Source organism: Lygodium microphyllum, chromosome 12 (assembly GCF_053477565.2).
Source record: "Lygodium microphyllum isolate KBCC chromosome 12, Lygodium_microphyllum_v1.1.10, whole genome shotgun sequence".
In the NCBI taxonomy this organism is placed as follows: Eukaryota; Viridiplantae; Streptophyta; class Polypodiopsida; order Schizaeales; family Lygodiaceae; genus Lygodium; species Lygodium microphyllum.
Window position 1 is genome coordinate 22254747 of NC_141146.1, and position 144179 is coordinate 22398925.

Here is a 144179-nt window from a genome sequence, read left to right on the forward strand (position 1 = left end):
CAGAGAAAGGTATTATGCTGCTTGTCATTTATGTTGATGATTTGATTATGACAGGTGACAGTGATGAAGATATCCTTCATGTGAAAATGCTATTGAAGCAGAAGTTTGAGATGAAGGATTTGGGAGAGCTGCGTTATTTCTTGGGCATTGAGGTGATTAGATCACCAAGTGGGATACAGCTCTTGCAGAGGCAGTATGGATTGGACATGCTGTCCAAATATGGGATGACAGGTTGTAAGCCTATTTCAGTTCCTTTGGAGCAAAATGTGAAGCTGAGCACAGATGCAGGTGAGCTTCTAGAAGACCCTACTATGTATAGACGCATAGTAGGAAGTTTGATTTATATGACTATTACCAGGCCAGATTTGAGCTATGCTGTTGGATTGGTAAGTCAGTTTATGCAGGCTCCAAGGAAACCACATTTGGATGCGGCTAGACGCATACTTAGGTATGTGAAGTCCACATTGCAGTATGGACTATTTTATGAGACTGGGGTTCAGATACAGTTGCATGGATACACTAATGCTGATTGGGCTGGTAGTATTTCTGATAGACGATCTACCAATGGATATGTATTCTCTTTTGGGAGTGCTGCAATCACTTGGAGCAGCAAGAAACAGCCTACAGTTGCCTTGTCGAGCACAGAGCCTGAGTACAGGGGTGCAGCAATGGCTGCATGTGAGGTAGCTTGGTTGCATAAGCTACTTTATGATATGCATCAGTCTACAGATGGGCCAGTTGTCATTTATTGTGACAACATGAGTAGTATACACTTGGCAAATAACCCAGTCTATCATGCTAGAACAAAGCACATTGAGGTGCATTATCACTATGTGCGAGAGAGGGTTTTACTAGGTCTTATTGATCTAGTTTATGTCAGCACAGAGGATCAGGTAGCTGACATATTCACGAAGGCATTGGGTGCAGAGAAGCTGCGCAAGTTCAGAGACCTGCTTGGTGTGCAGGAATTGGGATTGAGCTCGAGGGGGAGTGTTGAGATATCGAGCTCCACTCGTGATACGCCAGGGTGACCGTTGTATATTTATGTCACCGACTTGTCAGTTGCAGACGCGGTTGGTACACCGCCCATGAATAATAGCTACATGATAGCTATCCTTATCTACTCTAGTTCGTGGCTCAGTTAGTATGCCACCTTAGTTAGTTGAGTTTGGTTTGAGACCCATATATAGGGTTCTTCTATTTCTTTGTACTTGAGTTCTTTTGGCTTACACAACTAAGAAGAGGAAAACTGTTTTCAGCCTCCACCCTTGTGTGTCTTCCCCCATTGTGCAAGCAAGAAAGCTTCAAGCGAGACTCCTTCCTTCTCTCCCACAATCTTGACAAGGAGATCAGAGGTGGCTCTGATACCATGTTGAAAACGAGAGTTGCAGCATTGGAATGTGTGCACAAGAGAGAGAAGAGAGCTCAAAGTACAAGAACAAAATCTTGCTTACTAAGTTGCTTAGAGTACAACTTGGGTACACTCTCCCACACTTGATAGTGACCCATAGGCTATTTATATAGCCTTTGCCAAGCTAGGGTTAGGGTTTTCCCTGCCCCTAGGGCTATTCACACTCATCTACCCTTATACTCCCTTGCTTATAGTGGGTTCCTATGCACGTCTTCTAACAGGTTTTACTTATTTTCCTAGAACTGCCTCTTTTGAGCATGATGAGGGAGCATCCAGTTCTGGAGTTTCAGTGCAATCCTGCAATGGTACTTGATCTTCTTCATAAACTGGATAACATAGCTCCGTTTCTCTTGAACCCCTGCCACACCAAGGCCGACTTTGAAGTAAACCCCTTGGTTTTTCTTCATTTTATTTACATCTCTAGTCGGACTCTGTAAATTCTAGAGTGGTGAAGCTTAATTTCCAAATTTGATGCCCTTGATCCGACCATGTGAGGCACAACGGATGGCCCTTCTTGGATCTCATTAAAAGGTTCTTTTGAAGCAGATCATGTCAACATGAATCATGTTAAAGAACCAGGGTTGGAGACGTGTAGCAGGAAAGTGATGCACGCCTTCCTGTGGCTCATCTTAGGCCAAGGGATGTTCCTTCAGTCTCCTGTGCTCCCGCCTCTCTTCCATGGCATGGATCTTCATCGCTTTTCTCAATTACAGAATTCTTGGCTTCTTCGCAATGGCCACAATCGCCCTTTGAGGCAGAGAGGCACCATCGTGAATGAATAAATTTGCATCTCTCCACATTGCGCACATAGGATTGGTCTTCTTGATTTGATGGAGTTATGCCAGAAATTGCAATGAATAGTCCTCCCCCCCCCCCCCCCCCCCCCATTCATCTAGCAACAAAGGTATTGCTATTTCAAGAATTGGATGTATATTCCATGGGGAGTCCTGCAATGTTCGCCACAACCATTGCATGATTTGTTGCATAATATTCACCCTTACAATAGGATATTTAAAAATAACATACGAGCATACAATAGTGTTTTAATATTTATATCACTTGGAGCTAATGTTGATGGGCTATATATTATCAAGAATGGTTACATCTTTAGAGTGCATAACTCTATTTATCACCGTATAGGTCCTTTGCTTCCTCATATGCAACATCAACAAAGGCGAAGATTCACACAACTCTATGTTTATGATACTAAGCATGAGTTGTTTAATTAGTTGGGGGTTATGCTTGATTTGTTATTAAATTTGCTTGGGGAGCTTTAGTGTATGATGCATCGATGCAACATATATACACAAGCTTTTAGGTCTATGGATAATGTAACTACAAAATAATCTCATGAAAAAATTAAGAATGAGTATTTTTTATATTTAAAGGACTAGAAAATAGTAATTAGCTCCTACAGCAATGAGATTGCAACTATCATGCAGGGCGGCAGGGTGATGAGAATACTCTTGATCATCAAGATATTCGTGGTTATACTCGAGGTGGTCAATGTATTGGTATTTCAAACTTGCATAGAGCTTATATGCCAATGCTATATGTATTCCTTTTCCTTATGGGTGATAACACTTGGCATATAAAGATTCCCTATAGTAATGTCAATGTTCCTATTAACATACATGAATTCTCCAATAAAATTTGTGTTAGCCAAATGAAATTTTATGCATTTTGACTTCAGGTGCATGAAGATACTAAGATGTGCATATTGTGCGATGGTCGACTATTGCAACAGTTTATTGTTGATGCTTATTGTAGTATAGAGCAGTGCATGCTAGCTTGGTGTCACCAAAATTAGTCAATGTTGCAATCGGAGGCCTACAAAGGCTTGGCAGACATGATGGGAGCAAATGATAATGGGCCAATGTAGATTGTTGGTACCTCTATTAGTAGGACAATAGTTTTATTGTTGTCATTTACAAGTAGGCCAAGTCACATGTATCAATTATATCAAGACGTGATGACTATAGTGTGATGCAAGGGAAAACCTGACATTTTTATAACGATGTCATGTAAACAAAAGTGGTTGGAGATAACTAGTGCTCACATGTTTTACAAAAAACATGTTGATTTGATGCACACATTGTTGCGAACTGACCTCTTTGGAAAGGTTGCAAGCTATGTTATTGTGATTGAATTCCAAAAGAGGAGGATACTACATTATCATACTTTGTTAATTTTAGAGAATATTTTCAAACCTTCTAAAGCATGTCATTACAATAGAATGGTTTGTTTTGAGTTGTCCGATAGAGTTAAGTTTCAAAGGCCCACATGGTATACCAATTCTTATTAAACTTTATCAATCCTTTTTCTTTTACTTCCAATTCTTACATTGTCTCCATGTTGTTTGAACAATTCTCAATATGGAATAAGGGAATCAAGTGAAGCTCCTCAAATCTAGCGATTAGTATAGGCTATGCAAGTACTTGTATCTTTTCTGGATAGTGTTTGCAAACATGTTCTTGCTTGTCTCAAGTCAATGGCCCTTCTAGGAATGGCTTGTTTATCAAGAAAACCAAGATGGGCCACATATGCTCACAATGTTATTAAGATTTATATATTATTTCATTTTAACCTCTTCATAACACACCATTATTGGTCAATTCTCATCATGTGTTTTATCCTTTGCCATTGTAATGTCCCCATTACTTAGTTTATTTTAATGTGTGTATATATTTCAAAGAAAATTGATTCATGTCGCACATTTATTTATTTTTTTAAATACTAGCTCTAATTATGAAACTAACTCTCATTATGAAGATAATTAATGAGGTATGATATGCCAATTCATGGAAGAAAGACTTGGGAGATCCTCCCAAGACTAGCTTATTAAAACTATGTTTGTAGTATAGAACAACAAAAAAAGAACTAGCCTAGTGGATAGTTACTTGGCAATTAAGCGCACTTAGGTGACGAAACTGTCGGGATGGATGACCTCCTAGGGAGATTTTTCTATAAGCTAGTGGAAGCTTCTCGTGTGCAGCCAATGGCTCCAACGAAGACTTCATAGCCCGTTGCCAAGTATGCCAAGGACAAGATGCCAAGGTCTATGCCTTGGTCGCCGCCTTAATCGTGAGCCTTGGAGTGACGGCCGACCGATGACACATTGTGTAATGCTCGCCGATAGATTCATGAATTTTTATCTTCATGCTACAAAAATGGATCTCCCTCTCTGGCATCATCAATGATGTCATCAAAGGTGCTAAAAGAAAGTGTTCTCTCTTTGTCATCAATGATGTCATTGAAAAATGCTAAAAAAGTAAGCATTCTCTCTTCTATCCCCCCTGCAAAACTATAAATTGAGGACTTAGGGATGACCACAAAGAGCGATAAGAGTAATCTCGATGGGACGAGATGCTGATTAAGAAGGAGAAAACTCTATTCCATGAGACAAAGAGACATCATTCCATTCAACCCAAGGAAGTGGATACGCTGAAGGGTCTCTCATCCTCTTCTACTCTGATCTGAGAAGAGAAGACATTGAAGAACTCTATCATATTCTATCATACCTCTACTCTTGTCTTTATTCGGTCTACTAGAGAGAGTGAAGTATTCCTTTCCACGAGCCAAGAAGAATCATTCATGAGGCCTACATCATTGAATCCCGCAATATCCATCATCATCATCCAGAGTCTTACACCCTTGCCAACCGATATTACTACCGTGTTCTTCTTCTTCTTCTTCTACGAATCATATTTCCATCATGGCCCCGAAGAAAAAGAATTCAAAAGTAGAAATCACAAATGACCCTACTATTGTGGAAGCAATAGTTGGAGTTGCAAGCACGAGAGTCACTAACGGAGTCACGGGCACGGATAACAATCCTTTATCGATTGCGATACCACAGGTTTTTCTAAAAATAAGACGTCGTCAATGGAGAATTTTGCTAGTGGTAATAAGGATACTTTCAAGTGCTATTATTGTAACGAACCTGGTCACATCCAAAGGCGATGCCCAAAACTCGGACAAAATGAATGCCAAAGCAAGTTTTGTAACAACCGGAGCCGGACAGCAATATCTAGAGGAAGAGTTTCCGGCATAACCCTCAAGGAAGTAGAAGATGATGAAGGTCCCACCTTGAAAACTGACATGGAGAAAGCAAGAATTCATGCCTCTCTCAACAAGAAGGGACCAAATCAACAATTCTCAGTGATTCAAACACCATCAACCTATAACAGTAAACCCTTTAGAATTTTGATTGATTGTGGAAGCACACATTCATTCATATCACCAAGGTGTGCTAGAAAACTAGGCATATACACAATGCATGCACATGGGCTGATAGTTGAGTTAGTTGATGGGAAAAAAGTTTCCTCAACACAAAACAGACAATTAAGGTGGAGTTTAATCTAGGTGGCAATCAAACCAACATGAAATTCAGAGTGATGAGCTTGGGAACCTATGAGTGCCTATTAGGAATGGACTAGTTAATTCCCAATGATGCTCATATTCATTATGAAAAGGGCCAAGTCACATTCTTGAATTTTCTAGGATAACAAGTGACCAAACAAGGAAAAGTAGGAAAATCGAAGATTCAATTAGCGAAAGCTTCTCAAATCGCTAAAGGTTTAAGAAAAGGGTCACCTATATACCTAATCAAATTAAATAAGATTCAATAAGATAAAAGAGCCAAAGATGAACCATCGTGGCTTAGGGAATATGCTGACGTATTTCCTAAGGAATTAACCAAACTTCCACCACATAGAGAAGTCAACCACCAAATCAAGCTAGTACCAGGAGCTGCACCATTTGCAAAATGACCATATCAAATGTCCATTCCAAAATTCCAAAAGCCATAGAACTAAAGGAACAACTCAAATAGCTCTTAGATCAAGGATACATTAGACCCAGTAACTCACCCTAGGGAGCTCCAAGGTTATTCCAGAAAAAGAAGGATGGGACTCTCTATCTCTGCATTGATTATCGAGGGCTAAATCAGGTAACAATCAAGAATAAGTATCCAATTCCAAGGATCGACGAACTACTTGATTGACTACAAGAAGTGAATATTTTCTCCAAGATTGATCTTAGATCAGGGTATTACCAGATCAGAATCAAGCAAGAAGATATCCCAAAAACCTCTTTTAGCACAAGGTATCACCATTACGATTTCATTGTAATATCATTTGGATTAACCAGCGCCCCTGCTACCTTCAACATATTAATGCAAGATATATTTAGACCTTATTTTGATGATTTCATCCTTGTATTCTTTGACAACATCTTAACATATTCCAAGGATGAAGGAAGTCACGAGTCACAACTGTGGATAGTTCTTAAGACAATGCAGACCCACAAGCTATATGCTAAGAAGAAGAAGTGTGTGTTTTTCAAGAAGCAAATCAAGTATTTAGGGTTTATAGTTTCAGGAGAAGGAATTTCAGTACAAGACTGGCCGCCTCCAACCACTGTAAGCAAAGTGTTGAAAGATAAACATAGGAACTCTCCTTACACTAGAGAGGATAAGGGTAGCTAGGTGTAAATGGACTATATGACATGGAAAACTCTAACCCTAACTCCTCCATAGGCTATATAAACAGCCTGAAGTACACACTCAAATGTAGAGGAGAGTGTACTAGTTGTACCTTGAACAACTGACTAAACAAGATCTTGTTCTTGTACTTGAGCTCTCTCTTTCCCTCTTGTGAACACTCTCTCATGCTTCCGACTCTAATTTGCAACATGGTATCAGAGCCATCTCTGATTCTTCAACTTCCCTCAGCCTCTTTACACATTTAAGTGCACAAGAAGAACTCTTGCCATCTTAGTTACCTTCCTTTCCACCATAGCCGGCTACACCCCCTGACCTTGGAGGAGCTGGTGTGTGCAATAGAAGCAGTATTAGCTCCTGATTTCTTCTGGGACTTCATCCTCAACTTAGGGTGCTTCAGAGCATGGCGCATCAATCCCTTTACATTGGACGATATGGTGGGCAGCATTAGGTTTTTTTTGAAACAGGCATAGATTTGCATGTGACACATCATGAGCTATTGTGCATGCTGACGAGGGCACAATCATTGGGGCCACCATAGGGCTTTCATAGCCCCCCTAGTGGGCCATCTCCCTGTAAGAGGGTTTGGAGAAATTCAATCTCTATAGACTGCTATAACCCAAACCCTAACTGTGGGTCTCTGGCAGCCATAGCTAGGAAGCTTCAAGCTTTTTCATCCTTCAAATTTTCCAATGTTTGAGCACTAACTGTGATTCTAATCACTGAATAATCCTCTCCAAAGTCACTTGAAGGTCTGAAAGCTTCATTTCAATGCTCTTACACTCGGTGGGTTTTTTTTATCCAGCAAACAATTCACATCTTACATCTCAAGTGGCATAAAACTTGAGATGAGTGCTTGTAAGCACTAAGGCACATTGCTCAATCATTAGTGCTACTGGTACTTACACGATCTGAGTTTTTCCATTAGATAATTAAAACAATTAAGTGCTCCACTTCATTTTGTAAGGCTATGTGTACAACTATAAACACATAGACCATCCTATCCTAAACTTATATTGCATATCATGTGTGATTTTTTCAATTACCCTGGTCAATAAAATCAGACGGATGAGTGTCATTGTACTCTCCTTAGATTCATCAGTAACAAGTATTGAAATCATAGACCATCCTTGTCCAACACAAGGTTCATCTACTGAACCATACCACAAGGAGGAGCCCAAAGTCCAATCTAGGTTCACATCATTGAAGCCTAAGAAGACCATTAAACCTTGGAAGAAGATTGCACATAAGAAAGGACCACCAAAGTCATATTTTCAAATATTACATATGTATGATTTTCAGCCTTTCTCCTCATTACAACTTTGATATCAATTTTTTGTAAGGGTGTCCTTGATTTGCTTTGTGCATTCAGTGACAAGGTTGTAAGGGACTAGACACTTCCCTTGTCCTAACAAGTGGTAAGACCTTCCCAATGGCCACAACATATGCTGAAGTTCATCCTCAAATTCAAAAATTTAATGGAAAAGATTTCCATCCTTGGTGGCAAGTCTTGGTCAAATACAAAATGATGGAAAGAGGATATTGGCCCTTCATAAAAGAGACCAAAGTAATTGACCCATCTAATCCCCCTAATGTAGAAGATGATGAACAGGCTTAGGCCATCATCATGTTCATTTAGATAGATCTTTAATTCATCACATTGACCAACTCTCAATTGCAAAAGAAAAGTGGGATGAGCTTGAAATGCTCTACGATGCTACAGGGAAGAACTCCAAGATATTTCTCAAGATTGAGTTTTTTAGCTTGGAATACAAACAAGGAGAAGATCTAAGCAAGTTTATTTCACATATGAAGGGGCTTATGGCACAGCTTGCCTCCGTTCAAGCACCCATCTATGATGAAGATGCCATTGCCATCCTGCTAAAGTCTGTGAAGAAGGTCTTTCCAACCCTTGTCACTACCCTAACTAATATCCCGAACCCAACTTTAGCAAGTACCATCTAGTTATGCTAGGATGAAGAGAAGAGAAACTATACTGAAGGGTCTTCCGCATTTACTTCCCATGAGCAAGTGTTAGTCCATACAACTTCTACTAAGTGCTCCTTTTGTCACAAAAAGGGGCATAATATGAGCAACTACTAGAAGAAATATCCTAACAAAATGAAGTGCAATAAATGCAAAAAGACTGGGCATATCACCAATAAGTGTCCCAGTGTTCCAGAAGTACCTAAGGAATTGGAGGCCAGCTTTGCCTCCCAATCCACAGATGACCGACTCTTTTGAGTCTTGTAACACTCTCTACCTATAACCTTTTCTTGTAGCCTGATTTATAAAGGCATCTCATTGTGAATTAAGGGGAGGCATCCTATCATGTTTTATCCGATTCCACCTGGCATTGAGAGGGAATGTTGAAAGATAAGCATAGGAACTCTCCTTACACTAGAGAGGATAAGGGTAGCTAGGTGTAAATGGACTAGAGACAAGGGAAACCCTAACCCTAACTCCTCCAAAGGCTATATAAACAGCCTAAAGCACACACTCAAATGTAGAGGAGAGTGTACTAGTTGTACCTTGAACAACTAACTAAACAAGATCTTGTTCTTGTGCTTGAGCTCTCTCTCTCCCTCTTGTGCACACTCTCTCATGCTTTCAACTTTCATTTGCAATACGAAGTTTGTAGCTTTTTGGGTTTAACAGGATGGTATCATGTCTTTATCAAGAATTATGCATTGATTGTTGCGCCCCTCACTGACCTAATCAAGAAGCAGGTTGCCATTAAATGAACCCAAGATGAACAGTCTAGCTTTGACAGGCTCAAGCTAAGTTTAGTCATAGCCTCGATCCTCAAACTACCTAATCTTAACAAGGAATTCGAAGTGGTGACCGATGCGAGCTCTCTTGCTTTGGGACGCATACTCATGTAGGAAGGACATCCAATAGCATATTCCTCCAAAAAATTGAAGACTCATGAGAGAAATTATGCTACTCATGACTTGGAATTACTTGCAATTATCCACACTCTTAAGTTATGGAGACATTATCTACTCGGGAAGAAATTCTCACTAGTAACTGACCATAAAAGTCTTAAATGGATCTTCACTTAACCCAATCTAAATATGAGGCAACGTCGGTGGATCAAAGTCATGCAAGATTATGATTTTGAGATCAAATATAGACCGGGAAAAGAGAATGTAATTGCATATGCTTTAAGTCGCAAATCATTTCTCAATGCACTTATATCAAAAGAACCTCTTAGAGCTCAAACGCTAACTACAATGATATCAATGCCTAGAAATCCCATCATCGAGCTAGCCAAGGAGAAGGCAAATAATGATCCCAAACATCAACAAATGATTAAGGAATTTCAAAATAAAGAAAAAAATTCTAAGCTTAAGACAAAGTATCTTAACTTGTCTGTTGACGAAGGGCTTGTCTACTTCAGGACAAGATTATGTATTCCTTCAAGTCAAGATCTTAAGAAGAAGATACTATGGGAAGCTCATGATTCTCCATTTTTAGGACATCTTGGCTATGCCAGAACACTCAATGCAGTTAGAAAAAGCTATCATTGGGAAAATCTCAAAAGTGACGTACTTAAATACGTAATTGAATGCTTGAGTTGCCAACAAATAAAAGTCAAACGAGTTAAGCTTCCATGAAAGCTACAACCACTTGATATTCCTCAGATGAAATGGAAATTTATTAGTATGGATTTTGCAGTTGGATTACCCTCAGTTCATGGAGGATACAACTCGATCATGTTAATTGTGGACATGTTTACTAAGGTTACCCACCTTATTCCGGTCAAAACTAGCTACAAAGCCTAAAATATTACCAAATTATTTGTCAAATAAATCTTTAGACTTCATGGACTACCAAAGAGAATTATCAGATCGTGATTCTCTATTCACTTCACATTTTTAGAAGGGATCATTTAAAGCTCTCGGTACATAGCTTTGTTTTAGTACAGCTTATCACCCTCCAATTGATGGGCAGACTGAGCATGTAAATCAGGTCATTGAAGACATACTTAGGGCATATTGTTGCAAAGAACCTAGAGGGTGGATACAATATCTACCTTTGGTGCAATTTTCTTACAATGTGTCCTATCATCAGAGCATTCAAATGACCCCATTTCAAGCTCTATATGGGCAAGAATGCCTAACCCTGCTAAACTTCTCCGACCCTACCTTGAAGGTTGAAGCTTCTAAGAAGATGCTTGAAGAGATGGATGAACAAGTCAAAACCATCAAGCAAGATATACAAGCTACCAAGGATTGGCGGAAAGCCTATGCTAATCTATGGAGAAAAGAGCAAATCTTCCAAGAAGGGGACAAGGTTTTTATTCGTGTACGTCCAAAGATGATTCCTTTATCCTTGGGAAAATTCAAGAAGCTAAGCCCAATATATTGTGAACCTTACAAAGTCATAAAGGCTCTTGAACATAATTCTTATAAGCTGCAACTTGCTAAAATCCTAAAAGTTCATGATGTATTCCATGTAAGTCTCTTGAAGCCCTATGTATCTAATCCTAATCATATTCTTGATGATCAACAAGTTGTAATGCCCATCCAAGGTTTACTTAAACTTTAACGTGATAGAATCTTGGATGTAAAAGAAAGAATCCTTAGGAATAGGACCCTTAAAGAATATCTCATCCAGTGGAAGGATTATCCTGAGGAGGATACCACTTGAATCGATGAAGTAACCCTTATGAAAGAATACCCCTAGTTTCTCTCGAGATGAGGACATCTCGATTTCTCTAAGGACAAAAGAATGTGACATCCCCATTACTTAGTTTATTTTAATGTGCATATACATTACAAAGAAAATTGATTCATGTCGCACATTTATTTTTTAAAAATACTAGCTCTAATTATGAAACTGACTCTCATTCGAGCATGGGAGTCACTAATGAAGTCACAAGCACATATAACAACCCTTTACCAATCATGATACCATAGGTTTTTCTTAAAAAAGTTATATCCAAATAAGATAAGTCTCTTGAGAAATACTGACTTAAGGCCGGGAAACTTGGTTACAAGAACTAGGAAGTTAGAGACCCCAAAATCTAGATACCCCTAGTTAAATTCCAAGGAAAAGATTTCATTATGTGAAACTCGTGTCAATTGCTACTAGAATTAAGCATCACTTGAAAGTTACATGATTGATTGAAGTCATAACTGCTTGCAGACATCAATTTTGTTTGTGATCTTCTAGATTAGATCCTAATTGAATTAAGTATTGGAACAAATAAAAATTGAGGAGCCCTATACCTCCCCCAAGGATAGATGTTGAATCTCCATACCAAGAGGGGATGTTTTTACCACAGCGGAAGCATGGACCGGCTCTGATAGCGAGAGGTCTCCCATCAGGGATCGTATTAAGTAGGAGGTGGATAGGGTGCCAGGGGGCTCTGGCTAGTGAATCACTTTTCGCACCTAGGAACTACTTGGTCCCCTATACGGCCCGAGTTCTACTTGGGACACCTATAAATGCTAGCTATAGGTGGATTTGATCTTAGTGACATGCAGATGTGTCGGATGAGGCAGCACATGAAATTGTAATTTTTCTCTTGTATGGGCAAGAGAACACACATTATGGAATATATAATCAATGAAATTGTTTTATTTTGATTGTATGTCTGTGAGTAAATTATGTAAACAAACAACTGTGCATAAAAGGATTTTAATTAATGAAGTTGTTTTCATATGTTTCACGTAATGTGGTAGGTAATTAGATAACTAAGAACTTCCATAGAGGGAAGCGGATGGATGGATTCCTGATGAATTCAGTCCTATGGCAGGGTGGTCTCGGTTAGCCAAGAGGTTTCTCGAAAAACAAACACTAGGAAGAAACTCTAGGAAGGGCTGATTCACTGACTTACTCAGGGTTTGGTCTCAGAACCCAAACTGTAAATTATCTTAGGGGAAAGGTACGACAGCTGTGCCAGAGCACTGCGAGGGATTTCGTAAATCCTTAGTTTGCTACTGGAAAAATGTGTTGTACTCCATGAACTAAGGGTAATGGCACTCGCTCCTTCTAGACAAGAAGCCTCTCGAAGGACACCTCCAAATGTGAGTTAGTTGTTGATAGGTTACTGTTAGGTCAATTAGGAACCTTCAGGTCAGCGGTCATCCATGGGTAACGGCAAGATGCTTCCCTTGCAGGGAAGACCTAGGGTTAACTAGCCGGACTAAATCCGATGATTTTGATTAGAGTACGAATAGCGATGATTAGAAGGGAAACTTTGGGCAACTACTAAAATGTTATCCGTCAAGAAATCAAGGTGGGTATGTTACAGCCATATCCAAAAGACATCTTTCAATCTATTTAGGCTTTGAGTTTCTTGGAGGAGAATTCTTGGGGCCCAAACCTAGGTCGATGGTGGTTTCGAATTCAATGCTTGTGTCCTATTTTGTTGAAGTGCTTGGGTTTTGATTCTTGGTTGAAATGACATGTTTAGTCATGGATGGAGGCTACAACTATGGGATTCCACTTTGGATTTTGAAGTAGTAATGATAGTATCATGGATGGTGGTATTAGTTCTCAAAGTTGTTTGCTTACTCGGATTTGTGGATTGAATGGAAGGATTCTAGGGCTTAACAATTTTGGAAATTCTTGTGATAATGCTCATGACTTCATTCTATTGCTCATCCAATGGTGATAATTCCCCTTTAGGATCCGTTTTGGTGGCTTGATCAGTGGCACAAGGTTGCTATGTATGTCTGTGTTTCATGTTTCTATTTAGGAAAAATAGGTTGCTCAGGCTTGGGATACTTTAGGCTTTTTGCTAGATTAGCAACTACCTTTGGCAGTTTCTCGTCAGCATTCATGTTCCTGCTTTCTCCCTTTTATGTCATTCTAAGTTGGGGACTAAGCAATTTTGATGGAATTTGATAGCTTTGGCTCCTCCTTTAGTGGACAGAGATGACTATTCAAAAGCCTTTGGTTTCACTTGTGAGTTAGAAATTTCTTAAGCTAATTGCATTTTGGTGTTGTAGTTTTTGGGAGTCTTCGTTTGATAGATGAGAACTTACCATTCTTTAATTAGCTAGAGTGTTCTTGATTCTAGTGTCATTTAAGCCCTTGATAAAGGCTCATGTTTAGGCATGACTTTGGTTTTTTGTGAGTGCATTGGGGTCTTAGCATCTATTTATAGAGATGGTGGTCCTAAGGGTGGCTCACGGTGATAAAGGCTCATATTCAGGCATGACTCTATTTCTTTGTGAGTGCATTGGGGTCTTAGCATCTATCTATAGAGATAGTCCTATGTGTGGCTCAAGCAACCATAAGCATTGATTTCCCATGTAGTACCCTTGAGCACATAGTAAGGCCTTAAATAAGAACCCAGCACTGCTTTGTGCTAGCTCTCTAACAATACTTATGATTGTAATCTCTTGGCTTGTTTTTCCATTTTTATGATTTTCCTTTCCTAATAGCTCTAGAAGTTATTGTGTGGTTCTTAGTAGTTGTAGTTTCCTTTTTGGGACCACAAGGATTCCAATTGAGCACTAATCGCTTTTTCTCTTGTGCTTGGAGAAATTATTTAAAAACTTCTTTATTGTCCTCACTAGGGTTTCTTCTTGACTCCAAGGTGGGCTTCTTACTGTTCCCATTGGAAACATGCCCTTCCAAGATGCTCATAGGAACCATTTCTTAGCTAGAGAGAGTAAAGTGCATAGCCATCTATGATGTTAGTTAGCAACTTGCCATATAACTTGTAGATTCCTATAAAATAGCATGTGGATCCTCACTTTGTAATCCACGATACATTTAAGTTGCAACTATTGTAACCAGGCTACACCCTAGCTATTTGAGCTATATGAGTTGTATCAAAGATATATAAGAGTATGAGAGTTAGCCCTCTCTCTTATCTTTTCAAGAGATTCTTCTAGCTAGTCTTGCCACTTACATCTTGACAAGAGCTAATCCATTGTATCTCTTTCAATTATTAGCATGTTGTTCATTTAATACATTTCTTTAGTTCATTTGAATTGCATGTCTTGTCCATCATGACTATGTTCCATTTCTTTCCTCCATAACTATAACTATTGTTATTGTAGCTTAATGCAATGTGGATCCATGATTCCAACATAGTATTAGAGTAGACTCATCCCTAGAACATATATTTGCACCTAACATAGTTTAGAAGAGAGAATCCAAGGAGAGTCTCTTGTCATCCACTTGCATTTGAACTTCGCTTTTTCATATCCAAGAATAGGTAGCCAACTACCCAACCAACTTGGAGGCCTTGATTCTCTCCAAGAAATGATTCATTTCTAGCAAGAATTTAGAGGCACTTCACCCGTATCAACACTCTTGTCACAAAAATTATCGCAAAACAATTCCTGCAATGGGTAGCATTGATGATCTCCCAAACATGAGCAATTTTTGCCAACCTAGATCTTTCCAACTATAGTGTGCACAATGTCTAGCTTTATCTTGGGATTTCATAGGCCACACAGTCCCTCAACCTCACCCAAAAGGTCTCTTAGAAATTTTACTTCTACTGTGAGCTACAGATTGTTTTCTCATACCCTATCTAGAGGCATTCATAGCCAAAAACTTGACAAAATCTCATTTTCTCTTATTTCTCTCACTTGCTGAGCCTTTTCAATGCATAGGAACTTCTCTAAAAGAAATTTAAATCTTTTTTTCACTCTCCTTACTTTTTTCTAAGCCTCATCATGGATTCAAAGGCCAACAAGTTTGATGCAACAGCCTTTCATACCTTGCAAGCAAAGATGAAGGGCTACCTCATGAAGAAGAAGTTGTGGCATGTTATATTCTCTGCTCAAAGTAAACAATTAGCTACAAATAGAGCTACTATTTAAACTACAAGGTCTAAATTTTAAGCTAAGTAGCTCAACTAGCCCCTGAGAAAAAGGAGAAAGATGAACAAGTGCTAGGCATCATTGTGACTAGCCTTGTAGATGAAGTTGTCCATCATGTGGATGGGGCCAAGATGACATTTGAAAAGCTTGGCATAAATTGGAGACTACATCTGAAAACAAAGGTAGACAAATATTCCGTTACCATAAGATTGATATTTATGGTTTAAGAAGGGAAGATCAAGAAAATGTTGTTATTGTAATCAATAAAATGAAGAGCATGAAGACCCAACCTCCTATGCTAGACAACTAGTCAAAATCACAGATTTTGTGGCACTAATACTAATGAGTATGCCATCCAACTTTGATGAAAGGGTCAAAATCTTGAATGAGAATGAATGAATTCCAAGCCTAGAGAGTGTAATAAACTCTCACCTATAAAAGAAGAGATCACGGGATTGACATCCTATAAAGGAGGGCTATCCTATGTTGTTAAAATGAGGAAGTTATTAAAATGAAGAAGAGAAGACCATTGAATCGAAACCCTATGAAAAATAGCAAGCTATGTTGTTAAAATGAGGAAGCTAAACCTATGTAAATAGCAAAGTATTGTGAATTCCCAAAGGAGTATACTACATCAAAGCACTAGGCCATGTAATTGTGGAAAACGAGGCCGTGCAACAAAGTACTATAGATTTCCTATGGAGTCTAGAAAATTTGGTGGAGAACAAAGAAGAAGACAAAGAAGAAACTACAGCATATGCTTAAACCTTTATTCACTATGCATTCTGATTCACATCTTAGTAGTGGCTATTGAAAGTTATAATTATCTTGACACTTGGTAGACTCAAGAATATCCAATGTGCTTTATAGTGCAGTTTGCATTTGGTTGTATGTTTGAAAGTTCTTCCAAGCAAGACTTTCTTTCCTACATCTTCTCAACTTGAAGCACATAAAATGTAATACACCTACCTAGAATGGATAGCAATAGCACATATTTTAGTGGTCCATCAAGAAATAATCAAGATTAAAGCCATCTAAAACTCATTAGAACAATGAAACATTCATAACCTTGCATTACTTGAGTCTGCCTTGCAGAGGAAGGTCTGCCTCAACCCCACAAGAATTGACCTAAAAATGGGAACATAATTTAAATGTTATAGTCTCCTACCAAAGCCATCTAGCATTAATTTTGAGGGGTGAATGCATTTGCTATTGTCCCTCAAGTCGAGGTGAACTATTGCCCCACTTGGTTTAAAGAGAGTGTGAAACAAGGGGGAGCAATGCATGCCAACCCCTCTACCCATAGAGTACAGTCAAAACTCTAGCCCCTAAGAGGACATTGGTTGGGTTTTAGTGACGACATGTTAGGATAGTGAATGTTCTGCCCTTCCTAGACTCACCTAATCTAATGTTTGAGTTATGATGGAAGCCCCTTGGCTTGTCAAGACTGCCTAGCCATTGGAAAGACCCATTAGGGATCTAACCACATGCTTCCCTCAAAGGGTTTATTTAGTTATTTAATTAATCTAGCACAATTAGTTAGACATATAGAAATCAACTTCATTAACTAGCCCCTTTAAAAAACAATGTTAATTCAAATAGATTAGGCATAGACATAAATATTATTTCAAACAATCTTTTGAAAACATTTGCAAACAAACTATTTATCCACACCTTCTTCAAGGTGCAATGCCATGCCGACATTTTGTCCCTTACACTGAGACTTATATCCAAAGCACCTAGATGCTTGTGCATGGACAAAATCCACCATTTTTCCCTTATCTAATATCAGGGCCTTTCAAAAAGACTATCCTAAGCTCATAGGGATTTTCTTGGTCCTTGATACCCAAGGAATTTATGGCCAGAGCCCCCATGGCACCCTTGTTGCCTCCTAGCCTAACATCCTCCCTATGGAGAGACCTCTCCTATCTTGGGATTGGTCCTAGCATCCTGCAAAAAAATCCAACCCCTTGGTAAAGGGCTCTACCACCCACTAGTCTTGGGGGAGACCTAGGGTGTATCCAAGAATCCACCCATGTGGGCACAATATCCCTTTTCCAAAATCCACAAATAAGGCAATCAACCTATTCCCAACTAGGAAACCATCTCCTTTCCCAGCAATAAGCATGTCGTCTTAGAATATTTAATCAGAACCAAAATAGTTTCCCTTGAGTATCTCACAAGAGAAGGTACAAATCCACAACCTATTTCTCCTTAGATTGCAATCATGTAAAGCGATACATGATTGTCTCCTAGTGTTTAGAATGTGATACTTCTCAAACACTCTTTATACTTTTCAAAGGTCATAAGCTTTCTTCTAAATGATGCAACGCCTTAGCATACAACACTTAAACACGCATGAGCAAGGCATCTACCTTTACTTGTAGTAATTACATCTTTTAAGGGGTAGTCATGAATTGTTCATAATGCATAATTCATTTTCATATTCTGAGGATGTTGTAAATTGTTATTCCGTCCTAAGTGCAAAAAAATTTATGGGTAATCAAGGATGGACAGAAACTACTTTTTACCTTCATTGTTGCACAAATAGTAACAATAGCCAACTAATCATTCAATCATCAATAAATCATTTTACTTAATCAAAAATGCCCTATCCAAAGGCACCTAAATAGAAGTTGGTGTGGATAGAACTTTGTTAATGCATGCTACTTCTTGTCTTGCTCCAACTCTTCATCACTTTGGGGCCATCAAAGCAAGTGAACTTCTTCTAACACATTCTTTGCTCTATCCCTTCTTGGAACCTTGTAGTACATCCAAACTATGTGTCTTTGAAGAAAAGCTTGGCAAGGTGTAGAGTGTAGTAAAGCAAGGAAGTATCTAGGCTAGGAAAAAATAATAATTCTTGGAGAGGGTTATTGCAATGAAACTTCCATATGTTGAAGAGTTAGACTTAGTGTATCTCGAGTGGATTTTGAGGATAGAGAAATAAACAAACGAGAGTATAAAAATGGTGGATAATAATTCTTGGAGAGGGTTATTGCAATGAAACTTCCATATGTTGAAGAGTTAGACTTAGTGTATCTCGAGTGGATTTTGAGGATAGAGAAATAAACAAACGAGAGTATAAAAATGGTGGAGATTCCCATGTAACGTGCTCGCCTATCGGCTATCCAGGCACATTGTTAGCGGTCCATCAAGAGACGAATCTAACTCATGGAATGTTACGGGGTTTTTCGCCTCGAGTTTTCCACACAATAGAATGTTCGCGGTGGCTGAACCTATAAAGGAGGACTAATCTAACAATGGAAATGAACGGGAAATCATTTTATTCTAAGCTACATACAACATGAAATGTATCAAACTAAGCTACAAGCATGGTCGTGCCATGGAACATATTCTATTATCATAGCACAATATAGCCATGAGCTGCAAACCAAGTACAAGAAGTTGAAAAGACAAGAAGGGAAAATTTGTGATAGTGCCAAAGAATGATGCTACATTAGCACTTCTTACCTTTTTATACTAAACCCTAAAGCCCTCTTTTCTCTTGCCTCAAGTATTTACAAGGTTTATACTTGGAATAGGCTTCAACTCTCATGTTGATGATTTGCTTCATTACAAATCATCCCCTCCTAGAGATGTTTTGTCCTCAAAACTGAAGATAATGAGGTAAAAGGAAAGTTGTTAATGAAGAAAACTATGTCAATGAAGATCCATGTATGTGGAAGCACTTTGTGTGAAGAAACATCACAATGAATTGACTACTTGCTGTCTAAACAGGGCTGCATCAGTAGAATTTCCATAAGTTTTGATTGGAGTGTCCAAATTCAGTGTTTGAGGTGTAGAGATGAAGTACACAACTTGAGGCATCATCCCATACCATCAAGACCACTTTTGTGTCATTAAGGCAATTTAATTAATAACAATATTTTAAAATAGCAAGTTGTCCTTGCACAGACTGTTATCATTCATCTTGCAAAAGCCATGGAAAAGCGCCCCAATAAGAAGAGGGTTTCCAAGTGGACTCTTCCATAGGTAGCCCCTTCCATTTGATCAAAAATTCAGTAAGAGTTTAATTCATGAGAACCTTTTCATGCTTCCCAATAATCTTCTTAGGTTCATAGACAATCAATCCATGTTCATCAAGTGGTGGAAGCTCTTCAATAACTTGTACATCCTACCCAATATACTTCTTCAATTGTGATACATGAAAAACATCATGTATGCGAGTAGTTGAAGGCAATTGGAGCTTATATGTTAACTCTCCAATCTTTTCCAACACCAAATATGGGCCATAAAATCTATGAGTTGTGAAATACACGGGATCTAGAGCATGGCAGATGTGGAAGCTATGGAGGTTGAAAGAGGAAAAAGAAACTCATGAAGACATTGACCCTGACTAGGACAAATTGTTACACAAGTGAATTAGGTTCCAAGATTGAGACTTGGACTCATAAACACAATCTTGTGTATTGACAGTGACATGACACTTTACTGGAAAGAAAAGAGTACTATCATTGCATTAGAAAAACAGTGCAAATGCTTTATAGGAATAGAGTGGTGGTACTTTCTCCTACTGTGCATATGGGATTCTGGTCCTGAGCCCTCACTGCTTTTCACAAAGGGACTAAAGTAGATGTGATTGCAAATATCTCAACACCCCTCCTCAATCACAACCAAAAGTACAAAGTGTGTAGAGGCTTTCATGAAAGCAACACCTGCAAAGTATGGGCACACCATAAACATGGAAAAACACTAGAGGCTGTCGCAGAAAAGGCTAAGTGTGGGTACCACAAACATGATGGACATCCAAAGGCTATAGCAGGGACCTCATAAAGTGTACAGATACTGTAGTACAAGGATAACTGAGTTTACAAGTTTATGTTTGAGGCATTAGGGCTAGGAACTACAAAACTAAAAAAGTATATCTGAATAGAAGGACTGATGAGGTTTCTCCTTCTCTTGGTGGTCTTGTTCTTCTTCTTCTTCTTCTTCTTCTTCTTCTTCTTCTTCTTCTTCTTCTTCTTCTTCTTCCTTTGCTCCATTTTCTTCTTCTTCTTTGACTGCAACTAGATAGGCCTTTTGGGACCTCTTTCTGGCGTGGCAGAACTTCTCGGTGTGTCTGGTCCTTTGACAGAAGTCACAGAAGAGCTTATCATTCTTGCCTTTGTACTTGTTGCCAACATATAATGCATGCTTATCTCTAGAGACACTTGGTTCTTCCTTAGTTTTTAGCTTCTTTTCCTCCTCTAATAGTGATGCCTGGATATCAACAAGTTCAAGATTTGGCATGTTGATTAAAGTTTTTGATACATTATTATATTCAAGAGGCAAACTCTTAAGTAGAACACCGATGCAAACATCTTCTTCCATTTTAATGTTGATTCCTGCAAGTTGGGTTAGCAGTCCTTCCATGTAATTTAGATGTGTGGCAAGTGATGTGCTGGATTTCATTTCAAGACTAAAAAACTCAATCAGGAGACCATACTTTGATGATTTAGATTGTGCACCGAACAAGGTATCAAGTCTCTTCCATGTATCCTGTGAGGTCTCACAGTTATCCACATGGTGGATATAACTCTCGTCTAGCGCTAGTTTGATAATGGCCTGAGCCTTATCATCTTTCTTTTGCTAAGTGATAGCAAGATCCGTATCATGAGGCTTCTTTTCTTTTCCAGTGGTAATGGCCCAGAGGCCCTTCTTCATCAGGATCAGTTTGATGCTGATCTGCCAAGTATGAAACCCGACTCCTTTGAAATGGGCAGTTGGAGAATCTTTGCCCATGTTCGACTTGAGAGACTAGTAGCAAATCAACTTCAAATGACTAAGAATAACCAACAATGAGTTGATCTTTGTATGTGTCAAAAGACACAAGCAATGGCAGTGAAGTATCAAAAGATACTAATTTGAAATTTGATGTTTGTTGCTTGAGTTTGACTTGATGATCTTCAAAAACTATTCATAACTTTCCCTCCTTGCTGATTTGATGGTTGAATACTTGCTGAAAACTTCAGATTAGAGTGACCTTGGCTTGGTTTAAGTGGCAGAAGAGAAAAAATGAAGGAAAAATGAGCTTGAAGGTAAGTGGCTATGGTTGTCCTGTCAAAATAGGGATTAGCGGCTGGTAAATGAGCTCCCACTCACTCCATAGGTTGAATCTACTCAAACCCTTTGAGATGGAAGACCCTCACTAATGGATCTAACTCCCCCTAATAGGGTTTATACTCATTTTTCCCTAATTGAGAGATCTAAGCCTTCAAAGTGGTCACTGTCAAAATTGCGCCCAGATTTGGAAAAATGCAAATGCCGGGCATGGTGTGCATCAATATCCTTGATTTTTGTGCCAATAAGTTGTGACATGACCTGAAAAACAACTCTCGATGAGAAAGCTTGAAGAGATATGGATTGGTTGATGAGATATGGCTGCTCCAAATAGAGGTAGGTAGGTGATGTCACAGACACAATTATGGTAGCAACTCTGAAAAGAGGCAATGCTAAAGCTATAGTTTCCCAATATCAATGATTGAGGTGCCAAGAGGAGCTTTGTAAGTAGAGAAACACTTCTCCAAAAGGAAGTTCAGAGAGATTTGGCCTGTGGAGAGAGATATGAAAGCTTCAAGCTGACAGGGTACTGCTATCTATGGTTGCCATGGAAGCTTCATTGAAGGTAGGAATGCAAATGAAGTTGGAGATAGGGTCCAATACTCAAACTGAGCTGAGCAAAGATGGAAAGGAGTTGAGAGGAGTGAAAGGAGAGTTGGTCCATGCTCAACTTGGCTCTGATACCATGTGAAATACGCGGGATCTAGAGCATGGCAGATGCAAAAGCTATGGAGGTTGAAAGAGGAAAGAGAAACTCATGAAGACATTGACCCTGACTAGGACAAATTGTTACACAAGTGAATTAGGTTCCAAGATTGAGACTTGGACTCATAAACACAATCTTGTGTATTGATAGTGACATGACACTTTACTGGAAAGAAAATAGTACTATCATTGCATTAGAAAAAGAGTGCAAGTACAATGCTTTATAGGAATTGAGTGCTGGCACTTTCTCCTACTGTGCATATGGGATTCTGGTCATGAGCCCTCACTGCTTCTCACAAAGGGACTAAAGTAGGTGTGATTGCAAATATCTCAACATGAGTCAACTTGTTATTTCCACCCTTAAGGGATGCATAATGAGTCTTGGGCACCTTCAAGAAGACCCAATCCAATATCAAACTCCATGTGCCTCCTCCTATCATCAACATAGGACTTCATGACATCTTGTGCCTTCCATATGTTTTCTTTACATTGCTTCATAAGCATCTCCATTCTTTTTCTAACTCATCCTTTGCTTGTGGATTCACATCTTCATGAAACATGGTTGAAGGAATTTGAACCTTGTATCCATAGAGTCCTTCAAAATGAGCCATCCCAATACTCATATGATATGTGTTGTTGTAGAAAAATTCAGCAAGGTGCAGCCAATTATCCCAAGATGATTGTGTGTTATGACAATAATGTCTTAAGTATACTTCCACCCATCGATTAACCCTTTCGGTTTGAGGGTGGTAAGCGGTTCTTGGGGCAAGATTAGTACCCATGGAAGTAAACAAACCTTTCCAAAAAATTTCCATGAATCTAGTGTCTCTATCCAACACTATCCTCAAGGGCATACCATGTAGCTTGAACACTCCTTCCATAAATTGGTCAACTACTTGCTTTGCTGAAAATTGTGTCTTGGTTGGAATAAAATGGGCTGATTTGGTAAGTCTATCCACCACAGCAAAAATGCTATTCCAACTGTGCCTTGTGGTAGGGAGGCCCGTAACGAAGTCCATTGAAATGTCGATCCATTTTCCTTTTGGGATAGGCACGGGCTGAAGGAGACCGGCTAGTAATAAAGATGAATCTTTATTTTATTGACATTCCAAACAATGAGAGACATATTCCTTCACATCCCGCCATAGGCCTTTCCAATAGAAACACTTGTGCACTTTGTCAAAAGTCTTAAAGAGACCAAGATGACCAGCCAAGGGCAAAGAATGCATTTCTTGAAGGACTTTCAGCCTAAAGTTGCTTTGAGGGATCAAGTAGACTTTTCCCTTGTACCATAAAAGTCCATTATGCCATTTAAAGTTTGGATATTCTTGATTTACCCCTTGCTGTAATTTTTGCATTATTGTGGCAGCATTCTCCTCCATCATATATTCCTCTTGTATGTCATTTATTCAATCGTTATATATAGTGGAGAAGGTAGATACATTACATGCCCACATCCTAAAGAGCACGTATGCCACTACATTGTCTTTTCCAGCCATGTATGCTATCTCAAAATCATACGATTGAAGAGTTGCCAACCACCTTCTTTGCTTAGGAGACAAGTTGGGCTATGAGAGGAAGTAATTCAACACCCTATGGTCACTTTTTACTTTAAAGTGACTTCCATAAAGATAATGATACCATTTTTTGACTGCATGTAGTATAGCTAGCATCTCTTACTCATATCCATGCATTTGCCTCTCTTTTTCATCAAATTTTCTACTCTCGTATGCAATGACACCATGTTCTTGGGCTAAAACAGTCCCCCAATCCTCTCCCATTAGCATCCGCATAGATCACAAAGACCTTAGAAAAGTCGGGAAAAAACCAATAAAGGTGCTTAAATGAGGAGTTGCTTTAGCTCATTGAAGCTTTTTTCGGCTATTTCACCCCAAAAGAAAACTTCTTTATTTAACCTATTGGTCAATGGTACAACCACATGAGCATAATTCTTGATAAATCTTCGGTAGAAAGAAGACAAACTAAGAAAACCCCTCAATGAAGTAGTATTTGTTGGAGTAAGCCAATATTTCATACATTGGACCTTTTTTGGGTCAACCTTGATGCCATTTTCTCCAATAATATGTCCCAAGTATTCTAGTTCTTTGGCCATGAATGTACATTTGGTTGCTTTAGCAAACAACTTGTGACTCCTCAATATGTCAAAAACTTCTCTAACATGTTGTAAATGCTCTTCTTTGTCCTTGCTATATATCAATATGTCATCAAAGAACACCAAAACTGTCTTGAACAAAAGTGGATGAAGTATTTTGTTCATTAAAGCTTGAAATGTGGCTGGAGTATTTCAGCCAAGTATAATATCAATGGGGCCCATCTCCAAGGCAATAAGACTCACCGAAGTGGTACAAGATGATGATAAAGAGATGGGAACATTAGAACAAATCTGATTATTGCTCTCATAAGCTCCATTTTCCATTTGAATTCTTAGTGATGAAGGAATTTCTTGAGTGTACAACAACTTCAGCCCACCGTGTATTAACGAAGCTATGTGTACTCTTGATGTTAATAAGAATATGAGAAATTCTTCCATTAATATAGCCTTTAAGGTGTAATGTATTGTCCCCTTTGGAACCATTCCATGCATCATGGGAGGTAGAACAAAGCTTCATTGAATCCAAATTTGGTCCAAGGATCATCCATGTAGTAACCACCCAGGTCAAATGGAAAACCATCCATAGGGTCATAAAATTCTTCATGGCAATCATCATAATGGTCATGTGTCTCCTCAAGAGTAGGTAAACACTCAAGCTGAGATAGATTGCTTTCATTTGCCTCAACATCCAATTCCTCTTCAAAGATCATGCTCACTTTGACATTCTTGGCTTTTCATTTTGTCTTGTGGTTGGGAGACCATTTCTCTCCACATTTGAAGCATAGACCTTTTGCATAAAAGTCCTTTAGCTTGTCATTAGATACATGCTTTCCTTGCACCACAGAAGTTGAGTTTTTGCCACCTATTTCAATCCTCTTTCCATCTGAACTATTTTCAGAATTGAATCTGAAATTACTCCCCTATTTTGATCCATAAACAAAAGGAAATGTAGGAATCTTGTTGTAGGTATTTTTTGGCTTCACTCCTTGCTGAAATTCAATCTTTGTTTGCCCATAATTTGCAGTTGTTCTAGTGGACTGGTTTGGCCGAAAATGTTGCCATGTTCTTTGCTGAAAACTCTTATATTTTTTACCATACCTTTCAGCAAATTGTATGGCAACTTGTAAAGAGGATGGTTTCATAGCTCCCACTTCCGAAGATAGAGAATATTCAAGCACAAATATATACTTATTCAACTTGGCATTGTCGGATACTCCATCCACATACATGGAGAGGTTAAGGAATTGGTTAGAATAATCTCTAACCAATAATCCCCTTTGCTCAAGAGCATACCACTTCTTCTCTAACTTCTCTTTTTCAATAGGTGACACGAAAACTTTAATCATTGCCCTCTTTAATGCATCCCATGTCAAAAATTGACTGCCAATACTTGACATGTACTACCACCAAGTGTGTGCATATCCCTCCAAATGTAGGGCTGCAAATTTTATATTGGCATTCTCCGGTCTAGGATACAAAGAGAAATACATTTCAAGCTTTTCAAACCATTCTTCTAATTCAGTAGGGGATGGATTTTCACCCTTGAAATTAGAAATGATTATTTTCTCCTTGTATTCCCACTCATATTGATGAGATTGGCCATTATTGTGTTGCTGATTGGACCAAAAGAATTTTGCTTTTGGACATCGTTACTCCATGTTCCATGAACATATGGTTGTTGATATCCACGTATATTTACAAACCCATTTGGTTGATTGAATTGTCCTTGTAGCAGAAAGAAAGAATTGCCAACAACATGAGGCTTTCCATAGACTTGATGTCCATACATTGGAGAGTGTATATTTGTTGTGGCATTCATTAGTGGTTGATGTCCACTCATTTGATGAGGCCACAACTAATTTGAATGAAGGCCTTGCTTAGAGGGCTAATTATTTACATGATTATTTTTGACTTGATGTTGTTGTCCAAAAGAATTTGGAGTTGAATTTACATGACCATGCCCATTGTAATGGTGTTGCCCATGAGAATTATTACCTCCACTTGCTTGACCATGATAAGACCTTTTTTCTTCAGCTTTCTCCTCATGTGTAAATTTAGGGATAGTAGATGGTTGTCTATAAAAAGACTTGTAAAAAGGATGGCATCCATGTGTGTCATCATCAAGCCTTGAGTTAGCATGAGCCTTATCTTTCAAATTCTGTCCATGAGGATTAGTGTAGGTCTTGGGTTGATTAAGGGGTTGAAATTGAGGCTGAAATAAGAGGGTTGAACTCTTGATGGCTCTCCAACTTCAAAATGTCCAAAAACCTTGGGAGTTGTGGTCTTTGGCTGCTCTTCAACATTGGGATGACTTGGAGCATTTGGAATTGTTGTAGGTAATATCCTCTCACTCAAGAGAGCCACAAGCTTGTCAATGCCCGACTTCATGTCCTTTATGTCACTGGAGAGTTGTTGAAAACTATTAGGATCAGTAGAGACATGAGTGGTGCCAACCCCATTCACTTGATTGTTTACTACAACATGTGTTGAACTAATCTCTAGCCCCTCATTATCATGATTCTCATGGTAAATAGCCTCTTGTGAAGCTTCACGCTCTTTATGCAGCTAATAATCCCTTATTCCTTCACTAATGGTGTCCATAATGGGGTCCTTTCTTTTATTTTTAGCCATAGGTGATGTCTTGTCTTGGATGACATCAGAAGATAAACTCAAATATCTTGAGCTCTAATGATCCAAATGACTAGCTTTTTAGCTCTCTATAAAGCTTAGGATGTTCCCTTTCAGATGAGCTATCAACTATTGAAAATGGTTGAGTATAGAAAATTTTGTGAGCAATTTACTATAGCTATCTAGAATTTCTTGCAACCTGTGAATGCTTTGTTTTATGTCATTTAATGACTTGTACCATCAATTTCATGCATGTACCAACTATGTAGACCTACAAAGGAACTCCATACAAGTGCAAAACTGAGAATGACCTCTACAAGAAACAAAATGATTGAAAATTTCCATTACAAGATAAGGATCCAATCAATGAGACCTTGTTTGCATATCATGTTCCGACTCTTTAATGCTGACCTAAAGTACAAATGCAACAAGTAACATACATCTTGCTCAGCATAGCTCTGTCCCAATTTTCCAATTACATTGCATTATGTTGTCATACATTTGCCTTATTCAATGGCTGCCATACATTTTCCATTACATCATGTAACCAATGCCAATTACACCATGCTATAGGCTGAATTCTTGTGCCTTTGAAATGGTACATGCACCCAAAATTTAAATGCATGGGATCTGAGACTTGAGGGGTGTGCAAATTTCCTTCTCAAGACGGGTTGTGCTCCCCTTCAAGGTCCTCGTCATTAGGGGAGGGTCACCTCTCTTTTGTCCTATCAACTTGCCCGGCATCCACTTTTCTTTGTGGGCATAGACATGGCAGATCGATGCTAGGCTAAGAAGATAGCATGAAATGCATGTATTGAAAGGAATTTGATTGCCATTTCATGATATGCAAGAACTTGGATGGAATTGGGCTGAAAATTGAAATGGGGATAGGTAAGGAATACCTACAATAGTGACTCACTACTTTACAATTTTTATTTCACTTACCATTGGGCAAAATTTTCATTCATTGCAATGAAACAAGAGGCAAACAATTCAATGTCAAGGTTAGGGCAAAATGGATGAGAATTAGAGGCATTGAGAGTGATTATTTCAGCGAATGAAAGTGATCAAATAGTGATTAATCACTAAGGTAGCTCTATGGATTATTCATAAAATGCTTTTGAGAAAATGATTGGAATTCTTAATCATTTTAATCCCTCTTGCATCAATTAGATCAGCTTAGCAATTGGATTCAAAAGGGAGAGATTAAAGATGATTGAAAGTACCTCTTATGCTTGTATGTGAAGAGTGTAGTTGATGTAGATACCTCTCACAAAGATGACCTTCAACTTCAAATGATCCAAAAAAAGTTCCAATTTAAGCATGCTTCGATATGGAATAAGCTCTCAACTTCGTACTCTTCTCCTATGAACTCCATTGTTGCTCCAAATCTTCAATTATGATTGATGAAGGTAAATTCTTCTTCCACTTGATGTAGAACTTGAAGGATGATAATAAATAGCTCCAATGTAGATTGTAGACTCCAAAATTTGAGAAGAGAACCAAAAAATTTCAGTGACATTGAAGATGCATGCTATCCAAAGCTTCCATAGACCAATGTATGCCAAAGATTCTTCAATGTTGCTTCAATGTTGACAATAGATTGAGGCGACATGTATAAGCAAGCTCCAGTAATGATTTGCCGCCACGAAAACCCCTTTCATTTGCTTCAAGAATTCTGAAATTCTTTGATGCTGTCCAAAACTGTCATGCTTAGGGTTTCATGGGAGAGAGAAGAGTCCAAGATTGGAATATATCTTGCCCAAGATTGAAGAAGGCCACTTGCCAATGGGGTTTGAAGCCTCAAGCATGGATTGCTTAAGCTATGGAGCTCTTTTTTTTTAGTAGAACAGCCGAGTATGGACTGCAAGCACAGTTCACGTTGATGCCTTCTTTGAGTTATGAAGCAAAGGAAGAAGCATAATGTGCCAAAAAACTACTCTATACAAAGCTTACAATCCATAGAATCAAACTATGGTATCCATTGTGGTTGGAATATTTTAGCAAGATATTGGCTATGGAGTATGAAATGAGCTTGAGACAGGAGAGAGAAAGATTGAGTCTAGAAAGCATACCCTTCCTTCTCAAAAGTAACCCCCACTAAACTCAACCTCAACCCAAGTTACCTGCATTTTGTCCATCTCTATTCATTTTTGGGCCAAAATTGAGCCACGACCTACTAAAATTGACTAGAACCCGCTATTATCCACTGGTTCATGCCAAGAACCTCCATCTTAGTCACAGTGTGTGACAAATCTCCATGTCAAACCACAGTTATGGAAGAACTAAATTTTGTGACTAATTTTTAACTACAGTTTTCACTCCCTAGTCTGTGAAAATCAAGTACAAAAAAATGATTCCTAAAAAGGATCTAAACTAATTCTCTGATACCAATGTAAAGAATGACTAATCTAACAATTGAAATGAATAGGAAATCAAATTATTCTAAGCTACATACAACATGAAATGTATCAAACTAAGTTACAAGCATGGCCATGCCATGGAACATCTTTTATTACCATAGCACAATGTAGCCATGAGCTGCAAACCAAGTACAGGAAGTTGAAAAGACAAGAAGGCAAAAATTATGATAGTGCCAAAGAATGATGCTACATTAGCACTTCTTGCCTTTTTATACTAAACCCTAAAGCCCTCTTTTCTCTTAGCTCAAGTATTTACAAGAGGTTTATACTTGGAATAGACTTCAACTCTCATGTTGATAATTTGCTTCATTATAGAACCCACTGGGATTGACCTAAAATTTGGGTTCCTAGTGGTCAAGGTCTCCTGACAGCATTTTAGTGTCAAGTCCTAGATATCCTACTTTATGTAGAGATACCCGCACTTGGTTCAAGGAGAATGGGAAATGAGAGGGATGCGCCACTCAACCTCTCTACCCGTAGGGCATAGTCCCATTCCAGTTCCCTAAAACGGCATGAATCGAGGTTCTAACCTAACAATTACTAAGGGTTGGTTGTCGATAAAACCTTGTGAGAAGCCTCCCAGTTCTCTGGGCCACCTTGCCATCGGACGTAGACCCATCGGGGGTTCCACCCACCCACTTCCCTCAATAGGTGTTCTTTAGTTATTTAATTAGGTCCTATCACATTTATATGCAACATTGAAAATCAACTTCCTTAATTAATCCTTTTAGGAAACAGGGTTCGTTCGCGTAATTTATAGCACAGACACAAATACAAAGCAAGAAATCCTTTGACAAACAAGTTCCTTCACTTATCTTCAAGTTAATCTTTGTCTCCTATACCCATACATGAGAAATTATATATCCCTTCTACCTTGCAGAAGTAAATGGTCCAAAGCACATGGCACCACAAATTCCATCCTTTATCTAGAATAGGATATTCCAATGCCACAAACATTGGGGCCACAGAGATCCTCAACTCCATTCCAGAATTGGCAACAAGGGGTGTCCACAGCTCCGTGTCCAGAGCTCCATCTGACCCACAAGCTGCCTAGGAGTGAAACACCAATTCTGTGTTTGACCTTTTCACCACTCGACCTTTGGCCCATGAATCGAGCAATGCCCTTTTCGGGTTGATCCGCAATGCGATCTCGGAGGTGATCCACCCATGCAAAGAATCTTTCCTTAATTAAATCATTTAGGAATCAAGCACAGTCAAGGCAATCATCCCTAATGTCATCTTCCAAGAAAACATTCCTTTATTCCCATGGCAACTTGTCATCACAGACCCCTGCCATGAATTTACCATCATTCACAAGCACTTGGAATAATCATCCAATCGATAATCCAATAATCAGTTGAATGTAAAAGCATTTAGGATGTTGTATGATCAACCAACAAAACCAATTGTATTTTTCCAAACAATGCAAGAATAGACGCGATAATATTTCCATCCGCATATTCGCTCTCCCCCTTGGGATCAAAGAGCGATACTATGCAAAATTTTACCTAACACTCCCTTCTAAGGCGTATGATGAGGTCTCCTAAAACTATACAAGATGTAAGTCCTATCATTTCAATGCGAGAAAATCAATCTAGCAAGAGCATTTATGCCTCTTCTCTAAGTGGCATTTATCTTTTAGCCTTTTCCTAGTGCAATACTATGCAGAATTTTAACTTGACTTTATCTTCATTTCTCCTAAGCCAAAGAATGTGAGATAAATTTGTAACAATTATAAGCTCTTATACGATGCAATATTATCTTTCAATGTAAAATCATTCTTGAATTATTATGCAAGTTGTAATCAATTCATGGTTTGGCAGCACAAGGGAAACTCTTTTAACCATTATTTAATGTGAAACCTTCATAGGATGGATGCAAGACTTTTGATGCAATAACATTTCTTGTACTATCGATGTATGTTTCATATAATTTTTTCCATGCATGTATCAGCTATGTGCATAACCCTCAATGTAACCTTGCGAATCTTAAACAATATTGTCCTAAGTAAGGACTAATCGAGGACTTATTGATGCTTAATTATTTATTAGAGAGAGCAAAAAACTTGAACCTAAGTGGCCAGAGGTGGGGTGTTGCTTGTAGTTCCATTAGCTCTTGTCACACCTGCACTTGAGTTTGTTGCAACTCCCATAATTCTAGAGTTATCTCTTCTTTGTGCCATGATAGTATGTGGTTCTTCAACAGACCACCTCAAATGGCTTGATAGGCTTTCGCTTAGATAGGGCAAGCCTCATGGGGGACAAGGGAGCTCTCTCTCTCTCTCTCTCTCTCTCTCTCTCTCTCTCTCTCTCTCTCTCTCTCTCTCTCTCTCTATCCATGCAGTGTCGAGGCACCCTTCCTCTTCTTTGATAAGGGGGCAGGGGGGTGGGGTTTTTATAGTGGGAGAGGTGGGGAGGAAGTGGAGTGGTGGTGGTGCCACCACCCACCACTTGCCATCGATCATGGTGGTGGCCTACGGACTGGCAACATCATTGTCAACTTCTCCTTCTTCATTATCATCTACTCCCCCGTCGTCATCATCATCTACTTCTTCCTCGTTGTCGTCGTTTCCTTCTTCCTCCCCTCCCCCCACACCTGTTTGGTGACGACAGGGGGGATAAAAAATTTTTGAAATAATTTAATTATTTAGGGGGGGTTTCTATGCAAGGGGTGGGGATATTACACCCCAAGGGATAACTGATGTCACTCACAAGGATGGGTTGCAAGTAAGCCAATTATTTGAAATTGGCAGTCTTCCAAGGTCTTCTCTTCTTCCAGCCTTCTTCCCACTCTCTCTCTCTATCTCACTATGTCTCCCTCTTTTCTTTCTCTCTCTCTCTCTAACTTCTTTTCTCTCATTATCTCTCTCTCTCTCTCTCTCTCTCTCTCTCTCTCTCTCTCTCTCTCTCTCTCTCTCTCTCTCTCTCTCTCTCTCTCTCTCTCTCTCTCTCTCTCTCTCTCTCTCCAGCTGAGCAATGTGGAAAAGAATCCATAACTTAATCCTTAGTAGCTAAGGCTTATGTAGCCTTTAGCCATGCACTTACGATGTGCTCTTTATTGAGCAATGTCCCATTTTTTCTCTACCAACTAATTCAAGATCAAGTATGCTTACTTGTGCCCTGACTTTGAGGATTGATACTAATTTTGCAATAATTATGAAGCTGACATTGACAATGATGACAGATCAATTCTTGGTGTGATGATGAGGTGGCATCCATTGATGATGACAATTGACAATGACGATGGGAGGGTGAAGTGATGGCCCTTTTTTAAACATTTGAAAAATTATATTAAGGGTGTTACATAGAATATTCCATGGTTATCAAGATTTTGTATCTATCTAGGAGGGAATATGGAGATCATTTGCATGGGTTGATTGTTGCATTGGTTGGCACAATCTAGGGTTGTCCAATTTTAGTCCTTGCATCATAGGTTAGGATGTTATAACCTGTTCCTTCGTTAATGAGAGCTTCAATGACATACTCTTATTTTACAACAACTTTGATCCTAAAACAGGTAGGTGGTATCAATTGTTTGTCTTCAAAGTTAATGGTTGTGTCCTTGATCTTTTGAAGTGAAATAATGTATCTTATAGGCTCATTTTGGCTACTATCAGATTTTATAAAGATTGTTTTTTGGGGGGAATCATTTGACATGTACCCAAGTTGGTGGAAATTCCAACACTCAATTATTTGTCTTGATTTCCCTCTTCCATAACCTAGCATCATGATGGGAGTAGGGCGGTGGTCCATGAGGATTTTTTAAGCCTCTTTGTCATATATTGTGTAAGAATTATATATAACGTAAGGATCCATGTATTTTTATTCTTTGTATATTTCCTCTAGAACATGTAAAAGAGTGTCACTAGGTGGACAAGTTGTTATAGGGTCAAGAGGCTTCAATATCCCTAATGGTTTGATTTCAACTCTTAGGGCAATTGGTTCCTTGATTGGTTGGCGCAAGTAAGCCTAGTTAAGGCTGTCTTGGATAGAGAACTCCATAATTGAATAGTTGATAGTTAAAATATGTGCTAGGGGCAAGGATTCTTCTAGGTGCTCTACAATACATTGTGTCATGCCAGAAGTTTCCACAATTGATTCAAGTATGATCTTGCCTAGACCGTTTTGTGGGGAGACAATCTTCACGACACTGCATACATTTCATGTTTTGCTTGTATGACTAAGACTTCTTTAAGGTTTCCACCATCTTTAAGAACTCATATTTTCACCTCCTAATATCAGTCATGAGTACTTGTATTGCATCAGCCTCAATCCTACTCCTACTCAGCTCAGGACCTTGTTGGGATCCCACACTAATCTCTACTCCTTTTTGGGGGTTGCCAATCTTGATAGCCTCATCTAGCAATGTCATTAATGCAAGATCAATTTAGACCTAAATTTCTTGTCATGGTTTCATAGATCTTGATTGCCTCATGTAGCAACACTATTAATGCTATATTGATTTAGACCTGCATTTCTTTTGTCATGGTTTCATAGATATTTTCATCACAAATTCCCTTGATGAATGCTTTCTGAATCACCTTGGTAGTGGGTCTCTCTATAATTGGAATTCTTTTGAACAAACTCCTAACCTTGGTCCATAACCTCTCATAATTTCCTATTTCTATTGATCTATGTTAATGAAACAAAATGATAACATTGTCCATGTATCCAACTTCATCGAATCGCTTTATGAAGATGTCTTTTAAGCACAATGAATGAGTATTTCTAAGTGGCATCAAGCCCCCTCAACCAACTTCTACCCTTCTCTCTTAAGCATAATCCAAACACCTATGTGTGCTTCACCCCACTTGTGAGGTTGCCATCTTCAAGGAGTCATTTGAATTGTTTGACAAAGCTATATGGGTCATATTGGGCTCTATATTATCTAGTTGCTTGGTCACAAAGGAAATCTTTTTTTGGTCTCTTATTTTTGGTGTATTCCCCATTCTTGTTAGCAAGGTCTGGGCTATATGCGTTCCAACTTGGAGCATGTTAGTGTGGTTAAAGACTAATCTCTATACTAGATCCGATAGAAAAACTTGATTTGACCATGTAGCTCTTATGTTCAACAGCATTCTTCTGATGCCATCCATTTTTACATGCATGTTAGCAAGCTATTTCTATCTATCTTGTCAACATCTACCAATAGTGTTAGGCATGGGACTTTGTGAAACACTCATGGTTTCTTGATTGACTAGTTCAATGACCTAGTCAATCAATTTTGGAATTGAGATACTGTTGATATCGAGTGTTGTTATCGAGAGAGAGTTTCTATCTCGTGTGTGAATCAAGATATCAATACCACTCCTCAACTACATACACTCACATGCTTTTCTAGGCTCTTAACAAAAAGAATAGATCATGTATGTTTCAACTCTCAAGGGTTTGTCATTGGTTTAGGTTTGTTTTTGTCTTGCTTAGACAGGTTCATTTGAGAATTTTTTTGTTTGTTCTTGTTATTGGCCCTTAATTGCGGTCGGTTTTTAATCCTATTGTTACAATGAAACGATTTCTCCTTAATGACATATTGTGCGCAGTGGGTGGCAAATCATGATCCTTGTGCTCAACCAAAAATTTTCATCATTAAAGACATAGATGTGTGTAACAATGCTTGAAGATGTAGTAATGCACACACTTGTGCTTTGTCCTTTCGAAACAACAAGTGATATTCAAGCAACCTTTTAAAATGAATGCAAAGTGATCATGGAGTTGTAGTTGTGGCTTGTGCTTGTTCTCAAATTATTTTGTATGGGTGGGTTTCTACATGTAACCTTAACCTAAGACTCTGATTACCTTTAAGTGAGTGCTTATATGGTCAATGCCTATACAAGTAGATGCCCTTGGGGCTATAATTGATGGTGGTTCCTCGAGTGTGTGTCCTCAATCTATGGGGTAAACAAGTGACTAGTTTCACTTTAGCCTAAGGACACTCAGTCTTGGGTCATGTGGTCCTTAAGGTATACTATGGTGAGTGGCGTAAGTGCAGTGGTCATGTACTACATATGATGATGCTGTGGTGATAATGTAGGATGCTAAGATGCTAAGGGGGACTACATGATGTGAGGGCTTGTGCCTATGTTAATACGTGATGTGATCAATGTTGTATGAGTGATTCTAACCTAAGCTAGGAGTTATGGTGTAGCTTGGAGACTTGCAAGTGTCCCAAGCATAATGAAGGGCATCACCCTAGTTGCCTACATGAGAAGGGTTGGATATATGCTAAGGTGTAGACTATAGTCCTAGTCAAGGTTATTATGAATCCTAAAGTCTTGTGATCCTAACATTCCTAGGTCACAAAATAAGTCTAATTAGAGTGGAGGGTGTAGGAGTGTGTGCTACACACTTGTTTGTGAAGGGTCAAGCCATGGTGGGATGCGAGCCTAGGATTGTTATGAATTGCCTAAGGGTGTGTGCCTAAAGTGATCCTATGTAAAGGTGCCTAGATTATTGTGTGGGTATTACATGCCTCTAAGCTAAGGTTGTGCTAGATGAATGTGGTGTCCTAGTTGGTTGGTGCTTATTCATGTCTTTTGAGAATGACTATGCATATGTTAGTATAAGAAGGGCATGCACATGGTTCCTCCTAATGATGATGTGTGTGGGCTAACCTTCTAGATGCAAGTATATAGGTGATGTGCTTAATCTTATGCAATTGTGGATGCCATGCCTTGTGCCTTAAAAAGTTTATAGTTCTTGCATAGGAATAGTTCCTATGTTCTCGTGTAGTACGATCCCTCTCATACTCAAGAGTATGCTTGGAAGGGTGTGCATTGGAGGATATGCACAAGCATGCCTAAGAATGTGTGCAAAAGTACCTAAGATATGTGTGTATGAAAGCAACTTTTTCTGGTGTGGTAAGTCCTCCCTTATGGCCTATATGGAAGTACAATAGTGCAATGCTCCTACATTTGAAGTATGTGCACTCTATATTGTGTCCCTATCATGTGCTCTCTCATGTGTTCGATATGTGTGCTCGATAACATGCATGCCCATGGACTATGGTGTGTTTTACACTTGCCCCTACCAATTGAATCATTAGAATTATGCTTCCCTTTGGACGCACATAGAAATCATATAACTTCTTGCCCTTATGAAGATCGCTTGAAGGATTCTAGCATTAGATGAGAGGGTGATTAGCAAAGTGCAAACATATGAGGGTCTATCTTTACCTATTCAATTAGCAAGTTGGTGGGGATAGGTGAGGGGAGGGTTGTTGGATGTGTGGGTTTAAAAAAACTCAATTAGCAAGTATTCCAATATTTCTCATGTTGTATGTAGATTAAACATTTTTTTCTCATGTACATAGATTAAGCAATTTTTCCTTATGTTGTATGTGTATCAAACATTTTTCATGGCCATAGCTCTCTCCAAATTTTAATGTGCAACAACCTTTCCAAAACATATAGGCTCCTCGTTTTAAATAACATTTAGCATATATGCATAATGGTGACTTGCATAATCATCAAAACCATATCTTTGAACAAGGTATCTTACTCTAGCAGTCTAGATCACTTGCAATCTAAACTCCTTTTCAAGGCTCTGTGACCCACTAGAATTTTCATAAAAACCAAATGCCATGCCAAAGACATCTTGCAATCTAAACTCCTTTTCAAGGCTCTGTGACCCACTAGAATTTTCATAAAAACCAAATGCCATGCCAAAGACATCGATGTCAAAAGATGGCTAGTCCACCTCTTTTCCCTTACATGTAATTCATATTTATTCTCGATGGTCACAACTTGAGGGGGTTGATTCATTATTGAGAGGCATAAGGTTGTTGAATTCCTTAACAATATACTTAAGATGAGGTAGTATGCTATCTCAAACATGGCGCTTCTATTGCAAGTGGGAACTCAACTGGCAACAAGACAATAAACATATCAAAGTAAAGAAAGTCGAGCAATATAAGCTTGGAGATGTGTCTTCAAAGAATCTATTGAAAGAACCAATAGATCACAAATATTATTTGCCAATGTAATGGATGTCTCTCAAGGAAAAAATAAAAATTTAAAAAAAATTCAAAGTCATTGATGGAACATGAAACAAATTTAAAATCATGATCACCAACTACCAAGGGTGCATGATACCACCACCTTGTTACATTTGTATGGAAGCTTCAACCCAATAACAATAAAACATTTTCTTCTAGCTCGACATTAGGTGATATTTTTGCAATATACATGTCATTCCCCTCTACACCACCATTTTGTTGTGTGTTTTTGTATGTAAAATACCTTGCATTTCCATTGTCTTCTTAGAAAATCATTGAACTCAATGTGAAAAAAACTCTCCCTCACATTTGATTGCAAACATTTAATTTGTATTCTGTTCTCAAACTCAACTAAGGTTTGAAAGTGAGTAAACACCTCACTCTTCTCTTTCATTGAAAAGACCCATTCCTTGCATGGTCATCTTCAAATATGACGTTACATATACTCATTAACTAAAGCTATCTTTGTAACTCCCATACCTTTGAACAAGATCAAAGGGTCTCACAATCACACATTTTTGTCACGCAAAACCTAGTGGAAGCCATTGCATGTTTACATTACCAATGTGCTAATGGCATATATCCGTATTTACAATTACTCTTGAACCACATGCAAACATAGGAAGGTTTGCAATAGGCATACTAAAGATCCAATGTAAACAATCTTCCAACTTTGTTTCCCTTGTGATCAAGTAGCATATGTTTATGCAATCTACTACAGACACTCCATCGTAATTAAAAACCTTGGTTAATCATTTGACCAATTAACATGAACTATTTTTTGGTATTTCACACACAAAGTACATCTGACAAGTACTTCATCTGTACATCATACATAATGGAACATTCCCAACGTGTGAAAGAGCACAATGAGAGTCATTACCCACCCTACAACTAGGTATCTATCATTCCTCATATCATTGCACCACTCAACATGGGTGATCATATGGTTCACCCCTCAGTCTACATGCCATACACCACTTGATAAAACATTGCTATTCATCGCCACATTCAACACATGCCAAATAACAAATGAATGCTCAACTTTCATTTAATTGTTTGCTAGACGAAGTCCATGTACCATTCTTTGAACTTTGTAGGTAGAATCTAGAATTATGTCAACTTTATGCATATCCTAATTACACTGACTTTCCCAATCCCTAAATACAGGAATAGGACTTTTTAACAAGAAAAGCTAAAACATAGATCTAATAACATTATAAAATTCATTTACTGAATATATGCACATACACTCGTTCAATTTACAAAAAACAGTTAAAGCATGTATATTGTGTGGATAAAGAACGTCACACGTTTATAAAAGTCATACATTTGCAAGTCTTATTATGAATGATATTACAAGATTAAAAAAGTGGTTTTACAGCTAAGGAACATTTATATCCACATCAAGAGATATCCATATGGCAACAGGTTTGAATATGAATGATGTTACAAAGCCAAAAAAGAAATACTAATTTTACACTTGGGGATAGAACATTTGTACTCAATCAAATGCCTGTACCACCACAAACAGTATCATCTCCGAAAGACTCCAAAAGATCTTTTGTAGCATCTGATTCAGAAAAGTAGAGCTTCAACTGTTAGTTTTGAAATTAAATGTTACTAATAACTGGAGTACTAAAAAGTATCTTTGTTTGAATTAGATCTAGTAAGAAGAAATAGTACCATGCTTCATAGTAAGTGAGGGAGTAGGCTCCTCTAGAACACCTACAACTTTGGCAGGTGACCCTGCTACCATACTAGATATGACAGAGTAAAATAAGAAATTAACTCTTAATTTTTCTCTTCCCTCCTCTCTGTATACATGTGTCTATATGTATGTATCTATGGTGCATGCATGTATACATACCTAGGATAGATCCTCACTCCTTGTCTAGCTTTACAAATTATATCATGGCCCTTCCAAGTATTTGCCTTTATCTTGGCATAAAGGAAACCATTATTCTTATGAACAAAAAGTACAAGTCTTTGGAGAAGGTAATATATTTTTAAAACCATCATTCATGTTAACATAAAAATGACAGGATAACAGAAGGGAAACAAATCTTAATGTCCTCCTCTGTCTCTGTATATATGTGTATGTGTATATATCTATGTTTGATGCATGCATGAAATACTCCTCCCTCCTGGTCTAGCTTTATGAAAGTCCTTATTATCATCCTTCCCTTGCACAGACTCACTTTTCACACTCAAATATGCATACACAAATGATCTAGAATGGTGCGTTACTCACTTTCCCAACTTTAAGGCTGATCATCAGTTTCATGTTTCAACTAGGGCTCACAACGTACTGTACAACTGCTGTCCCACCCACCACATAGCTTGCTATCACCTTTCACCCAGCCAGGCCACAACTCCTGTCTCCATTGGCCAGATTGCCATCATGATCTCCATCTTCACATGCACGCTACACAGGTCTGCTGTGTCCTCCACCTTTGTCACTAGCTTGTCATTTCACATGCTCACTATGTTGGGAGGGGATTCAGCTCTAGCAAGAAGGTACATAACACATTAACCTGCCCATTACAATTACCATCCAAAGTTAAAAACACAATCCTCCAGCTCACTAAGCTCTTTGCTTTAGAGCACACACACGCCTACAGTGCTAGGATTTTCTTAATACCATTAAGATCTTCTAGCCATGTTCATCTATGGGCCAATCTTGTAGTTCTAGGATGTTCCAATGGGTTTGTCCTAAGGCCTAAAAACCTTGAGGGATCTGGTGGCAAGCCCATAATGCCACAAGCTCTTTACCAAATCTTGTAATCCTAATGGTGCTTATGAGCCAATAATTGGGCACCTAGTGTTGATACTAAAGTCTTAGAAGCCTCTTTGGACCAAATGGGATCTTTTCTACTGCTTACTTGGCCAAGATTCAAGCTTTTCAGATCTCAATTACAAACAATTTTTGTTGGCTCAAGCATAAAGTAATTGCATGATTAATTGAAAGAGAATGAAAGATAATCAATGAATTAATTGATGCACTAACTCAATCACTAAAAGAGAGGAGATGTATTAATGAGTGAGAGAGAATACAACACCAAAGGCAAACAAATGAACAATGCCATACTTATATGCTAATGAGACATGAAGTGTTCTTTTATAATAAAATAAAACCCTAGCGGCTTAATCATCATAGGAAACCCTAAAAGAAACCCTAACCCTAGTGTCACTTAGTGCCTAGAATACTAGGGGCAACAACTACATTTAATGATAGTTTAAATGCATGGGGAGCCCGAATCATGGATCAAAGGGTATCAATGCGTAGCCCATGAGATGGCTTACGAAACCCCATCCATGAAATGGACAAATTGATCTAGGAAGGATGACAAAATGCTAGAAAATAAAAGAAAATATAAGGTCATGGTTGCACAAGTTCATCCAAGTGGATATAAAAACCTACGACGATACTCAGTATGACAGATCATGGAACAAATGTGAGTTTAAGGCTTGCTGAAAAGCATGGAGCTTTGGTCGAGGAAGAGCCTTGGTGAAAAGATTTGCCAAGTTATCTTCGATGGGTACATAAGACAACTCTATTTCTCCATTTGATATCTTCTCACGAACATAATGATAATAAGTAGGACAACTCTATTTCTCCATTTGATATCTATTCTCACAAACATAATGATAATGAACTTCCATATGCTTTGTATGGACATGGCACACTAGATCCTACACAATGGCCAAAGCACTTTGGTTCTCAATGTAGATAAGTGTCGAAGCCATTTGGTACACATGAAGCTCTGCAAGTAACTTGCGAAGCCAAACACGCTCCACTGTGACTATGGGCACTGAACCATACTCGGCTTCACAACTAGAAGTAGGAACTGTAGTTTGTTTCTTGTTGAATGAAGAAACAAGAGATGTACCCATGTAAAAGCAAATGCCACTATGAGAGACAAGAATCTAAACATTTAGCCCAATCATTGTCAGAATATCCATATAAATAGAGAAGAATCAGTCTTGTAGAAAAGGCCAAGATCTTGGGTACCTTTAAGATACCGAAAGACACACTTCACTACCTACACATGAAGTGTTGAAGGGCTGTGCATAAATCTACTCAACTGGGACACAACAAGCTAGAGATCGGGCCTCGTGTGACATAGATAAATCAAGCATCCAACTGCCTGCTGATATAAAGTAGCATCAAAAGATCCGCTACCATCATCAAAAGTGAATTTGAAAATAGGCTCCAAGGGAGTAGACACCGGCTTGCAATCCTCAAACTAAAAGCGCTAAAAAAGCTGTCTAATAATAGACTTGGACTATGTCATGATGATACCTCTCTCAATGGTGGCAAATTGGATACCCAAATAATAGTGAAGTAGACCAAGATTTGTCATGGCAAAGATTTACTATAAATCAGCCTTAAATGCTGCAATTTGACTAGCATTGGTTCTAGTGACAAGCATGTCATCAACATAAAGCACACTTATAATAAAATTAGATTCCTAATGTCCAATGTCAAGGGTAGCCTCGATAGGGCTATTTTGAAATCCAAGATGCAATAGATGAGAATGTATACAGATGTACCAAGTCCGTGGAGCTTGATTTAAACCATACAAAGCCTTCTTGAAACGACAAACTATGAGCATCTTTGATTGCAAATCTTTGAGGCTAACAAGCATATACATCTTTACTGAGATATCCATGGAGAAATGTTGTCTTGATGTCTAGCTGATATACCTCCCAATGAAAGTGGAAAGCAAGGGCAATCATACTTCTGATGGTAGTAATACGTAAGGTAGGAGCGAAAGTTTCCTCAAAGTTGATTCCTTGCTATTGGGCATAGCCCTTGGCAACAAGGCAAACTTTGTACATGTTAATACAACCATTTGACTTTCTTTTACTTTTATAAACCCATTTGGTACCTCTTGCATGCTTGCCGTGAGGTAAGTCACATAGCTCCCAAGTGTCATTCTAATGGCCTTTACCTTCATTGCTTCCACCCAACAATCATCTGAAAAAGCATCTTTATAACATAGAGGTTCTTCATTGTATACTACCACCAATGCGCATGCAAGAAGATTACCTTGTTCCTTATGAGTAGAGGCTTGTGTGCGGCAGTCAAAGGAAGAGGCTGCTTGCTGTCCCGAAGAGTGTCTAGCAACCAACAAGGGAGTCTTTTAGGCTGCTAAATTTCATCCCTTATGTGCTCCAAGTGATCATGAATAGAGCGTTGCTCATTGGACAAGGTATCATGGTGCTGTTGTGGCTGTAAATCAAGCTGAATAGGCTGCTGTAATATATATGTAGGTGGTGGAAATGAAGGCTGAGAAGAAGGATCAGCCATGGAACCATTATGGAAAAGTGATAGTAGGCTGTCAAAGATGTCTAAAGCATCAATAATAGGCTGTTTTGACAATCCAGCAAGGGGTGAGAAGCACTTTCAGCAAAGATAACATCTCGGTTGACAATAACCTTGCTTGTAGAGGCTTGATAAAGACGGTACCCTTTACTTTCAGCACTATATTCAATAAATATGCAAGAAACTACCTTATCATCCAACCTATGCATTTCCTGAGAAGGCACAGGAGTATATGCCAATGATCTGAAAATCCTTATATAAGAGAGAGAAGGCTTGGTGCTAATCCATGCCTCATGAGGAGTGATGGTGCATAAAGCTCGTGTTCAAAATATAAGCAGCATAGAGAATAGCATCAAACCAAACAAAATTAGGTAAATTCTTACTCTTCAGCATGCATCTTGCCATCTCCATGAGTGACTCATTCTTTTGTTTTACTACTCCCTAAGGAATGGTACATTGATGATGAATACTTCAAGATACAAGATACTTTGCAAATATTTGGGAAAATATTCACCCCTCGTCTGTGCAAGGAGTCCGTATGTGAAAGCCGCTTTAGTTCTCCACCATGGCAATAAAAGTCTTGCAGCAAGAGAAGACTTGAGACTTAAGACTTCAGTCCATATACCCAAGTAAGTTGAAATTTGTCATCAATGAATGTGACAAAATATAGGAACCCACCGATAGATTTGACCTGCAAAGGACTACAAACATCACTGTGAAGGAGATACAAAATAGATGGAGAATAAACATGAGAGTCCTTAGGAAAGGAGAATCGATACATCTTACCAAGTAAACATCCTTTATAAATGTGATTTGATGGCAAGTGAAATTTTGAAAGATCTTTGACCATATCCTCTAACTAAAGCTTCATCAATGCTCGATAGTTAATGTAGCCAAAGTGTTATGTCCTTGGACATCTAGATGGGCGCTAGTAGCACTTCTCACAATGGTCATGACATGACTTAGTGCAAATGCACTAAGGGCACCTTGCGGTTAGGATAGTTGAGTCCTATAAATAGAACTCAAGGCCTTATTGAGCACATTCATTGTGTGATCACTACTCTTGGACTCTTGGGCCATTGGCCGATGCATCCATACACTAGGATGGTGTGGGCTAGTGGTATGGGACGCCAACCCTTGGGATATGGTTGTGGCCCAGAGTGCTACTAGCTCCCAAGCTCAGAGGTGAGCCCGTTTGGCTCTAGGTTGGTAGGTGAGTCTGATGTCCAATCCCTTATATGGTGAGTTTGGCTTGCATCGTGTCTCATATGCAAGTTGGATCCTAGGGGGATGTTTCACCAAGCCTTTGATGCCACAAATGTGTATCATGAAAGGATTCCTTTGTTAATAAGACATTGTCAATAGGATTTTCAGCAAGTTGCTGATCATAAGGATCAAGAAAATAGAGACCTTTAGTGAGGGTGCCTATCAAGAGGATAGAAGAAGAAACTTGATCATCATACACTGCACATTAGGAGCCATACAAAATGACGTAAAACCGTGAAGTTGCAAGGGTTGAAATGGAAATAAGATTCTTCTTTATGTCAAAGGAGTGGCTAAAATGCAGACAACATGCACATGACCAATGCATGTACCTCCATAAGAGGCATTGTTAGCACATGACTATACCCCCCTTAGGTACATCAAAGAGACATGAAAATAATGCTCAGCAAGAGGTAATGTGCTTAGATGCACCTCTCTCAAAATACCAAGTAGAAGCTCCATCAGTAATAGAAAAACAAGTATCATGAATAGACAGATTATATTGACACTAAATCAAAAAAGTATAATCCTTGAACTAAGAATAGTGTGAGAGCAAGACCGGACTCCTTTTTTTGAGTTCTCTGATACCATGCGCTTACAACATTTAGTGATGTCATGCCCCGTCTTTTGGTAATAATTACATCTCTTAAGTTTGTTGACTGTACCCTTTAGGGGTTGGAAGAAGATGAACCAGCATGGAAGGCTATCTTTGATGGAAAAGAGATGAAAGTAGAAGGATGACCAACATGAAAGTTTGTTGATTTTTTAGTAACAACCTTGTTTTTTACCTTCTAAAACCAACCTTCCTCTTAAGATAGGGTGGTGATAACCTCATTTAGCACTAATTACAACAAACATTAAATTCACATAAACTAAAAATGCATGTGTTACCACTTAATCTTGGACAATGGACAACCTATTGGCCCCAAAATTGGCGCCCCTTGCAGTATTTCTTTAACTTTTATTGCAAATGGATGGAATACAACTGAGATCCTTTGATCTCATCCACTAATCCAAGTGCCTCTTATTATTAAAACTAACAAGCAAGCCTCCAAACCAATTTGCCTCTTGGTTTGCTTGGGGATTAAAACTAACAAGCAAGTCTCCAAACCAATTTGCTTGGGGATTGGCCTTCACCTTGCTCCTTGAAAGACAAATTCAACCCCAAATCTTATATTGGCTAATTGGCCTCTTGAATCTTTCTGAAATTCCTCAATTTCAGTTGCTGGAATTCAAGTCCTAGGCCCTAAATTCTAAGCAAGCATCCTAAGGAAATTGTCAAAACCCCAATTTCTACTATCCAACAAAGATTGACTGAAATCTCTTCTCCTGATAGCTCAAATTGCTGAAAAATGTTGAGATAACTTGAGAGATAACTAGGGGATGAGAGAGAATGTTGTAGAGAGAGAGAGAGAGATTGCAAAGTCTCATCGCAAGAAACACTAAAAAACTGCTGCTCCCTTACTAAGACAGCCACCATGGAAGCTATCACCTATAGCTTAGAACCACCAAAAAGATTGTTGCTCCCTCCTATATCTAACATATACATGAATTAATTAATCTATATTAGTTAGCATGCATTACATATTAGTATTGCATTAATGAAGTTAGATAACATTAAATTTATGTATATTATATAGAATTAATATATATTGTATATCACTAGTAGACATGGAAGGAGAGAGAAAACTGAGAGGCATGCCTTGCACGAGTGCGATTTAGGAGGGGCGGTGTTTAGTAGATAATACATTAATATAATGTTATTAATGTTACTAATGACATATCATAATAATTAATATTATAATTAATAATAATTACAACTAATATTACTAATAACATATTATGTTGATTAACATTATTAATCATACATTATGATTCTAAGCATAATTATAATTATAATATATTGAGGTTTTAAGAAATTGATACTCTCTATTATCAAGGTCACAAGATTTGAGATTGAATTTACCTTGAACCTCTTGGTGGAGAGGACCAATATCCACTTTGACAACCCAACACTCCCACTCTTTTATCGAGAATTAGCCTAGAACTATTGCTAGAAGCCCATTGGACACATCCATAACTCATGTTTCTCAACCATTCTGGCTTCAAAACCATAGTAAAGCATATTCTCAGCATAAACTATGGCTGAAACTCTCAATGGCTTTTACTAACATGTTGCTGTCCATGGAACCAGCTGTAAACCATTGAAAGTTGAGCATAATCTGATCATAAATTGATGACTTGCTGATTTGAGAACTGATCACAAACTGCTGTAAATGTGACCTCAAACTAATTGGAAAATTTGGTCAAAATTTGATGCAAAACCGATCCCAAATGTGGTCATAAATGGTTCTAAAACTGATCAAACATTGAGTTGAAACAGACCACGGTTTTTTTCTCAACCTAAGGAAAAAACTCATGCCAAATTGATCATAAATTGATGCAAAAGTATAGCTTCAATGCCCAGGTGAAACTCATACTCATTTGCATATATCTCACAGCGACAAGTATACTGAATAGTGACCTCATGGTAGACATACTGTTAGCACAGTACCTTCGATGCATGTTGAATACATCCAAGATTCACTACATATGAGAGTTTTCCACAACTGAAGGAGTGAAAGTGCTACCTCACCCCTTGAGTATTAGGGAATACTCCATACCCCTACTCTGCTAAACCTAACTAAGCCCGGGCTCTAACTAAAAGGCATCTCGGTAAAGTTGCAGCAACTAAGGATGATCTGCCACATCATCCTCTTTTATCCACTTTGCATCTATTGGTGAAACAATATTGAAGCTTCACTAAGAAGCATATGGAAACTTTACCTCTAACTCTACTCGCCTTGAAACCTCCACTAGGTTGTAGGTTGTTCTTTCCCTTCAGCATTGCAATGCTTTATACTTTCACATTGTTCCAATTCTAAATTAACTAATATACAACATTGCATCCAGTTAACTAGCCCCTCGTGTACCTGACGTGCCAAGCACACTGGATGCATAAGGAAACATTCTTGTTTTGTGCATGGAAATTTACATAAGGAAACATTCTTGTTTACATACTTTGAACCATTGCCATGTGACTGTGCATGGAAATTTGCATATTACCAGCCATTCTAAGATACATTTTTCCATACATTGCATGCATTACTAGCTGCATTTTTTTCTCATGACCAACACTATATGGAGGAGCATTTGCATGACCACCATTAATACCATGAGTCCCAAACACAATGAGCTACATATATGCATTGCAACTTGCCACTTTGTGCCCCAACATCATGCCAACATTTCTATACATGGGGTTATGCATAAGCCATACCCAAACACATTGAGCCTTGCATACCATGCATTGGTTGTTGCATACCATAAGGAGTTGTGACATGCATCTTCATATGCAATTCCTAACCCACCATAGCATGAAAACTAGTACCACTACCAAAGTAACTTGGTTGTCCCATGATTGCATGCATGTCCTACTGTCCAAAAAGCATGGGATTAGCACTTCCAAGTTGGCCTTGCATATGCATCAATTGCCCCACTAGCATCATTTGCTTATGCTCACTACATATGTTTGGAACATCATGCTGTTGTATTGGCTCTTCCTTTGGTACATCTTGTTGTCTCGAAGCTCTCGAAGACAATTTCCTCTTCTTGCCTTTGCTCCTCTCCTTTAAAGGGTTCAAAAGGCACATGAACTGAGGATCATTTGCCAATTGCATAAACATTTCAGCTGCTTTCCTCAATTGCTATTTAAACTAGTCATCAAATTCCTCTTCTTCTTGCTGATCATCAGCTTCTAAAGGCCTAGAAGGATCCATATTTTGGTATAAACCAACTTTATTAGCTTGTTGTTCATGCTGCATGCCTTGTCCAAGATCAAGCATTGCATTTTTCCCGACACTTCATGAATTTTCAGATTGAGAGCTATCATCCCTACTTGATCTCATCTCACTATTTGAAGACATTCTTGTTGTAATCCTCAACTGAATACAATTTCAGCACTAGAGAAAAGCTTTTGACCTTCAATCAAGTGCCTCAAGCCCACCAAGTCAAGGGAATTGATGGTATCCCAATGATGGAACCATGAAACCAAACTTCCTCTTTGGATAGGGTGGTGGCAACCTGACTTAACACTAATTACAATGAGTATAAAATTCACATAAACTGAAAATGCAAATGTTACTACTTAATCTTGGACAATGGACAACCTGTTGGCCCCAAAATTGATGCCCCTTGTAGTATTTCTTTAACTTTTATTGCAAATGGATGGAGTACAACTAAGATCCTCTGATCTCCTCTGCTAATCCAAATGCCTCTTACTGTCAAAACCAACTAGCAAGCCTCCAAACCAATTTGCCCCTTGGTGCTCAGGAGTTGGTGTTGACCCTTCTCCTTAAAGACAAATTCAATCCCAAAACGCATATTGGCTAGCTCGCCTCTTGAATCTTCCTGAAATTATTCAATTTCAAATATTGGAATTTAAGTCCTAGGCCCTCAATTCTAAGCACACATCCCAAGGCGGTTATCAAAACCCTAATTTCTATTGTATAGCAAAGATTGACTGAAATCTCTTCCTCTTATGGCTCAAACTGCTAAAAACCGCTGAGATAACTTGAGAGATGGCTGAGGGATCGGAGAGAATGTTGTAGAGAGAGAAATTTCAAAGTTTCATCGCAAGAAACACTGAAAATTTGTTGCTGCCTTGCTCAAACAGCCATGGAAGCTGTCATCTATAGCTTAGAACCACCAGAAAGATTATTGCCCCCTCTTGTATACTGTCATCTGCATCAAAAGGATCTTGAGATGCATCGCCTACTCTTGGAGGGCTCTAAACTGCTGTCACATGCTATGGGGTTGATCCCTAGTGGTTGCAAATCACATCAACAGTCTTTGCTTGCTATCTAACAACCTTTTTTCTCTCACAATGGCTGAAATAGACTTCCACCAATCCCTAAAAACGTTTTTCCCACTTGCATGGGCAAGTTTTGCCAAAGTGGTAACCTTCTAACCCCATTTTTCAACATTATCCACCTTAGCAAATTAAATTTCAGAATATTAATTCTAAAAATTAATTTAATATAATATTTTTAAAATTAATCTAATAATTATTTCAGTGCTCATAAAATTAATTACACCAACCAATAATAAAATTGGCTAGGCCAATTTGTCTTCCAAGTATCCTTGAGCAGTTATTAACCCTTAAATTGGCATTAATTAATTAATTAATGCCTAATCTCTAATAAAACCACTGACATTAGTAGCCAATAAATTAGTCTAGGCCAAAATCTGACACCGGATGCTACCTGGACTTGGATCCCGCACTATAAAACAATTAACTTGTATCTCACATCTGCAAGGCATATTAGTACATTTGATTAACTTTTAATCAAATGCTACGCAAAGTAATAAAATTACACGTCCTCGTGGCACCTTCAATTTGGCTTTTCCACCATGATGGGTGGAAAAGGCCTGTTCGGTTGCCATGGTAGCATTGCCATTGAGTCACATTTGTTCTTCCTGCAATAAAAGAGAGACAAGTTGATTGAAAGTATAGATAACTTGATTATCCATAGTTACCAACCGCAAGGTGGTAGCAAAACCTTGATATGGCTCTAATAGACCATTAAGAATGACAAGAAAAAGCATTTATCTGAGACCTCTTCATCAATATTTAGTAATTGTTCTCAGGCCGGAAGTTGAAGACCTTGCGATCCGACAAGGGAGGTGAATTTGTCTCTAATGAATTTGCTCGGTTTTGTGCAGATAGAGGAATTCACCAGGAGTTTGCCAATACGAATACTCCACAAGAAAATGGTATTCTCGAACGGAAGAACCGCAGTGTGATCGAGATGGCGCGCACCATGATGAAGCACCGACAGACCCCCCAGGTTCTGTGGGCCGAGGCTGTGGCTACTGCAGTCCACATCCTTAACCGATCTCCTACTTCGGCCGTGGAAGGGATGACTCCATTTGAGGCGTATTTTGGGTCGAAGCCAGATGTTTCTTACTTTCGGATCTTTGGGTGTGATGCCTATGTTCACATTCCCAAAGCTCACCGTGACAAATTTGAAGCGGCTTCCCGCAAACAGGTATTTGTTGGCTACAGCTCCCAGTCCCAAGGCTACCGACTGTATGATCCCGTCAAGCGGGATGTATATACTAGCCGTGATGTGCGGTTTGTGGAGGTTCCGACTTCTTCAACGGGTGAGGAGCACCCCGTTCTTGGAGATCCAGGGGAGAGTTTGGCTCCTTCTACAGTTCCATTGGAGCCTGTGCCGTTTAATTATGATTCTGTTTCTGACACAGAGTCTACTGTTCCACCGGACCCTACTGAGGAGTTACCACCGGTGGACATTCTAGAGTCTTCTACTAATGGAGAACGACGAGGGGAGGTTCGGCCTCCTCCTCGCTGGGCCCGTGACACACTCCGTGATTCAGGGATCGAGGGGGTTCCTGAGGAGTGGGGACCGCAGGATGGTCCGCGGCGGTCACGGAGACACCAGGCGCATTCTTCGGAGCTTGTGTGCTCCAATTATTGTTTGATGTCCCGAGTTATGCAGGATCGAGAGCCCACCTCCATGAAGGAGGTTTTACAGTCCGCCCCATGGAAGAAAGCTATGGAAGCTGAGTTGGAGGCTATTGAGAGGAATGGCACTTGGTCACTTGTGCCACGCCCCCTGAAGAAGAAGGTGATTGGAGTCAAGTGGGTCTTCAAGACCAAATATCTCAGTGATGGTACTTTGGATAAGCACAAGGCTCGCCTTGTTGCTAAGGGTTTTGCCCAGCGCCCAGGGATTGACTGTCATGACACCTTTGCCCCTACAGCTCGTATGGCAACCATTAGAGCTGTTCTTGCTTTGGCTGGCCATAGGAGATGGCCTGTTTATCAGCTGGATGTGAAGTCGGCCTTCCTGAATGGTGATTTGAAGGAGGAGATCTACGTTGAGCAGCCTCCTGGCTTTGGTTCTTCAGATGGGAAAGTCTACAGGTTGAAGAAGGCCCTGTATGGTCTCAAGCAGGCCCCGCGAGCTTGGAACGAGAAGATTGATTCGTTCCTCCAAACTCAGTTGGGATATCGGCGGTCCAAGGCCGATCCGCAGCTTTATGTTCACACTTCCAAGGAAGGTTGTGTGCTGTTTGTATTATATGTTGATGATTTGATTGTCACAGGTGATGATGCACAGCAGGTCCAGGAGACAAAGTCAGCTTTACATCGGACGTTCGAGATGACGGATTTGGGGCTACTCCATTTCTTTTTAGGCCATGAGATTTATCAGTCTCAGAGGGGGATCTTTCTCTCCCAACAGAGATATGTACAGGAGCTCTTGGTGACTTTTGAGATGGAAGATTGTTGGGCCCTCTCTACTCCTATGGATCCGAACTGGAAGGCCACTTCCCACTCAGCTTCTCCTTTGGCGGATGCTTCCTGCTATCGACAGTTGATAGGGTCTTTGATTTGGCTTCTCAACACGAGGGTTGATCTATGTTTTGCTGTTGGGCTCTTGGCAGGGTTCATGAGTGAACCTAAGACGGTGCATTGGCAGGCTGCTCAGAGAATACTTCGGTATCTGAGGGGGACGTCTGATTTGGGGATTCATTACCCCGCAGGGACAGATGGGTTAGATCTTGTACTTGCAGGTTGGAGCGACTCGGATTGGGCCGGTGACGTGGACCACAGGCGGTCTACAACAGGTTACTGCTTTACTTTGGGTGCAGGTGTTATTTCATGGAGTAGCAAGAAGCAGCCCACGGTAGCCCTTTCGTCTACTGAGGCGGAGTATCGGGCCGCGTCTTCCACCACATGCGAGGTTGTGTGGCTTCGGAGACTGTTGGAGGAGCTTGGGTGCCCCCAGACTCGTCCTACATTGCTGCGATGTGACAATGAGAGTTGCATTGCCTTGGCGAGGAATCCTGTTTTTCATGCCCGGACGAAGCACATTGAGATCCAGTACCACTTCATCCGAGAAAAGCTTTTGGATGAGACCATCACTGTGGAGTATTGCAAGACGGAGGACAATCTTGCGGATTTGTTTACGAAGGCGCTTCCTCAGGCTCTACTTCGGCAACATTCCAAATCCCTCAGGCTTCTGCCCTGTCCAGGCTCTGAGAGGGGGTGTTAGAGTTCATAGCCTGTTTTTAGGCAGCAGCACAGCTGGTCCAGCAGTCGGACCAGCTGCACAGTCGGACTGTGCAGTCGGACTGTGGCAGTCCGACTGCCTGCAGCCATTTTATTCCAGGCTGCGCCCTATTTTGGCGCCCCGTTCTAGGTGATTTTTCGCCTATTTATTGCTGACGTTTTCAGCAGTCTGGCCACTATTCTCTGTCGCAGATTACAGACCGGTGCCGTGCAGATCTCTGTCTCTGTTCACAGATTTCAGACAGCAGACAGTGCAGACTGCAGCAGACTTCGAGGTGGACAGCAGGTCGCATCGTCGAGGTGGAGACACGCAGTCCAGCGCACTGCGCCCGTGTATATCTTTGTATTCAACATTCTTTATACAGCAAATCTTCAATGTACACTGTCTCTTTCTCTCCCTTCTCTCTCTGCGTTCTCTCTCTCTCAGTCCTACGCTTCCGCACCGCTGCACTCTGACAGATGATGCCTCATCATAGATTCATAGGTCTCTCTCTTTTTTGTATCTACTATCATTGTATCCATATGCAGGATACCACTATGATACACTAGACTGTAGTTGTAACTTGTACTACATGTTTTGCACAGCCCATACGACCGCAATGGTCACCCTTTAGTATTCATCTTATTTTGTAATGAAATGGCTATTTCCACTTTAACATGTATTCTATCATTTAATGATTTATGGTTTTCTTTTAATCATATTAAATTTTTGTTCATACTAATATCGTACCATACCTTATAAAATCATAAGGTACCATTTAGTACCGTATTTTATCGTATTATACCGTATCGTACATTTTGTACCTGACAACTATGGTATTCTATATGTTGGCTATGGGAGACAAGTTGGATGGAACTAACTACTCCTTGTGGGCTTATATGGTGTGTCCTATATTGGTTGCAAAGGGGCTTTGGAACATTGTACATGGAATTAAAAGATATCCCGATGGGTTTAAAAGTTGCAAGTGCAATAGAAGCAACAAAAATGAGAGTTGTTGAGGATGCTGCAAGTTTGAATTTTGCTCCAATTGATACTAGAGCACCACCATCACCTACTCCTTAGCAACTGTGTTGGGATGGCAAAGATGCATAGGCTGAAACCAGTCTTCCTTCTTGGCAAGAGTGGTATAAACCTGATTTAACTCAAATTACAACAAGCATTAAATACACAAATCTGAAAATGCACACTTTGCCCCCCTTAATCTTGGACAATTGACATCCGATTGGCTCCAACAATTGGCGCCCCTTGCAATATTTCGTTAACTATATTGCTCTAATTTGAAGTACAAAGAGATATAGGCTGATCCCTCTTCAAATTTAATACAATGGGATGTCATAAATGACCAGCCTTGCTTGGGCACAATTTGCCCCTTGATAGTACAACAATCTAGGCTCAAATTGTGCCATTGTCTCTTGCATGCAAGCTATAATAATGTGAGACTGGGCTACCCCTTGGTTCAGCTGCAAATATTTTGCCTTGAGCTACTACTCCAAGTTCTAGGTCTTCAATAATTGGGCACAAATCCAAAAGTGGCTATGGAAACCCTAATTTCTATTGTAAATTAGGGTTTGACCAACAATTTCTACAACTCCTCTTCACCCCAAGCTGAAATTGGCTGAAAACTATTGAGGGCTGATTGGTAAACAAGAGAGAAAATCAGTTGAAACGAGTATTTTTTATCAATAGCTCTGATGGCAACTTTGATCACGCCAACAATTTCAAAAGGGGAATAAAACCCCGGTGCAATTGGTGAGTCCTCCTCCTTTACCATCGCATCTCAGTGAGGCAGAGAAGGAAACCTACTGCCCCTGTCCTGTCACATTGCACAATCAACTGCTACCTCTCTTAGAGCTCATCTGACGGTTCCTCCTTTCTACCTTAGCCTCTGAATGCTGGAAAGGCCCTCAACCAGCCCCCAAACAGCCTCTGAATCCTCAAATGTCCTCAACTAACCCCCAAGCAGCCCTAATGCATTTTCCATTGGAAGTTTTGACAAGCGACACCCTCTTTTTCCATTTGCCAACTTTCCAAAAGTAATTTTCAGCTTTAATTAATTAATTTTCAGAATTTAATTTCTAAAGTTAATTAATTAATCATTTGACCTTGCCCAAGAACTGGCTAGTGCCAACTCACATTAATTGTACTAACCCCCATGGCACATTTAATGTCCCAACATTAATTAGCCTTGAACTTCACATTAATTTCTCAACTAATGCCTAGTCTCTCTAATGTCACCATTGGACATTTAATGTCCCAATTAATGGCCTAGACTCAACCTGATATCAAGCACCCACAAGTACCTATCCGACATAACTTTGTACAGCTTTTGCCAATGTCACCCACTAATCACTAGGGTTACTAAGGTCACAAATTAATAATGCCAAAAGCATTAGAATACACGACCTCATGACATAGGCTCATGCTTTGATTGCATTGTCTGTTAAACGTACCATGATCCCACATATTCGCTCTTGTACAGCAACTAAAAATGCTTGGAATACTCTTGCATGTTTGTATCAAGGAAGAAATAAGGTCCATCTTGCTAATTGCATAAGTAATTAAGAGTGAACGAATGGATAAAGGTGACTCCATGGATAGTTTTCTGACAAAGATCAAAGATCTTAAGGAGCAATTGATTACTGTAGATGAGATTTTGGCAATTAGGTTAAACTTCAATTATCCAAATTGTTCTCAATGGTCTTCCTGATTCTTATCAAAGCTTTACATCTACTCTTCATTTGATGATGAAAAGCAATCCGAATGCTATCATTTGATGAGTTGGCTTTTGTTTTGTTCCAAGAAGAACAATCTAGGTAAAGCAGGTCCATTATGCATGTTGTAGACCAAGCTTCTCTAGCTATAAAGGTAAAGGAAAATCATCCTTTTTTGCTAGTAAGAAAAAATTTGTAAATGCTACCCGGACAAAGAAGGTTGATAAGAATGAGAGAAAAAATAGCATCAAACATTTTGCAAGTATTGCAAATTGCAAATTATATTATGACTTATCTAATTGCCACGAAATAGGCGTTTTAAAAAGAGACTAGGGGATGGTTGTTGTAGATACCTCTCCTTCTAAGTCAAAGTTTGCAAACATTATACAGGATACAGAATGGGCATTTAGTATGCAATGCAGCTATGACCCTTATTTACATGATTCTTGCATGTCTGTTATAGACTCAAATGTATGGTACTTTGACAATGGCACCACAAAGCATATTACCTATCTCTGCACTCTATTCACTTGTCTTGAGCCTGCCCCTAAGAGCAATATTGTGGCATGTGCCAATAACTCCTCTTATGTTGCCAAAGGTGTTGAAAATTTTGTATTGACTATTGTTAATGGCAATACTTTCACACATAAGAATGCTTTGTATGTACCAAAGATGAAAAAGAATTTGTTGTCAATTTCTACATTTACCTAAATCAGCTTGATTATGAAGCTTGTTACTAACAAATATACATTTCATAATCTTTCTTGTGGTGATACGATTATTACATCTAGTTCACTATGCCATAGGCTACATAAGCTCAATAACTATGGGAAATCTGTGGAAAACATTGCATATATTGTTGCAAATTTGTAACCAATTTCAGATGCAAAACTTCAGCATGCACATTTTGGTCATCTAAATTTTGCTAGTTTGCCATGTCTATAGAAATCTAATATGGTGTCTTCATTGCCTACTCTTGAGGCACCTAGAAAACAAATTTGTGAAGGCTGCATTGGGTAAAATGCAGTGTGTTTTATTTCCAAAAGATGGTTCAATGAGAGTTATTCACAAACTGCAAGTTGTACATAGTGATGTTTGCGGTCCAATGCAAACAACATATTTTAGCAATTACCTACACTTTGTGACTTTCATTGATGATTACTCCAAGCATGCACGGGTATATAGTTTAAAAGCTAAGTCTAAAGTATTTTATGGCACAATGTATATTCAAGAGTCAAGCTTTACCATATATTTTCTAGCTTGAAGTTGTTTTATGTGATGCATATATACTTAACAAGTGTTCCACTGAGGCTTTGCACTCTATCACTCTATATGAGGCTTGGCATTGGTAAAAAGTCATCTGTGGCTCACTTGCATGTTTTTAGTTGCTTGGCTTATGCTCGGGTACCATCCACAAAATAAGTACTTGGTTTTTATGTGATTTGCCTCACGGCAAAAGGGCCATTGGTACCAAGTGGATTTACAAGCCATATTGATCACTATAAAGCTAAACTTGTGGCGAAGGGTTATGCTTAGCAGAAGGGCATTGCTCCCACTTACTATACGACAACTATTCATAGCATTTGTGCATTGGTACCTCATAATGGTTAAGATGTACATCAATTGGACATCAAATTTGCATTTCTAAATTGTGATTTACATGAGGAAGTGTGTTTTTTTCAACCTCATGGTTATGTGCAAAAGAGACTAGAAACGAAAGTATGTAAATTAAAAAAGGCTTTGTAGAGTTTGAAATAAGCACCTAGGGCTTGGTACGAGAAGATAAATGCATACTTGATTGGACGTGGTTTTCAGAATAGTCCAACTAAAAGCACCTTATATGTCAGACATGAGGGTGATGTGCCTCTGATCATTGTAGTTTATGTCGAAGACACTACTCACTAATCCTAATGAGACACATATTCCTGAGTTTTAGACCGAGTTGAATTCGACTTTTGACATATTAGATTTGGGCCTATTGCATAATCATTTGGGCATTCAGTTTAAGCAATCCGATGGAGGTATTGCTTTGTATCAAACAAAGTATGTTGAGATATTATTGCAAAGATTTGGTCTTTAAGATTGCAAGCCTATTTCTACTCCTATGGAGAAAGGTTTGAAGCTGAGCCTTCATGATACCGAAGGCTACTTTGATATCTTTCTCTATTAGCAAGCTGTTGGATGCTTGATTTATGTATTACAAGGCTTGGCATTCAATTTGCGATCAAACACATGAGTGGGTTTATGCATAGCCCAAACACTAAGCATTGGTAAGCACTAAAGCGGAACTTTTGCTACTTGAGTGATACTCCACATCTTGGATTATTGTATCCCAAGGGAAGATCATTACCGCTAGATTTACATGATTTTTTAGATTCTATTAGGCACGTTGTTGTATCCCAAGGAAAGATCATTACCACCAGATTTATATGCTTTTTCAGATTCTAACTCATGTACCCACAAGTGGTTTTTGCTTTATGCTTGGCAACTCATGCATATCGTGGCTAAGCAAGAAGCAACTAGTTGTGGTCACTTCTAGTTGTGAATATGAGTACAAGGCAGCCTTTACAACTACGCTTGAGTGTGTTTGGCTTAGACACCTCTTGGTTAATTTGGATATTGGACAATCATCTACCACCACCATCTTTACTACAATTCAAAGCACATTGGCAATTGCACGAAATCTAGTGTTTCATACACGTACTAAGCACATTGAGGTGCACTATCATTAATTAAAGGAGAGACTCTCTATAGGAGAGATCAGCTTGGCTTATGTGCCAACACAAGGCAACATTGCAAATTTGTTCACAAAGGTTTTGCTTTGTGAGAAGTTTTAAGCTTTTTGCTAAGCTTTGGGCTTACTCCTCTTTGTGGATGGATCTAGTTCGCTTGCCATGGCACTTCCCTTACATGAGGACCAACTCTTGTTTACTACATCACTCCTCCCAAGGGGGATTTATTGCCATAATTCGATAGTCATGTGTCTGAACACACTTGGGACCACCACAGCACTTTTTTCTCTCTTTAGAATGCTTTTTTCCCCTAGCATAATTAGGCTCGTAAATATTCTCCATTGATACCTCTCAATACACTTTTGAGTTATGCCCTCTCAAGTTGCTAGTTCTCCACGTTGTGTACTTGAATTCCTACGACCCTATATCCAATAGATATAGATGTGTTGGAAAATGACAACCAACTATGAAGGAGAGAAAAGAGAGACGATGAGAGTGCGCTTAAGCAAAAGAGTAGAGTGTACTTGTTAAACTGAGAGAATGAGAATGAAAGATACAAGATAGGTCTAAGACAAACCTAGCTCTAACTCAACTAGAGAAAACTAACTCTAACTTTAACTCTAAGAGTGGTGACACAACTTATAACTTTAGTTATGTTCACACTAAGCACTGAAAAAGAAGTAAAGATTAAAACATCGCCCATAGAATTGGCAAATTCTAACACCCCCTGTAGTGCCAATGTGGTAAAGTACAAGAATGATTAATCACCAAAGGGTAGAAAGTTTAAGGACTTGCGAAAAGCCTCAAACTTCTCATGAGGTAGTACCTTGGTGCAAATCTCTGCAACATTTTCCCATGTAGGAACATAAATCGACCGTTGTATAAGGGAGAAGATTGCAATTTGCTCACAAACTATCGCACGATTATGGTCAGTTCAATCATGGCAAAGCTATTCAGCACTATCCTGGAAATGCAATTGAGTAAATGGGCAGAAAGTAATAACAAACGAGCTTATGGACAAGTAGGTTTTCGCCCAAGTCATAACACCATAGATCATTTGGTTACTTTACGTGTGCTTATGGATGAGAGTCGGCTTGAGGGAGCAACCTTGTATTGTTGTTTTGTGGATTTTAATAAGGCTTTTGACACCGTACCAAGGTTGGCTTATGGCAACGAATGCAAGAATTAGGGGTCCCAAATGATCTATGCATGGGAATTTATAGGATATATCAACGAGTGGTCTACCGCCTCAGAGGTCGCAACGGGCTGTCACAAGTATTTGAGAGTAATATCGGAGTCAAACAAGGTTGCCCGCTTTCCCCTACATTATTTGGTTTATGCATTGATAAGCTAGAGGAAATACTTCTCACGGCTATGAATGAAGAGAAAGCCAAAAGCCCATTGGTATGTTTGCCATCTTGCTCTTGCTTTATGCAGATGATGTAGTCTTCTTTACATATACTAGGGAACGTATGCAACAGTTCATGGGGATTCTTGAACGGTTTTGTCAAGATAGTGGTTTGATGGTGAATGTATCAAAAACAAAGCTAATGGCTGTGTGTACCAAGCAATCAAAGACCCCACCAAAAGTACATTATACGGGACAGTGTATAGAGGTAGTATCTACTTTCAAATACTTGGGGATTGAGATACTTGCAGACCACAGATGGCATACATGTGTGAAGCGGCGATTAGCGGCAGAAAAAAGCAAGTATTATCACTTTGAAAACCACTGCAACCGTACAGATACTAAATGCTGAAAAATACGCTGTATCTTTTTTATGCACATGTTCTACAGACAGTATTATATGGAGTGGAAGTGTAGGGAGGGAGCATCTCCTCATCTGCATGGAACAACATTGAGAAGTTGCAAAAAGCTTTTATTCATAGACATTTGGGCATCAAAAGCACCACACCATATGTACTTATGCTTTTGGAAGTTGGCCGTCGACCGATTGAGGTACATGCTATGATCCGAGTACTGAGATATGCCACCCAAGAACGTCAAATGGATGACAGTAGACTCCCCAAACGGGCATGGGATGCTAGCACACGCCTACAAAAAACGTGGAAAAGTAAAGTGCTTTCAGCAGGATGGGTACTAGATATGCGAAAATGGTTTAAAGGGTAGGGAGTGGATAGATATCTAGATATGGCATAGACACACACGCAGCCATACATAGCCAACCCGCTCTCAGTGGTATTTAGACAGAGTATTGAACAACTTCGAACTCAATCACACACTTTATTGATCGAGACAAGTGGATGGAGTGGACAGGAAAGAGAGATGAGGTTATGCAAGCTATGTGGACTACAGAGTGTAGATTCAGAGGAGCACATGATTATGGCATGCCCAACATATGCACACATACAGGCTGACTTTGATATCCCTTTAAAGGGGCCACTTCACCAGTTTCTGACCACTACTCCTATATTGAAGTTAGAGGCTCTCATTACTCGCATGTTACACTTTTGGGAGAACCACGCTGCATAGATCGTTGTTTCACCGTAGCTACCCTTTCCTACCATGGGAGAGGAGAATCATTGTATATCTGAAAAGGTCCCATGGGTCATAATTTGGCCTTCTATAGATGATAATAAACTACTCTACTCTCTTTGACATAATGGTAATGCACCTCAATATGTTTTGTGCGAGTATGAAACATAGGATTTTGTGCCACTGCAATAGAAATCAACTGTCAAAAAGAATGGGTGTAGGACCCTCCAATGATAGATGTAGATCAGCCAACAATCTGCACAACCATACACATTCCATTGTTACCGCTTATCCACATACTATGACTGTGACATGATACCATGCTGATTTTGGGTAAATTGAATCCCAAATAATAGTGTAGACAGCCCATATCAGACATAGTAAATGCATGTTTTAATTCAGCCTTGAAAACTACAAGTTTTGCTTCTAAAGTCCAATGAGCAACATGTCATCTACATAAAGAATGATAATCAACAAGCCCCCCTCCCCCTTCACTCTTGATGTATAGAGTGAGAGAAGTTGGACTGTAATTTAAACCCTTTGCTAGCCAAATATGCATCAATTTTGGAGTACCATGCACGAGGAGCCTGTTTGAGACTATAAAGAGTCTTGTTTAGCTTGCATACCATGTGTTTTGTCCTCTTAACCACACACCCTAGAGGTTATGACACATAAACATCCTCATGCAAATCCCCATTCAAGAATGTTGTCTTAATTTCCAACTAATGTACCTTCCAACCATAATTTGCAGCCATAGCAATTACACATCTCACCGTACTCATACAGGATGTAGAAGCAAAAGTCTGTTCATAATCTATGCCCTTCTGTACATAGCCTTTTGCTACAAACCATGCTTTCTACCCATCTATGGTAATAGAGTCTAACTCATTCTACATGGTCTTCATCCAATGCACATCTTGCTGAGCTTTGTCCAAGGAAGTAGGCTCATCATCATCCAACAATGAGCTCATAAATACATACTCATCACAATCATCTACTTCCATTAAACCAGCCAAATGGGCTCTCCTTGCATCATGTGTTACTTGTCTAGCAACCCTTCTAGTGCATGAGCTAAAGGAGCATCCATTTTACTCTCCTAGAGAGTTTGTAACAGCCATCTAGGGACTATTTTTGCTACATTTACGACAGCCCTTAATGCCTTAGTGAGTGCACGATTCAACACATGATTTGCACACTGAAGGCCTTCTAACCTAAATTTATGAGGCAGCCCCTTGCTTTTGAGCATACAATGAGTCATCTCCATAAGAGTACGATTCTTTCTTTTAGCAACACCATTCTGCTGAGAAGTCATTCTAACAATGGCTTGATGTGTAATGCCATGATCAAGCAAATATATCTCAAAAGCACGAGACATGTACCCCCCCCCCCCCCCCCTTCTCTATCCATGTGAAGTATTTGCACTTTCAAGCTAGTTTCAGCCTCAAGCTTTGCAACAAGATGTTTAAAATGCATAAACACATCAGATTTTGCTTTCAGTCCACACACCCATATATACCAAGAGTAGTCATCAATAAATGTAACAAAGTAAAGATGACCTCCAAGTGCACATGTCCTCATGGAACCACGAATATCAAAGTGAATATACTACAATTTCCAGACAGAATGCACTGCACCATCTCTTTTTGCACCATCATTTTTTAAGGCAAATCTATGCATCTTGCCCAAAATACATCCCCCGCATGCATGAGGAGGTGGAGTCTCTACTGGTGGAGGCAATCCATCTACCATATGACACCTCTAAAGGGTCATCAAACTCCCAAAACTCATGTCCATAGCGGGCATGCCATAGCTCCACATTCTGCATAGCAGGCAATAGAGTAGTAACTGCCAAAGCATCATGAGACTATGCACCATAGGTATCCAACAAAAACAAACCCTTATACAGGGTCCCTAACAACCTGAGTGCATAATATCTCCCTGTCTTTGACAATGCATTTGTCATCCTCAAAGATGACCTAAAAGCCATGCTTGTTAGCTTGTTAAAAGCAAAGATAGACAAAAAAGGCTGTTTGCAATACTAGGCACAAAAAAGACATCTAGAAGCATGAAGTTAGAACCATCTGTAGTAGTAATAGTGACTATCCCAATGCCACAAACATCATAACTGTTGTTGTTCGCACATGTAACACGATTTCCAACAGGGGTTGAATGCAAAGAGGAAAACAAACACTTCCTAGAAGTGATGTGCTTTGAAGCTCCACTATCAAAATACCGTGTTTGCTGCATTCCAACAACATTAAATGCTAAATCAGCCATTGAAGAATCATAACTACAAGTCAAAAATGCATAGCCCTCCTCCACAAAGTTGACTAAAACATCACCATCAGTAGATTTGCTTGTTGATGTCTCTTGGACAGCCAAACCAGAGTCCTTTTTTTTCTCTTTAGCTAATCTCTTACGGCATTCATCAATATAGTGACTTGGCTTCTGCAATAATGACATTTCCCCTTCTTTTTAGACTTTTCTATGTCTTGGATAGCCTTATTTGAAGGCTGTCTAGAATCACCCTTTTGTTGATTTTTTGCATTTTGCTCAACTTTTCCTTTGCCTTTGAACTTGGAAAGCATAGCCACATCTCCCAAATGCAATGCAACATTATTCCGAGATTGTTCCTCTTGCAACAAGAGGCCTTCTAACTCCACAAATGTAAGGGGTTGTTGCCTTCCTCTCAAAGACAACATGAAAGAGATATGGAAACCAAGATACGACTTTGGAAGAGAGTTCAATGTGATGTTTACCAATTCAACATCCTAAATGATTTCATTCACATTGAGCAGCTGCTCGCACGAATCCTGTATGTAAGTAAGATGATCTGTCATGCTATCACCCTTATCTGCGTTCAATTGGCCAAATCTCTACGAAGATAAGATATTATGGCCTCGTTATGTGCTGCAAACATATGCTATCACCCTTACCCATGTTCAATTGGTCAAATCTCTACGAAGATAAAATATTATGGCCTCATTATGTGCTGCAAACATATGCTCAAGCACATCCCATGCTGATTTTGAGGTCTTACAAGACTAGATGTGTGGAATGATCAATCTTTTCACTGACAAGGAAATCAAAGAAAGTGTTTGTGCATCTTTTGAGTCCCATCTCCTCTGATCCTCGATAGGAGGGGAAGGAGAGGCAACGGCTTTAGCAGCCTATTCTCTAGCGTTACGCTAAGGTGTTTGAGATGCAAGACCTCATGGTCATTGCAAATCACCTGTAACATAGTCCCACAAGTCCTTCGCTACAAAAAGGTTGCGGATCAAAAAATCCACAACGAGTAGTTTGATTCATCAAGTTTGTCCTCCTAAGTGAGGACACCAAGGATATTGCTCTGATTATTAGTCGCCTGATGTGCTATGCTCTTAGTAATGGACAAAAATATGTAGCCAAATACTTCTCTGTTAACGTATAGATTGTACTCTACTCGCGATTATGCAACAAGTATCAAACTGTCACACATACGCCAAAGCGTGCCCAATTTGACCCAAATGAACACTCGGTCAAAAAATAACAGCAATGCACTACTGTACCATACCTGCCTCATAATGCATGCAAATTACAACAACTTAATGCCAATTCTTACCGAAATTTACTGAATTTTTCCAAAATTTTCTACACAATCCGACTGTATCAGCAATTAAATGTTGTACCGCTTGTTTTTGCCTTGGAATGCATGTCAAGCAAAAGCTCCAAGTTTCTTTCTAAAATTTCAAAGAAATTGAACAAATTTATATGTTATAACTTGAATTTCTGCAGTGATGTCACCTTGGGTTGTGTGGCAATAGCAAATAACAGCTAGAATCTATCTCGTGATGCGAGCCTCTAGGACAAAAAGCCCCTAATTTCATGCACAAATGTCGATGAAATTGTGTGTCACAACTCTATAGAAACAGAATTTGTATCCTTTTTCATTAATTTGTCTATATAATGATTTATTAAATTTATTTCCTTTGCACTAATTAGATATAAAGAAAAGTGCATTGGAGCTGGCCACTGATGAGTGGTCACAGGTTATGGTGGACCCACGCGGTGGGTTAGAGAAAAGATAGTTCACACTTCCACCTATATGGCCCGATTGGGCGCCTGTGACTAGAACTCACACATATCAGGGTTAGACTCGCACACAAAAAGGATTGATGCCTTGAAGTGTGGGCTAGATCCACCAGAACAGACAGTTACAATCAACAAGATGGCATGATCATGAAATGCTTGTATAATGTGCATGTGTGGGCTGAAAGCTTGAAATGCACATTTCTTTGCATAGGAAAGTCACACGAAGATTCTGATACCGTTTTTGCGATGTACACGGAAAAAGCTTTCATATGACACCCATATTGGGGGGGTCCCTAAATTTTAGGAGCCTCGAATTAGCCTAAAAATGCTAGTCCTAAAAATAGGGATGTCATTCTAAAAATAGTAAGTTCTATACTCTGACTGTGCTTACTAAATTTGGTTGTTTCTATTCTTGACAGTATTCAGCCCAAAAAGAAAGGCCATAGAGAAGAGACAAGTGTCAAGACACTTGTCACACAAGTTTTCAAGTGTCCCACCGCTTGTCACATCTCATGACATGTGGCTGGACACTTGTCTTGTGCTACTCCACTTTCCCCTTTTGTACTAGCTCTTCCCTCTCCTATAAATAAGAGCTCGTTTTTCTTCATTCAGCATCATTTTTCTTTGCTGAAACTCATGTACAGCACCCACAAATAGCCAGAAACTGGCCCCATCCATCCATCATCCCCCACTTCTCTATTATCAAATTCCTCCATATTCCCTCTTCTATCACTGTTGTTTTACAGGACAGCAAGCCTGTAAATTCATTACAGCACCTCCTTCTCAAGCTCTTTCTTCCATTTTAGCAACAAAAAGAAAGCCCTATCCATGTACTATTGTTCAACGATGGAGAAAGGCTGATTTCCCCTCTTTCTTCTCTCATACTGTAAAGAAATCAGTTCTTATCATTGCATAATAGATAATGCATGTGTGTTTGTACATCTTTGCATAATCTTGTGAGAGTGAGAATTACTTCTCCTCACTCTCAGGTTGATTGTAACTGAGCTCTTCCCTAAGGGACTTGGGTTGAGCATAAATACATTCCTTCGAGGGGGGGGGTTGCCCATCTTCAACCCTCAATCTTGTCTCCATTACTTTTACATTTTCATGGCTGTAATTTTGTGAGTAATTTTCATTTTCAGCTTTAAGTGTTCATTCTCTTTTATATTAAATCTCGAAAACAAGCGAATATCATAATTGTTAAGCATACTACGTTGTTCGGGGCGTTTACATTGTGCAACGTCGGCATTTCCAATGAAGATTCACACTTGGGACTACAAATCGGGCAAAAGCCTCAAAATTTTGGTGGGAATGTTAAAGAAATTGTGAAATTTCTTCAAATTGATTGTCAATTTGAACTGTAGGAGCGAAAATTGACAAAAGCTCCAAATTTTGGGCCACACGAGCCGAGTTTCAAAAAGAGATGGACAAAATGGATAAGAAATTGCAGAAATTTCAAAAAAACCCCAAATTTGAAAATTAGGGTTTTTGCACTTTTTAGGATTTGCAAAAAATCACAAGCAAGGCTGAGAATATGGCACGTAGAGGTGAGAAAATAAGGGGCAAAGCTGATAACAGCAGCAACTCCTCCAAAATAGCTCCTTGGGCTGCATGCAGGTTGTGTGTGGGCAGCGTGCGGGACTGCGCATTAGGACTGCACGTAGGGCTGCGCATAGGCTGAAAACAGCAGCAGCTTGTTCTTCTCTTTCTCGAGCAGAGAATTAGCTAACAACAATAAGACCTTAGGCGGGGCAGCACCGGCTAATGGTGGCTGAACTGAATCTATGCATAGAACCTGCTTTGATACCAAGTGTTGGAAAATGACAGCCAGCTATGGAGGAGAAAAAAGAGAGACAATGAGAGTGTGCTTAAGCAAAAGAGGAGTGTACTTGCTGAACTGAAAGAATGAGAATGAAAGGTACAAGATAGGTCTAAGATAGACCTAGCTCTAACTCAACTAGAGTTAATTGACTCCAACTTTAACTCTAAGAGTGGTGACACAACTTATAACTTTAGTTGTGTTCACACTAAGAACTGAAAAAGAACTAAAGACTAAAATATTGGGCACTGCCCATAGAATTCGCAAATTCTAACAAGATGGGCCCCAAAGCCTAGCACACCTTGAGGCACTTTTTTATCAATTACTGAAAGATCCCTATAACTTTCATGGATATACTATTGTCTACTACCTCTCTCTAGTTGCTCTCATTAGCCAACACCAAAGAACAAATCTGAACAAAATGGATATGATTGGAGGCACAAGAAGACCAATTTGCCTAACATTAGATGTTGCCAGAAAAACTCTATTTGGTAGAATTTGACATGACAAATCACTCTAGAAAGCCTCAAATCACAAAAAATCAGCAAAAAACAGCTCGTAAATCAGTCAACTGGTCTCAAAACAGCATCCCCCAGCTTGGAACAGCTCCATCCTGATCAAATCAGCCATCACCTAGCCCTAGACAGCCATCACCCAACTCCAGACAACCTCAACCAGTATAGGAATGCTCCACCCAGCCTTGAAATAGCCACAACTGGCTTGGAACAACTTTGCCCTTATCAAGATCAGCTTCGCCAACCAGAAAAACAACAGCATCAATAACTGCAGGTGATGTTCTCCTCCTATCAGCCACAGCTAAAGGCCTGTTGATGAAGAAAAGCTGTGTTTCACACCTTTCCTTGCATTTTCCAGCTTTCTCTACATTTTACCAGCAATGCATGAATAATCAAACCTAATATTACATTTTAATTATTCAGCCTTTAATTTGTTAAACTTAAGTTTCCCAATCCAAAACTTTGGCCCATGCCTACATTAATAAATAAACTGAAACTTTCATTAAGGTTCATTCAGATTAAATTAATAAATGTGCACATAAACTTATACATAATTGCATTTTTTACTAACAGATATTTAATTACTGATTAGATTAAATTAACAAATCTGTGCACAAACTTACACATCAATTAATTTCATCTTTTACTACTAGACTTCCCCATGTTCAGCACTACACATGCAATATCCTAGGCCTACCAGAGAGAGTTTCAAAGATAAATCATGGACCATTGGATATCCATACAAATACTCTCGATTTCAGTCACATCCATGGCTGTCATACCAAAGGCACTTCTCCCCATGTTTCCTAGGGCACAAGGGAGATGTAGCAACAACTCACGGAGTAGGTAACTTCCCATTTTCCACTTGTGCCTATAGCCATGGGTAAATTGCCTCTCCAAGTTCATATTGATTCTCTCAAGGGGAAAAGAAGGAATGTGATGTACCAAGCATTTGACTCATTGCTGGCCAATTAGATGGCATACTTTAATTCCTAACGGGCAGATGAACAACATGGAGGAGAAAGCCTATGTTTGGTGGATTGCATCGCGTCCAAAACCAAAATTCTGAACCACATTCTGTTACTTTTGGAAATTCAAGACTGAGAATCAAATCAATGTGTTCAGGATGCTCTTTCACCTTGACACAGGGAGAAGACCTTCAATGCATACTCGCAAGAGTTCAAGGACCTACTCCACAAAACTAAGGCCAACTGATTCCTTTACATGTGTTATCTATTCAAGTTGTTGAATCACTAGTAGAATGAGGTAATGCAGAACTCTGTCAGTCTCAACTCTCTAGAGGACATCCATAAATACATTGAAAACCTTGACAACTTGGCAGCAGATGAAGGCGGCAAATTACAGAGATGCCTTTGCTTTGTTACTCCTCTAGAGGAGTTCAAAGTCTTACTAATTATAGGTGTGCTCATTGAAAACAAATGTCTTCAACCATGTCCTATGAAAGTCATATAGATGACCAATTCTGATAATACATTCCTCACTTTAGGCATTCAGCACACAAGCATAATCAGCTTCCCCAAGGCAAACACTCATTGACCACAGCACATAAGAAACAGCTAGCTGCACAAAGCATAAGGCCACAAGTCCCTCTCATCAACAAACCATTTGCGCCCTCCACACTTTTATGGCTAATTAAGACAGCATTTGCGCCCTCCACACTTTTATGGTTAATTAAGACAGCATTCCCAAGGTCTACAAACCATTTGCATCCTCCACACATCTATGGTTATCTGAGATAGTATTCCCAAGGTTATGCAAACAATATCCCCCTCTTTGTGAAACGATTGGGATTATGAAAAAAACATTCTCATCATGGCTCTGTTAGAGATTTGGTCATCCCCAAGACAGGCACAAGCTGTGTCAGGATAGTTTAGGCAGATTTAGCCAGTTTGAAGCAGATCAAACAGTTTTGGTGCAGTCCTCAGCATTTGTTGTGCACTTTGGACAGAGCAAACAAGTGCCACATGGAGGCCAGGCAGTGATCGCAGTGTTTTATGATTATTTAATTATTTTATTAGTTAGTTTGTTGCAGTTGGCCAGTTTTCAGAGCTGGGCCGACCTGCTGCATTTTATTATTTTATTCAGGCTATTTATAGCCAGCCTTCCAGAGGGGTCACACACATTCAGTTTTCAGTTTTCTGCAGGTTAGAGAGAGAGCTCCAGCTGGTGAAAGCCCATTGTACAGATTCTTCTTCAGTCTTCAGCATGCATACCCTGCAGTCTTCAGCATTCTACTGTCTCTTTCTCTCTCTGACAGCCCATTGTACAGATTCTTCTTCAGTCTTCAGCATGTACATTCTTCTTCAGTCTTCAGCATTCATACTCTGCAGTCTTTAGCATTCTACTCTCTCTTTTTTTCGTGAAGATAATTGAATTAGGTAGTGAATATTTACATCAGACCATCAGGTCAACATTCTCTCTGTATCTCTTACTTTCTATTACATCAGACCATCAGGTCAGCATACTCTGTCTCTCTCACTCTCTGTGTAACTAATATTTACATGAGGCCTGCAGGCCTCAGAACAACCTATTACATGAAGATCACACCGAAGGAACAGCTGGAGTAGAGCGAACAATCGCAAGCCAGGGAGCAGCAATATCTAGAAGAACCAGGTCCACTGACATCATAGAGGAGATTTGCCATAACACTATTCCACGCACACGGGCCACATGCCCATGGATGCCCGATGTTGAATCAAAAATAAAGGCATTGCGAGTACGCCATATATACCACAGGGCTGTCCATCTAAGGAAATGAAATAGACAGGAACAATCTGAACTCAAAGAGGGCATAGAGGACATATTTCCCATAATCTAGGAACGAACTAACAGGCGGTGCTGAGTCACCGAGGCCCACACACCGGAAATGAAATTCCAAATCTGTCACGCAACAGGGCAGGAGACAAAGAGGTGAAGCAATGTCTCATCACATGTAATGCAGAAAACACAATGCCCAGCAGAGATCTTTCGGGCAAAGAGCACTTCTCCCGTTGGAAGACCCCCAATGAGCAGCCGCCACATGAAGACTTTTCCCTGATACGGGACCTTAGACTTTCAAAGCTGGAGTGACGAAGGCTATTGACCATCCATCAGCCCAAGATCTTTCCAAACTTTATTCTTCAGAGAAAGCAGAGTTATTTATTGAAGGTACAGGCCCACCGGGACAAACTGCATGGCCACATCCGTTATTTTTTATTTCTTTTGTGTAGTCCATCCGCGATAGCCCATATTGAGCATCTTACCAATGCTTAGGAGATATGACTCGAACTAGATCAGCTCTATAGTAGGATGATTGTCATAAAGTGGGTCTCTTTGGAGGTGCAAATGCCAACCTTGAATCCAAGCAAGTCCGTTTCCATGCAAGAGCACGTGAACAAGCTATGCCAACTATAAATGCAAGTTCGGAAAGCTAGCAAGCCAATCTCCTCTGAGGATATGACAATTACTTTGTTATTGCAGTTGCCTCCTCATTTGAATGCATTCTACTCCAACTTGATTGCTTCAGAGAGGACAGAGACCCTTAAATGGGAGGAGCCAATTCCTATAGTCTTGAAGTAAGAGGAACAATTGAAGGATACGAGTTCACATAAATCTAAGGCTCTTACAAGTCAGGCTTCCGAAAAGAAGGGGAAGCAAAAGCAAACGAAGGAAGACAATAACAAGAAAGACAAGGAGTCTATTTGCCACATCTATGCTAAGACAATTCACTAGAAGAAAGATTGTCCTGTGATAAGGATAAGAAAGACACCAAGGAGGAGGAAAAGAAGACTACAAACTCAGTAGCGGTTGTTGCTCCTGTCAGGGTGCAGCGATGCGGAAGCGTGGGACCAAGACTGAGAGAGAGAGAACGCAGAGAGGAGAGAGAGAGGAAGAGACAGTGGAAGATGAAGATCTGCTGTATAAAGTGTGCTGTATACAAAGATATGCAGATATGTACTCGGGCGCAATGCGCGGGACTGCGTATCTCCACCTCGACGATGCAACTTGCTGTTCACCTCGAAGTCCGCTGCAGTCTGCACCATCTCTAGCCTGACATCTGCAAACAGAGATGTAATCTGCACGAATCTCGAGCCTGAAACCTGCGATCAGAAGTGAGAAAGACTGTGCTGGACATCGGCTATAAATAGCCAGAAGAAAGCGCCCAGAACGTGGCAGTCCGACTGGTCACTCCGACCAGTCCGACTGGTACGGCCAAGATCTAACAGATGTCGCTAACAACTCCTTCATTATCAATTTTTTGTACATTTGGAGATTATTGAGCATTCTTCATAGGATCCGTCTAATGTAGCATTGATGGCCCCACGAACTCATGAGTGGATTGTGGATAGTGGCACTTCTTGCCACATGACTCCTTCACTAGATGGCATTGCCCATATTTGTCTGATGCATAGGCATATTCTGATTGATAATATTTCTTTGGTTTCTATACAAGGTAAGGGTAATATGCAATTGATTCTGAATGGGCACAATGGTACTTACACTTTGAAGGTTATTTATGTTCCAGGCTTGGGCTATCATCTCCTTTCGGGGAGCAAGATTTGTAGATTTAGCCTCACAATTGAATTTCACAGGGACTCCTTTCAAGTTCTTGATGGAGAGACGAGACAGGTGCTTTGCTAGGGGCATGAGGAGAATTGTGTCTACAAGATGCGTAGTTCTTTAGTCCTTACTTCTCTTCTTTTTACTTCTCAGTCTCAATCCGAGCTATGGCATGCTAAGTACAACCACCTCAACTACAAGTATCTTAGAAAGGCAACTTGTGACCAACTTGTGCATGGATTGGGATGAGCCATCCACCATGTGTATCTTGCATTCGTGGTAAGTAGCATAGAGATAACATTCCTAACAAGGCTTCGAGAAGGGCAAAGGAGCCCTTGGAGCTTGCTTCTACAAATTAGTATGGACCAATGAGGACAAAGTCACTCGGGGCAGTCTTTATTTTATGTTGATTGCAGATGAGTACAACAAGATGACATGGGCATATTTCCTAGCATTGAAATCTGAAGTTTTCTTACATTTTAAGGGCTAGCTCATCTTTGAGAAAAGCCATTTAGGCAAGAAACTTAAAACAATGAGATCCGACAAAGATGGAGAGTTTGTCTCTAGTAAATTGTCTCAATTTTGTGCAGATCCAGGAATTTACGAAGAATATGCTAACATGAACACTCCCAAGGTTGCATTCCATGCATATACAATACATATTATACAATATCGTACCTACCATATGTTCGTTTCATATGGTACCGTACGGTTTGCAAGCTTTTGTACTATACAAAAAAAAGACCGTCTGAAATGTTTGTTTGTGCATTTTTTTGAAATTTTGCCTATTTTTTTGAGTTGTTACACATTCAAACTTCTCTTCTTTCATATTCCTCCCTCTTTCATACTCCTTCCTCTTCTCTCTCCGTCACCTCAGTGCTTATAAAAGGGAAATCCCCCTCACCCCATCTCACCACACAAATCAGCCTCCATCTTCATCAATCTACCTCTCTTGAGCTCAATTTTCAAGCCACTATCTTCTTCAATCATCCTATTCTCTTTCTCCGTCTTTTTCTCCCTTTTTCTCACCTTCTCTTCCTCCTATCCCTAAGGGCTATCCCTCTCCCTCACCCTATCCATGTCTCACCTTCTCTTCCTCTCCTCTCCCTATCCTTCTCCCTCTTCCACTATCTCCCTCTCCCTCTCTCTCACTTTCAAGTTTCATTCATACATATTACATCCTCTTTCTCTCCCTCTCCCTTTCTCAAATCCCTCTTCCTCTCCCTCTCCTCCTTTCTCCTCATTCTTCTCTACAATGCCTAGGCCTCTTCATGATCTATATTTAAGTTGCACATTTTATATGTGTAGGCCGATTTTATATATAATTTTACGTGTATTTTATTCATGAACGTACAAAACAATGTATTTTATTCTTAAAAATTTTGTATATTGTACATATTCATGCATTGAACATATCGTAGTAAATGTACAAAACCACCCTGAACACTCCTTAAGAGTATTATTTTGAAGTGAAAGAATCCGAGTGTGATTGAAATGTCTTGAACATCAACAAACACCTCAACATTGTTGGGCCGAAGCAATGAACCACAGTATGGTTTGATGACCTATGCCATGTAGGATAAGGAGCCAACATCGGTAAAGGAAGCATTATAGTCCAATCATTGGCAGAAGGCCATGGAGCAAGAGTTGGAGTCTATTGAATGGTGTGGCACTTGGTATCTTATGCCTCTGCCCATTCATCACAAGGTGATTGGAGTCAAGTGGGTCTTTAAGACCGAGTATCTCAATGATGGCACACTCGACAAGCACAAGGCAAGGATGGTTGCCAAGGGTTTTGCACAGAGGCCAAGTGTTGTTTTTCATGATAGATTTGCACCCACAACTCGTGCGGCCACCATTCGTACAGTTTTAGCTCTTGTCAACCATAGGAGATGGCTGATTTATCAATTGAATGTCAAGTATGCATTCTTGAATGACGACTTAAAGGAGGAGATCTATGTCGAGCAACCTCCTGGATTTTCTTCCTTAGTTGGTAAGGTATACATGTTAAAGAACGGCCTTTATGACCTCAAATACACTCCTCGTGCTTGGAATGAGAGGATAGACTCATTCCTTCAAGACATGTTAGTCAAAGACCTACATTGGATACAAATTTGTACGTCCATAGGTCAGCTAGAGGGCATGCGGTGTTTGTGCTTTACATGGATGATCTTGTCTTGACAGGTGACCATGCCCAAATGGTCAAGCAAACTAAGGCATCACTCCATGAGAAGTTTGAGATGACGGATTTAGAGCTTCTTCATTTCTTCCTACGTCATAAGCTATGGCAAACTAGGGAGATCTATCTCTCCCAACAGCGGCATGTGCAGAAGCTCTCAACTACTTTTGAGATGCAAGAGTGTTGGACCATATCTACTCCCATGGATCCAAATTGGAAGGCTACAGCTCACACAGATTTACATTGGTGGATGCTTCCAACTACAGATTGTCAGATGACTCAGAAGAAGACTATCAAGCCAGAAGAAAACCGTTCTCATCTGTGAGCACGAGTGATTCGTTTCTCCTCCCAACCTCGCCTAGATAAGTACTGGCACCTCTCTCCCCGTTTCCTCTGCCAGCCGTCCACTTTTGGTGAGTCCTACTATTCTTGGACTCTCTTATTCTCTAGGCTCCCCTTAACCCCGTTCGGGCGCCCAAGAGCCCGGACGGTCATCCTCATGCGTGTTCCCCTAGATTTACCTTAATGTCACATTAAATGTCACTTTAATGTCACATTCAATATTTGTGACCTTAACGCTACATTAAATATCACTTTAAATGTCACATTAATGTCACATTTCCTTCCCCTTAAGAATCAGTTTCGTCCTCGAAAACAATACTTGGAAGGTCTAACTGTAAATCGGGAAACCTTTTCTTTAAAGTACTTACTCGCTCCCATGTTGAGCTTTCTTCTGAACAATCTTTCCACTTAACCAAACATTCTTGATAAATAGTATTCCTTGTTCGTCTATTACGAACATTTAATATTCTTTCTGGTTCATGTGGATTAGATTGGTCATTGAATAGCTCCTCAATATCATCATTTAAGATTAGATTATCCAAATCACCCAGCTTCTTCCTTAATTTACTTACATGAAAAACTGGATGTATTTTACTACCAGCAGGTAGTTGGAGCTTGTAAGCCAATTCTCCCACCTTTTTAAGTATTATGAAAGGACCACAATACCTTGGTGAAAGCTTTGGACATTGTCCCTTTTTCATAGTTTTAGTTTGTTCAAGCACCTTAAGATAGACCAATTCTCCTTGTTCAAAGGAGATGTCTCTTCGGTGAGGATCTGCATATGCTCTAGCTCGATTTTGAGCTTTTTTAATATTTTCTTGAGCAAATTTTAACATACTATTCATATCCTCCAAAAAGTCTTTAGTTGCCTGAACCTTTTCCTTATGCAGTCCTACTGCAAAAGGAGCTCTGGGCTGAAACCCATACATTAACATAAATGGACTATATCTAGTGGAAGAGTGCTTGCCCTAAGCATATCTTCAAGAATTTGGTTAACCCTTTCAGTTTGCCCATCTGTTTGCGGATGATCCGCCGTACTCATGCTAAGTTTAGTATCCAATTTCCTAAATACCGCACGCCAAAAATGGCTATCAAATTTTCTATCCCGATCAGAAACTATATTTGCCGGAAGGCCATACAATCGGTATATGTTCTCTACGAACAATCTAGCCAATTCTGGTGTTTTAACATCAGTTGAAGTTGGAATAAACCTAGCCATTTTGGTTAACCTATCCACAATCACCCACACAGAGTCGTGCCCCCTCTGTGTTCTAGGTAAAGCAACAATAAAGTCCATGGAGATACTCTCCCATTTTCCTGAAGGAATTTCTAGTGGATGGAGAAGTCCTCCCATTTTTAATCTTTCAGCTTTATTAACCTGGCATTTATTACATTTGACCACATAGTCAAGGACGTCCTTATTCATTCCAAGCCAATAGAACTATCTTTTAATAAGACTATAAGTCTTATTAACTCCTGGATGTCCCGCGCTAGGGGTATCATGACACTCAAAGAGTATCTGGCGCCTTATTTCTGTATCTTTCGGGACACATACCCTACCCTTGTAGAGTAAATAACCATTATCAATGGTAAAATTCTTCCACTTGAATCCAGTTTGAGCAACCCCTGATGCTCCGTTTCCTTGTTGAACATCCTTAGATATTCCTTCCTCAGTAGAAGCACTTTCATTTGGATCCCCATTTTTTATTGCTTCCCATATGTTGGAATATGCCGGATCAACCTGGCATTTCCCTTTTAAAGATTCAAGCAAGTTGGAAGTGAACTGAGTAAAACTCAATTCATTAATGATGGGCATTCTGCTGAGTGCATCAGCTACTATATTATACTTTCCTTTTCTATATCTTATCTCATAGTCGAACTCTTGAAGGAGTTCGGCCCATCTGGCTTTACGCCCGTGTAAATCCGGTTGATCATTAAGCCATGTAATGCTTTCATGATCCGATAAAATCAAAAGTTTGGCACCGTACAGATAGTGCCTCCATTTCTTCATTGCATGTACTATTACATACAACTCCCTCTCATAAACAGAATAATTCTGTTTTGCACGATCTAATTTATTGCTTTCAAAAGCAACTGGTCGACCTTCTTGTAATAAGACCGCGCCTATTGCCTTATCACTGGCATCAGCTTCAACCACAAATGGTTTATTGGGATCCACTATTAATAATACTGGAGCTATAGCGATAGCTACCTTAAGTTTTTGAAAACTTTCATTTTGGTCTGTTCCCCAATTAAAACTTTTTTCTTTCCCTTTAAGTTGGTCTGTCATTGGAACAGCTATTTTGGCATAATCTCGAATGAATCTACGATAAAATCCAGATAAACCTAGGAAGATCTGCAGCTCTTCTAGATTCCTTGGAGGTGGCTATTCAATAATTGCCCTTACTTTTTCTGGATCCATGTTGATTCCCTCTTTCGAGATAATATGCCCCAGATATTTGACCTCTTGTGCAAAGAATTCACATTTAGTTTTCTTCGCATAAAGGGAATGTGTTTTTAACAGTTGGAATACTAATTGTAAGTGTTCCAAATGTTCTTCTCTTGATTTACTAAAGATCAAGATATCATCCAAGAAGACTACTACAAAACGTCCTAGATAGGGCCGTAAAACACTATTCATCAGCTTCATAAAGATGACTGGTGCATTAGTGAGGCCAAAATGCATCACCAAAAAATCATAATATCTGTATCTAGTACGAAATGCTGTCTTGGGAACATCTTGTGCATTAATTCTTACTTGGTGATAGCCTGATCTTAAATCTATCTTTGTGAAGAATTTTGCCCCTTGTAATTGATCAAAAAGATCTTCCATTCTGGGCATAGGAAATTTATTCTTCACCGTTATTTTATTAAGTGCTCTATAGTCAACACAAAGTCGCATAGAACCATCTTTTTTCTTTACCAATAAAATTGGTGAAGCCCAAGGTAAATTACTGGGTTGAATAAACCCTTTATCCAGGTAATCCTTAATTTGTCTTTCAACTTCTTGATGCTGTGTTTCGCTTAACCTATATGGTGGTTTAGAAATAGGATGTGTATCCTTATTTATGTCAATTGGGTGATTTATATCACCCCTATCTGGTGGAAGGCCACTTGGTAAATCAGAAGGAAACACATCTTTAAAATCATCTAACAAACTACTTAATTCATTATTAACATTCAACTCACAAACATAAGAAAATTGTTGTTTTATATTACAGAAAGTAAAAGTGTTCTGTACAGGAAGAGACCATAACATATATACCTCACAAACTTCCTTCTTTATCAGCTTCTGAACTTCAGTAGAACACAGCAAAGGATTATCAGATACTTCATGTTCACCTTGAATGACAAAAGTCCTACCATCCCTTTCAAATTCCAGTGTATTATGGTGATAACTACGTTTTAAGGATGGTTCCAATCCCCATAGCCACTCCCTCCCTAGAGCAATATCAGCTCTTTCCATGTTCATAATTTGGAAATCAAGTTTATCTTTATATCCTTGAATCTCAATTTCCAAATTGGATACCATTGTATCCCATATTTTATTGTCTTGGCCTTGCATCATACGAACAACATATTGATGCCCACTCTTTTGTTGGGGAAGTTTCAATTTTTTGACAAGTGCATAATTTATAAAATTATGTGTGGCAGAGTCCTCAATCATGACTCTAACTCTCTTTCCAGCTATCAATCCATGTACTCTAAGTAAATCATGTGGCCCAAAAATAGGCTGCCACATAGAAGTTGACATACAACACTTATGTTGTGCATCCATGTGCAAGACCTCTAAAGATTTGTACTTTTCATGCCCCTTTAATTCTAAGGTCTGCACTACATGGATTTGTTTTTCTTTTCCCTTGCCCTTGTCCTTATCCTTTCCTTGCTCTGATACCAATGTCAAATGACTCAGAAGAAGACTATCAAGCCAGAAGAAAACCGTTCTCATCTGTGAGCACGAGTGATTCGTTTCTCCTCCCAACCTCGCCTAGATAAGTGTTGGCACCTCTCTCCCCGTTTCCTCTGCCAGCCGTCCACTTTTGGTGAGTCCTACTATTCTTGGACTCTCTTATTCTCTAGGCTCCCCTTAACCCCGTTCGGGCGCCCAAGAGCCCGGACGGTCATCCTCGTGCGTGTTCCCCTAGATTTACCTTAATGTCACATTCAATATTTGTGACCTTAACGCTACATTAAATATCACTTTTAATGTCACATTAATGTCACACAGATAGTTGCTTGGGTCATTGATATGGCTTTCGAATACTTGGATTGATTTGCAATTCCCTATTGGTTTGCTTGAATACTTTGTGGGTGAACCTAAGAAGGTTCGTTGGCAAGCTGCATTGAGGATATTGTGGCTCTTAAGGGGTATTCCCAACCTTAACCCATTTTATCCAATAGGTATAGATGGTTCATGTTACATCATTGGACATCTGGATAGGCACTACTAGCAATGGTCACTATGGTCATGCAGTGACTTAGTGCAATGCACTACCGGTACTTCGAGGTTAGAGAAATCGAGTCCTATTTATAGAACTCAAGATGCTATTGTGCACATCATTGTGTAATCACCACCCTTGGAGTCATCACTCTTGGCCCGTTGGCCGACATATCCGTACACTAGGATGGTGGGGCTAGTGGTATGGGACACCAACCCTTAGGATGTGGCCATAACCTGGAGTGTTGCTAGCTCCCAAACCCAAGGTGAGCCCCTTAGGCCCTATTGTTGCAAGATGAGACTGATGTCCAGTCTCTTTCATTTGTGGATATGGCTTGTGTCGTGTCTCATGTGCAGGTTGGACCCTAGGGGGATGTTTCAGTTTGACCTTAGTGTTATGAGACTGGCTGGATTTAAAACTAGGCTAGAGATGTTGAACACCAGAGGTCACTGATAGGTTATTACTTCTTTTTGGATACAAGTGCTATCTTGTGAAGTAGCAACAAGCAACCCACAATTGCCCTATCATCTATAGAGGCTGAGTATCAAGCGGCTTGTACTACCACTTGTAAGACTGTTTGGCTTCGAAGGTTATTGAAGGAGCTTGACTATTCATAGCCAGGAGCTACTACACTTCTATGCAACAACAAGAGTTGCATAACCTTTGCACAAAACCTTGTTTTACATGCTTAGACGAAGCACATAGAGATATAGTATCACTACATTTGTGAGAAACTCTTGGATGGGACCATAGACAACAGATAATGTGGTAGATTTGTTTACCAAAGCACTTCCTCAGGCCATTCTTCGCCAACATTCCAGATCCCTGAGTCTCATCCCGCAAGTAGGATCTGAGAGGGGGTGTTAGAGATTGTAGGAGATTTGGTCATCCCCAAGACAAGCACAAGCTGTGTGAGGATAGATCAGAGTAGATTTACCCAGTTTGGAGCAGGTCTGACAGTTTTGGTGCAGTGCAGTTTGGGCAGACCAGGCAGAGCGGACAGGTGTCATGAGGCAGCCAGTCAGCAATTGCAGCATTTTATGATTGCTAAAGACAAGGTAGCATTGATAAGTACCTGTGAGGAGACACATCCTTTAAAACGAGAGATCCTGCAGCCACCATTGCACCCCGGCCTACAGTTATGTTTCCAAGAATAGTAGCACCAGCCCCGATCAGCACTCCCTCCCCTATTTTTGGATGACGATCACCAGCGACTTTTCCAGTTCCTCCAAGTGTGACACCCTATACAAGCACAAATGCATCAATGTCAATAAATTGTAAAGCCTGTTTGTCCAATGAGAAGGAGAGATTAGCTTCTTTCCAGCACTCTAGGCACTTTAACAATCAAGCATAACCATTATACAGGCCATAGACAGATTACTCCAAAACTCTTATTCAAAAATCAAGACTGCTCAACCCCCCACGCACATGTACACAGTTCTATTAGAGATGTGGATTATCATTACTATCATAAGCTGAGGATAAACAAAATGTACATCAAAAACATAGGGATGACATCTAGCTGCTCACATTAGATATCTGCCACTTTGTACAAGCATAGAGATTGTTACAAAGAGCACCTAAGTGAACACACAAAAAGCTGGTTATGAAATATTGCGGTTCTGTTGACTATAGAGCCTTGCATAAGGTGAGCACTAAGGAAATAATTTTTCTATGCCATAAATATATGCCTTATTTGGTCAATTCAAGGGTGAATAATATTTCAGAAAGGTTGACTTTAGCAAGGCTATCAATTCAGAATAAGAAAGAACTCATTATCCCCAAGGAAACAAAAAGGATTGGTTGGTCACCATCTTGAAAGGGGACTCAGAATGATGTTCGTTAGGCTCACAGAGTTTGAGAGGCCCTGATCTGTGCAATTCACTCCCTCGTCTCAGCTATCAAGGTAGCTGTGTGCTCTTTCAGGCTCCATTGCAGCATTATGCTCATTGAGTACTCATGCCACAAGGTAGCTGTGTGCTCTTTCAGGCTCCATTGCAGCATTATGCTCATCAAGTACTCATGCCACTAAATGAAAGGAGGATAAAGAAGAGTCCAGGGTCGTTAGCTCTAACTCACAAAAATGTTTAAACAGAATGAGAAGAGAATTGAATTCGAGAAAGCTATAGAAACAATTCACTCCCTCGTCTCAGCTATCAAGGTAGCTGTGTGCTCTTTCAGGCTCCATTGCAGCATTATGCTCATCAAGTACTCATGCCACTAAATGAAAGGAGGATAAAGAAGAGTCCAGGGTCGTTAGCTCTAACTCACAAAAATGTGAAAACAGAATGAGAAGAGAATTGAATTTGAGAAAGCTATAGAAACAATTGGTGGAGATCCCATGCATACGGATATATCCAAGGGAGATAGAGCAAAACAAAACACAAGAGGCAAGGGCTGTAAATTGCAAATCTGAGACTGCAACCAGTTAAAGAAAGGGCAAGCACAATAGCCTACAATACTCGAAGCATGTGAAGCAGTGGCCTGGTTAACCAGCACCCTGACCAAGTTTGACCTGCTGCCACAAGGTATTCCAACATGCAACATCACCTGCCAAGATCTGATCGGTGCCCACCTGCCTTCTCTCTCTGCATCGGCACAACTGCCTGGCACATAATCATGGGTGCCTGGATTGGTGTCGGGCTAGTGTCTTCTAAACCCTTGAATATGAAGATGAAGAACTTCCTTCAAAGCTTATTCATAATCAATTGGAAATAACATGCACATGGGCCATTGACGAGCTGACTGTTCTGCCCTGCCGTTGCCTGCTGCCTCATAGCACTCACCACTTACAGCCGCCATCCCTCTTGTCCCCCACGCCCCCCCCCCCCCCCCAAACCCAATGAGTGGTTGCTGTCCTTGACAGTGCACACTGACCTTCCTCTCCACCTCCTGCATCTCTTTTTTCCTTCATGTGCCTCCCCTCTTCCCTCCTTAGCATTACCACCACCTGTCTACGCCACCTCTGCTGGGCTGCCTGATAGGTATCATAGTTTAACCCTCCCATCATTACATGCTCATGTTAAGGCAGCATGCTGCATGCCTCGTGAGTTTAAGTCCAGTTCTGCCACCTACTGGACAACTTGGCACCCCTTTGAAACATGCTGCCAGCCTCATTTTGCAGACATGATCTATGCAAAGTGATGAAGGTTTGATTTGCAATTAGAGATGCCTAGGATATTCCAAGAGATACCGAAATCGTGATAGGAGATACAAGTCTACCAAAACAAAGCAGCCAATGCCTGTGCTGCCATGAGTTTGGCTATAAGGTGACGGAGTGCATTCAATTTGGGCAGAAGCCTGCCCTACATGAGACCACCCACAAGCCTACTACTACAATCGATGATGACAGATTCCTTGAAGTACAATGTTGTTTGGGCAAGAGTACAGAAACAGGTCACACCCAACAGCCCTTGCCATGTGCAACAACTTTAGGAGGTGCCCCATTTGCACGACGTTCATCCCCACCCCCACCCCTATTCCTCCATTTTCCCCTTCCCCTTCCCCTACCCCCAATTCCACATTCAACACACTCCCCCACACCCTTTGCCCCACCCTCCTCCTCACCTCCCCTTGTCACACCTTAGATCCACTACCTCCATCCCCCCTCAAAACCACCTCCACATTGCAAGGTGTACATCTCCCCCCTTTGTACACAACAAGGTGTACATTTCCCCCTCTCAATATGACAAGGTATAGTCAGACAACAATAGTGTGTGAAGATATGCTAGGGTTTGCACAAAGAAAACACAAAAATGTACGAATACAGCTGAAAATACAATAACGCAATAAATACAAATCCAAAACTCAAAACGCAAAAACACAAACACAAACAAAGAAAAAAGAGAACTCTAAAGTGAATGAATCAATGCTGTAAATGAATGAAAGAATGTACAAAATGCTCAAGAGCAAAGCTGTCCAACAGCCAGTGGCTCTCATGGGAGCAGGCTGAGGGAGGTTTTGATGTGTGTCATACACCAGAGATAGATCGCAAGTGCAGTAACCACTAGTTGCAAAGCAAAAGGCTAATGAAGAAAAGTACTAAAAACGCAAAAATGACCTGCTGTAGATACAAACTCAAATCAAGGTAATGCTGAAAATGGAAGGGCAATAGGCTCAAAACCATAGGACAGCAGTCTCCAAGGCAATAGGCTCAAAACCATAAGACAACAGTCTCCGAGGCTAGAACTGGAAAACACAGCAATGTAACTGCCTGAAGATGATTGCAGCTGATCACCAGCATCAATATTTTCAGCCTACAATTGGTGCAGTTAGTTCTCTCGGGCACAGTTGTGCATTTCCTATCAGTTTTGCACAGCAATGTAACTGCCTGAAGATGATTGCAGCTGATCACCAGCATCAATATTGTCAGCCTACAATTGGTGCAGTTAGTTCTCTCGGGCACAGTTGTGCATTTCCTATCAGTTTTGGGCATTTTCCACAGTCACCAGGTGCGCGCACCTATTACTGGGCAGTTTGGACAGTTTGGGGACTCGTGGCAGTATGGCTGCAGATTGATATTTTTTGGCATTGTTTATGTGCTGTCGATCAAATTTGGCTGCTGGCGGCCCAGATTTGGCTGGCCACCGTAATCATTTTATGGCTATATTTTATGCTATTTATAGTCAGCAGTCAGCCTGCCCACATCACTTGTGTTTTTCAGGTGGTGAGAGAGATCAGCTCGAGGAGATACTTCAACAGCCCATTTGTATATCTGCCTTCTTCATTTCAACATTCATTGATTGCAGATTTTTGCATTCTACTGTCACTTTTCTCTCCCCCTCTTCTCTCATGTTTATTGTCTTTCAGTCTTGTCCATATGCTTCCACATTCACTGCGCTCTGACATCCACTACTCACAAGAAGTAGGTGCCAAGGGGGCAATATGAAGATGTTGATAATCCCACCCTTTCTCATGGTCACTCCATCCATCAAACAGAATGGAGCATCCATACTTCGCCCACCAGCACATAGAGACTCAAGGGCTCCATCAATTTTCTCTCCTCATCAAGCTTCTTGCTATGGGTGTCTTGGTATGTGGCTCCATTTCACTACTTGCCTGGACTGACAACAGCAATGGTTTTCACCATCCTCTTCTATCTATCAACTTGAGCAAATGGAAAGAGAGAATACACACAATGATGGTGTATGCTGTTAGAGATCATAGCCTGTTTGGTGGGCAGGCAGGCCTGCACAGTCGGACCAGCAGGCTGCACAGTCGGACTGCCACGTGGCAGTCCGACTGCCTGCAGCTGATTTATTCAGGCTGCGCCCTATTTTCTGGCGCCCCAGTTCGTGGCAGATTTCGGCTATAAATACCCGATGTTTCCAGCAGTCTGGTCACTCTTCTCTGTCGCAGATTACAGACCGGTGCCGTGCAGATTTCTGTCTCTGTTCACAGATTTCAGACAGCAAACAGTGCAGATTACAGCAGACTTCGAGGTGGACAGCAGGTCGCATCGTCAAGGTGGAGACACGCAGTCCAGCGCACTGCGCCAGTGTATATCTTTGTATTCAGCATTCTTTATACAGCAGATCTTCATTGTCTACTGTCTCTTTCTCTCCCTTCTCTCTCTGCGTTCTCTCTCTCTCAGTCCTACGCTTCCGCACCGCTGCACTCTGACATGGTATCAGAGCAGTGTTTGAGGGCTGACTGAGCGCAGAATCAACCTGAAGAGGAGTTTCCATCGCGACACAAATTTGCGTTTTTTGCGTTTAAGGGCAGACAGGAGGGCTGCGCCTTGGAACAAGGCTGAAACGAGTGTGGGCGCACAGGAAAGGAGTACAGGTGGTGGATTTGCTGCTGTTTACTGCTGTTTGACGCGGAGAAAGTTTGAGTTTTCAACCTAAAAGTGCAGGTTTTGCTTTTTCATCGCCTCCGGCGGGTGAAGAAGATTCGGGACGCGGAAGAGCCTTAGCAGGCTGAGTTTACTCAGTCAGAGGGGGCTGCTTTTGCGTTTGAGAAGGCATTGCAGGTGAAGATGTCTACAGAGATGGACTTGGAGTTCCAGGCGATTATGGACCGGAAGGTCCCTGTCTTACCGGCTCTTCCTACAGATCAGAAGCTCGACGGCGACAACTACCGCATTTGGCGCGTTATGATGCTGGCCATTCTTGAGTCCTATGATTTGGCGGAGTTGGTACAGGAAGATATTGACCGGCCTTCGGTAAGAGATGAGTCCAAACTCTCTTCCGATGCTCGTGCGGAGTTGGCCAGGGCCCAATCTCATTGGGACAAACTGAATGCCAGGATTTGATCCTTTCTCTTTCTCTCATGCACTACAGCCGTGATCGCTCACATCGAGCACTTGACGGTGGCTCGTAAGATATGGCTGGAGCTTGATCAAATGTACAATCGGATGACCCTGATGAAGAGGGTTTCTTTGGAGGTCTAGATGCGGACTTTGTCCGTCAATAAGTCTTCTTCGCTAAGGGAACACATTAACAAGCTAAGGCAGCTACAGATGCAGGTTCAGAATGCGGGGAAGCCGATTTACTCCGAAGTCATGGCGATCACACTATTGTCCCAGTTGCCGCCACGATTCGGTACATTTTACTCTGCCCTTATTGCTTCGGGGCGAGAGTCTACTCTTCGGTGGGAAGAGTTGGTTCCTATGGTCTTGGACCAAGAGGAACAGTTAAAGGGACAGAATGCTTCCAAGACGGAGGCGTTGACAGGTCAAGCCTCTCAGAAGAAGGGGAAGGACCAAAAGAAGAAGAAGGGGGATAACAAGTCCAAGAAGGACAAGGAGAAGGACAAGGACAAAGATTCCACATGTCATATTTGTGGAAAGACTGGCCATTGGAAGAAGGATTGCCCTGACAAAGACTCGAAGGACACCAAGAAGAAGGAAACCAAGGATTCGGGCGCGGTGGCTGCACCCTCATCAGCTGCATTTCTACATCTAGTTGTCATTGAGGACGCTTCACCGAATGCTTCTGATGCTGCGATGGCGGCTCCCCAAGCTCGAGAGTGGATTGTTGATAGTGGTGCCTCACGGCACATGACTCCTTCATCCGATGGTGTTGCCCAGCTGCGACCATCGCGTGGGCAGGTTCTCATTGGAGACAGCTCTTCAGTTTCTATTGCAGGTCGGGGTAAGATGCAGCTTATTCCGGATGGACGAGGTGGCACCCATACCTCAGAGATTTTGCATGTACCAGGATTAGGGTACCATCTCCTTTCAGTTCATAAGATTTGCTCCCTTGGTCTTTTGGTGGAGTTTGACAGTTCTACTGTGCGAGTCCTTGATCGTGAATCGAGGAAGGTTCTATCATCTGGATATGAGGAGAACGGCATTTACAAACTGAAGTCTTCCACTGCCCTCTCTACTCTTCTTCTTACCTCACAGTCACAGTCTGAATTATGGCATGCTCGGTTTGGTCACCTGAACTATGACTATCTTTGGAGGGCGTCACGTGGACAGCTTGTTCGCGGGTTGCCGGATATAGTGGTGAGCCAGCAGCCATGCGTCTCCTGCATACGGGGGAAGCAGCATAGAGATGCCATTCCCCACACCGCTTCGCGGCGGTCTACTTCACCGATGGAGTTAGTATCTATGAATCTATGTGGCCCTATGAGGAATGAGTCCCTGCGTGGGAGCTCGTACTTCATGCTGATCGTGGATGACTATAGCAGGATGACATGGGCCTATTTTTTGGCACTAAAGTCAGAAGCTTTCTCGCACTTCAAGGATTGGCTTCTCTTTGAGGAGAACCGATCAGGCCGGAAGTTGAAGACCTTGCGATCCGACAAGGGAGGTGAATTTGTGTCTAATGAATTTGCTCGGTCTTGTGCAGATAGAGGAATTCACCAGGAGTTTGCCAATACCAATACTCCTCAAGAAAATGGTATTCTAGAACGGAAGAACCGCAGTGTGATCGAGATGGCGAGCACCATGATGGAGCACCGACGGACCCCTCAGGTTCTGTGGGCCAAGGCTGTGGCTACTGCAGTCCACATCCTTAATCGATCCCCTACTTCGGCCGTGGAAGGGATGACTCCATTTGAGGCTTATTTTGGGACGAAGCCCGATGTTTCTTACTTTCGAGTCTTTGGGTGTGATGCCTATGTTCACATTCCCAAGGCTCACCGTGACAAATTTGAAGCGGCTTCCCGCAAACAGGTATTTGTTGGCTACAGCTCCCAGTCCAAGGCTACCGACTGTATGATCCCGTCAAGCGGGATGTATATACTAGCCGTGATGTGCAGTTTGTGGAGGTTCCGGCTTCTTCAACGGGTGAGGAGCACCCCGTTCTTGGAGATCCAGGAGAGAGTTTGGCTCCTTCTACAGTTCCACTGGAGCCTGTGCCGTTTGATTATGCTTCTGTTTCTGACACAGAGTCTACTGTTCCACCGGATCCTTCTGCGGAGTTACCACCGGGGGACATTCCAGAGTCTTCTACTGATGGAGAACGACGAGGGGAGGTTCGGCCTCCTCCTCGCTAGGCCCGTGACACACTCCGTGATTCAGGGATCGAGGGGATTCCTGAGGAGTGGGGACCGCAGGATGGTCCGCGGCGGTCACGGAGGCACCAGGCGCATTCTTCGGAGCTTGTTTGCTCCAATTATTGTTTGATGTCCCGTGTTATGCAGGATCGAGAGCCCACCTCCGTGAAAGAGGCTTTACAGTCCGCCCCATGGAAGAAAGCTATGGAAGCTAAGTTGGAGGCTATTGAGAGGAATGGCACTTGGTCACTTGTGCCACGCCCCCCGAAGAAGAAGGTGATTGGAGTCAAGTGGGTCTTCAAGACCAAATATCTCAGTGATGGTACTTTGGATAAGCACAAGGCTCGCCTTGTTGCTAAGGGTTTTGCCCAGCGCCCAGGGATTGACTGTCATGACACCTTTGCCCCTACAGCTCGTATGGCAACCATTAGAGCTGTTTTTGCTTTGGCTGGCCATAGGAGATGGCCTGTTTATCAGTTGGATGTGAAGTCGGCCTTCCTGAATGGTGATCTGAAGGAGGAGATCTACGTTGAGCAGCCTCCTGGCTTTGGTTCTTCAGATGGAAAAGTCTACAGGTTGAAGAAGGCCCTGTATGGTCTCAAGCAGGCCCCGCGAGCTTGGAACGAGAAGATTGACTTGTTCCTCCAGACTCAGTTGGGATATCGGCGGTCCAAGGCCGATCCGCAGCTGTATGTTCACACTTCCGAGGATGGTTGTGTGCTGTTTGTATTATATGTTGATGATTTGATTGTCACAGGTGATGATGCACAGCAGGTCCAGGAGACAAAGTCAGCTTTACATCGGACGTTCGAGATGACGGATTTGGGGCTACTCCATTTCTTTTTAGGACATGAGATTTATCAGTCTCAGAGGGGGATTTTTCTCTCCCAACAGAGATATGTACAGGAGCTCTTGGTGTCTTTTGAGATGGAAGATTGTCGGGCCCTCTCTACTCCTATGGATCCGAACTGGAAGGCCACTTCCCACTCAGCTTCTCCTTTGGCGGATGCTTCCCGCTATCGACAGTTGATAGGGTCTTTGATTTGGCTTCTCAACACCAGGGTTGATCTATGTTTTGCTGTTGGACTCTTGGCAGGGTTCATGAGTGAACCTAAGACGGTGCATTGGCAGGCTGCTCAGAGGATACTTCGGTATCTGAGGGGGACGTCTGATTTGGGGATTCATTACCCCGCAGGGACAGATGGGTCAGATCTTGTACTTGCAGGTTGAAGCGACTCGGATTGGGCCGGTGACGTGGACCACAGGTGGTCTACAACAGGTTACTGCTTTACTTTGGGTGCAGGTGTTATTTCATGGAGTAGCAAGAAGCAGCCCACGGTAGCCCTTTCATCTACTGAGGCGGAGTATCGGGCCGCGTCTTCCACCACATGCGAGGTTGTGTGGCTTCGGAGATTGTTGGAGGAGCTTGGGTGCCCCCAGACTCGTCCTACATTGCTGCGATGTGACAATGAGAGTTGCATTGCCTTGGCGAGGAATCCTGTTTTTCATGCCCGGACGAAGCACATTGAGATCCAGTACCACTTCATCCGAGAAAAGCTTTTGGATGAGACCATCACTGTGGAGTATTGCAAGACGGAGGACAATCTTGCGGATTTGTTTACGAAGGCGCTTCCTCAGGCTCTCCTTCGGCAACATTCCAGATCCCTCAGGCTTCTGCCCTGCCCAGGCTCTGAGAGGGGGTGTTAGAGATCATAGCCTGTTTGGTGGGCAGGCAGGCCTGCACAGTCGGACCAGCAGGCTGCACAGTCGGACTGTGCAGTCGGACTGCCACGTGGCAGTCCGACTGCCTGCAGCTGATTTATTCAGGCTGCGCCCTATTTTCTGGCGCCCCAGTTCGTGGCAGATTTCGGCTATAAATACCCGATGTTTCCAGCAGTCTGGTCACTCTTCTCTGTCGCAGATTACAGACCGGTGCCGTGCAGATTTCTGTCTCTGTTCACAGATTTCAGACAGCAGACAGTGCAGATTGCAGCAGACTTCGAGGTGGACAGCAGGTCGCATCGTCGAGGTGGAGACACGCAGTCCAGCGCACTGCGCCAGTGTATATCTTTGTATTCAGCATTCTTTATACAGCAGATCTTCATTGTCTACTGTCTCTTTCTCTCCCTTCTCTCTCTGCGTTCTCTCTCTCTCAGTCCTACGCTTCCGCACCCCTGCACTCTGACATATGCAACCTCTCTCTGTTGGAGTATGCAGCCTCTCTCTGTTTATTATTGCCACTCCTTAAGAAAGGAGAGAAGAGAAGACACCACTTGAATGGCTTCTCCTTGAAGCTGCCCTACTAGTCCAAGGCAGAGAAATATGTTATGATCTGTTGACATTAGCAACATGCCTCTGCACTCTACATGAGCAATCCTCTATCCCCACACAACAGCCCCAAACATAAACACAGGTGCAAACCAGCAGCCCCAGTTCAGCTGTATGACACATTATAGCTCTTCTTCTTCTTGCAAATTAGCTATGAAGACATACTTGCGCTTTCAAGAAACCCCAAAATTAATGAACTCTGAATTGCAACCAGTGTAGACTGCAAGGTTAAGGATGCAACAAAGGAGCTTGAAAGGCCAGAAAGGTAAATGCATCAAGAGCAAGTTAGAATGATACATGTGCATGGAAACCCAGCTCACTGACTAATTCTACAAAGTGTTCCTTCAGTACATACTTGAAGCATGGACACTCTATCACCAACAACAGCTGTCTCACCAATCACGACACCTGTGCCATGATCAAGCAAAATTGCCTTCCCAATTCTTGCCGCTGCAATTTCAAATGTTAGGAAGTAAGTAAACTTGTTGAAATGGAAATATGAAGTAATTTCTGCAATGCTGTAGATTAAGTTGCACCTGGATGAATATCCACAGCAAAGACCTGTTGGCATCAAATAGTTTGTTAAAAGACTTGCAACCTTGAACAACGATCCTTTGTTCTCAAAAATTAATTTCAATCAATAGGTTTGTCACCTCTAAAAGCTCCTTAAATTTTCTTCCTTTTCATATAAGAACAAGATCTGCCTTCTTAGTATAGATGTTAAGCTGCTAAGTAAAGTGAGGCAATGTAATATCGTCCTTCTGACATAACCGACAAACAGAAAAACATTACTATACCTCACTGATGCGACTCTGTAAGGCCAATGCCAGGACCACCTGTCCACGATTCCACAATACGTGTGCCACACGGTATGATTGCAGTGCATGATATCCCTGCAAAAATAATACCATCAAGAGAAAAACTTTCAGATTCCCTTTCATATTTCTTGAATCCAAAATCATACACCAGTAATCATGTCCTTCAGTTGAAAACACTTCCCCTGCTGGAATGTTATTTCAAAGAACATCTTTCTAAACAATCTCACTGAATTACTAAGTCCTGGAGGAAGAGGAGAATTAAAAAAACCACCAGAGGGAGTATGGTTTGGATAGAAATAGACCTCCGTATAATGGAATTCTTTATGAACTATAATCAAAACTTTGCACGCAATCTAATCAGGGCACCCAAACCTCAAAGAAGAAAACGGTAGAAATGGCTGACACTAACTAACTCAATTATTCAGGATATGGACAAGCCCATCAAACAAGCCAAGGAGATGAGCAGATCAAGGAGCCAGATTTCTTTAAAAATATACTTAGTGAATTGACAACAGTATGTGACTGCTGACATTGCAATCCATTATGTTATTGTGTACTTTCAATTAAGGAAAAGCTAAAGAAAAGCTAGTAATGAACGATTAATTGCAAAATGACTGCTTTTGATTGTGGCTACAATGACTTATGAAATTACCCTTGAAACCATTCTTGTGATAGTCAAAGATGGAGAAAAGGTCAAGAAAATAGCCATTGGATATCCTGAACCAACACATCTTTAGCATCTTGAGGGATGTGGAATTAAGACCATCTTATAGGATGAGTTACTCCACCTTGAGATGTAAGAGACTGCTTGAGTACCTTCATGACAAAGGACAAAGTCAATAGTGCTCACATGCTATAAGATGACTCTTTAGGTGTAGGGAAACCTAGTCGGGCTATGAGCAATAAATACCCTTGTATCCATTAGGCCCAATTTTCAGGTCAAACAAGCCATGATAGATTTTAATTTATTTCTTAATCACATCCCAACTAGATAAAAATAGGGGAAGAATGGCACCTTATTAATTACATGTTGTTCTCTAACTCCACACTAGCAAATAAGCTACCAATGCTATAATTAAGGACCATTACCACCACATTACAATTTGTATCCACATGACTCACTGCTTAAATAATCCCCTAGAGGATATTTGTCACAGGGACATAAATTTGATGCTTTGCTTAGCATTTGATTAAGTTATTAATCAAATGTGCAAATATGAGGTGCACGCAATGTGAAAGTTAACTAATTCACAATGTCGGGACAAGGCCCCAAGAAGTCACTGGGTGTCAAAGGTAAAAGTTGTAAGAGTCTATTTGTCAGGTATTAGGAGGTATTTCGTGACAATTATTGGCCTAGGACAATTTAACAGCCATTAATGTCACTGTGGTGACATTAGGAACTAGGCATTAATGGATTCATTGATGTCATTTCAAGGACTAATAAAAGCTTGGGACAGCTTGGGTGAGGAATTGGCCTAGCCAAATAACATTTATACTGCTATAGCAGTAATAGTAACATTAAATATCATTTGTCAATATTAAATGATAATGTAGCAACCGACATTAAATGTGAGATCGACATTAAATTTAATGATCACATTAAAAGTAAATGTCACTATCAAAGCAAAAATATTGATGCTTAAACACACTAAAGGAGTTCAACTACCAATGATGGTCTACCATAGCCCTGGAGTGGTAGCTCCCTAGACTCCAATCACCAGAACCACCAAAACTCTTCTACACAAGCATTACCTCAACACAAAACCCAAGCACAAGGACCAAACAAGAAACATACATTGTCTTACCCACCCACCACAACACATGCACCACCCCCCCTCCCTCACGCCCCTCCCACTAGCACTATCAAGTGTGAACTATCATGGTTCCATAAGCGAAAGTGGTTTTGTGCACATCATCAGATCTCACGCCAGATTGTAGATTGACACTCTGATACTAATGTAATGCTCCCATCAAATTCAACTTGCACATGAGACAACACACAAGCCATATCCACGAATATAAGGGACTAGACATTAGACGCACCTCCCAGCCATAGAGCCAAATGGGCTCACCCTTGAGTTTGGGAGCTAGCAACACTCCATGTCACAACCACATCCCAAAGATTAGCATCCCATGCCACCAGCCCACACCATCCTAATGTACGAATGTGTCGGCCTACATGCCAAAAGTCCAAGAGTGGTGATCACACAAGGATGTGCACAATAGAACCTTGAGTCCTATAAATAGGACTCTGCTTCCCTAACCCCAAAGTGCCCTTAGTACATTCGCACTAAGTCACTCCATGACCACTATGACTAATACTACTAGTATCCACCCAAATGTCCAAGGATATAACAAAAGGAGTGAGACAAGACAACTTATATAAGCTCATAGCTCTTACAACCACCATTAGAGAAGACACTGATAAGTTGTGGCATGAGTGATTTCGCCACATCAGCTTTGTTATGCTCAAAGAAATGCAAAAGACTAGGATGGCTACACACTTTGTCAAAAGATGACGTACCAGCAAGACAGTAGGGTTGGCGGGGAGGAATACAGAGTGAACTCGGCAAACATGGAGAAGAGAAGAGAAGAAACTCTGATGAATGGAATGATGAAGTTCTGAATCATGGAGTGAATGTGATACAAGGGAACAAGGATGCCGTAGCACAAGAAAGATGATGAAGACAGCCACGAACCACGAACCGCAATGTCCTCCTAAAGGGGTGTGAGGGTAGTGGAGAGGCTGGAGAGAAGAGGTGACGGACTGAATGAATCAGCCGTGAGGAATGAATGAGAGAGTGGCCTATAAATAGGCACAGTCAGTCTAGGATGGTGCCCTTTTTTGGGGCTGCAAACCCTAAACACAAACCCTAAACGCAAAACGCAGAAACGCAAACTGCAAGTGAAGGGTGAGGGGTTTCTCAACACCCCCTCTCAGGCCCAAAAAGGGGAACAAGAGAAGAGTGAGATGGAGATGCAATGCTTATGCAGCAGGTGTCACTTGGACAGTGTCCCTCGTGGGAAAATTGTTCACTTGCCCAAGCGCCCTAGTACAAAGATGATGAAAACATGCAATGCATAGGAGGAATGTCGGACTTTGTGTGGTGCTTCAACTAGCTGTTGCCCTCCATCTCTAGTTGTTGCCACTTACTTCCTACAATTTCCCTTCATCATTTGATGGACTGCTTTTTTTCCCAACCTATTGACCCCATCCATTTGCTATTGTTGGGGCTGTGCATCTGCTGCTTTGTGCCGTTGCACCTGCATTTGTTACCATCTCCTCCAACAACTGCCACTACCTCTGCCTTGGTGCCACCACCTCCTCAAACCCTTATCACCATCAACACTAGCCTACTTATCATTTTTATGTTTTCAGCACTTTTCCATATTATTCTCTACTCCAACTCTAGTGGTTGTTGCACTTAGGATCCGTCTTTGGTCAACGACACACATTGACATCTCAATCAGCCCACTCCCATGAGTCACTGGTCACTAACTATTGAACTGCTCTCCCTTGAGCTGTACATTCACTCATGTACATTCAGCATAAACCCTACCATATCTCCACATCATTCAATTGTTGTGATTTAGTCATGTTCGTACATTCTATGTTTTCTCAGTGCAAATCCTAGCATATCTCCACAACATCTTCTTCTCTCCTTTCACATGTGTTGCCACCCATCTCTAGCATTCATCGAATTCTAATTCTTTTGCATTTTTGCGTTTTGCAATCTTGTTTCAGTTGTTCTGATTTAGTCACGTTCCTACATTCTACATTTTCTCAGTGCAAACCTAGCATATCTCCACAACATTCAATTGTTGTGATTCAGTCATGTTCGTACATTCTATGTTTTCTTAGTGCAAACCTTAGCATATCTCCACAACATCTTGTTCTCTCCTTTCACATGTGTTGCCACCCATCTCCACACCTAAGCTTCAAGACATTGTAGTCATCTTGAGCCACTACAATGTCACCAACTCTTGGCTCTCCTTAGCTATAGACCTATAAATATAGAGTCTTGGGTCATTGTATCTTATTCATTAGTACTTTATTGATGCTTCAAGTTTTTGAGTTCATTCATTGCTAGTGTTTGTCGTACACAATCTACTGTCTCAACTGCAAACCCTATTGTTTCTTTACAAAAGCCTCACCAGTGAGAAAATGCCAAATCCACAACCAAAAATGAAGATAGTTCTAGTCATCTATTTATGCTATAAAGCTCACCAATGAAAGAAATGAAAGAGGGTCTAATGCTCTTGGGACTCCAAGCATTGCCAAGTAGCGCTCAGTCATACATGGACATGTAGGATCAAATCTTCCAAGGCACTAACTTGAATAGATACAAACTAGTTCACATACAAGTCATAAAAACAAAAAGTACCAACAACTAGTTGTCCTCTTATTCACCAGAACTCTAAGTGGCAACCCTTCTACCATAAGCCTCCCTAAGAGCACCTTACCTGAAAAGCTCCCTCCCTGCCCCCCCCCCCCCCTCTCTCTCTCTCTCTCTCTCTCTCTCTCTCTCTCTCTCTCTCTCGTGTGTGTGTGTGTGTGTGTGTGTGTGTGTGTGTGTGTGTGTGTGTGTGTGAAGACTCAAACTTTATGAGGTAGTAGCCTGTTTCTTTCCATTTTTTTAACATTTACCAAAAGTATGAGAGAAAGCCTTCGCATACAAATATCACAATCAAAGGAGGATAGATGCATACCTTCAAGTAGAGTAAAGCACTACTATAAGATCTACAGGATGGATCACGATCCTTCACTGCCTGTCATGTTATAAAGCAAAAATTGTAAAGATAATACCTTGAACAAAGACAATGCAGGCATACGTAGATATGAGATTCACAAGAACAATGAAGTACCTGAACATCCAAGCGCACTGCTTGCCTTATGTTTGTATCGTTCATAAATACATCATCAAACACGTCCATGAGCTGTGTTGCCAGCAATGTGGCATTTTTCAATCGGTTTGCAAGCACAAAACCTAGCGATCGCTCAAAGCAAGAATGCGCTAAGATACTAGCATATAAAAAGCTACTTAGCAGTGGCTCTTTTTCAGCCTGTTCAATTACACAGAGACCATATCAGTTCTCCATGCTTCCAGGAACAGAGCTGCACTTTTCAAAAACTAAGTGTACTGTAAGATCGTGAAACTAACTAAACATGCACACCATACAGGTACCACCACCAATGCTCCTCGTGGACAAGCAACACATGATACACAATGCAACATACCATGGTAAGGGCATGATACACGAGGCAATTATGCAGTAACTCCCACAGACTTAGTGTCACAAATCAATTCTTATATCAAGCACAGACCTCCAAGCGCGCTTCAGCCCGAATAGCTGCCCAAATTGGGTCATTTGAAATAAGGTCCCTCAAATTCTGTCCACCTTCAACTGGATTTTGTGCAGAGGAGCCTGGTGGAGCAACCATGGGAGATGAAACAGATGGGATTGCAAAAGAATTCACATGTGACTCCAACTCCTTTGCAGAGGCAGCTGCTGCTGCCGCAGCCCTTGCAGCAGCTGCTCCATGAACCCCATGGCCACCTTTTGCAATGGAGTCTGGGCAAGCATCAGTGTCACCAATGGCATGTTCCTCATCTTTGCTACGCATATATGCAGGGAAGACCGTCCTCCATAAGCTATCGGTGTCTGCAACCGATGAGGCCACCTGCTCATCATCATTTGCCCTTGCAAGCCGGTCATCTTCCTGATGACCTTCATAGCTGTTTAAGCTTTTGTCTCGATCCTGCTGAGTGGAGTGCTGCAGGCCCTCCAGGCTGGTGTAGCTCTTATCAACGAAGCTCTGTTTTATCTGCTGGCCGACAGGCGGCCCACCAGAGGGCTTGTCACTGCCACGAAGAACGGCACCATGGCTCCAACTGTCTTGTGGATGGTCCGTGATGTCGGAATTATGGCCAGGATCAGAAGTTGTATGGTCTGGGGGAAGTGAATTCTCCGGCTCTGGCCTGAAGGAGAAGGCGGAGCCATTGTCGCCGTTGAGTTTCTGAGCCACAGCAATGGAGGAGGAATGCGAGTGTCGTCTGAGGCTGCCGAGACCGATGCCGATGGAGGCCAAGCGCGGCGGAGCCTTGTGGATGGTGGTGCTGAGGGAGGAGGGGGGATGATGGCAGGTGTTGCTGCTGTGGTGCGCGGCGGCGTCCTCGATGAAGCAACCGGCGAGGCTACGACCCGGCAGGGGGTGCGCCATTTTTATGTTCTTTTACCTCAATCTTCTTCTTCTTGTGCATGCATGGATGATGGGCCTCGGCAGACTGCGTTCGCTGTTGTCTTGGGAGTGAGACAGCCGAGGATTCGTCTGTCCAGCGAAAAGGCAACAACGAAAAGGAGATTCTTCGTTACAAATGACAGTGACTCCACACAACTCGATTAAGAAACTTTGTGACGCATCTACCAGCACGAGTGCCCTCCATCAATAGCCATCTCTACAACAACTAGGAATCCATACCAAATGATCAAGTCTCACCTCCCAAGTTCCCCTAGGGCTAGTCCACCAATAGCCATCTCTGCAATAGTAGGATTCCATACAAAATGATAATGCCTCACCTTCCACATTCCTCGAGGGCTACTCCATAACAATAAAAAAGAGATTCTTCATTGTTATGAGTTTCAAGAGATAGTGACTCCACACAAATCAAGAAGGACCTTGTCCTCGATCTACTAGCACATGTAGTATCCATTGCCGATTCTCTTATGATAGAGTCTGAGCTCGCCATGATACTCGAGGGCTAATCCATAACAATAAAAAAGAGATTCTTCATTCTTATTAGTTTCAATAGATAGTGGCTCCACACAACCTATTAAGAACTTGTCACACATCCACTAGCATGAGCAATGTCCATGAATTGCAATGGTAACCAATAGTTTGACCTTCCATGATGCTCGAGGGCTAATCATGGTACTTGAGGACTAATCTTTAAGTTTTAGTTCTGAATGTATGGAATATTTATTTACATCTAGAAAAAGGTGACAACGAGGAAAAGAGATTTTTCATTAGACTCAACTCAATGACTTGAAGTTAGTCAAATGGAACTTGAATTACTTATGCCTCTTCGAAATTGAATTTCTTGAACCCATGGAACTCAACCAACACTCAAATGATTTGAGCTATAAACCCATTGGCTTCACTTTGACTTCATATTCAGTATCTATTCACATCAACCAAAAAAATTTTAAAAAGCAAAATCAATCTGAATTTCTTATCCTTTTATGAGACCCAGGTCCATAATCTATCTATACTACTCCACTATTTTGGTTGTAGGTTCGTGAAGCTCCAAACCTCCAAAGGGCTTCCCAAACCTACTCCCCTTCTCAAACCTCCTCTTTTTAATTAAAACCTCATCTCTCTCACATGTAATCTCCCCCTCTCTCTTCCCTCTCCTCTTTTTAATTAAACCCTCTCTCTCTCTCTCTCTCTCTCTCTCTCTCTCTCTCTCAAATAAAACTTTTCACAAACATCTCTTTCTCTCTCTTTTTAAATCAAATCTCTCTCTCTCTCTCTCTCTCTCTCTCTCTCTCTCTCTCTCTCTCTCTCTCTCTCTCTCTCTCTCTCTCTCTCTCTCTCTCTCTAATTAAAATTTTTAATTTAAACTTCTCTCTTTTTTTTTTCTCTCTTCTTTTGAATAAATATTTTTAAAAAGCCTTTTCAATTTCCCTTTCCCTTTTAATTAAACATTTTTAAAAGCTCTTTTTTACTTTAAAGTTTGTCTAACCTTTTTTTTTCACATACTTTGAGAGAGAGGGAGAGAAGGGGAAAGAGAGAGAGAGAGAGAGAGAGAGAGAAGAGAAGAGAAAAAAAATTAATGAGAGAATGAAGAGAGAGAGAGAGAAAGAGGAGAAAAGGAAAAAAGGAAAAAAGAGGAGAGGGAAAGAGGAGGAAAAGAGAGGAGAGAGAGAGGGGGGAAAGAGGAAAGAGGAAATAGAAAAGTAAATTTTAATTAAATCTTTTTTTACTGCTTTTTATTTTTGTGTGTGTGTGAGGAAATAGGAGGGGCGGAAAAGAGGAAAGAGAAAAATAGAGAGCAAGAGAAAAAACTTGAGAGAGAGGAAAAGAAAAATGAGGAGAGAGAAAGAGAAATAGGGGGAGAGAACAAAAAACTAAGAGAGAGATACAAAGAAAGAACAAAAGAAAAAAGAAGAGGGGAGAGAGAGAGTAAGAGAGAGGAAAAGAAGAATGAGAACTTTTCTAATTCCCTCCATTTTCTTCTCTTTTTCCCTCTCATTTAACTAAATATTTTTAAAATATTTTTTAAAAAATCATTGCCTTTTTAATTACACATTTTTAAAAGCTTTATTTAATATAAAATTTTTGGGCATTGTTTTTCACTTACTTTGAGAGAGAGAGAGAGAGAGAGAGAGGAAGAAAAAGAAGAGATAAGATATGAATAGAGAGAGAATTATAGGGAGATGAAATATAAAATTTAAAAGAGAGAGAGAGAGAGAGAGAGAGAGAGAGAGAGAAAGAAGAAAAGGAGAGAAAGAGAGAGAAGGAAAGGAGGGAGAGATAGAAAGAGAGAAGAAAAAAAAAGAGGAAGAGAGGAAGAGAGACAAGGAAAAAAGAGGAAAGAGAAAAGTCTTTCTTATTTAAACATTTTTTACCGTTTTTGACTTGTGAGAGAGAGAGAGAGAGAGAGAGAGAGAGAGAGAAAGAAAAGAGGAAACAAAAACATAGAGAGTGAAGAAAAAATAATAGAGAGATAGAAGAGTAAGAGAAAAAAACTTGAGAGAGAAAGAGAGGAAAGGAAAAATGAGAGAGCGAGAGAGAGTGTGTGTGTGTGTGTGATAACAAAAGACCAAGAGAAAAATACATGGAGTAAAGAAAAGAAAAATGAGGGGAGAGAGAAGAAAAGAAAAATGAGGAGAGAGAAAAAACAAAAAAACTGAGAGAGAGATACAAATAGAAAAAAAGAAGAGGGGAAGAGGAAAAGATGAGAGAAAGAGAGAGGGAAGAAAGAGAATACAGAACAGAGAAGAAATAAAAGAGAGAGAGAGAGAGAGAATAAATATAATGGAAACACAAAAAAAAGAAAAATTAGGAGAGGGAAGGAAGAAAACAAAAAAGGCAAGGAGAGAGGGGGAGAGAAAAAGAGAGAGAAATAGAGAAGTAAAAAAAGGAGAGAGATAAGTAAAGAGAGAAGGAATAAAAAAGGAAAAGAGAGAGATAAAAAAAGAAAAACGAGGAGAGTGAGATAGAATGAAAAGAGAGGAGATGGAAAAATCATGATGAAAGAGGAGAGAGAAATTCAAAAAAAGGAGAGAAGAAAAGGGAAGAGAGAGAAGAATAAAAGAAATAAGAGGAGAGAGGAATAAAAAATGAGAGAGGAGGTGAAAGAAATGAGAAGAAGAAGAAGAAGAAGAAGAAGAAGAAAAAGGAGAAAAGAAAAAAGAGAGGAGAGAGTGTGTGACAAGAAGAAAAGAAAAAAGACAAGAGAGAGGGGGGAAAGATAAGAGAAAAAAGGGAAAGAGAGAGGTAAAAAAGAGGAGAGAGAAAGAGGGAAAAGAGGCAAAAAAAAAGATTGAGAGAGAGAGGATGGTGAGGGAAAAAATATTAAGAAATTAGATAGAGAGGTATATAGCAAAGAGAGAAGGAAAAAGTAGGAGAGAGAAAAAAAGAAAAAAGGGGGGAAAGAGAGGAAAGGCAAATAAAAAAGAGAGAGTGTGTGGGTGAGGGAAAAGAGGAGAGAGAAAAAGAAGGAAAGAGAGATTGAAAAAAGATGAGAGAGAGTGAGAGAGTGAGTGAGAGGAAAAGACTTGAGAAAGAGAGTGTGTGTGTGAGTGAGTGAGAGAGAAAGACTTGAGAAAGAGAGAGACACGAAAATATCAGAAGGAAGAGAAAATAAAAAATATCAAGAGAGAGAGAAAAGTGAAAATTTTGAGAGAGAGAGAGAGAGAGAAAATGAAAAGATAGAGAGAGAGAGAGAGGGAGAGAGAAAGAGAAGAACAAATCAAGAGGGAGAGGTGAGAAGAGAGAGAATAGAGAGAAAGAGAGAGAAAAGTTTGACTTGAACTTCAAACTTTGTAAGGTCCAATTAGGACCAACTTTGTGTCTAAATAAATTTTTATAAGTTTTATATATATAAAGAGATTGTATGTATATCTGGGATTTTATATGACAAAGTTTATAAATTACTTTTAATTTTACATTTGATGCGAAAGAGAGAGAGAGAGAAAGAGAACAAGGGGATGAGAAAAAATAAACTAATCTTCCCTATCCGTCCTTTGATGATCAAAGGTGAGGTTGAGCTAAGAGGGAGTGAGGAACAAATTGTTAACCTTATCTTGATCGACTTCTCCCCTTATTCTCTATCTTCTCTACACCATATTGCATGTGAAGGTGGACATGAGGACATGGATCACAAAGTGATATTCATTGAGGTATCATGATTACAACAAGGTAAGTTAGGTAAGCATGCTCTCTATTCCCAAGCTTCAAGTCAATTTAGTATTTACAGTGGTAGATCTAGATTCATCATTTGGATCACATGTGACTAGGCTATGTGACAAGTAGTCATCAACTAAGTGTGCCATGTCTTTGAAATAATAAGGGTTATGTCAAACAATTTCAACATTGATCTCATCTAATAGAACATTTTGGTGCCATTGTTAGGACCAAGGAAATTATGGCCACCAAGTTGCTCACATGCTTTACGTAGTAGAATAGACGGAGGTGTATGTGTACCAACTCTAAGATATGCACAAATGTTTTTGTTGGTTGAAAAAAATGCCTTGATTTTGCATGGAATAATTATATATTTTCTATGATTAATCTCATCAAGGAAAACATTATGGAACATTTGGTTGCATTTACTATATTTTTAATGTGTTATAAGCACCACTATTAAACAATAAGTATTGGATTTAAATACTTTTATAAGAACATTGGAAAGAGAAAAATTACGTAATAGTTGGGTAGGCACCACTTATATATGTACATATTGTGGAGTTATATGTAAGTAGAGATCATGAAGAATAAAGATACCGTTCATTTTGTACCCACATAACTTGTATTTTCTCTCTCAACTATCTTGCACTCCATAGCTTCTACCTCACATCCCACTATTGCTTCCCTCTCAGAGTAGCATTCAGTGTTCATGGAAGCTCATTCATAGCATGGGAGAGAGGGGGAGAGAGCAACAAAGAGAGGGAGAAGAGAGAGCGAGATAAAGGGAGGGAGGGAGAGAAAGAGAGAGGGAGGGAGAGAGACAAAGAGGGGGAGAAATGGAATAGAGAAAAGGGAGGGAGAAATGAGAGAGAGAGAGAGAGAGAGAGAGAGAGAGAGAGAGAGAGAGAGAGAGAGAGAGAGAGAGAGAGAGAGAGAGAGAGAGAGAGAGAGAGAGAGAGAGAGAGAGAGGGGGGGGGGGGAGGGAGAGAAACAAAGAGAGGGATGGAGAGGTGTAGAAATAAATAAGGCTAGAAAGAAATAGAAACAAAGAGAGAGGGGGGGAGAAATAAAGATGCGAAGAGAGAGAGGGGGGCAAGAGAGAAGAAAGGCTTCAATAGCTTGATTTGCTTTCATTTGGGTAGATCTTAGTGGCTACTAGTGATGCAAACTAGCTTGTTGGATGCTCTGAAAGAGGGTTTAGATTCTCAAAGAGATTGACCAACATTGAAGCTTTTCAAGAGAAAAGAAATCAGCATTCTCTATTATTGTGTTCCTCTCAAACGTATGTACACTAGAGAAGAAAATCAAAATGACTTTTAAGCATTCAGTTTGGAGCCATTCTATCTATTTTGATGGATATAGAGCATGCTATAGAAGTCATGGATAACTATGCCAGCTTGATAGCAATTTCATATTTTGACCATAACTTTTGCATGCGATATAGAATTAAGATGTTCTATAGCTCAAAATGAAGAGCATGACAAGAGCTACATATTTGAGAATCAAAGAGTTGATTATAGTAGTTTTCAATTCTCTATTTTAAAGAGAACAGAATGACTTTGACTTGAATAGCCATTTTAGACAACAGTTTGTACTTGGAGGCTCCTAGATTACTCTTAGCTTGTGATTGCACATAGATTTCATGTATTTATTGTGTTGAAGGATTTACATACAAGTCTATGCTCACTTTCTAGAGATTATGCGAGTTGAAATTGATTTGTGAATGTAGTTTTCATGTACTTGGCCTCTAATGGTTGTCTTATGCACAAAAGATAGTCATAATGCTTTGGAAAGCTTGTAGAAGTTTTATATATCTTTGCGAGTGCCAAAATATCATTTTTTGCACAAGTTTTATGCTAGTTTGATATTTGGATAGATATTGCTTGGCTTTGCAAGGGATTCCATTTGCTATTTTGAGATTATAATTGAGCATTTATTGTTGCTTTTTGTGTACATACATACTTTGGTCATCATGGATTTTTCATCAAGTTTAGAGAATGCATTTTTCAATATTGCAAATCTTGATAGTATGAACTTTTCATTTAGAAAGAACAAATATACAAAATATAGGTCTAGAGGAAGAAGGTAAAGCCTATCAAATTTAGTGGGATTAAGCTTGAGGACATGGATGTACATGTATGGGAGGAATCGGATGAGCTAGCATGCTCTATTATTATGCTAACACTCTCAAAGTCCATGTATTTTAATGTAAGAGACACGATATGTACATATAGTATATGGAAAAAACTTGGTGACCTATATGAAAAAAAAGTGCAGTCTCGCAAGTTTATTAGCTGAAAAAACTCATCGCGGTCTCTGCATAGAGAAGGGGCTTTGATGTTTGATCACCTGAATGAGTTCAACAACTTTTTTAACCAATCAAAGTATTAGAAGATTATCTTTCATGATTTAGTGAAGGCCCTGTTCTTGTTAGTCACCTTGCTTGAGAGTTGGGATACTTTTAGGACTGCCATTAGTAACTCTAAACCTGCACCTGCAACAAGTGGTCTTATGAGTACTAATGTGTAGAGAAGTTTTCTCATTGAGGAGGTGAACATAAATAATAATGTAGGGTCAAAGAGCTCTAGTGCACTTATGGTGAGAGGAAGGTCAAATGCCAGGAGAAACTCTTGTGAGAGAGGTAAATCAAGAAGTAAGTTATGCAGCAAAAAGAATATAGAATGCTACTTCAAACGAGAAGGGACATAGAAAAAAGGATTGCTACCATTGGAAGAATAAGAAAAGGCAAATGAGGATGCTGGCAAAGAGAAAAGTAAGATAAAAATTGACGAGATTAATGTATGTAGTAGTGATGATGATGATATCTTGTTTGTATCCTATTTTGGTGATGCATTCTTGGTTGGTATGGACAATGCAATGTCCCAAAATTGGCTTATGGATTTTGGAGCATCGTTTCATGTTACTCCACAAAGGAAGTGATTATCTATTTATGACGTTGGAAAAAGAGGATGTGTCTGTCTTGGAAAAAACTATGCATGTAGCATTGTTAGCATTAAGGATTTACATTTGTTAGTGCCAAATGGTTTGCTTTTCATCTCATGGAATGTATGGCATGTTTCACACTTGACAAAGAGTCTGATAAGTATAGGGTAGCTTGATGACTATGGTTATACAGTGATCTTTGGTGATCATGTATGGAAGATTTGCAACAAGGGATCTCTTGTTGTGGCCAAAGTCCCAAATCTAGTGCCTTGTATCCATTTCATATTTTTGGTGGGTTAAAAGGCTATGTTGTAGCTATCACTAAACAACCATCCATCTCTTTATGGCATCCCTATTTGGGGCATATGTCAATCACTAGAGTAAAAGCTTTGTGATGTTTGAACTATCTTCCATGTCTAGATTTTTTTGATATTGGCTTTTGTGAGCATTCTATCTTTGGAAAGCAAACTAAAACATCACATAAGAGAGGTAGTAAGAGTAGAAGATCAAAATGTCTTGACTTGGTTCATAGTGATTTTTGTGGCCATAGTTTCATTGAGTAGAGCATTGTACATTGTAACTTTATAGATGATGCCACAAGGAAGGCTTGGGCTTATCCTCTTCATAAGAAGAGTAATGTGTTAGATTCATATTTAAAGTTATTGGCATTTGTAGAGAATTAGTCAAGCAAGAAGCTTAAGCTCTTGAGGACTGATAATGGTGGAGAGTACACCTCGCATGCCTTTCCAAACTTTTATTCAAGATGTGGTATTAAGAGAGAGTTGATAGTGCCTCAAAATATTGCTTAAAAAAGTGTGGCTGAGAAGATGAACAAGACCATTTAGGAAAGGGTTGGTAGTATGCTCTCTAATGTTGGTCTCACTAATGAATGTTGGGCTGAAGGTGTAAAGACAGTAGTGCATTTGATCTCAAATGGTCTCCTAGCAAGCCATTGGATGGTACGATACTAAAGGAATTATGGTCTAACAAAGAGACCTAGCTATGATCACTTACATGTTTTTGGCTATGAGGCATTTATGTATATATCTAGGAACAATTAGAGTAAGCTTGATCACTTGCATGTTTTTTACTATGAGGCATTTATGTATATACCTAGGGACATGTGGAGTAAGCTTGATCCTAAGTCTAAGAAATATATTTTCCTTTGGTTATAGAGAATCAAGTGAAGTGGGCTATAGCTTGTGGGATCCTAAATCAAAGAAGGTGTGACGCAATCATGATGTCATCTTTAATTTGAATAATATGCATAACTAGCCGTTTCTAGACCACTAGATAGATACACTTCATCTCTGGAGACTATGCCATGGTCATAGATTATGGCGTGCCTTCTTGTTATGCAAATGCTTAGGGATAACAGTCATAAGTAAAAGAGGGCTATGTAATTAGAGATGGATTCTTTGGAAAAGAATGCTAGTTCAAAGTTAGTTTTTTTGCCTAAGGATAAACATGCGTTGTTGTGCAAGTGGGTATGACACTCATAAGTGGAAGAAGGCTATGCAATCATAGATGGATTCATTGGAAAATAATGTTAGTTGGGAGTTAGTTTCTTTGCCTAAGGGTAAACATGCATTACCATGCAAGTGGGTCTACAAATTGAAGTATCTCCATCTGATGCATTGCCTAAATACAAGGCAAGATTGGTGGCCAAAGATTTTAAGTAGGAGAAGGGGATTGACTTTGATGATATCCTTTCAACACTAGTCAAGATGGCCACCCTTCATATGGTTCTTGCATTGGTTGCTAGGGAGGAGGTTCAAATGGATGTAAAGACCGCTTTCTTGCAAGGGAATCTGCATGAGGATATTTACATACACTAACTTGAGGGGTTTGTTGCGTGGAAGGAAAGGAGCAATTGGTATGTATGTTTCATAAGAGCTTATGTGGTTTAAAACAAGTTCCCAAGAAATGGTATCATAAGTTTGATGATCCATCAGGATAATTGAATGAACCTAGTATGAATGAATGGAACAATGCATGCAACAAAACAATCAAACTTCAAGCCTTCTCCTTAGAAAATTCATTGTTAGAATAGTGACTATTAGTAGCCTAGGATTAGAGGGTGATCTCAAAATTTCAACTACTTACATCTGCATCTAGTTGATTGCAACCGCAAATGTGATTGTTGATGCACTTATTGATACAAGTGTTGACTTCAACACTCTCCCCTACTCCTATTAGAGAGAATTGGATCAACCATTATTATAGCCTATTGATGCTAAGTTGCATCCCCGGGGAGCTCACCCATATTCATTACTGGAAAAATGAATATTAAAATTGACAATGGATATTGAAACCATTTTTGATATTCTTCTAAGTTCTACCAAACAAAGAGGGTGTTGGAATCAAAGTCCTATTGGGTTTCTCATTTAAATTTCTCATAGATTACAATGTCAACTATGTCAACAAACGTATCCGCTTGAAATTCATTGGTACACACATGTTATATTGGCATTTAGTCCTAGGGATCTAACTTTATGGCCCACGCAAATCATTACTCCCACCCCACCACCCCAACAAACCATTCTCATGATTAACACAACTCTCCTCTCATCGCAGCTTCTAACTACTCAAGCTCAAGAGTAATAATTTGTAAGCACCAACACCACATGCCTCAAATCTAGTGGAGAATCTCAAGTCCCAAATTCTAAAAAAAATCCAAATATACTCGAATGATTGCCCAATCTTGACAAATAGGCCCTAGTCAATGATATAATCATCATAGACTATGTATGACAATTTGATGGGTGCCTAAGGCTCTCCTACACGGTTTTTGACCCATGCACCACACCATGAAGCCCTTAGCTCCTCCTAAGGTGCATACTTCTTAAGAATCTACATCCCTAGATGACTACCTAATGTTGCAAGAACTCTCATGCAAAACCTCTGATCTTAATAGCTCTACCTAATGAGCAAGATCTTAGTGTGTCTTCCTTCAAGATTAGTGACCACAAGCCACTTTCTCTTAGACATTTAAAGAAGAATTGGTATTGCCCCTCAATTTATGAAATGGTGGAAGAACTAGCTCAACAAATCAAATGATCTCCCACGAAATGCTTTTTACAACTAGACTCAACTATTGATACCTTTGCAAACCTTGTCACATGATTAGTAGGAGATGTTGACATCTTACACTTGCATCCCAGTGGCACTCCAAGTGGGAAGAACAAAAGCATCTATATTGTAAAAGCATTCATGTCCAAGAGCAACTCTTGCATGAGCTTTTAGAATAACGACTACAAAAGTACAGAATTCTTCCTAATTTATTCAACCATTATGTGGCTTAAAGACCCATCCAAGGATAATGCGCTTAAACAATAATACATCTCCTCCAATTGTTTTGCACATAGTTGGTATCAACTACATTAAGGTAGCTGCCTTCTCACCTAGACCTGCCCATAGTAACTTTTAAATGACAAAAGATTAAACAAGTAAAGAAGTGGTAAGTGGATTATATTTTATCATTTCTTGATGGATAATTTTAATGAAATTCTATCTTTTTGTAGATAGCAACTTAGCAAGCCCCTCTAATGTTATCCATACCTTGCAAATGTTGATTAAATACCCTCAATGAGGAGAAGCTAGTGTTCACCACACATTAGAGGCTAGATTTTGACTTGTAGGTGAGTATGTGAGGAGTAAGACCTCCACAATTTTGGCTTCTAATAGCCAACATGAAAGGATTGATAAATATGTACTAGACCATTGGAGAGCTTATAGCTAGGTGTGGCTTAGCTGACTACATTCGAGCCATAGCAACCACTTTTCATTTCATGAATTGCTCAGCTCTCATTAAGAACTAGCACCCAAATACCAAATCCAACAAATTTTCATATGCCCTAAAATATAGTGAACATTTTATAGAGAAGGTAGTTAACTTTGAACCAACCCAAAGCTAGTGGAAGAAACACTGGGGATGAAGGTTGGAATATGGAAGTACAATAGAACACAAAAAACACCTAGATTGCATAGAGATGGGATGATTTAATGATAAGTAGTGAAATAATCTTGTTTAAGACTTTCACAAATGTGGAACTTAGGGTCACAATGTAGGTATTCCATCACCTCTTCAGTACAACAAAGCTATCACCATCCCAGCCCCAGAGTCCTAAATTGGATGCTATAGGATATGATAACTTGAAATATAGTCAATCAAGACCTACATACCCTATTTGGTTGGAATGCATTAACCTTTGATGTGAGTAAATGGCATAGCTAGGGAGCATAAAGGCACATATTAGTGAGTCACAAGGATAAAAGAGACCATGACTATTGAAGTAGGAAAATAGTTCATGCCCTAAGGAATCATTAGAGAGCACACACAAACCTCCTATAGGAAGGCAAAGTATAATAGGTAGAGTAGGAGCTCTAGAGTAGCTATATGAAAAACTTAAGAGACAAACTAAGGTAATAGCACCTACACAATAATTTTAGAAATGGTTGGATGACACCAAGAAGCATATAAGAAATTTCTTGTGGATTCCAAAGGCTAGGTGCAAGAACAAACACAACTCAAGGGAAAAGACTTTGATCTTTGAGAAAATTCTTTTGAGATTTGAGAGAGACATGCAACACTTAAGGTTAAGGAGGAGGAGGTAGACAAGCTATGAAGCATAAGGCCAATAGAAGAAGCAATATATACAAGACTATAGAAAATAATAGTTGCTAGCTTGACAGGGGTGTTAGCTTAGTGGAAGATGAAACACATAGATTGTATGAAATGGCTTTGACGAAGCTATCCATTGACCTAGGAATAGCATCATATTGTGAATGTTAGCTTAAGGTACACTTGGAAAGCTTACAAAGTTTTCATGACTTACTAGTAGGAACTGTTTAAGAAACTAGCACTATTGGCCCACACCCCACAAGCATAAGACCTTGAAGATCTCAAGGCCTTGATCTTTGGCACATTGGAAGAAATTGAGCATATTAGAGAGAACAACCTAATCGATGCAGACTAAACCAAAGAAGACTTGATTTGTCACCTAAGGAAAGGTTATGAAGATCATGAAGTAAAGGCAACAAGTCTTCTACAATTCAAAACACATCACCTAGCATCACCCATTGCCATAGATTCACCCATATTTATGACACCCCCTTGATGTAGGTGAATCAAAAGAGTGCTCAATAGAAGAAGAAGACCCAAAGTAGAAGGAGGCATACATTGCCATGATACGGACCCTAAGGACACAATTGCAAAAGGTGACGGAGTACTCTATTTTCCTAGAGCTCCTATTGTAGGAAGAAGAAAACAACCCAAAGAAAATCATACAAAGATACCGGGAGAGACAATGATTGAGAGCCTTAATAGTTTTTTGCTCCAAGGTAAATAAAGCCAACCCATAGACCTAGTGCCATCTCCACTCATTTTGTAAGAGAATTCACCAATCATCTTGCCCCTCCTTCTTCATCACAACATGCAACTACCTCAAGCTCCTCACCAAGATTCTATGAGAACCCGTGATATCATAGAAAGATGGGCTTCTACTACTATTTTTTAATCTAAATCTAAGCATTGATCAAGTAGTGATGGTTTGGCTTCACCTCAGAGCTACACTATTGCCCACATTTTGTGTATTATTGCTAGAAGACATGATGGATAGTAGATTTGGCATGTGTACATACCCTTTCTACACAAAGTCCTCATTGCAGCAACACAAATCCATCAAGGACTATCGTATCAGTAAAGGATGCCTTTAGTGAGAACACTCAAGCCACTTTCAAAGTGATATGCCATCTTTTATATACTCATTCATATTTTAATCTACTAATTATTTAAAAAATGAGAAAGAACATGAATAATAAGAAAAGGAAACAATGGGATAGAAAAACATGTTACACCTTCACTGCATCTAGCGGTCTTTAAGTTAGAAGCGTCTCGCAACCTTGGTCAACTAGCTCTGTCTCTAACCCCCTAGCCTATACCCCCACATCACAATCTTGTCTCATATTAAGGGTAGGACATCTAGACTTTCTTGGATAACCTTTTCCATTGAGATTAGCACTACACAATAACTTGAAACCAATTGGGTCCTCTAGTAGGGGGCAACATTCTAAGTTTACTTGGAATTTAACCTAGCTTCTACTATGTATCGTACCACTCATGGCACAAGTAAGGTAGACACACCCTTTAGGGAGAGCACAAGTAACATAGCAAAGTACATTAGACCTCTTGTAGATCCATCGATCAATGGCCCACAATAACCATGGTCCATCAACTATTAGCCACCATCTCTCTTTGAGGTAACTTGGTAAGAGTATGAAAACCTTCAAGATCGATATTTTTGTTAACCCTAGTGCAAGAAAGGCAAAAAATAAAAGAGTGAAGCAAAAGAAAATTTTAAAATACAAGGCAAAGAGGAAAAAGGCAGCTCGACAACAAAAATAAGAGGGAAAAGGGCCAAAAGCGCAAAGACACCTTAAAAACCTAAGGTGAGTGCAAGAATTGAAGAGGCACATTTTAAAATGCAGAGGCACCCCCTAAATCTTTGTAAAAGAGCCCCAGGCTCCCTCCTATATAATTTGTAAAAGAGTGGACGGCCAAGCCACAATGTAAATAGAAGGGAATAGGAAAAAGAGGACCTAGGCTAAAATGGCCAGTCATGTAAAAAAGGGGTGGGTGCCCAAAAGGAATGAGGGCATGTATAAAAGCTAAAAAGTGAATGGAGAAGCTCATTCGTGTGTATGGCCAAAACTGGCTCTCGTCTTCTCTTCTTGTTCTTGTTTGCTTAAGCTTGTGCTTGAGAGAGGGAGGGAGTGTGTGAGGGTGAGGGACTGTTGTGGAGAAGCTCTCCATCTTCTCATGTCTTCTTCTTTTTCCTCTCTTCTCTTCTCTTGTCTTGCATGCGGATGGAGCATGGAGCTCGAGGATCGAGCTTGCTTGAGCTTGCACCTTGGATCATGGAGCTACTGGAGTGTTTGAGGTAGAAGGAACTCGATTGAGCATGGAGGTAAGTTCACTAGACTCATAGGTGTGAAAGCGCGTATGGCTATGTGAGAGGTAGCCATTGCAGTTGGCTTGAAATGCTTGAAGCAATAAGCAGTCAGTGGGTCTTAGTGGTTGAGCAAAAGGCTTACACATTTTGGTTCCATTGTGGGAACCATGGATTCAAGCTTTGCATTGAAGTAGGGTTTTTTCCAAATCGGTGCTTGAAATAGATAGGTAGGAAGAAAGGGCATTTGATCTTCGTTTTGCAAGTAAGTGTTTTGGATTTTTGAAGTTTAGATAGGTTGATTTGATTAGCATCGATATATGCTTTGTGATTTGTAGGCATTTGTAGGCGTTTACATAGTATGGAAAAAATAAGAAAAAAGAAGGAAAAAACTGTAACAACAATCCAAATCAGGGTGCAAAGAGGAAAACACGGTTGAAATTTGGAAAGAAAGAGAAAAGGGCATCAAAGCAATGTTGGAAAGGGGGTTTAAGACACTAGGGAAGGGAGAAAGAGCTCATTTTTACTTGTAGGTTTGTGAGAGAGAGAGAGAGAGAGCTGATAGGTTGCTGCAGAGGAGACCAAGGGAGTGGAGATCACATTGATTCTTGCGGTTTGAGTGCATACGACACCTAAGTGAACTACCTCAGTTGTTTAGGTGTCATAGATCATATCTGAAATTTGCAGGGCCTTGGAGTGGCAAATCGAGCCCAAATGAATCAAAAATTTGAGCCGCACTGTGAGTTCGTGTTGATGGAATTGAACAGTCTGATTCCTAGAATTAGATTGTTCGATTCAACCAAAAGCATTCGATTCTTGAAAATCAGAATCGGACCAAGTCTCACTATCTGGTTGGACATCCACTCAAAATCAGACAGTCAAAATCAGATCGAGGCTCGGACGCTAGAATCAAATGCTAGAATCGGATGGCAAAAATCAGATCAGATGCTAGAATCGGACGCTCGATTCTGGGAATCAGACATAAACTGACAAAATTGGATAGATGAGCAGAACCCAATTTTTGACTTGCTTTGACTTGACCAAACCCTAGCCATAGGTCACCCTAGTGTGCTTCCTGGCAAGTAGATAGGACAAAGAACAGATTCTTCCAAGGACTTTGGCACTCGATAGTCCTAGAGTGACTGCAACCGCTAACCACACCTAATAGAGACCTTGAGTAGACCAAAGGGCGGCCATAATTTGTGCCTTTTAGAGCCACATTGGGTAGGAACTGAACAAAGGGGGGGGGGGGGGGGAACGAGACTTGCATTGAGTTGGCTACATTCACACATCACATTATTTAATCACTTGAAATGCCCCTGAAAAGTTGAAAGCCTGGTTTCGCAAAGTTCGCAGTCACAAGAGCACTACTCACAAGGTAGTTGCTTAGATTAGAGGACTGTTTCAAATAACAAGGAACTCATGCAAGATAACATAAATTGAACAGACCCACCATTAGGAGAAGACCTTAGACGTTTGAGTAGGAGACTCAAGGAGCCAAACCACTTGGAGAAAAGGAGGAACAACACCATTAGGGGCTTGATATTGCCTAACCTGATCAACTTGATCAACACCTTAGTGGTTCAAGAAACGGTCGACATGTTTGGCTCTAGGACCAATCACGAAACTAATGTGCTTGACATGGGAGATTTTCTAGTTGATATTCAACAAATGATCAATCAACATGATCTACAAACCAAGATGAAGCATCATAGCAAGCCAGCTAAGGACATCATAGCTAACCTTAAGGAAGAGCAAAAATTGGCAAGGAAAGTGCTGCAAGGCATAGCCGCTTACAATTAGGAACAATGAGCTCAAAGGTTGAGGCAGGGGATAGAAATGCAAGAGGTCCAGTGAGTTTTAGTGCTTGCTAATAGAAACAAGATAAGACCTAATGCTAAAAGGGAAAGAGCAGTTGAAGCCAACCTTATGTTGAACGAGCTTCTCTCGAAGCGACTCATAAATAACACGACTACAGAGTGGAGTGGAGCAGCCCTAGCAACTTCGTTGCTAATAGGGCTAGGTATCACTTGGAACTCCAAAAGCCAAACGAAGATACCTGTAGTTGCCAAGCAACTCGACAAGTATCAGCTCAATAATGACCCATATAGTTTCGTAGAGCAGTTTGAGTAGGTGTATGAAGCGAATGGCCTAACAGACTCTGCTCAATGCACATAGGCTTTTGGTCTTTGCCTTGGGGATAAAGGATGGACGTGATATACTAGTTTAGACAATGCCAAACAGAATAATTTCAATAACCTCAAGAATCTCTTCATTAAGAGGTTCTTTGAGGTAGGGTACTCGGATAACCTTATTGTTCGACTAATGAATGTTAGTCAAAAGGATAAAGAGGACATTCAAGACTACGTCACCTATGTGCGAAGTCTCTTCAAGAGAATCCCAACTACAAAGTGATCCAACGAATGAGCGGTCTCCATTGTGTTCATAAGTGGAATATGAAGTGAAGATCTTTACAAGACCTTAATGGGCAATTCAAATCTGCAAAGGGATGTACTAGTTAGGATCTTTGAAGAATCCATACAAGTGGATGACCTGCTCAAAGAGAGAAGCTCAAGGACCACAAGCCGAGATAGTGCAAGCTCGAGAACCTCAGAGAGAGCCACAACCGCTAGTGAGAGTTCGAGCCAGAGCACCCATGAGAAAGGATCGGAGCCAAGAGTTGGTGGACGTGAAGCTAGAGTTGGCTAAGCTTCAAGAGATAATGAGAAGGCCTGTAAGATCTCATGTACAATGCATGCATTGTGGAGGAAACCACCTTCTAGGTGAGTGTATGGATGTTAACCCTTGAACAATTAAGGTGGAAAATTAGGAAAGTCTAAAGCAGAAGACAAAGCCAAGGCAAAAGCGGAATGGAGAATGAAGGCACGTGAAGAAAAATCGGGAAACACAAGAAGTGTGAAAAATTCCTAAATCAAGGAAAGGCATCCAAGAAAAAGCATAAGTCAATAATTTTGTAAAAGAGCGCAAGGCGCATTGTGATTTATTTTAAGAGTGCCAGGCTTTGACCTGTGCAAATTGTAGATATAGATGGGTGGTAGGTAGGAAGCTAGGAAGATAGGAGAACAATGGAAAAAAGGGCCTAGCCTATGGCCGGCCATGTAAAAAGGGGATGATTGCCCAAATGGGACTTAGGGCTTTGTATATAAAGTTCAAAAGATGAATGAGAGCTCATTCTTGGGTGTGTGGCAAAAAGCTTCTTCTTCTTCTTCACTTCTCTTGTCTTTTGTGAGTGCTTGAGTGAGGAAGTGAGGGAGTGAGAGAGAGTGGGGGAGTGAGTGTGTGAGAGTGAGGGATCGAGGAGAAGAAGTTCCCCATCTCCTCTCTTCATCTTCTCCTTTTCACTTCTCTTCTCTTGTCTCATGCAGCTATGGAGGATGGAGCTTGATGGGGAGGAATTGAGGTTGCTTGAGCTTAACTCAAGGATTGTGGAGCTACCAGCGTGCAAGAGAGAGTAAAGTACTCGATCGAGCATCAAGGTAAGCTCACTACATCCCATGGGTGGGGATAGCATGTCGGCTATGTGAGAGGTAGCCATGGCCACTCGGCTTGAAATGCTTGACCAATAAGCAGTCCATAGGTCTCAAGGGTTGAGCTGGAGAGCTCCCTTCATTTTCATTTCGTTACTGGGACTTATGGATTCAAGCCTTGAGCGCCGTGTGCTTCGAATTGAGCATGGAAGTAGGGTCCATCTCCGAACCGATGCTTGAGGTAGGTAGGAGATTTAGGAATTTTAATCTACGAAACAAGTAAGTATTTTGGGTTTTCGATATGTAGATGAGTAGGTTGATGCAGCCCAAGCATTGTCTTGTGATTTTCGTTTGCATTAAGGCAGGATAGGACCAAGAGATTGTGAGAAAACAGTAGGGTTTTGCTATTGTAAACAAGGCACAACCAAGAAAAGAGCTGGGGAAAGATGGGCTTCCAAGCCTAATGACTAAGGAGGGTGAGTTGGGAGGTAAGGACTAAGTAAGGTAGGTCCCTAAAACCCTAAGGATAGGGGGAAAGAGCTCATTTATGCACACTAAGAGTGAAAGAGAGAGCTTGAGAGAGTGAGAGAGAGTTGTAGGTAACAGAGAGATCACGCTCGTTGATTCGGAGTTCTCCAGCCATACCAGATAGATACAAACCTTCTTGATTGTGCATTTGCTTGATTTGGAAAGTCTTGTAGGTGGCCGCAACCGTTGCGTGGAGAAATCGACCAAATGCATCGCGTTGCGTTGTCGAGTCGTAGTTGGCGAGTCGCAGTCAGCAAACCAACGTGTCTTGGTCTGATTCCCAGAGTTGGGCACTTGGACCGTCTGATTGGAAGAATCAAACCATCCAACTGCCAGAAGTTGGACCACTAGACTGTCCAATCAGACACCCCATTTGTCCAATCCCCGATTGGACCCCGGACCAAGTTGTCCGATCGGACCACCTTTAGTAGTCAGACCACCATAGTTGGGACTGTCCGGCTCTGAAAGTCAGACCACCCAAAATCGGACTGTTCGATTTTGGGAATTAGACCAATTGGAACACATTCCCAAACACCCCTAGGGACCCAATTTGGCTTACTGAGGCAAGGAACTGGAGAAAACTGCAATTGAATAGTCTAGAAGCGGCCCTAACAGCCTGGCCAAGGGACCCTGACTTGACTTAGAGCCAGAGATTGACCTTTACGTGGTAACCCAGTCGTGATAGAGCGAAGAGGGAGTAGCATAGACCCCACGAGTGACCAGAGACCGCGCTTAGAGCCATACTAGGTCGTAGACAAGAGAAGGGGGTAGCCATACCTGTAAGATTGTTTTGTTTTGTTTTGTTTGCGCACCCCACAGTGATTTCTTTTATATATGTGCATCGGAAAGATGGAACGCCTGAATTTGCACCGTGCACAATAGAGCACCCAACATTGAGTGTACACAAGTTGAGGACTGTTTTCAATAACAAGGAACACACTCAGACGTAATAACTCGAAGGAACACACCAGTAAGAGGAGACCCCGGGTACCTCAGAGCCCCATTAATAGGACCTGTTGCGAAGATGGTAGGGGGGTTGAAAGGACAGCAAGATTGAGGGCAAAGTGCTATCAAAGCTACTCGGATTGATTGACAACCTCGTGGAGCAGGAAGTAGGAATGATGTGAGGAGCAAATGTAGACCAGGAAGACGATTAGTTGGACATGGGTGAATTCCCAGTCATGGTCCAAGACATGGTCAATGAATACGACCTGTTGACCAAAACAGTAATCCAAGGTAGACCAATAGAGAAGGTAGTGGCAAGCCTAGAGGAAGAAAGGAAAGTAGTTGGGAAAGTGCTGCATGGCATAATGACCTACAACTGCGAGGAGAGAGCTAGGAAGCTGCAGCAGGACGTAGATGTGCACGAAGTTCGATGCATGCAAGCCTTAGACGATAAAGGCAAGGCAAGACCAACCGTGGAGAGAGAGAGCACGCTAGAGGTAGACCTCACGTTGAGTGAGCTTATGACCAAGCGGCTCATGGACAACATGGCTGCCGAACAAAGTGAAGCAACACAAGCAACCTCTCTACTCTTAGGCCTAGGAATTACTCAAGGGGCCAAGAGCCAATCAAAAATCCCTGCAGTAGCTAAGTAGCTGGACAAGTACCAGCCTAATAGCGACCCGTACAACTTTGTAGAGCATTTCGAGCAAGTTTGCGAGGCCAATGGTCTCATGGACCTTACACAACACTCCTAGGCATTTGGGCTCTGCTTAGGCGAAAAAGGTAGGATGTGGTACACTAGCTTAAATGCAACGGAGCAAGCAAACTTTGCATGACTAAAAGATCTCTTCATTAAGAGATTCTCGAAAGCGGGGTACTCTGACAACCTCATAGTTTGACTGATGAACGTTTGTCAAAAGGATAAGGAGGACATAAGAGACTACGTTACTCATGTGCATAGCCTCTTCAAAAGAATCCCTATGAATGAGCAACCCAATGAAAGAGTGTCTCCACTGTGTTCATAAACGGAATCAACAGCGAGGAGTTGTACAAGGCTTTAGCTAGTAACTCTAGTTTGCAGCGAGATGTGTTAGCTAGGGTCTTTGACAAAGCAATTAGGGTGGATGACCAGCCGAGAGAGAGAAGCTCTCAAAGTTTGAACCATAACAATTCTAGTCAGAGGACCTTAGAGAGGACCACAACCTCTAGTGAGGGATCAACCCCTAGCACGCAAGATAGGGGGAAGAGTGTAGATCAAGGCCAAGAGTTAGTCGAGGTGAGGATGGAGCTAGCACGACTGCAGGAATTGGTGAGGAGACCAGCGCGATCGCACGTCCAATGCGTGCGTTGCGGTAGTAGCCACCTCCTAGTAGAGTGCCAGGATCCTAGATCTTTTCATAGACTGCCCAAAACGGAAGCCACCTTCCGGTTCAGCTAATTTGCCGTCCGTCCCGCTGGGACTGTTTGGTGTTGAAAACCCCGATGGGGAGGCCACACCTATCCCCCTATGAGTGATGACCCGAGCATAAACGAAGCAGGCCGGCGTCTCTCTGCTAGGACCTAGCAATCTCGACGCGACCTCAGTAGGAAAGAAGAGCCGTAGGTGGAAAAAGAAGAGATTAGAGGCTAAGGTCGCACTAAAAATCGACAGCGTTACGACCTTAACCCAGGGAAAGAAAGTCTCAGACGCAAAGGCAGAGACTTTAGCCCCTAAAACAGCCCAAAAGGAAAGCGCTAAGGTAGGGGAATATCCACACCCCAAGCGGCAATTGGAAGCCATAGAAAAGGTGAAGGAATGGGTGAGGGAGGCTCAACAGCACCTCAAGGATGTCGAACCCATCACGGAGGACGAGATTGATGATCTCTCCAGCATGAGTGCGCCGCTATCACTACCCCAACCTAAGTCTGCCGAGGCTGCTACGCCACAGGCAGTGCCGTCAAGGCCAAGCCTAGACGTAACAGACCCGCAGGACAGCCGTGGCCATTGGCCCGGACAGTCTGAACAAAGGGAAGGACGAGTGTTTAGCAATCTCCTAACCACACTAGTGACCACCCCTGTAACGGTTGGCCTGGGAGAGCTGCTCAGGCAGCACTCTGCCCTATGGCAGGACCTCAAGCATTGGGTCGAGAGACCACACGAGCAAGCTCCGGCAGATGCTCAAGACCAGGATGCGAAAACACACTTACCAAGTTTGACGCTACACTCTGGCCCTAAATCCTTGCACGTCAACGCCTTCTGGGAGGGCTCGGAGATGCATGCAGTCCTGCCAGTCCTAGCCCTGGGAGACGCAAGGAGAAAGGGGATTGTAGACACAGGAGCTGGGGTTAGTGTGCTTAGCCATGTAGTGTTACAGAAGTGGGGAAACCCGCCTGTCGAAGCTGCTCGGTTTAACGTCACGCTAGTAAACGGTATGCGAGTGAAACCATTCGGGGTCTTGAAGAATTGGCCAGTGAAGATTGCAGGAGTCCAGTTCTCTGTCGACTTTATCGTCATGAAGGGAGTGGACTATGATATCTTGTTGGGTCAACCCTGGATGCACAATGCTAGAGTTATCGAAGACTGGGGTAACAACCTGATCTTCCTGGGCAACCGAACTAACGCTGTGAGAATAGAGATGGACACTTGGAAGACCTCGCCAGTCGACCTAGACGCCATCTCTACTCTACTCAAGGGAAACACCCAGGACAAGGAACCCTATGGGTCCTTAACTAAGTATATCCCATGCCCAGAGGACGAGCGGGATTGGATGCACGTTCTCACTACACTCGACCTGCCGTTCTCAGATCATGAGGCGTACGAGCAGGCTATCAAAACAATTGGCAAGCCAAAAGAAACACTGCCTACACCTGTCTACATGATGGCAGCAAGCCTCCATGAAGGGCCTAAGCCTGTCGCTTTCCAAGTGCCTACCAACAGGAGAGAACTCCAGGGAATACTGGGGCACTTAACGGACCGACTGGCACGCAACGCAGCCGCCAATCTCAAGCCTCTCCAAGACCTCTTGGAAGAACCGGAGTGGAAGTGGACCAAGGTACATGAACTGAACCTCAGGTACAATTGGGCATTGGTCCCCGACCAAAAAGACGAGGCAGAGCAGGCCTTGGGGGACGATGAGCAGTCTAGCGAGGCAGATTTCTGTGACAAATACGAAGATTGCCAACCCTTCGATGAAGGAAGTGAGATTGGGATGGACACTGTAGAATATGACACCGAAGGGCGAGAGATTGAGCAAATCTGGGCAGATGCTAAGCCGCAGACGAGATCGGCCCTTAGAGTGGACCAAGGAGTCATGTGTGCGAAATGCGATTGTGCTTGGTTGGAACAGATGGGAGCTGTGGATTTTAAGCAAGCTAGCATGGCCCAACCAGGAACGGCAGCAATGCTTGGAACCGAATCGCCATCCGAACTGCGGCCGCCAGGGGAGACCACCTCCTCTAGTGAAAATGGGGAATTCGACTCTGAATCTGAAGTTACTTCAGATGATGACCCAGAAATCCCTGGGCCACCCATGACCAGATGCACCAAGGGAGACTTACCCGTCCACCTGAGCCGCAGACGGTTACGGCAGAATGAAGCTAAGCGTCCCAACGATGCGCGATCAGAGGAACAAAGGAAGCCACAAGACCTCCCTAAGCGCTTTTCGAAATTCAAAAGAGGGGACAGGGTGGTGGTTCTGCTAAGTGCCAAGCGCCAAGGGCAAACCCGCGAACCAATCAAAGGGCTAGCCAAGGTCAAGGAGGTAAACCTAGTCCTGGAAGGGGAAGTACCCCGACCAGTGTTCATTGCCGAGGACTTGACCACGGAAGAAGAGTCCAGCCTTGTCACTCTTTTGCGGGAGTACCGGGACGTATTTGCTTGGTCTTTAGATGAGCTACGAGGGGTAGATCCGAGTGTTGTGACTCACAACATACCCATGACAACGGATGCAACGCCGGTTAAGCAGCGACCATACCCCATGAATCCAAAGCACGCACATGCTGTCAAGGAGGAAATTGACGAGCTGATGAGAGCCGGATTCATTTACGAAATTGAGCACACAGACTGGGTGTCACCCATAGTCATTGTGATGAAGAAAAACGGCAAGATTCGAGTGTGCGTCAATTACAAGAAAGTAAACGCCGCGACAAAGAGAGACAACTACCCCTTACCATACACAGAGCACATGCTTGAGAGGGTGGCAGGTAAGGAAGCCTATAGTTTCCTGGATGGCTTCTCGGGGTACAATCAGGTGCAAAGTGCATCCTGCAGATAGGCACAAGACCGCCTTTGCCACTGAGTGGGGCGTCTTTGCATACGTAGTCATGCCATTCGGGCTAACCAATGCCCCCGCCACCTTTCAACGCCTCATGTGCACCATATTCAAGGACATGCTTCGCAAGGAGTTAGAGGTCTTCATCGATGACCTGTGTGTCCATTCGGCCTGGACCCAACATCTCGAAAAACTCCGCGCGGTCTTTGAACGGTGTCGCTTATACCATCTCTCCCTCAACCCCCTGAATTGTCAGTTTTGGGTGAAGCACGGATGCATCTTGGGACAAGTGGTGTCCAAGAATGGCATTGCCATGGACTTCTCGAAGGTCAAGGTCATCGTGGACCTTCCACCCCCAAGTAATTACAGGGGAGTTCAATGCTTCTTAGGTCACACAGGATACTATCGGCGGTTTGCACTGAACTACGTGCTGATCGCTAGGCCATTGTACAAACTGCTAATTGTCTTCGAGTGGACTGAAGCGTGCCAACGAGCCTACGAGGAACTGAAAAAAGCCCTAACAACGGCACCTATCCTACGATCCCCAGATTGGACTATGACTTTTCACGTACACATCGACGCCTCTAAGTTTGCCGTGGGGGCAGTGCTGTGCCAACCTGGTGAGCATAACTTAGACTACCCAGTGAGTTTTGCTAGCAGGCAGCTCATTGAGACAGAGATGAATTATTCGACAACGGAAAGGGAGGGATTAGCCATGGTATTCGCCGTGAAGAAGTTCCGGCATTACCTACTGGCCACCCCCTTCACCTTCTTCGTAGACCATCAAGCCCTGCTCTATCTAGTCAACAAACCTTGCGCTACATGACGTATAGCCCGATGGCTTCTCCTGCTCCTGGAGTTCGACTTCTCAGTGGTGGTATGAAAGGGAAAACAACATTACATGGCTGACCATCTGTCACGTATACCCACAGGAGAAGCTGCTGGACAAGGCATCGTGGACGAGTTACCCGACAACCACTTATTCCACGTATCCAGCGAAAGAGACCTATTCAGGGCCGATCTGACACCATACTGGGCAGACGACATAGTCCAAGTGCTCGAGCATGGGCTGTCCGAACAACCAATAGAACGGGCACGACTTAGGCGCTTAATCCTGAAAATCCAGCCCTATCAGTTGATTGCAGGCCAGCTCTATAGGCTGGGGCAAGACGGTCTGCTACGTAGATGCGTATGTGAGCATGAGATGCACGATGTGCTCTTAGAGGCGCACAACGGTATTGCAGGAGGACACTTTAGCGGGGACACTACGGCACGAAAGGTGTTGCAGTCCCAGCTATGGTGGGCCACACTCTTCCGCAATGCCTCACAATTTGTCAAACATTGCGACGAGTGCCAACGGACAAAGGTCCCGGTCCGCAAAGATTAGATGGAGTTAATATCGCTCGCCAACCTTTCGAAAAATGGGGGATTGACTTCATAGGACCCATCAACCCCGCGGCACAATATTCACAAGCTAGATACATCGTGGTGGCCACGGATTACCTCACCAAATGGGCGGAGGTGAGGGCCACGCGGAAAAACGATGCTAGGACGACTGCCAAGTTTTTATGGCAGCAAGTAATCTCACGTTTTGGTTGCCCCATCGAACTGGTTAGCGACCAGGGAACACACTTCATCAACGAAGTGATAGCCCATCTCCTATCCACCTTCCTCATCATCCATCGCAAATCCTCACCATACTACCCTCAGGCTAATGGCCAGGCTGAATCAACCAACAAAATTCTCATCACTGTCCTAACCAAAGTAGTCTCAGCCTCACAAAGTGACTGGGATAACAAGTTGATGGCAGCCTTGTGGGCCTACCGAACAGCTTATAAGACGGCCATCGGACAAACGCCTTTTAGGCTAACCTATGGGACTGAAGCTATTCTCCCATTAGAATTCTTCGTCCCTAGCCTGCGGATAGCACTCCAAGAACGATGGGAAGGGAGGGAAGCATGGAAGCAACGCTTGGTTGAGCTAGAACGCCTGTCAGAGGTTCGTCTCCTAGCCACCCACGTGCTTATCTGTGAGAAAGCGAGATGCAAAAGCTGGTTTGACAAACATGTCAAGCAACGAGAGTTTGAGCCGGGTGACCTAGTGCTCCTCTACTCAGTTAAAGGACACAAGCAAAAGATGAAATTCAGAGGTCTCGGACCCTTTAAAGTCCGCACAATCAGTCGAACTGGTAATGTTGAGCTGGAAACACTGGATGGTGAGGGAATGGGTTTCTTCAACGGCAGTCGAATCAAGAAGTACTATCCGCCCACTCATCCGCTGCATGAACAACCAATGGTGGAAACGCCTGTTAACATACGAGTAGCCACACTTACGGAAATCTGCGAGAATGAGGAGGAGCCTGTAGAACCCGCCTACCTCCGCATCACGGTCACGGCCAAGCAGACGTGCTCCTTCAACGCCCTGATTGACGAGGGGGCGGATTTTAACGTTTTGACGTATGAGCATTGGACCCAACTTGGCGCACCAATGCTTCATCCCACAACAGCCAGATTGAACCCATATGGGGCCCAACCCTACCCGATCCTTGGCACGTGCAGAGTTGCCGTTTCTATCGAGACTGAAACTATTCCCATGCTGTTTTATGTCTTACCCAATGCCGGGAATGCAAGCACAGAGTCATTGCTCGGGCGAACTTTTAAAAGCAGACCCGTTGCAATGTTGATTATGAGTCGCAACGCATCCACCTAACAATCGGGAGTGTGCCTATTGTCACGACTTTCAGCAAGGGCCTCGTAACCCCAGCACCGCTCACGGGGCCACCGATAGAAATAGCCGCACCTAGGACTAAGGAGGAGGGCCGTGCATATCTACCACACCCGGATCCCCACGCACCGCGGCCCGCCGCACCCAAAGCAAAACCCCAACAGACTTGCTTGCAATGGGTGCCTAAGAAGCCTCGAGACCGGCCTAGAACCAGATGCGCGTGTCCACGGAACACCTACAAACCTAAACCTAGGAAACCAAGACGCCATCATCACAAGCGCCGCGTGATTAAACAAATATGGGTCCCTAAAGTCCTCCTGCGTGCACAAGGCTACTATGAGGGGAATGCCTCGCTGTGGATCCCCAAAATCCCAACTGTCACATGCCGTGGTTCTATGTCAACCTCAAGGCCTTGTCCCCCGACACCTCAAGACCACGAATCGCAGGGTCCACCCTAGTCATCCGACTCCTCTGCGAGTCAACCCACGGGCGTCACACACGCCCAACGACCCAAGCAACGGCCATCACCACAGGAGGCATTACCCAACCAACCCAACCCGCAGCTCAACAACCCCACTGACCGCAGTAGCATAGCCCCTAAGATCAAACCCGACCCATCCGTCCAACCAACGCTCGGGTTGCCGACTCAAACAAGCCCCCCGCTGCAGCTCTGTACTGTCAGAACCTCCAGCTCCAGCAAACCCCAACCACCCGCCGGCCTTAAGCCTTCCTATGAACGGAAGTCATTCCTAACACTGGCCGCTGACCTCGCAGAGGACACGGGGGATGATGTCGTGGACTGCATCAAACAGCTCGATGCCACCTTTGTTGCACTGGCCCTCAGCTATGACCGCCTGGACTTGGGACTATTAGCAGAACCCCTTGCAACTGACGTGCGCACTATGCCTTGCTCTTGGGAGACTTTTGAATTCGCCTTTGCACAAGCTTCTCGCTCTACCGCTGAGCTGCTCGCTCGTGAGGTCTCCAAAGAGCAAGCCATTAAGCAACGCCTCATCCCATCATTTGACCCACGCACGACGTCTGACCTCACTAGCCAAGAAACAGCAAGGTTGTCCCACCTGGCGGACACGGAATCACCCTTCTTGAAGCAGTGGTACGCTCTTCGATTGAAATGGGCAGCTGAGGGATGCCGCATAATGACCAACGCCGAACAACGCCGAGCCATCAAAACGGCCGAGTATGATCCCACATACGTCGCGCCCACCTCATATCGAGTGTTAACCACTCTTCGAGGTCGGCGATCATATCTTAGGGCACCCCTATCTTGACCGCATCTTGACAGAAGAAGAGCTCCACATCGCAAGTCGGGTCAACTCCGGTGATTTCCTCACCGATGTCCTCACATACATCACCCATGTAGGCATCCGACCCTGTGACCTGGACTACTCTGCACACTTGGAATATAACCCCAACTTCTACGATTGGCTCCTCCACAAATAAACATGAACGCCTTGGGCCCACAACCTCCAATCCTGGGATGGATTTTTCTTTTCCACAAGGGGGATGGGGCAGTAAACGGGGTTAAAACTAAAAAGTAAACCAAGAATGAAAGTTAAACCTAACTAGTGAACTAAGCATGAAAAGGCTCCAAATTGAAATGCCATACAGAAATAGGTGATAGAAGCTTGAAAGGAAAAATCACAGTGATGAACGATAAAATCTGCTATGGTCATCCAACAAATTGGTTGCCAAAAATACTAAAAAGTTAATTGACTGAATGTATAGGTGGCGACCATGGCAGGTCAAGACAAAGCTGGCAAACTCCCCTTCTCGGAGGAAGAACACGTGCGGTACGGCCTCACTATGGAAACCAGAGCATTCAATCAGCTGAAGTTCCGCAACATATTCAACTTGGAAGACGTGGTTATTGAGGAACCAGCGGTACGACGGATTATAGAGCAATGCCACTTACAAAGGTATCTGGACGCAGTGGGCCAAAGGATAGACTACACCCTGTGTGCCGAGTTCCTGCGCACCTTCAACAAAAACAGGGGCACCGTCACGGTGCGGGATAGGGAAGCCACCAGACACGTGCAGGTTGAACTAACCCCTGAACTGATAGAAAGGGCACTAGGGCTTCCGAACAAGGTGGAGAAGAAACCAAAAAGGGATGTCTATGCCATATTGGGAATGGACAAAGTGAAGGTCCACACCAACGACGGAGTCAACCTGGCAGACATCCCTGATCCAGAGATTCAATTGCAGGCAAAAATGATGCATACCCTATTTTCGAGTCAGCGGTACAATAGCATCATGTCCAGAATCAATGTGCCTCTACTCGAAAGCATCGCTGCTCAAGCACTGGATGAAGTGAACCTCAACGGGTTCATGAGAAGGACAATTGAGGCCTCGGCGAAGGCCCTGGCAACAGGAGGAAGGGCCGTAGCAGGAGAATCCCCTTCACCTCGATCAACCCGCAAAGCCTCATCCTCCAAGGCCTCCACCATAGGTTTTGGAGGTGCCCTCACTGCGATCCACGAGGCAATAGGGCAGGGACGAGCGAGAGAGGATAGACAAAGAGATGATGGAAAAGGTGGCGAATCGCCATCGCAGTCCCAGCCTCAGGCGGAAGAGCAGTTTGATGAAACAGAAACGGACACCGACGAGGAGGGAGAACCCCAGGCTGCACCAAAAAGGAAGGCAGAGCAATGGACTAAAGCCCTGCACGGAAAGAGAGAGGAGGAGCGAAGGAGAAAAGAGAAGGAAGAGCTCGAATGGGCCCAAAGAGAGTCGGTAAGGGAAGAGGAGGAAAGAAGAAAGAGGGCTGAGGAGGAGCTGAGGAGGAGGGAAGAAGAAGATTTGGAGCTGGCAACCCGTCGCTCCATCGAGGAACAACGAAGAAAAGACGTGGAAGGAGCAGGCAGTCCATACCAACCTGAAGCACCCAGCCCCAGCACTGGTATGCCGGAACCTGTGTAGCTGCCTCCTGCAGAAGGGAAAGGAAAAGACCCAGTCAGGCCAGTCTCCCCTCTCCTCGTACCACCCATGCATGCCACCCCCCTCAGGGTGACAGCCCCTACCACCGCCGCCTTGGGGCACACCCCAAAGATCGATGAAAGCAACGTGGTCACCTGGTTGCAATTCGTGGTGGAAAGAGAGTTGGCAAGGGAAGCGGCCGGGGCCACCCCAGTTTCAGGTGCCAAAAGGGCGGCGACGGCCGAGCTGGAGCCAGGGCCAAAAGTGAAAAGACAAAAAGTGGAGGAGATTGCCACCACTACGATCATGTCCCACTCCCTACCTCCAGCAGGCCACTACGATGACTACGTGAAGGAGCTGCTCGCACAATTGCAAACGGCCAGGCAAGAAAAGAGGATAGCGGTGGAGGAGATGGCAGCGGAACGCGAATCACAAGCCGCCCTCCAGCTGGACAGAGTGAGGCAGATAACAGAATATCAAAAGGAAATCGCTGTGCTTAGGGAGGAGGCCAGCACCAAGGAGGCGGAGGAGCTAAAAGCCCTGAAGGAGCGCGACGCTGCCTGGGAGGGAAGAAGGAAAATCCTAATGGAGCGTCTCACCAGGGAGAGGGAGACAACTGCCCACCTTCAGCGCAAGAATGACCAATTATCTGCAGCCAACTTGGAGGCGCAGAGTCAGCTTGAGAAATTAGAGCTGGATCAGTTAAGGGCAGAATAGGTGCGCAGGTTGCAGGCAAGGCTGGACCAACTCAACGAGCAGATCGCAGAGGAGCACCGAGAGCAGTCCCGCTTGCGCCATGAGCTTGAAGCCCAGCAACAACAATTTATGGCAATGACCCTCCAACAGGGGGAAAGCCTGGAAGATATGGAGAGACGGGCAAAAGAATGGTCCAATCATAACGAGTAGAGAGTGCGGGACTTAGCACGCCAGCTGGCCAAGGCCGAGGGAGACAGGGTGATGGCTGAAAACCAGGCAGAGGTAGCCCAGCTCGCTATGATAGCTCAGCAGCGCACTTTTATCAACACGCTGCTCCACACCACCCAATCAGAAACAGATGAGGCCAATGATCAGCTGCAGAGAAAGCTAACCATTGCGCGCAGGGCCCTCACGGCAGGCCTGCACGTACCACTGCAGCTAGGAGGCCCACCGTAGAGCCTAGAAGAACAAAGAAAATATCTGGCACAAGTAGGACTGACAGCACAGGAGATGGACGACCTTGGATTCACTGAGGAGAAAACACAGGAGGACGAGCAAGCAGAAGGGGGTGAGCCAGAGCTTGACCTAGGGCCTCAAGGAGAGGAATATGTCCCACCACCCCCTCAACCCCAACAAACCAAAGTGCTACCCCATGACACATCTACCGAGCGAAGAGCGGCCCACACCACCCGAAGGAAGGAGATGGTGGAGAAGGCAAGAAGAAAGCTGAAGGCCAGACCTACCCAGAAACAGCCTGCCCCTTTCCCGCTGCGCACCCAAGACTCCCCCGCTGAATATCGCGCTGAAATGATTATCTGGGAACAGCAGGAGTATAGCCGAGACCCCTTCGATCTACGCTTCGAGTTTCCAACCGCCTTGAATAGGGTGCTGCCCATTCAGTTGGTGGAGGATGTCATCGCCATGGGGGCCAGGCTTAAGGCTAAATGGTTAGCAGAGCGTGAGGCCCACCCAACTGCTTGGGGAGCCGAGGACCGCGAGTTTTGGCAAGACAAAGTCCTCCAGGTACCTCGCACAGTGGAAGGCTATAATTGCCAACCCACTTGGAGGCGGCGCATTTTTGACATCAACTTGGAAAGCGTGGATGGCGTTTTGCAACACCCTCCCTTCAGAGAGGAATGACCCCACCTTTATGCCGTATCCTCGAAGGGTGGGAGTGGACTTTAACCCGTCCATCCACAGCAGGTTGGACTTCCCCGTCATTTATAATGCCAATACCACTTCCCATAGGAACGCTCTTCTCTTCACCCTTCCCGACTTGTACAGCTCTATAGATAAATTCCTTAACGAATTCACCTCTTGCCCCGACCCAACATTCATCACCACCTGTAACTACCTTAGGTTAATTAGAATCCTAGTACACCAGGAATCCGCACCCCAAGAACGCCACCTTCCACCCCTCTATTTTGACCCCAATGCCATAGACAGCACCACCATGACTCGTCTCATGATGCGTGCTGCTCTTTTGCCATCCTTCTGTGGTGCACTGCTGGAAAACATGAATGACAGCAAATTCACACAGTGCAACCACCCCTTTCTCTCCACCACCACCCTCAAAACCCGCCTCCACATTAAGGGTTACTTGCTAAGCCGAAAATTCCTTAACAAGCCCCCCTGCTCTCCACCCACTCTTACCCACCATTCGGATGATGAGGAGTAGAACTCCCGTTATCCCTTGTACCGCTGCCTCCATGTACCCACCTCATTTCAAAAAAAAAAAAAAGAAAGAAAGAAAGAAAGAAAGCAAAGCCTTGACGACAATGGCAAACCCCTAACAACATCTCCAAGCAAACGTCAAAGGTGTACTTCATCTTCTCATTAACACATTTTTTTTCACCAACCTAGGTCCTTGCTCTACAAGGCCCCACGCCGACCAGTCTTCTAGCTAAGTAATATCTAAGTATGCACAAGCACCGCACTCACATAATACCTACACAGAACTAATTCACAGTTTGGGTCCTCAAGTGCAGGACAATACTCTCAGCTTGCTTAGAGTTTGACCTGTCTCCCAAACTACTAAAAAATGTCTTATGCACAATACAGAAAACTAGCACTACCCTTAGGGAGAGACCACCTGTGACAGGTTTTCAATTGCAGGTGTTGACGACCATAGCACAAGTGGCATTCATTCTTCATCAACGTCCAATGCTAATTGCCCACCCAGCATCCGACAAGCCGGAAAGATCGTCCTACGCAGCATCTCCAACAAACCCCCACGCGAACCGATCACCAGTACATGCCCCAGGCATCCCTGTCCCCCGAGTCTTCAGTGCATGCTACCACCTGCTACCTACGCCAATGAGTGCCATGGGACTGGCACTCGTCTAGGAGGGGGTAATGTTAACCCCAACACGAAGAGAGCGAAAGAAAGTGGAAAAGACGCAGGGCAAAGGCGGAAAAAAGGTAGCCCGACGGAAGGAAAAAAAGGAGAAAGGGCCAAAAGCGCAAGGACAACCTTAAAAGGCCAAGGCAAACACGAAAAGGGAAAGGCGCATAAAAAGCGCACCCTAAAATCTTGTAAAAGAGTGCCGGGCTCTCACCCGTGCAATTTGTAAATATAGAAGGGTAGTGAAAAGGAAACAAGGAAGATAAAAGGACAATGGAAAACAGGGCCTAGGCTATGACCGGCCATGTAAAAAAGGGGAAAAGGGGATGACCGCCCAAAAGGGAAGTAGGGTTTTGTATACAAGGTTGAAAAGTGAATGAAGAGCTCATTCTTTGGTGTGGCAAAACTAGTCTTCTTCTTCCTCTCTTCTTCTCTCCTTCTTGCTTGTGTATGCTCTTGAGAGAGGGAGTGTGAGAGTGTGAGGAAGTGAGTGTGTGTGAGAGTGAGGGATCAAGAGGGTGAAGCTCTTCACCATCTCCTCTCCTCTACTTCTCTTCTCTTCTCTTCTCTTCTCTTGCACGCGTGGCTATGGAGGATGGAGCTTGGAGATGTAGGAGGCTTGAGGATGCTTGGGCTAGCATCGAGAATCGTGGAGCTACCGGAGTGTGAGAGAGAGGAGGGTACTCGATCGAGCATCAAGGTAAGTTCACTGCATTTGTAGGATTGACGGTGCGTCGGCTAGGTGAGAGATAGCCATGAGAGCTCGCTTGGAATGCTTGAAACAATAAGCGGTTCGTGGGTCTTGGCGGTTGAGCGAAAGCTCCCACACCAACCTAATGACCCTGAGTTTAGGAGACCTGCTTAGACAACACCCCACGCTATGGCAAGATTTGAAACACTGGATAGAAGAACCTATGGAGCATGTTATCGCTGACTTGCAAGATCATGATGTAGTTACACAAATACCTAGCTTGACACTGCACTCAATGCCGAAGTCACTACACGTTAATGCCTTCTGGGAAGGTACTGAGACGCATGCAGTTTTTCCTATCCTAGCCCTAGGAGACGCCACACGAAAAGGAATTGTAGATATCGGGGCGGGAGTGAGTGTGTTGAGTCATATTGTACCCCTAACCAAATACATTCCTTGCCCTGATGATAAGCGAGATTGGATGCATGTACTAGCAACCATCGATCTCCCATTCTTAGATGAGGAGAAGACATACAAACATGCTGCAAAAATCGCAAGTGTCTCAAGGAGGGAGCCCATAGTGACCATCTGTATGATTTCCAGGAGCTCAAGTTGCTGACCTAGACATATCCCTTCCCATGTTCCTAGCAACAAGCTAGAATTGCACGAGACCTTGAGTATCTGGTGGGCATGTTGACTGGTAATCCCACTCCTAATCTCAAGCCCCTCAGAGACCTCCTGAATGATCCTATGTGGAGATGGACTAAGGTGTATAACCTGAACTTAATGTATCGTTGGGCCTTAGTTACCGATGAAGGACATGCCAAAGACAAGAGTTCGCCATGGGATGACGGGCAAACATGAGAAGCCAATTCTGATGATGAGTACAAGGATTGCTACTCCAGTAGTGGGGAGACCAGGGAGGAGGTAGACACCATAGAATTCGACACTGAAGATGAGGGCATAGGCTTCTTTAATGGCAGTCGCATAAAGAAGTACTATCCTCCCACACACCCACTGCATGAGCCCCCTATGTTGGAAGCCCTTGTCAATGTCCCTGTAGCCACCATCACCGAACTAGAGGATGAGGATGAAGAGGTAGTAGCACCAGCATACCTACGCATCACGACCACTGCTCGGCACACACATGCTTTTGATGTCTTGATTGACAAGGGAGTTGACTTCAATCTCTTGACCTACACTCATTGGACCCTCATTGGTTAGCCACAGTTACAACCCACAAACACTAAACTTAGCCCATTCGGGGGCAAGTCATATGAACTCCTAGAGGCAAGTGCAAGATCACACTCTCTATCAATAAATACAAGCTTGTGTATTGGACTGACAATGACAATGACACTAACTGAAAGAGGAAATCATCATGATATTGTATTTATCATTGTGAAAGTACAATGCTTTATAATAGTTGGTTGTTCCATTCTTCTCACAATGCATATGGGATTCAAGACATCTCTTCATGTAGCATATATCATTTGTCTATTTATTAGCACCCCCCTCAAATGATGAGTCCCTACACTTGCTAGCTTTTCCCCCCCTACATGGTAACATGACCCGAGAGACTAGCTCATAGGCAGCTTGGTCAAGTTAAAGCTTGAAACTTTACATCTTTGGCAAGGGTTTTTATCAAGCAAATCCACCAAGGGAAAGAATCGAGATCCACTATGGGAAAATCATATGAAAGATACAGTGAAAATTATTTAGAACAATCTGTCAAAGTTGTTGATGGTAGCAAAATCATCATCATCATCATCATCATCATCATCTTTTTCTTCATTCATGAACCAGTTTTGGTGGTGATCATTCTGTATCTGGTATGCTATTTTCTTGTGGAAACATTCACTGGCTGTGTGACCATTCTTGCCATAGTAATGATATATAATCCAATCCTTGTTGTTGTTGGTGCTGAGTCCTCAACCACAACCTTTTCCTCCATAAGTGCCCTTGGTGTACAAGAGACTATTTTTGGTGGTGTGTTCCTTTGCATCCTTGCTTCCATCAAGTAGTGAGTGCTCAATATCTTTAAGTGAGAGACTTGGAACATTACTTAGGGTGGACACAAGATTCTCATATGGATCCTTATGTACACTTGCAAGCAGTATGGCTATTGCTTCATCTTCATCAATATTCTTCTTAAGAGTTGCAAGCTAGGATTTTAGGCTCTTGAACTTGTTAATATGTATGGTCATGGAAGCACTATCTCTTATATCCAGTTTATAAAACTGCATGAGTAACTTTACATTTGAATTCTTTGCTTGGGTACTAAAGATCCTATCAAGTTCCTCCCAAGTAGTTCTAGCATCTCTAATGCCAGAGATATGATGTAGCAAATCATCACTTAGTTCTTAGGCAATGATGCCTAGTGCCTTGTTATTCATCTTCTTTCATTCTTTGGTTTTTGGTGGAGCTACTACAAGGATCCCACTATCCGAATCTTCTTTCCCGCCATCTACATCACCTTCATCATCTTCGAAGAGATCCTAGCGGTCTTTCCTCATGAGGTGATACTACATGGTCTTTTCCTTCTAGGCATGGAAGCCTTCTCTATTGAACTTTTCTATTTGTTCGAGCTCTACCATTTTTGATCAGCAGCAGCAAATCGGCTAGCAAAGGAGTTGTACTTCAATGTGTCAAGAGACACAAGATGATTAGTGTTTAACAACACTACATGAGTACTAAACACATACTATCTTGGAGCTCAATGTTGGATGTTGATGCTTGATCTTCTTCTTGCTTGTTATTACTGATTTAGTGTGATGCTTTGCTGGAATTTAAGTGCTTAGTAAGACCAGAGTGATAGAGTCTTGAGTGGACTAAGAGGAGTAAGAAAATGAAAGGATTTATGACCTTGAGGAAACTTGGCTATGGCTCCCCTTTTAGGGTTTTAGGACAGGGCGTGGTTTTTTACTTAATGCAACTTACAGAGATGGCCATTTTGGAAACCCTTTGAGTTGGAGAGAGCTTAGATATGGCTCTTTGAAATCCCTATGGTTGTAGGGAAGATCGCGCAACCCAGAGGGAAAATCATCATATAGATAGTAAACAGTGCAGTTTTGGACAATGAGTTTGAATTTTGACAATGCTGAGCTCTAGAGTAGCCAATGCCAAGCTTTTATGTAATATAGAGTAGCACCTTGAGTCAATGAATAAATTCCTAGAAGGAAGAAAGTTGAGATATGCTTTTATGTGATATAGAGTAGCACCTTGAGTCAATGAATAAATTCCTAGAAGGAAGAAAGTTGAGAAAGATCCAGAAGCTCAAAGTTAGGTAGGTGTTGTTTTGGCTATGGCAGAAACAAGGTCAAGTGGAGATGGAAGTGAGAAATGGAACCATGAGCTGGACTTGAGCTGACCTGAGGTTAAGAGGGATTGAGAGAGCAGAGAAGGGAGGTATGCGATGCTCAGCTAAGCTTTGATACCATGTAAAAATTTTGGATCTAGAGCATGGCAAGAGCTATGGAGGTTGGAAGATGAAGTCTAAATTCATGTTGACATGGATAATGAGTAGACAACTGTTACACAAGTGAATTAGGTTCCAAGATAGAAGCTTGGACCCATAAAGACAATCTTGTGTATTGGATTGACAATGACAATGACACTAATTGAAAGAGGAAATCATCATGATATTGTATTCATCATTGTAAAGTACAATGCTTTATAGTAGTTGGTTGTTCCATTCTCCTCACTATGCATATGGGATTCAAGTCATCTTTTCCTGGAGCATACAACATTTGTCTATTTCTCAACATGTTGATGGGTCATTAGGTGCTCCAAGTACTTCTTATATTGCAGCGCTCTCCTTGAGGGGGGGTAAGTATACGTCCAATGATGTAAAGTGCTTGTATAGTGGAACTAGGAGATGGGTTGAGTTCCAAGTAAACTTGGAGAATTGTCTCACACTTGAGGAACTAGTTCATGGAAGGTTGTGGTGCTACACAGACTGAATTGGAAGGCATGTCTTTTTCAAAAACCTTATGAGCTCATACTATGGATTCAAAGATACACTCCAACCATAATGGATTCAAATCTTGGTTCACTATATCTTGTCATTATGTTTTCCATGAATCATTTTAGGATCATCGATAGGCTAGAGAGGAAGGCTTATTGTATGTGAAGAGGTGGTGAAGAACTTGTGCATGGCCTTCAATTCTTCATCTCCTAGCTTTGTCAAGAGCAGTCGCTTTGGTGTCACCACATTTGGATCCTTCCAATTCTAGGATATTGTTACTAGTTTATGTGTCTTATATTTCCTTATTTTTCTTTTCAAGCCTAGTGATTGTTCCATTATTTTGGGCATGAGCTCAATGAGCTCTTCCTGTTGTTCCAAGTGATCTTCATCCTTTGTGTAGAACCACGTCCAAAAGCCCTTTCTTTCTACTTGATATACATAGATCATAGCCTCATAAGCCATGAAGATAATCGGATGGGCAAATGCTTTGATGAGGGTAGTAAGCTCACAATTGGCTATCATTTCTCTACACACCTAGTGATGGTTCATAAAGTGGTCAAGATTGCTTATGCCTCTAAATTGGATTTGTCCAATTTTAAACATGATGCCAAAATTGGCCCTTTACAAAGGTGAAAATATGTTTTTGTCCTTATTAAGGGGATCTTTGACTAATACTTGTACATTTTCAATCACCTCTTGTTTTGACTCCTACAAGCTAAGGAATAAATCATGAGCAATTAATTTTTGGTAAAGAGAACTTTTTATTATGCTATTATTTTTAGACCAACTTTATCAATGACTCTATTCTTGCATCTATTTTATAGTTGAAATTCACAGGTTACTCATCACCTTACTACTTTTTACAACAAAAATTGTTTACTTGTTTGGCTCCAGTTTGTTGGGTTAGGGGTCCTAATATGTTGGTGATTTATTTCTTGATCATCGATTATAGTCATTGGTTTGCTCATGGGTCTACACATTGGTCTATTAGTCTAGTCTGCATATTGGTTATAGGTCTCTCTTCCTCCTGCAAAAATGAGTCAAGCATCCTAGCTTGGGGGGAGAGGCATCAAGTGTGTGTGGCCATAAATTTTAAAGATAATTTTGTATGGTACAATATTATTATTATTACAATGGTTGGAATTTATTTGTGTACAAGAGATGGTCTCAGAATCCACTAGTCATCATAAAAGTTAGGGTTGTACTCTAGTTTAGCAAGAGAGTACAGGTTAGCTAGCCGAATGAGAAGTTCACAAAGATATGAAGTTAGGTCATCTAAGAGTGATAGTGCATTGAAGTGAGTATTGTGACATGGAGTTCTTCTTTTGTTAGCAATTTATCAATGAGGGGGTGATGAAGCAAATCTTTAGATGGTGTCAAGGCACAAGCTTTGATGATGGCTCAAAGAGACATAGTGCTGTAGTACGTGGGATCATGATTTAGGAAGCTGTCGATCTTTTGGTGCTCTATGGTTGTAATCACTTTACTACCAAGCATGGTTGTGCTTCATGGAGAAGAGTAAACCATTTTCTCAAGAAGCAACTGGAAGAGCTGCATAATTGTTGTAGCTTGGAGATAGCATTCAAGTCCTTAAGGAGTGTGTTTTTCCTATAGGAGGGAAGTAGTCGATATTCCATTAATTGGTCATGTGGGATTTGTTGTGCTAACTTTCCCAAGATGGTAGTGCTTTTGCAAAAGAGATGTTCATGCTCTTTCCATGTAGGAGACCATTGGGATGCTAATGAGAGCATGTTAGTGTCTACCATGCCCAAGTCCATCATGGCGGAGAGTTTGGAAGAGGTGCCAAAAGTGGTGTTCAAGGGTACAAAGCACTCAATGAGAGGCTTCTGGGCATGGGCCAATAAGTCCTCAATTGTTTGATATATGGATTTGCATTGTTGGGTTTTGGGGATGTGGGCTAGAGGAAGCAGCTAGTATGAGCTAATTCTATATGGGGCTGAGGAGGAAATGTTCGACATAATGTCATCCTTTGAGGGGAGGGGATCTTGTTGTAGGGTTGCTTTTGGGATTGGTTGTATCAATTCAGGTGATAGTGGGGTTTGGGGTTTCTAGGAAGGTGGTGGAGGATGGGGTACAAAATAAGGAAATGAGTTAGAGGTAGGGTGGGAGTGAAGCCCTATAGACAAAGGATTGGGAGAGGCGATGGATGCATGAGCTCAAGGTTTAAGCAATTTGGGTAACCATAGATTGCAGGATTCTTGATAATAGCATTGAGCTTCTAGAAGCTTCTAAAAAACCTAGTGATGTGTAAGGTGCAGGTTGTGTTGAGATTGACGGTGGTGGTAGTGGAGTTTACACTTAGGGCACTCAAGTATTTGAGAAGCATGCGATGAGTTTTTTGGCCATCACTGCCACTGTGTTGTGATGCTAATGGGAGTTTTCTTGCTTGCATGATCATCTAAAAGTCAAGTCCATAAGGTCATAGCCTTGGTGTGTTGGCTAGGTGGAGACTTACAACACTTTGATTCAAGTTTAGGATGTTTGTTCTTGGAGACAAATGTGGTGATTAGATAGGTGAATGGATTTGTCAACATAGTTGACATTAAAATTGGTTAGATACTTGAAAGCGTATCCTAAGAGAATCTCAGTACCTACTCCTTCAATGTTGGGAAGAACATAAAAGAGGAGTGGAATTGTTTCTATCTCAATTGTGATTGCAAGCTTACATCGACCCAACAAGGTGTATGTATGGTTGCAAGGATTAAGCCTTGCATTGTTAGGTTGTCATGAGGGTTACCCTAGGTTCTTACAATAGTAGTATGGAAAGGTCTTATAATTGAAACCCTCATCAATGAGAGCATCAACTATCGAAATTGACATCAACGGCTATTTGCCGATATTGCTCCGTAATCATGTCGGTATAATGCTTCATCATGTCCTTAACCTCGCCAAGAACATTGGAAGCGCTCAAATCATAGCCTTGGTCATTACCATGTCGTTCCATCGGCCTAACAATTCGATTAGGCACTGGTTGTTGAGCCACAAGCATGGTATTAGAATTGAGCGCCTGGCCTCCACCATTTGGAGCCATTTGACTGCCCGTAGGCATCGACATGCTAGGGGGAGCTGGTAATAAAGGGGCATTCTGCATCATGTTTCCTCTCCCATTAGGGTTAGCCATCGCTATCCCTTGGCCACTACTGCCATTGGCCATCGCCACATTGTTTCCCAATACTAAACCCATATTCGAATTGCCTCAAGAAGCATAGGCTGATTGGCAAAACTACTCATGTTGTGATCGCATTTACAGGCAGCAAACAACACTTCGAACATGGAGAAGAAGAAGGAGCGATCTATAAGACTTTTGATCAAGTGTCCTGGTGTTGTACCCCCCTTTTGCAGCCAACAAAACCATTAGATTTGTGATTTGAGCATCAGATTGTTGATTTTGACAAGATCCCCTCCATAAAGAGCTCTTCTTCTTAGCCACAACCCTTCTTCTCTAATTTAGCTCTATAAATAAGAGGCATGGGGTGCAATTTAGAGAGACACAAGGGGACCTTGAGATGCTGCAAGAGGGAGGTAGAAAGATACCCCTCCAAGAGGCTGAGAGAGAGAGAGAGAGAGAGAGAGAGAGAGAGAGAGAGAGAGAGAGAGAGAGAGAGAGAGAGAGAGAGAGAGAGAGAGAGAGAGAGAGAGAGAGAGAGAGTTACCTTAAGAGGCTACGAGGGAGAGAGTTAGCTCAACCCCCTGTCTCTATCTTCAACTAAGCCATCTTCTCTTATGCTTTCCCATCCCAAATTCATTCCTCATTTATCTCTTGAATACACTTGTGAATGATGGCTCCAAAGTGTAATGAAGCAAATTATTAACACGAGAGTTGAAGCCTATTCCAATTATAAACCTTGTAAATACTCAACCAAGAGAGATGAGAGCTTCAGGGTTTAGTATAAAATGCAAGAAGTGCTAATGTAGCATCATTCTTTAGCACTATTACAATTTTTCCCTTCTTGTCTTTTCAACTTCTTGTATTTGGTTTGTAGCTCATGGCTACATTGTGCTATGGTAATAGAAGATGTTCCATGGCATTGCCATGCTTGTAAATCAGTTTGATACATTTCTTGTTGTGTGTAGCTTAGAATATTTTGGTTTTCTATTCATTTCCATTGTTAGATTACATTGGTATCAGAGCATTAGTTTAGATCCTTGTCAAGAGTCATTTTCTTGTATTTAATCCAGTTTCACAGACTATGGAGTGAAAACCGTAGTTAAAAATTAGTCACATCAGTTAGTTCTTCCATAACTGTGGTCTAACATGGAGATCTGTCACAAATCGTGACTAAGATGGAGGATCTTGGCATGAACCAGTGGATAATAGTGCAGGCTCCAGTCAATTTTGGCAGGTTGTGGCTCAATTTTGGCCCAAAAATGAAGAGAGATGGACAAAATGCAAGTAACTTGGGTTGAGGTTGAGTTTAGCGGGGGTTACTTTTGAGAAGGGTTTGCTTTCTAGACTTAGTCTTTCTCTCTCCTGTCTCAAACTCACTTCATACTCCATAGCCAATCTCTTGCTAAAATCTTCCAACCATGACTCTTCCAACCACAATGGATACCATAGTTTGATTCTATGGATTGTAAGCTTTGTATAGAGTAGTTGTTTGGCACATTATGCCTCTTCCTTTGCTTCATAACTCAAAGAAGGCATCAGTGTGAACTATGAATGCAGTCCATACCCGATTGTTCTACTAAAAAATGAGCTCCATAGCTTAAGCAATCCATGCTTGAGGCTTCAAACATCATTGGCAAGTGGCGTTCTTCAATCTTGGCCAAGATATCTTCCAATCTTGAACTCTTCTCTCTCCCATGAAACCCTAAGCATGACAATTTTGGATAGCATCAAAGAATTTCAGAATTCTTGAAGCAAATGAAGGGGGTTTTGGTGGCAAATCACCCATGGAGCTTGCTTACAACGTGGCTTCAATCTATTGTCAATATTGAAGCAACATTGAAGAATCTTTGGCATACATTGGTCTATGGAAGCTTTGGACAGCATGCATCTTCAATGTCATTGAAATCTTTGGTTCTCTTCTCAATTTTTGTAGTTTACAATCTACATTGGAGTTGTTCTTTATCCTCTTTCAAGCTCTACATCAAATGGAAGAAGAATTTACCTTCATCGACCATACTTGAAGCATTAGAGCAACAATGGAGTTCGTAGGAGAAGAGTATAAACCTGAGAGATTATTCCATATTGAAGCATGCTTAAATTGGGACTTTCTTGGATCATTTGAAGTTGAAGACAAGTCATCTTTGTGAGAGGTATCTTCATGAACTACACTCTTCACATAAAAGCATAAGAGGTACTTTCAATCATCTTTAATCTCTCCATTTTGAATCCAATTGTGCTGAGCTAATCCAATTGATGGAGGAGGGATTAAAATGATTAAGAATTCCAATCATTTTCTCAAATGCATTTCATGAATAATCCATAGAGCTACCTTAGTGATTAATCACTGTTTGATCACTTTCATTTGCTGAAATAATCACTCTCAATGCCTCTAATTCTCATCCATTTTGCTCTAACCCTTACATTGAACTGTTTGCCTCTTGTTTCATTGCCATGAATGAAAATTTTGCTCAATGGCAAGTGAAATAAAAATTGTAAAGCAGTGAGTCACTGCTACAGGTATTCCTTACCTATTCCCATTTCATTTTTTAGCCCAATTCCATCCAAGTTCTTGCATATCATGAAATGGCAATCAAATTCCTTTCAATACATGCATTTCATGCTGTCTTCTTAGCCTAGCATTGATATGCCATGTCTATACCCATGAGGAAAAGTGGATGCCAGGCAAGTTGGTAGTAAAAAAGAGAGGTGACCCTCTCCTACTGATGAGGACCATGGGGGAGCACAACCCGATTTGAGAGGGAAATTTGTACATCCCTCAAGTCTAGGATCCCATGCATTTAAAGTTTGGGAGCAGGTACCATTTCAAAGGCACAACAATTTAGCCTACAACATGATGTAATTGGCACTGGTCACATGATCTAATGGAAAATGCATGGCAGCCATTGAATAAGACAAATGCATGACAACATAATGCAATGTAATTGGAAAATTAGGATAGAGCTATGCTGAGCAAGATGTATGTTACTTGTGGTAAATTGTACTTTGGGTTAGCATTAAAGAGTTTGAATAGGGTATGCAAACAAGGTCCCATTGATTGGATCCTTATCTTGTAGTTGACAGTGGGATTCTTCAATCATTTTGTTTCTTGCAGTGGTTATTCTCATTTTTGCAGTTGTATGGAGTTCCTTTGTAGGTCTACATAGTTGGTACATGCATGAAATTGATGGTACAAGTCATTAAATGACCAAAACAAAGCATTCATAGGTTGCAAGAAATTCCAGACAACTACAGTAAATTGCTTGTAGAATTTTTTGTACTCAACCATTTTCAATAGTTGAAGGCTCATATGAAAGGGGACATCTTAAGCTTTAAATAGAGCCAAAAAGTTAGCCAATTTGGATCACTAGAGCTCAAAGTATTTGAGTTTTTCTTTTGCTGTACATCCAGGATAGGACGTCACCTATGGCTAAAAATAAAAGAAAGGACCCCATTATGGATACCATCAATGAAGGTTTAGCTGGATAAAGTGCATGAAGCTTCACAAGAACCTATTTACCATGAGAACCATGATAATGAGGAGCTAGAGATTAGTTTAACACATGTTCCAGTGAACAAACAAGTGAATGGGGTCAGCACTACTCATGTCTCTACTGATTCCAACAGTTTTTAACAACTCTCCAATGACATAAAGGACATGAAGTCGGGCAAGAATTGACAAGTTTATGGCTCTCTTGAGTGAGAGGATATTACCTACAAAAATTCCAATTGCTCCAAGTCCTCCCATTGTTCAAGAAAAACCAAAGACCACAACTCCCAAGGTTGTTGGACACTATGAAGTTGGAGAGCCATCAAGAGCTCATCCCTCTCATTTTCAGCCCCTTAATCAACCCAAGACCTACACTAGCCCTCATGGACAGGATTTGGAAGATAAGACTCATGCTAACTCAAAGCTTGATGATGACACACATGGATGCCATCCTTTTTACAAGTCTTTTTATGGACAACAATCTACTATCCCTAAATCTACACATGAAGAGAAAGCCGAAGAACAAATGTCTTATAATGGTCAAGCAAGTGGAGGTAATAATTTTCATGGGCAGTACCATTACAATGGACATGGTTATGTAAATTCAGCTCCAAATTCTTTTGGACAGCAACATCAAGTCAACAATACTCATGCAAATAATCAGCCTTCTAAACAAGGTCCTCATTCAAATCAGCTTTGGCCTCATATGAGCGGGAATATAAGGAGAAAATAACAATTTCTAATTTCAAGGGTGAAAATCCATCCCTACTGAATTAGAAGAATGGTTTGACAAGCTTAAGATGTATTTCTCTTTGTATCCTAGACCAGAGAATGCCAAGATTAAATTTGCAGCCCTACATTTGGAGGGATACACACACACACTTGGTGGTGCTACATGCCAAGGATTGGTAATGAATTCTTGACATGGGATGCATTAAAGAGGACAATGATCGAAATTTTTGTGTCTCCTATTGAAAAAGAGAAGTTAGAGAAGAAGTGGTATGCTCTTGAGCAAAGGAGATTATCGGTTAGAGATTATTCTAACCAATTCCTTAACCTCTCCATGTATGTGGATGGAGTATTTGATAATGCCAAGCTGAACAAGTGTATATTTGGGCTTGAATCTTCTCTATCTTTAGAAGTGGGAGCTATGAAACCATCCTCTTTACAAGCTGCCATACAATTGGCTGAAAGGTATGGTAAAAAATATAAGAGTTTTCAACAAAGAACATGGCAATATTTTTAGCCAAACCAGTCCACCAGAGCATTTACAAATTATGGGCAAACATTTCAGCGAGGGAAGCCAAAAAAATACCTACAGCAAGATTCCTACATTTTCTTCTGTTTATGGATCAAAACAGGGCAGTAATTTCAAATTCAATGCTGAAAATAGATCAAATGGAAAGAAGACTGAAATAGGTGGCAAAAACTCAACTCCTATGGTGCAAGGAAAGCATGTGTCTAATAAAAATTTGAAGGACTTGTATGCAAAAGGTCTATGTTCAAATGTGGGGAGAAATGGTCTCCCGACCACAAGACAAAATGCAAAGCCAAGAATGTCAAAGTGAGCATGATCTTTAAAGAGGAATTTGATGTTGAGGCAAATGACAGCAATCTATCTCAGCTTGAGTGTTTACCTACTCTTGAGGAGATGCACGACCATAATGATGATTTCCATGATGACTTTTATGACCCTATGGATGGTTTTCCATTCAACCCGGGTGGTTACTACATGGATGATCCTTGAATAAATTTGGATTCATTGAAGCTTTGTTCTATCTCCCATGATGCATGGAATGGTTCCAAAGGGGACAATACATTACACTTTAAAGGCTATATTAATGGAAGAATTTTCCATATTCTTATTGACACCGGGAGTACACATAGCTTCATTAATACATGGCTAAAGTTGTATACTCAAGAAATGCCTTCATCATTAAGAATTCAAGTGGCAAATGGAGCTTATGAGAGTAGTAATGAGATTTGTTCTAATGTTCCCATCACTTTATCGTCATCTTCGATGAGTCTTATTGCCTTGGAGATGGGCCCCATTGATGTTATACTTGGCTGCAATTAGTTGAAAAGTATTGGCAGGTTTACCATGGATTTGAATAGGCTACAAATGGAATTTCAATGGCATGGGCAACAAGTTACTCTTCAAAGGATTGAGAAAAAGAAGCTAGAGGTGATCAACCCCAAGAAGATTAAGAGAGAGATCAATGCAAAGGCATGTATGTTTGCCCTTGTCTTCAAAGATTGGATGAGGATAAACCCTCTTCAAATCAACCCTCTACTCCTTGAAAAGATATGGATTCTTGTCTTCATAAATTGTTGGAAGTGTATGATGATTTATTTTAGCCACCTTCCTCTCTTAATCCAAATATCGCCTTTCAAAGGTGGAAAGAGAAGAAGTTGAGTGCCAAGTAAACGAGCTACTTGAAATGGGTCTTACACAACCAAGTCAATCTCCCTTTGCTTCTCTTGTTCTCTTAATTAAGAAGAAGGATGGTTCATTCCACATGTGCATAGATTATCGAGACTTGAACAAGGCCTCTATCGAAAATAGGTATCCAATACCAAGGATTTATGATCTCTTGGACGAATTGAAGGATTCCAAGGTCTTTTCAAAGATTGATTTGCAATCGGGACACCACCAAATACGCATGAAGGAGGGGGATGAATACAAGATTGCATTTAGAACCGAGAGGGGATTGTATCATTTCAAAGGTCTACTTGATCCCTCAAAGAAACTTTAGGTTGAAAGTCCTTCAAGAAATGCATTCTTTGCCCTTGGCTAGTCATCTTGGTCTCTTCAAGACTTTTGACAAAGTGCATAAGAGTTTCTATTGGAAAGGTCTATGGTGGGATGCGAAGGAGTATGTCTCTCATTGCTTGGAATGTCAACAAAATAAAGATTCATCTTTATTACCAACCGGGTCTCCTTCAGCCCTTGCCATCCCACAAGGAAAATGGATCGACATTTCAATGGACTTCATTACGGGTCTCCCTACCACAAGGCACTGTTGGAATAGCATTTTTGTTGTGGTGGATAGAATTACCAAATCAGCCCATTTTATTCCAGAGCCAAGACATAATTTTCATCAAAGCAAGTAGCCGACCAATTCATGGAAGGAGTGTTCAAGCTACATGGTATGCCCTTGAGGATAGTGTCGGATAGAGACACTAGATTCATTGGAAATTTTTGGAAGGGTTTGTTTACTTCCATGGGCACTACTCTTGCCCCAAGTATCACTTACCACCCTCAAACTGATGGTCAAACTGAAAGGGTTAACTGATGGGTGGAAATAGGCACAACTGCTCCTAGTTGTGATGCTCATTAGATTTTCTTTAAGATTCAATTTGATTTGTTTTCAACTTGATTTCCACTAGTAAGCTTGAGGCTTGCAATCTATCAACTCATTCTAGGATTGTTTTCTTAGTTTGTCTTGTGTCACCTACTCTACGGCCCTTATGACCTTAAGAGCTTCCATAAGGTTATTTTGATACTTCTTTTCACGGATTGTATCTTTAAACACCAAGTTTTTGCCTTCTTGGTTCACAACGATCACAATCTATGAATATGACTATGTGTAGATAGTTTTGATAAGTACTACTTCTTTGAGTGATCTAAATAAGAATATCTTGGACTAAACAAGGAAAATTTGGCATTTTTCTTGGCTCTATAATGAGTTTTAGATTCTTAAAGTTTAGCTTATGTAGGGGTTACACTAGTTGTCTATGATAATCATCTATTGGATACTTTTGGTGAAATAGGGCTCTTTGAGAGAAATTTAGCAAAGATAAAATATTAGAGGCTTGAGATGGAATACCTCACAATGAAGTTAAGGTTACTTTAGAAAGTAAATGCAAATTATGAAGCACTCTATGGATACAAGGTTCAAATTCCTTCAGCCATGTTTCATGAAGACGTGAATACACAAGTGAAGGATGAGTTAGAAACAATGGAGATGCTTCTCAAGCAATGTAAAGAAAACATACGAAAGGCACAAGATATCATGAAGTCCTATACTGATGATAGAAGGAGGCACATGGAATTTGATATTGGAGATTGGGTTTTCTTGAAGGTGCCCAAGACTCATTATGCATTCCTTAGGGTGGAAATAATAAGTTGACTCACGGAATTTATGGCCCATATTTGGTGTTGAAAAAGATTGGAGAGCTTGCATATAAGCTCCAATTTCCTTCAACTACTCGCATACATGTTGTTTTTCATGTATCACAATTGAAGAAGTATATTGGGCAGGATGTACAAGTTATTGAGGAGCTTCCACCACCACTGAATGAAGACAGGTTGATTGTCTATGAACCTGAGAAGATTATTGGGAAGCTTGAAAAGATTCTTAGGAACCAAAATCTCACTGAATTTTTGATCAAATGGAAGGGGCTACCTATGGAAGAGTCCACTTGGAAACCCTCTTCTTATTTGGATGCTTTTCCATGGCTTCTGTAAGATAAATGATGATAGTCTGTGCAGGGACAACTTGCTGTTTTAAAATACTGTTATTCATTAAATTTCCTTAATGATATCAAAAAGTGATCTTGATGGTATGGGAAAATGCCTCAGGTTGTGTACTTCATCGCTACACCTCAAACACTGAATTTGGACAGTCCAATTAAAATTTATGGCAATTTTACTGATGCAGCCTTGTTTAGACAGTAAGTAGTCAATTCACTGTTTCAGGTTCATTGTGATGTTTCTTCACACAAAGTGCTTCCACATGCTTATGGATCTTCATCGACATAATTTGCTTCATTAACAACTTGCCTACTACCTCACTATCTTCAATTTTGAGGATAAAACATCTCTAGGAGGGGATGATTTGTAATGAAGCAAAT

General features: G+C 41.4%; 1 protein-coding gene and 1 pseudogene across 2 annotated transcripts; one reads left to right on the top strand and one right to left on the bottom strand.

Annotated features, from left to right (window-relative positions):
- Positions 1-38946: 38946 nt before the first annotated feature.
- LOC148027536 (putative serine acetyltransferase 2) lies at positions 38947-96399 on the bottom strand. 2 transcript variants are annotated; one of them, XM_087689264.1, is made up of 9 exons: positions 95155-96399; positions 94695-94766; positions 94539-94598; positions 89808-89903; positions 89547-89571; positions 89366-89460; positions 79310-79476; positions 39323-39396; positions 38947-39209 (listed from the first exon to the last, which is right to left on the bottom strand). In XM_087689264.1, the coding sequence occupies exons 1-9, from the start codon at positions 96049-96051 to the stop codon at positions 39145-39147; spliced, it is 1551 nt and encodes a 516-aa protein (XP_087545390.1). In that variant the 5' UTR covers positions 96052-96399; the 3' UTR covers positions 38947-39144. The 2 variants fall into 2 exon arrangements, with proteins under 2 accessions (XP_087545390.1, XP_087545388.1); XM_087689262.1 differs by having other exon boundaries at positions 94695-94892; positions 95155-96397.
- LOC148027537 (uncharacterized) lies at positions 53182-55076 on the top strand (annotated as a pseudogene).
- Positions 96400-144179: the final 47780 nt, after the last annotated feature.

Excerpts from the sequence above, each read along its gene's own strand:
- LOC148027536 (XM_087689262.1), bottom strand. The coding sequence starts at position 96,051 with ATGGCGCACCCCCTGCCGGGTCGTAGCCTCGCCGGTTGCTTCATCGAG. Across the intron at positions 94,893-95,154 it reads GGGCTGAAGCGCGCTTGGAG|GCTGAAAAAGAGCCACTGCT; the intron begins GTCTGTGCTTGA and ends GTAATTGAACAG. Across the intron at positions 89,572-89,807 it reads TACAGAGTCGCATCAGTGAG|GTCTTTGCTGTGGATATTCA; the intron begins GTATAGTAATGT and ends TGATGCCAACAG.